At 50.5% G+C, this 143,424-nt stretch overlaps 15 non-coding genes across 15 annotated transcripts; all 15 read right to left on the reverse strand.

The window, feature by feature from the left end:
* Nucleotides 1-13,326: 13,326 nt before the first annotated feature.
* TRNAD-GUC (transfer RNA aspartic acid (anticodon GUC)) lies at nt 13,327-13,398 on the reverse strand. The gene has a single exon. It is a non-coding gene; the product is annotated as a tRNA-Asp (tRNA).
* Nucleotides 13,399-14,867: 1,469 nt separating this feature from the next.
* Nucleotides 14,868-14,939, reverse strand: TRNAD-GUC (transfer RNA aspartic acid (anticodon GUC)). Its single transcript has one exon. It is a non-coding gene; the product is annotated as a tRNA-Asp (tRNA).
* Nucleotides 14,940-34,553: 19,614 nt separating this feature from the next.
* Nucleotides 34,554-34,625, reverse strand: TRNAD-GUC (transfer RNA aspartic acid (anticodon GUC)). Its single transcript has one exon. It is a non-coding gene; the product is annotated as a tRNA-Asp (tRNA).
* A 1,469-nt stretch (nt 34,626-36,094) lies between these two features.
* Nucleotides 36,095-36,166, reverse strand: TRNAD-GUC (transfer RNA aspartic acid (anticodon GUC)). The gene has a single exon. It is a non-coding gene; the product is annotated as a tRNA-Asp (tRNA).
* A 22,112-nt stretch (nt 36,167-58,278) lies between these two features.
* Nucleotides 58,279-58,350, reverse strand: TRNAD-GUC (transfer RNA aspartic acid (anticodon GUC)). Its single transcript has one exon. It is a non-coding gene; the product is annotated as a tRNA-Asp (tRNA).
* Nucleotides 58,351-60,134: 1,784 nt separating this feature from the next.
* TRNAD-GUC (transfer RNA aspartic acid (anticodon GUC)) lies at nt 60,135-60,206 on the reverse strand. The gene has a single exon. It is a non-coding gene; the product is annotated as a tRNA-Asp (tRNA).
* Nucleotides 60,207-65,203: 4,997 nt separating this feature from the next.
* TRNAD-GUC (transfer RNA aspartic acid (anticodon GUC)) lies at nt 65,204-65,275 on the reverse strand. The gene has a single exon. It is a non-coding gene; the product is annotated as a tRNA-Asp (tRNA).
* Nucleotides 65,276-73,217: 7,942 nt separating this feature from the next.
* TRNAD-GUC (transfer RNA aspartic acid (anticodon GUC)) lies at nt 73,218-73,289 on the reverse strand. Its single transcript has one exon. It is a non-coding gene; the product is annotated as a tRNA-Asp (tRNA).
* Nucleotides 73,290-75,993: 2,704 nt separating this feature from the next.
* Nucleotides 75,994-76,065, reverse strand: TRNAD-GUC (transfer RNA aspartic acid (anticodon GUC)). The gene has a single exon. It is a non-coding gene; the product is annotated as a tRNA-Asp (tRNA).
* An 11,972-nt stretch (nt 76,066-88,037) lies between these two features.
* TRNAD-GUC (transfer RNA aspartic acid (anticodon GUC)) lies at nt 88,038-88,109 on the reverse strand. The gene has a single exon. It is a non-coding gene; the product is annotated as a tRNA-Asp (tRNA).
* Nucleotides 88,110-103,168: 15,059 nt separating this feature from the next.
* On the reverse strand, nt 103,169-103,240 carry TRNAD-GUC (transfer RNA aspartic acid (anticodon GUC)). Its single transcript has one exon. It is a non-coding gene; the product is annotated as a tRNA-Asp (tRNA).
* Nucleotides 103,241-118,431: 15,191 nt separating this feature from the next.
* TRNAD-AUC (transfer RNA aspartic acid (anticodon AUC)) lies at nt 118,432-118,503 on the reverse strand. Its single transcript has one exon. It is a non-coding gene; the product is annotated as a tRNA-Asp (tRNA).
* A 2,106-nt stretch (nt 118,504-120,609) lies between these two features.
* TRNAD-GUC (transfer RNA aspartic acid (anticodon GUC)) lies at nt 120,610-120,681 on the reverse strand. The gene has a single exon. It is a non-coding gene; the product is annotated as a tRNA-Asp (tRNA).
* Nucleotides 120,682-130,933: 10,252 nt separating this feature from the next.
* On the reverse strand, nt 130,934-131,005 carry TRNAD-GUC (transfer RNA aspartic acid (anticodon GUC)). Its single transcript has one exon. It is a non-coding gene; the product is annotated as a tRNA-Asp (tRNA).
* Nucleotides 131,006-134,334: 3,329 nt separating this feature from the next.
* TRNAD-GUC (transfer RNA aspartic acid (anticodon GUC)) lies at nt 134,335-134,406 on the reverse strand. The gene has a single exon. It is a non-coding gene; the product is annotated as a tRNA-Asp (tRNA).
* Between the last annotated feature and the right edge of the window lie 9,018 nt (nt 134,407-143,424).

A 143,424-nucleotide genomic window follows, 5' to 3' on the forward strand; every position in this document is an offset into this window, starting at 1 on the left:
GCGCCCCGACCAGCCGCTCGAAATGGCGGGCCCACCGCGTGGCCCGCATGCCCGGGCCTCCCCCGCCAGCCCCCGCAGCGACGATGGTGTCCTCTCCCCGCGGCTCCGTCGCTCCGTTCCCAATGGCGGCGAAGCAGCAGTGCGATGCCAGTCCCGCCGCTCCGCGTGCAGCGCCATCTCTCTCTCTCTCTGTCACCGGGGCTGCCATCCCCGGGGCTGTCTGAAGGATGGTCGTCACACCGTCCCCGTCGTACGAAGGCGTCCAGGTGAGTTTTATATTTGTTTTTCGTGTGCCCATTTTACTTCCCTAGGATAACACCTAGCAATATCTATTTTTCCACAACTTCTGACGCCAAATGTAGTAGTAGGTTCTAATTAGGTGCACACACACGCAGCTTGGAGGCAACACTATTTATTAAACGGTAAATAATATAACACTCTACATGAGGTGGTGACCACCTTCCTCAACTCACTAACACTCTGGAACACGACACAGACTGGACCAGGCAGGCAACGGCCTGCCTGGCCCAGGAAGACGACTCGGGACTTGACGACTCGTGATGTCTTCCCTTTGGAGTACAGTACAACAGCAGCCCCGCTCTGCGTTCACACCACGCTTATATTTGGTTTCGCGTGGCTGGCTCCGCCCCGGCGTGGCTGGCTCTCTTCAGGCCACGCCTCCCTTCCCAGGACACGCCCCACTTCCCCCACCCCTGGGAAGGTCCGGATCCCTCCACCACGTGACCCGCCAGGCACCCCCTTGGGGCCCACAGCCTTCGTACAGGCCAACACAGTAGTGACCGTTCTGTCACTACACATGTGGGGAACCGAACGACTTTACTATCGAGGACTCGGTCAGAGTGGGGCAGATTTGTGATTGACAGAAATTGTAACTAGGAATAATCTCTAATACTTAATAAATAATCGTTTGAAATGAAGAAGGAGTCATCTTTAAAAGTTCAGGCTTTTGAGTGCAGCAGATGACTTAACGTTTGGTGAAATTAACGTTATAAAAGGGAACGGCAAGTAATTTTAAATTGTAATAACAATGAGAGCCAGTGGCCTTTTTCTTTTTAAAAAGAGTTGCTCTCCCTGACAGAGAATTAAACCTTGGTCTCCCGCGTGACAGGCGGGGATACTAACCACATTACTATCGAGGACTCACTCAGAATGCGACTGATTCTAGATTGACTGATATTATAACAAGTAGAAATGAACCCATATACTCGGCATATTACCGATTGAAATGAAGAGGGGTTCATCTTTAAAAGTTCAAGCTGGTTAGAGCAGCAGGTTACCTAACGATTAGGGAAAATCACGTGATTAAAGTCAAGAGGAAGTCCTTTCAAATAGTAATAACAATAAGGAGAGCCAGAGGCCAAAACATTTTTTAAAAGAATAGTTCTCCCCGTCGGGGAATTTAACCCTGGTCTCCCGCGTTCCATGTTGGGAAACTAACGACGTTACTATCGAGGACTCGGTCAGAGTGGGGCTAATTCGTGATTGACAGCAATTATAACAGAAAAAAACTCATGTTCTCAGTAGATAATAGCTTGAAATGAAGAAGGATTCATTTTTAAAAGTTCAGGCTTTTGAGTGCAGCAGGTGACTCAACGTTTGGTGAAATTAACGTGATAAAAGGGAACAGCAAGTAATTTTAAATTGTAATAACAATGAGAGCCAGTGGCCATTTTCTTTTTTAAAAGAGTTCTCCCGACGGGGAATTGAACCCCGGTCTCCCGCGTGACAAGCGGGGATACTAACCACAATACTATCGAGGACTCGCTCAGAATGAGGCTGATTGTAGATTGACTGAAATTATAAGAAGTAGAAATGAACCCATATACTCGGCATATTACCGATTGAAATGAAGAGCGGTTTATCTTTAAAAGTTCAAGCTGGTTAGAGCATCAGGTTACTTAACAATTGGTGAAAATCACGTGATTAAAGTCAAGAGCAAGTCCTTTTAAATTGTAATAACAATGAGAGCCAGTGGCCATTTTTTTAAAAAGAGTTGCTCTCCCCGACGGGGAATTGAACCCTGGTCTCCCGCGTTACATGTGGGGAACCTAACGATTTTACTGTCGAGGACTCGGTCAGAGTGGGGCAGATTTGTGATTGACAGAAATTGTAACTAGGACTTAATAAATAATCGTTTGAAATGAAGAAGGAGTCATCTTTAAAAGTTCAGGCTTTTGAGTGCAGCAGATGACTTAACGTTTGGTGAAATTAACGTTATAAAAGGGAACAGCAAGTGATTTTAAATTGTAATAACAATGAGAGCCAGTGGCCAAAACATTTTAAAAAGTGTAGCTCTCCCCGACGGGGAATTGAACCCTGGTCTCCCGCGTTACATGTGTAGTGGTGATACGCGCTGGGGTAGGGATCGTGTGTCAGCGCGTAGTGATTGGCTGTGTGTGTTGGTGACGCGCGCTGACGGTGAAGGATCAGGGGTCAGCGCGGGGTCATGGGTTATGTGGTAGTGATTGGCTGTGTGCCGGTGACGCGCTTGAGAGGGAGTGATCGTGTGGCAGCGCGGCGTGATTGGTTGTGTAGTGGTAACACGCGCTGGGGAAAACGGATCGTAGGAACAGCGCGTCGTGATTGGTCAACTAAGGAGCGATGCTCACGTCGAGGTCTGCATACACTCCGTCTCCCGTGAGCGGGGACTATATAAGGGGATGCGCACAGGCGCACGGGGAGGGAGTACCAGCGAAGACTGAAGACGGAGGAGGAGGCGGAACCCTGGGACCCGGGGCCGAACGTCCGTGAGAGGGCCGGCTCGTGGGACTCAGAGGTTGTGGCCCACGCCCAAGCTGGGGTGGGCCTGTAGGCTCCACGGACGTTACGGGGTCAAGTGAAGTGTGTGTAGCCGGAGGAATAGAAGCTACACGAGTCAAGTGAAGTGTGTGTAGCCGGAGGAATAGAAGCTACACGAGTCAAGTGAAGTGTGTGTAGCCGGAGGAATAGAAGCTACACGAGTTAAGTGAAGTGTGTGTAGCCAGAGGAATAGAAGCTACACGAGTCAAGTGAAGTGTGTGTAGCCGGAGGAATAGTAACTACACGTGTCGAGTGAAGTGTGTGTCGTCCGAGGAATAGAGACCACTCGTTGTATAGTGACAAGTCAAGATTTAATAAAAAGTGTGTTACCCGTCAAGGAGTTTCCTGCCGTCATTCAAATACTTCAACTGGCGTCAGAAGTGAAACAGTCTTCCAAGCATGGATACAAGGAAGACCCGTCGGACTCACGAGATTGACCACGAGGATAACCTTGACGACTCGGGCCAGCTGGCATCGGGGGGTGAGGAAGAAGAAATGCCGACGCCGCAGGATCCGCCGAGGGCGCCGGACGAGCGATTGGGGACCGAAGCCGTGCTCCGCGAGGCGCACTCCCGTCTGGCGGAGCTGCTGCTCGCCGCCGCGTCCATCCTGGCGGAGATCAGCACGTCGGGAGGAGCGGGGACGTCAGCGGACATTCAACAGGGTCGCCCCGCGGATTCCCGCCAAAATGACTGGGGGATTCCCGCCCTTTCTACTGCGCGGCCATCTTTTGGCGGGAACGGCGAGCACCACGTGGCGGCGGTTCTCCAAGCGCGCCCGCTTACGTCATCAACGCGCGCTGCGGACCGCCATCAGACACCCGCGTTACATGTGGGGAACCTAACGATTTTACTGTCGAGGACTCGGTCAGAGTGGGGCAGATTTGTGATTGACAGAAATTGTAACTAGGACTTAATAAATAATCGTTTGAAATGAAGAAGGAGTCATCTTTAAAAGTTCAGGCTTTTGAGTGCAGCAGATGACTTAACGTTTGGTGAAATTAACGTTATAAAAGGGAACAGCAAGTGATTTTAAATTGTAATAACAATGAGAGCCAGTGGCCAAAACATTTTAAAAAGTGTAGCTCTCCCCGACGGGGAATTGAACCCTGGTCTCCCGCGTTACATGTGTAGTGGTGATACGCGCTGGGGTAGGGATCGTGTGTCAGCGCGTAGTGATTGGCTGTGTGTGTTGGTGACGCGCGCTGACGGTGAAGGATCAGGGGTCAGCGCGGGGTCATGGGTTATGTGGTAGTGATTGGCTGTGTGCCGGTGACGCGCTTGAGAGGGAGTGATCGTGTGGCAGCGCGGCGTGATTGGTTGTGTAGTGGTAACACGCGCTGGGGAAAACGGATCGTAGGAACAGCGCGTCGTGATTGGTCAACTAAGGAGCGATGCTCACGTCGAGGTCTGCATACACTCCGTCTCCCGTGAGCGGGGACTATATAAGGGGATGCGCACAGGCGCACGGGGAGGGAGTACCAGCGAAGACTGAAGACGGAGGAGGAGGCGGAACCCTGGGACCCGGGGCCGAACGTCCGTGAGAGGGCCGGCTCGTGGGACTCAGAGGTTGTGGCCCACGCCCAAGCTGGGGTGGGCCTGTAGGCTCCACGGACGTTACGGGGTCAAGTGAAGTGTGTGTAGCCGGAGGAATAGAAGCTACACGAGTCAAGTGAAGTGTGTGTAGCCGGAGGAATAGAAGCTACACGAGTCAAGTGAAGTGTGTGTAGCCGGAGGAATAGAAGCTACACGAGTTAAGTGAAGTGTGTGTAGCCAGAGGAATAGAAGCTACACGAGTCAAGTGAAGTGTGTGTAGCCGGAGGAATAGTAACTACACGTGTCGAGTGAAGTGTGTGTCGTCCGAGGAATAGAGACCACTCGTTGTATAGTGACAAGTCAAGATTTAATAAAAAGTGTGTTACCCGTCAAGGAGTTTCCTGCCGTCATTCAAATACTTCAACTGGCGTCAGAAGTGAAACAGTCTTCCAAGCATGGATACAAGGAAGACCCGTCGGACTCACGAGATTGACCACGAGGATAACCTTGACGACTCGGGCCAGCTGGCATCGGGGGGTGAGGAAGAAGAAATGCCGACGCCGCAGGATCCGCCGAGGGCGCCGGACGAGCGATTGGGGACCGAAGCCGTGCTCCGCGAGGCGCACTCCCGTCTGGCGGAGCTGCTGCTCGCCGCCGCGTCCATCCTGGCGGAGATCAGCACGTCGGGAGGAGCGGGGACGTCAGCGGACATTCAACAGGGTCGCCCCGCGGATTCCCGCCAAAATGACTGGGGGATTCCCGCCCTTTCTACTGCGCGGCCATCTTTTGGCGGGAACGGCGAGCACCACGTGGCGGCGGTTCTCCAAGCGCGCCCGCTTACGTCATCAACGCGCGCTGCGGACCGCCATCAGACACCTGCCATTGGGGCCGCCATCTCGCACACCGACGGAGCGGCGGAGAGGAACCACGAGGCAGAGGACGACTTCATCTTTCAACAGCGCCTTCTAACATTGTCAGCCTTCAAGGCGGATGGCGGGGACTGGGGCCAATTCCAGCGCAGATTTCTGGCGCATCAGGAAATGTCCGCCTGGTCCGACGCTACGGCGCTGCGGGCACTGCCTGCCATGTTGGACGACAACGCGCTCGCGGCCTTCACGTCAGCACGGAGGTCGGACCGCTCCACGCTTAAGGCCGCGTTGGGTCTCATGGCCAAGTTCTACGGACCTCCCTCGGCGTGTCGCCATCATTTTTACGCAAGGCGGAAGGCGGACATGGAGACCGTGCTCGCCTACCGGACGGCGTTGCTGGCTCTCGCCGACGCCGCGTTCCCTCGTATGGACGAGGAGGGCCAGGACGCGTTGGTCTTGGAGCAAGTGCTCAAGTTGGCCCAGGACCTGGGGGTCCCCATCAACACGGCCGACGAGATCGATATTTCTTCCTTGCGGGTCACAACAAGTATACAGGCGCACAAGGTCCTTCAACGTAAACAGGCAGTCGTCTGCAACGCTGCCGTGGCCTCAGCTCCGGGCCCGGTGGTCACCGAACCCCAAGTTGTCAGCCCACGAGAGGAGGCGTTCACCACGGGACGACCGGGGGACTGGAGGTCGGGGGGTCGTTCGCCTCTGCGATCGGCCCGCAAGCTGGAGCAACCGAGATCTCCGACGACCCTCATCACGTGTTATAACTGCGGCCTCCGGAGCCACGTGGCGTCCGGTTGCCGCGCTCCACGTCAGCGCGCCATGGGACCTCGGCTGAACGACGACCAAGGCCCCAAGTCGTCCCTACTAACCCCGGCAAGTCGCGGCACCTCACATGCTCGGCCTACATGCACGACACACATGGGCCATCGCGTTGCGGCGGAGGAGAGCCGGTTAGGGTTTGGGGATTCGGTTCGGCAAGGGGGGTTCGGCCGGGACCGGGGGGACATTAAATGGTCGGAGTTGTGGCACAGAATAGTGGCTGCCTCGGCGGGATCATCCGTCGTTACGGGATTCATTGATGGGGTCGAGGTCAGGGTGTTAGTGGACACTGGGGCGTCGGCGACTATTATATCGGACCTCATTTACAACATTCTCCCCGTCCAATGTCGACCGCTGCTCCCAGTGGACGTGCCATTTTACGCCGCTAATGGGGGATCGTTGGGTATTATCGGTCAGATTAGGGCGTCCATTTGCATTGGAGATATAAAATTGTCGGGACCCGTTTTCGTTTCTTCTTCCTTGGCGGTTCCTTGTCTATTGGGCACAGATTTTTTGGCTAAAATGCCCATTAAAATTCTCATCGATCAGCGTTGCATTGAACTACCATCGGGTCGCCGTATTTCATTTTTGACGAACCCTACTGAAATTCGGACGGCGTGCGCTACGATACAAGCGTTGGCGACACAGACCGTACACGTGCCCCCGGGTTCACAGATGTTAATTCCCCTCCGGTTGCGGAAACCGTGGGTGGGGGAGACCTCGGAACAAAGCATGCTTTTGGGTCCTTCAATTAGGGCTGTCGGAGGTCTCGATTTGTCGGTGGCTCACACTTTGGTTCTGGCTGACAAGGACCCGTTTGTGATGGTTTTAAATGCTGGGTCGCGGCCGGCCGTTATTCAGCAGGGCACCGTGCTAGCTCACGCGGCACGGGTCCCTGCGGAAGAGCAGCTGGTTGCGCAGGTTGATCCGAGCCCCACGCGGAACATTACAGTGAGGGAGGACCTTGGATGGGTCGATTCGCTGTGCGCGGACTCGAACGATTTGTCAACGGTACAGTTGGGTGCGCTGCGTGCGTTGCTGATAGAGTTTTCTGATGTGTTCAGTAAGCATAAGTATGACATTGGGTGCACGAACCTGTTACGCCACCATATTGAAACGGGCGATGCGGCACCGGTCAGGCAAAATCCCTTCCGACTGAGTCCTGCTGAGAAGGAACACGTTCAGTCGGCCGTCAACGATATGCTGGAAGCCGACATTATTTCGCCTTCTTCCAGTCCTTGGGGAGCACCTATTGTGCTGGTTAAAAAGCAGGACGGGTCGTTGCGATTTTTCGTAGATTTCCGTCGCCTGAATAAAATCTCTGTGGCTGACGCGTATCCGCTCCCCAGAATGGACGAGTCCCTCGATGCATTGTCTGGTGCGCGATATTTTTCGACTCTTGATTTATTATCGGGATTCTGGCAGTTGAAACTCGACGACGAGTCTAAACCTAAGACAGCATTTCGGACTCCAGGGGGCCTGTTCCAGTTTAACCGGTTACCCATGGGACTTCACTCCGCTCCCGCGACGTTTCAGCGCCTTATGGAGTTGGTTTTGTCGGGCTTGCAATGGGATACGTGCTTGATTTACCTTGACGATGTCATTGTTTTCAGTAAGACGTTTGAGGAACACCTCCAGCGATTGAGAAGGGTGTTCTTGAGAATGCGATCGGCTAATTTAAAGTTTAAACCGGCCAAATGCCACCTTCTTCGTACGTCCGTTAGATACTTGGGCCACATTGTCGACTCTTCGGGGATCTCTACCGATCCCGCGAAGACGGACTGTGTCAGTTCATGGCCGACGCCCATGTCAGTTTCAGACGTGCGCAGTTTCATCGGTTTTGCTTCTTATTACCGCCGATTCGTTGAGCATTTCGCCACCATTGCAAAATCCTTGCACACTCTAACGGCAAAAGGAGTCAAGTTCCGATGGGGACCGGAAGAGGAGGCCGCGTTCTGCTCCCTCCGGGACGCCTTGGTGGGTGCCCCACCCTTGCGTTATCCTGACTTTGCGAGTCCCTTCTTGCTAGACACGGATGCTAGCAACACGGGCATTGGGGGGGTGCTCTCGCAAGTCGTTGGGAGAGTCGAAAGGGTGGTCGCCTATGGTAGCAGGGTATTGTCACCGGCGGAGCAGCGCTACTGCGTCACCCGTCGCGAGCTGCTTGCTATTGTTTTTTTTGTACAACAATTTAGACCGTATCTCTATGGCCGTCACTTTACGGTCCGGACGGACCACGCGGCGCTTCAGTATTCATTGAGGGTCGCCCAACCCTCGGGCCAATTGTCACGGTGGTTGGAAGTCCTCCAGGACTATCAGTTCACGACTACATACCGTAAGGGGTTGCGCCACACAAACGCCGATGCCCTGTCGCGATTGTCGCCTTGTCACAAATGTGCGTGCTTATCGGGATCGGCGCGGTGTAAACTGACAGTTGGGGAAGGTATGGGGGCGTTGGCTGCGACCGCGGGTGCACCAATCGGGGATGTTCCCGCTACCCCTGAGGGAGAGGACTCGCTACTCTCACTGTTGCTGATTGAGTGGGGCCGTCTCCAAATGGAAGACAGCTCCCTGCTAGCATTGCTCCGCAGGCTGGGGGGTCCCGAGGAGGGCCGGGAGCGAACTGGCTCCTGGGTACTTAAGCAAGGCCTATTAATGAGATGGGATAGTTTGTCCCGGCGGCACGCACTTGTGGTGCCATCCGCTGTGAGGGGGAAAGTTGTCCTGGCCGCACATGAACGCCTCTTGCATTTGGGAGGAAACAAAACGCTTGCTCTGCTTCAGCGTGACTATTATTGGCCGGGGATGGAGAGTGACGTGGTGAATATTCTAAAGGGATGTGTTGATTGCGCCAGACAGAAACCACCGCCCGTGGCATCTAATCCACCGCTGCAATCTATTCAGGTCTCGCGCACTAACGAGCTCGTTGCGCTCGATATTTTGGGGCCTTCTCCAGTCACGCCTAGGGGTAATAAGTACCTGTTGGTGGGTGTCGAATATTTTACCCGGTGGCCTATGGCGTGGCCACTCGCCAACCAGTCGGCGGCGGCTGTGACGGACGCCTTTGTCCAGGTCTACGTCCTGGACAAGGGGGCTCCCGAACGCTTGCTGACCGACCAAGGGAAACATTTTTCAAGTAAATTGCTGCAAGAGGTGTGCGACCTATTGGGTACTAAGAAGGTGCGTAACTCCCCGTACCACCCACAGACGGACGGGATGGTGGAGAGACTCCACAGGACTTTTACTTCTATGCTGTGCCAGCAGGTGTGTGAGGCACATGTTGATTGGGACCTGCAGGTCCCGGGGGTCCTCGCCGCGTATAGAATGGCCCCCCATTCAGCAACGGGATTTTCCCCATTCTATCTGATGTACGGTCAGGAAGCCGACCCGCCCATGGAAACGCAGCTGGGCCTGTCCGCACCACGAACAAATTCGAAATTGGCAGAACATATTAAATTTAATATCCATAAGCTGACAGAGGCAAGGGAGGCCGCACGGCTTAATTCGCGGGCTCGCCAAATTGCAAACGAGCGGTTGCGTGCACGGAAGGTGTCCGTGCACGACTGGAAACCAGGTGATAGGGCCTGGCTGCATTGCCCTCAGGCACCTTTGGCTACGTCGCCTAAATTGTTGAAGCCATGGCGGGGACCCGTGGAGGTCGTGCGGGTTGCACGCCCCCAGTGCGTTCAAATAAAATGGGGAAAGCGCCGTTGGTACGTCCACCCCTCCCGACTGAAACCGTTCTCGCCTCCATATGGCCTCCCTTTGTGTCGTGAGGGCCGAGCATGTGACGTGACCGACGACCCAAGGGGGGAAATGTCTCTGCCTGATCCTCACATGTCTCCGCCTGATCCGCTCCCAGGTGTCTCGGAACTGACAGCTGCCGACCACCGGCGGCCGGATCTTCGCGGCGCGGCCGGTCCTTCCAGGCCCGAGCAGCCGGAGCCACCGGACGGTCGTCAGCGTCCCGTCCCATACGACGGACCGGCCAGGCGGACTCGCGCTAGGTCGCGCTACTTGTTATGATCTACCGATTGAGGAGTCGAGGCGGCCGGAGCGCCTCGTCACTGCATGTAGTCGCAGAGACACTGGACGCGTTCATTTTCTGGAATTCGCTTTTATTGTGTTGTTCGTCGGGCTGTACATAGCTTCTTATCTAGGTGTTGTGTGTGTTGTTGTTGACTTTTATTGTGTTGGTTGTCGATTTGTACATAGGTTGTTGTTGTTGTTGTTGTTGTTGTGTTGTTGTTGTTGCGTTGCGGGGCACACTGGGGGGTGGGGTTTTTCTTGTGTTGACGTTGTGTTGTGTTGTTGTTTAGCAGCCTGGCCGGCTGCGAGCTATATGGGAGGGGGTGATGTAGTGGTGATACGCGCTGGGGTAGGGATCGTGTGTCAGCGCGTAGTGATTGGCTGTGTGTGTTGGTGACACGCGCTGACGGTGAAGGATCAGGGGTCAGCGCGGGGTCATGGGTTATGTGGTAGTGATTGGCTGTGTGCCGGTGACGCTCTTGAGAGGGAGTGATCGTGTGGCAGCGCGGCGTGATTGGTTGTGTAGTGGTAACACGCGCTGGGGAAAACGGATCGTAGGAACAGCGCGTCGTGATTGGTCAACTAAGGAGCGATGCTCACGTCGAGGTCCGCATACACTCCGTCTCCCGTGAGCGGGGACTATATAAGGGGATGCGCACAGGCGCACGGGGAGGGAGTACCAGCGAAGACTGAAGACGGAGGAGGAGGCGGAACCCTGGGACCCGGGGACGAACGTCCGTGAGAGGGCCGGCTCGTGTGACTCAGAGGTTGTGGCCCACGCCCAAGCTGGGGTGGGCCTGTAGGCTCCACGGACGTTACGGGGTCAAGTGAAGTGTGTGTAGCCGGAGGAATAGAAGCTACACGAGTCAAGTGAAGTGTGTGTAGCCGGAGGAATAGAAGCTACACGAGTCAAGTGAAGTGTGTGTAGCCGAAGGATTAGAAGCTACACGAGTCAAGTGAAGTGTGTGTAGCCGGAGGAATAGTAACTATACGTGTCGAGTGAAGTGTGTGTCGTCCGACGAATAGAGACCACTCGTTGTATCGTGACAAGTCAAGATTTAATAAAAAGTGTGTTACCCGTCAAGGAGTTTCCTGCCGTCATTCAAATACTTCACATGTGGGAAATATAACGGCTTTACTATCGAGGACTCGGTCAGAGTGGGGCAGATTTGTGATTGACAGAAATTATAACTAGAAATAATCTCTAATACTCAATAAATAATAGCTTGAAATGTTGTAGGATTCATCTTTAAAAGTTAAGGCTTTTGAGTGCCGCAGGTGATTCAACGTTTGGTGAAATTAACGTTATAAAAGGGAACAGCAAGTGATTTTAAATTGTAATAACAATGAGAGCCAGTGGCCAAAACATTTTAAAAAGTGTAGCTCTCCCCGATGGGGAATTGAACCCCAGTCTCCCGCGTGACAGGCGGGGATACTAACCACTATACTATCTAGGACTCGCTCAAAATTCGACTGATTCTAGATTGACTGATATTATAACAAGTAGAAATGAACCCATATACTCGGCATATTACCGATTGAAATGAAGAGGGGTTATCTTTAAAAGTTCAAGCTGGTTAGAGAAGCAGGTTACCTAACAATTAGGGAAAATCACGTGATTAATGTCAAGAGCAAGTCCTTTCAAATAGTAATAACAATAAGGAGAGCCAGAGGCCAAAACATTTTTAAAAGAGTAGTTCTCCCCGACGGGGAATTGAACCCTGGTTTCCCACGTTCCATTTGGGGAAACTAACGACGTTACTATCGAGGACTCGGTCAGAGTGGGGCTAATTCGTGATTGACAGCAATTATAACAGAAAAAAACTCATATTCTCAGTAGATAATAGCTTGAAATGAAGAAGGATTCATCTTTAAAAGTTCAGGCTTTTGTGTGCAGCAGGTGACTCAACGTTTGGTGAAATTAACGTGATAAAAGGGAACAGCAAGTAATTTTAAATTGTAATAACAATGAGAGCCAGTCTACATTTTCTTTTTTAAAAAGAGTTGCTCTCCCAGACGGGGAATTGAACCCCGGTTTCCCTCGTGACAGGCGGGGATACTAACCTCTATACTATCGAGGACCCGCTCAGAATGCGACTGATTCTAGATTGACTGATATTATAACAAGTAGAAATGAACCCATATTCTCGGCATATTACTGGTTGAAATGAAGAGGTTTTTATCTTTAAAAGTTCAAGCTGGTTAGAGCAGCAGGTTACCTAACGATTAGGGAAAATCACGTGATTAAAGTCAAGAGCAAGTCCTTTCAAATAGTAATAACAATAAGGAGAGCCAGAGGCCAAAACATTTTTAAAAGAGCAGTTCTCCCAGACGTGGAATTGAACCCTGGTCTCCCGCGTTCCATGTGGGGAAACTAACGACGTTACTATCGAGGACTCGGTCAGAGTGGGGCAGATTTGTGATTGACAGAAATTATAACTAGAAATAATCTCTAATACTTAATAAATAGTCGTTTGAAATGAAGAAGGAGTCATCTTTAAAAGTTCAGGCTTTTGAGTGCAGCAGGTGGCTCAACGTTTGGTGTAATTAACGTGATAAAAGGGTACAGCAAGTAATTTTAAATTGTAATAACAATGAGAGCCAGTGGTCATTTTTTAGAAAAGAGTTGCTCCCCAGACGGGGAATTGAACCCTGGTCTCCCGCGTTTCATGTGGGGAACCTAACGACTTTACTATCGAGGACTCGGTCAGAGTGGGGCACATTTGTGATTGACAGAAATTATAACTAGGAATAATCTCTAATACTTAATAAATAATCGTTTGAAATGAAGAAGGAGTCATCTTTAAATGTTCAGGCTTTTGAGTGCAGCAGGTGACTTAACGTTTGGTGAAATTAACGTTTATAAGGGAACAGCAAGTGATTTTAAATTGTAATAACAATGAGAGCCAGTGGCCAAAACATTTTAAAAAGTGTAGCTCTCCCCGACGGGGAATTGAACCCTGGTCTCCCGCGTTCCATGTGGGGAAACTAACGACTTTATCATCGAGGACTCGGTCAGAGTGGGGCTAATTCGTGATTGACAGCAATTATAAAAAAAACTCATATCCTCAGTAAATAATAGCTTGAAATGAAGAAGGATTCATCTTTAAAAGTTCAGGCTTTTGAGTGCAGCAGGTGACTCAACGTTTGGTGAAATTAACGTGATAAAAGGGAACAGCAAGTGATTTTAAATTGAAATAACAATGAGAGCCAGTGGCCAAAACATTTTAAAAAGTGTTGCTCTCCCCGACGGGGAATTGAACCCCGGTCTCCCGCGTGACAGGCGGGGATACTAACCACTATACTATCGAGGACTCGCTCAGAATGCGTCTGATTCTAGATTGACTGATATTATGACAACTAGAAATGAACCCATATACTCTTCATATTACCGATTGAAATGAAGAGGGGTTTATCTTTAAAAGTTCAAGCTGGTTAGAGCAGCAGGTTACTTCATAATTGGTGAAAATCACGTGATTAAAGTCAAGGGCAAGTCCTTTTAAATTGTAATAACAATGAGAGCCAGTGGCCATTTTCTTTTTTAAAAGAGTTACTCTCCCCGACGGGGAATTGAACACTGGTCTCCCGCGTTACATGTGGGGAACCTAACGGCTTTACTATCGAGGACTCGGTCAGGGTGAGGCAGATTTTTGATTGACAGAAATTATAACTAGAAATAATCTCTAATACTCAATAAATAATAGCTTGAAATGTTGAAGGATTCATCTTTAAAAGTTAAGGCTTTTGAGTGCAGCAGGTGACTCAACGTTTGGTGAAATTAACGTGATAAAAGGGAACAGCAAGTAATTTTTAATTTTAATAACAATGAGAGCCAGTGGCCATTTTATTTTTAAAAAGAGTTGCTTTCCCAGACGTGGAATTGAACCCCGGTCTCCCGCGTGACAGTCGGGGATACTAACCACTATACTACCGAGGACTCGCTCAGAATGAGGCTGATTCTAGATTGACTGATATTATAACAAGTAGAAATGAACCCATATTCTCGGCATATTACTGATTGAAATTAAGAGGGGTTTATCTTTAAAAGTTCAAGCTGGTTACAGCAGCAGGTTACCTAACGATTAGGGAAAATCACGTGATTAAAATCAAGAGCAAGTCCTTTCAAATAGTAATAACAATAAGGTGAGCCAGAGGCCAAAACATTTTTTAAAAGGATAGTTCTTCCCGACGGGGAAATGAACCCTGGTCTCCCGCGTTCCATGTGGGGAAACTAACGACATTACTATCGAGGACTCGGTCAGAGTGGGGCTAATTCGTGATTGACAGCAATTATAACAAAACAAACTCATATTCTCAGTAGATAATAGCTTGAAATGAAGAAGGATTCATTTTTAAAAGTTCAGGCTTTTGAGTGCAGCAGGTGGTGAAATTAACGTGATAAAAGGGAACAGCAAGTAATTTTAAATTGTAATAACAATGAGAGCCAGTGGCCATTTTTTAAAAAAAGAGTTGCTCCCCAGACGGGGAATTGAACCCTGATCTCCCGCGTTACATGTGGGGAACCTAACGACTTTACTATCGAGGACTCGGTCAGAGTGGGGCAGATTTGTGATTGACAGAAATTATAACTAGAAATAATCTCTAATACTTAATAAATAATCGTTTGAAATGAAGAAGGAGTCATCTTTAAAAGTTCAGGCTTTTGAGTGCAGCAGGTGACTCAACGTTTGGTGAAATTAACGTGATAAAAGGGAACAGCAAGTGATTTTAAATTGAAATAACAATGAGAGCCAGTGGCCAAAACATTTTAAAAAGTGTTGCTCTCCCCGACGGGGAATTGAACCCCGGTCTCCCGCGTGACAGGCGGGGATACTAACCACTATACTATCGAGGACTCGCTCAGAATGCGACTGATTCTAGATTGACTGATATTATGACAACTAGAAATGAACCCATATACTCTTCATATTACCGATTGAAATGAAGAGGGGTTTATCTTTAAAAGTTCAAGCTGGTTAGAGCAGCAGGTTACTTCATAATTGGTGAAAATCACGTGATTAAAGTCAAGGGCAAGTCCTTTTAAATTGTAATAACAATGAGAGCCAGTGGCCATTTTCTTTTTTAAAAGAGTTACTCTCCCCGACGGGGAATTGAACACTGGTCTCCCGCGTTACATGTGGGGAACCTAACGGCTTTACTATCGAGGACTCGGTCAGGGTGAGGCAGATTTCTGATTGACAGAAATTATAACTAGAAATAATCTCTAATACTCAATAAATAATAGCTTGAAATGTTGAAGGATTCATCTTTAAAAGTTAAGGCTTTTGAGTGCAGCAGGTGACTCAACGTTTGGTGAAATTAACGTGATAAAAGGGAACAGCAAGTAATTTTTAATTTTAATAACAATGAGAGCCAGTGGCCATTTTATTTTTAAAAAGAGTTGCTTTCCCAGACGTGGAATTGAACCCCGGTCTCCCGCGTGACAGTCGGGGATACTAACCACTATACTACCGAGGACTCGCTCAGAATGAGGCTGATTCTAGATTGACTGATATAATAACAAGTAGAAATGAACCCATATTCTCGGCATATTACTGATTGAAATGAAGAGGGGTTTATCTTTAAAAGTTCAAGCTGGTTACAGCAGCAGGTTACCTAACGATTAGGGAAAATCACGTGATTAAAATCAAGAGCAAGTCCTTTCAAATAGTAATAACAATAAGGTGAGCCAGAGGCCAAAACATTTTTTAAAAGGATAGTTCTTCCCGACGGGGAAATGAACCCTGGTCTCCCGCGTTCCATGTGGGGAAACTAACGACGTTACTATCGAGGATGTGAGGGTCGCTAGCCCCCGAGATCCCTCCCTCGATAATACTAACGGCCGGACTAACATCATCAATCGCCCCCCCGGTGCTAAGCGAACCGCCGCTAGGCTCCTCACCCATGGTGTGGGAGCCGTCACCCGAGGATTCCCCTCCACCGCGGGTCCGCGTAGCAGGCATGGTTAACCACGTACGCGCACACCCACACACAGCTCTGCACGGCACTCACCCAACACTGACCACTCACGTTAGGATCGCGCACCTGTGTTACACACGTCGTGAACGTGCGCGCACACACATACAGCTCCACACGCGATACCCACTCTTGCGCCGCTCTGCGCCGCGCTGGCCGCTCACGTTACGATCGCGCACCTGGGGCACGCCGATTACGCACGTAACGAGCACACGCAAGCGGGGCACACGCCGACACAACGACTCAAGCCGCCGCCGTGCGCACGAGACAAACCGTACAACAATGCGCAGCCGATTACGCGCTCGAGCTGCGGGGTCGGGGGTCAGGGGTCCACCACCGCGCCGCACTTTACGCAAGTAACGAGCACACGCAAGCGGGGCACACGCCGACACGACGACTCGTCCCCTCCCCCACTCGCGCGTGCACGTCAACACAAATATCGTACCAGGACGATTCTCCTCTCACACGGCTGCGTAGTCACGCCAACACACAAAAGTGCTCTCCCCGGGCGTTAACGCACACACCTCCGTACCCGCACAATCGTACAGAGAACACGGCCTTTACGCACTCAACGACCACACACCCGCGAATGCAGTGCACGCCAATACCACGTTCAAAAACACCCAACAACACGGTTCCGTTACTACGCTCGAGATTTTATTAGCCCTTGTTAACCCACCGAGCCACCCGTGTGTGTGTGCGGGCCAGCAAGGCGCTCCTAACCCACTCTTTGGTGGCGTGCAGCCCTACTCTATGCCGCGCTCTCTGCTAAACCGCTTTCCTACCCGTCCTTACCCCGAACTAACCCTCTCCCACGGATCCTACTCTCCGCTCTGAGGTGTTGTAAGGCGCGCAACACGATACCGTCTGTAGTCCCTGGTGACCTTGCGGCACTCAGATCGTCCTGCAGACAATCTAGCGGCTCGCCCGATGACTCCTTCGTCGCCGACTCCGTGTCCAAACTCCAGAAGAAGAGACTTCCCTACTGCCCCTGCGTTTTCTTTTAAACTATTCGCATCAAAGGCTAGGCGCCCCCGTCCCGACCGCCTTGGTCTCTCGACCAATCCTGAGCCTAGGATTTCCCGCTCTTTTGCGATCCCGCCGGCCTTTGACCTTTCGACCAATCAGTCGTCCCGGGTTCTGATCCCAGCTATCTGCCTTGCTGACCCGTGTTTGTGTTTGTATGCGTTTCTAACTGCGGGGCTCTCTGAGCTCGCCGTGGTCGTGCGATCTCAAATCCGCCCACGGCGCCGCAGTGTTACTTGGCCTGGGAAGGGTCCTGTCCAATTCCCTGGCCCTGAGAAACCGTGGGGTAACCCCCCCTAGGGGGCCCTCGGGTGAAAACTCAGGGTAGGTGACCCGACCACGAGGCCCTACGTGGGTGCGGGTGCGTGTTTATGTGGGGGGGGGTGATGGGGGGCAGTGCGGCGGTGGAAGCCGGGCGGCTCCCTGGCTCGGCCGAGCGGCCCCGTCGCTGTGGCACCACATAGCCCCCCGGGGTGCCAGTCCCCGTCCCGAGTTGACTGGAGCACCTCGCCTGGGTTGCCCCCACGAGGTATCGCCGCGGGGTCCGCGGGATTCGCCCGGCCCTTGTGGCTGGCCTCGGGGGTGGCGGCTCCGTCTCCTGGGGCTCCGACGGTGGTCTCCTCCACCATTCCAACGGCTCCCCTCGGTCTCTGGCACCTGCGGGCTGGGGAACAAACTCAGAGGCGGTGGGGTTTAAGGGTCGCCGTCCTCGTCGCCCCCGGCCCCGCCCGGGGCCCCTCGGAGCCCGGGGCTCCGTGGGGCCCATATACTGCGCGAGGCCCCCGGGCACGGGGGGTGGTGGGACCCCGGGGTTTCGGGGTACTTGGACGGCGGGGTTCCCCCCCTCGGGGGCTGCTCGCCACGGCTTCAGTCGGCGGATGTTGACCACCATCTCCCGGCCCCTCTCTCCTCCCTGAATCAGCACCGTCCATGGTGAGATCTGCCGTCTCACAATCCAGGGTCCTCGCCAGTAGGTGGTCAGCTTCCCCACCTGTCCGGCCCCGACGCGGGGAGTGTACAGCCACACCTCGGAGCCCGCAGTGTAGGAGGGGGGATCCATACGGGGTCGGGCGCCCTGCTCTTGCCGCTGGTGCGCGGCCTCTCCGTGCGGGTAGGCTCGGCCCCTGGCCCCTCGCAGGGTCTCCAGCAAGTGCTCCACGGGGTGGCTCCCTTCCTCCCGTTGCGGCGGAGGGACACCGAACAGCAGATCTGCGGGCAGGCGAGACTCGCGACCAAACATCATTAGAAACGGGGTCTGTCCTGTAGATGTGTGAACGGCGGTGGTGTAGGCGAACAGGGCATAGGGGAGGTGTTCGTCCCAGTCCTGTTGATTCGCGGCCGCCATGCGTTTAAGCTTCCCGGCCAGAGTCTGGTTCATCCTCTCTACCATCCCGTTCGCCTGGGGGTGATACGCCGTGGTTCGGTCCTTCTGAATCCCGAACTCTCGGCACAGCGCCTGGAATAGTTCGGCCTCGAATTCACTACCCTGGTCGGTAATGACTCGTTCGGGGATCCCGCACTTAAGTACGTAGTTTTCCACGAAGGCCCGGGCCACTACGAGGGCTGTTTTATCCGGGATAGCCACCGCCACGGGGTAGCGGGTGAAGTACTCCACCGCTACGAGAATATATCGGTTGCCCCGGTGGGATCGTGGAAAGGGCCCCTGCAGGTCGATTCCGACCAACTGATTCGTCCGACTGACTCGGAACGGCCTCAGGGGTACCTGGTACCTCGCCGGCTTTTGCCCACACTGCTGACAGGCCCGGCAGCCCTGCACCCAGGCGGCCACATCTTGCGCCAATTTAGGCCAGAGATACTGGCGACGCAGAGTCTCCCGGGTGCGCCGTTCCCCATCATGGCCCCCGAGCGGGTGGTCATGCACCAGCCGTAGCAGCTGGGGTCGCACCTGGGCAGGAACACAGATGCACCCCGGCTGGCCGGCCTCGGTTAACTCCCGTACCACTCCGTTCTGCACACACAACCGGGCATACAAACCGCTCCAGGGTCCTGGTAGGGCGCTCATTTCCTCCCGCAGTGCCGCCTCCACTGCCGCCAGATCCGGATCTCGCTGCTGGGTCTGTCTCAGCTGCTCGTCGTTTAGGCCCGGGAAGGCACAGCCGACGTCCTCCTGGATCCGTCCGATCGGGTCCCGAGCCGTGGGTCCCGCGCTTGCCGGGCGGTCGACGGGATCCTCAGTGCCACCTGCGAGGGTCTCTGTGGCGCACACTGCACTCTCTCTCGCTGGGGGGGGGTCAGTGGCCGCGGCCTCTCGGGGGTCCGTTGCCTGCCGGCAGCGTCCCCCCGTGAAACACGGGCAGGCCTCCTCCGCCCTCGTCTCGGCGTACACCGTGGGTCGCCTCGACAAGGCGTCTGCGTTTGCATGCGTCCGGCCAGCCCGATACTCGATTTGCAGGTTGTACTCCTGCAACTGCGCCAACCACCGAGCCATCTGCCCCCGCGGCTCCTTGAATGTAAGAAGGAACTGCAGAGCATAATGGTCAGTGCGTACGCGACATCTCCTGCCGTACAAATACGGCCGGAACTGTTTGCATGCGAAAATCACGGCGTACCACTCTTGGCGGGTCACGCAATAGTTCAGCTCGGCCCCACTCAAGGTCCGGCTGGCGTACGCGATGACTCGTTCCGTCCCATCCTGTACCTGTGACAACACCGCGCCCAGCCCGCTGCTGCAGGCGTCGGTGTCCAAAATAAAATCGGTGGTAAAATCGGGGAAAGCGAGGGTGGGGGCGTGGGTGAGGTGATCTTTGAGAGTGGTGAAGGCCGTCTGGCAGGCCCCCGTCCACTGGTAGGGGTGCTTAGGGGAGGTGAGTTGGGTGAGAGGGCGTGCAATCTCGCTGAATCCCTTTACAAATCGACGATAATAGGTGGCGAGCCCCAAAAATGATCTGATCTCCGTCAGATTCCTTGGCCGTGGCCACTCCACTACGGCGCGTACCTTCTCCGGATCGGTGTGCACGCCTGCCTCGCTGACGCGATGCCCGAGGTACCCCACCTCGCGTTGTGCGATGTAACACTTACGTGGCTTGAGCTTGAGATGAGCCGCTCGCAGTCGCTGGAACACCTCTCGAAGCCTGGACCAATGCTCAGACAAAGATCTACTGAACACTATCACATCGTCCAAGTAAATCAGGCACTGTTCCCATTGCAAGCCCCGCATCACCAACTCCATCAGCCGCTGGAACGTCGCAGGCGCATTGGTGAGTCCGAACGGGAGTACTCGAAACTCGAATAGTCCCATCGGGGTGGTGAATGCGGTTTTCGGCCGATCCTCCTCCGCCATCTCCACCTGCCAGTACCCGGACGCGAGATCGAGGGTGGAAAAATATCGCGCTCCGGCGAGGCTGTCGAAGGTGTCGTCGATGCGGGGTATGGGGAAGGCATCGCCGAGCGTGACTGCATTTAGTTTACGGTAATCGACGCAGAACCGGGTTGACCCATCCTTTTTCGTTACTAGTACCACTGGGGCTGACCAGGGGCTCGCCGAGGGCTGAATTATGTTATCGCGAAGCATGTCCCCAACTGCCTCTTTGATTTGGGCGCGTTCGGGTGCGCCCACTCGGTATGCAGGGAGTTTGATGGGTCGGGCTGCACCGGTGTCAATTTGGTGCTTAACAAGATCGGTCCGACCCACGTCCGAGTCGTGTTCACTGAATACGTCGGCATACTCCCGCAGTAACACGCGCAGCCGATCGGCCTCTCCCTTAGGTAAATCCGCCCATGGTACATGTAACGCGTCGAGCAGGGGAACGACCTCGGCTCGGGGAGTCGGGCCGACTCGCCAGGCCAGATCCTGGTCACCCTCAGGACGCCCGGGGTCCTCAGCCCAGAGTGCGAACACCGAGTCGTTAGAGTGGCGTGCGTGCAGGGGGTGTACGGTGGCTATCGGGGTGCGCCGTCGCAGTATCGCTGGGGTGTTGTGGGGGTTAAACAGCCGCATAAATAATCGGTCCCCATCTGTGTTTACCAACGTGGCGGATCCCACTATCCCATACCGTTTTGCCAACTCCGGGTGAGGAGTTAGTATTACCTCTCCTGATGGTCGGAGCGCGGGGTCGGTGGGGGATGTTGCCACCGGCACCAGCATCTCGGTGAGCGGGCCGATGGTGACTGCCGTCGCCAGGATAGCGGCCACAGGTGCGAAGCGGGGGCGCGTCGGTTCTCGTCCCAAGAACGGTATCCGCTCGCCGTTGCTCTCCATGGTGGCGCATCGCTGGCGGGGTTGCACGTTGAGTCCCAGCCGTTCTAAGAGGTCGGTACCTGCGATACACTCGTGACACAACGCACTCGACACGTAGAACTCCTGGGTGCACACCTGACTGCCTATGCGGACCTCTAGGGTGGCTCTCCCCAGCAGCCCCATTCCGGCTCCGCTCGCCGTGTGCAGCGCGCGGTCCGGTGCCTGAAGGTGACGCACGTCGACCCCGATCGCGCTGCAGTGCGCTGCGCTCACGAGCGAGGCCACCGCCCCCGTGTCCAGCAGAATTCGGGTACGCACTCCGTTTACCTCCCCTTCCACGAGCGACGTGGCCCCCGTGATCCCCGCCACCAGCTCCCGTAGCCAGTCGCCAGGAGTCACCGTTTCTGTGGGCGTTGTTGTTGGAACCTGTGTGGAGATCACTCGCTCGCCATTATTACCGTCTTTTTGCATCGGGACCGCTTCGAATGCACCCCCAGATGGTCCACTCTCTAGGGGGCGTTGGGGTTTAACCCCGGCGCGTTTCTAGCGCGGGCGATCTGCGGACAGTCTCTCACGAGATGCCCTCGCCGGTCACACAGGTAACACGCACGGGGGGCCGTCCCGTAGGAGCCCCCCCGTCCGTTCCCTATCCCCCCTCCGGCACGCCGCTGCCCCGACTCTGCCTCTAGTCGGGCTACCCTCCCAGATAACCCTCCCACCGTGGCGCGTAGGTCCCCCATTTCAGATCGGATGGTCTCAACGGAGGATTGCACCTGGGTTACCTGGCCGGCTATATCTCCCATGCCGGTCTGTAACCCAGCTACCCAACCCGGGGTTGTCTCGCGGGACACTGGAGGTTCTCTTTCCCGGCCCCTTACCGTCCTCGCGAGCTCCTGTTCCTCCTCCTCGTCTTCCGAGAGCAGGCTCGCAATGGCGCGCTCTCGTCCCAGCCCCCGGAGCTGCGCGCGTTCGCTGTGAATTCTTTCACACTTACGTGCGCGCTCGACAAGGGCGTTAAAGGGAAGACGAGGGCAGCTCATGTCTGGCTGCCACCACGCCGTGCGAGACAGGTACCGCTGGATTTTCTCGGCGGCCAGTTCCTCAATAACCTCAGTTGCGTACCCCGGGCGTGCGATCTTTGTTAACTCGCGCACATCCTCGGCGTAATCACGTAGATCCTCGCCAGGTTGGCGACGGCGCGCCTCTAAGGCAGATTTTGCTTCCTCCTCGTCACGCGTGCCAAAACGCTGATCGAGTCGGCGCATCAGCTCCTCTAGCTGTGTCTGTGCGCTAGCGGGTAACGCTTCTACAAAATCGGCTGCCCGCCCATCAAGATTCATATTAAGTTGACGTACTGCCTGCGCGTCCGTCCATCCATTAATTTCCTTGGCCCCTAAGAGATTGCGGGCGAATGCCTTCCACGAAGGGGCCCCCCGGCCGGTAAATATTAGTCTTATTTTAGCGTGAGGTAACGCGGGGGTCCGTACCGCTTCCGACACCAATTTGTGAGGGTCGCTAGCCCCCGAGATCCCTCCCTCGATAATACTAACGGCCGGACTAACATCATCAATCGCCCCCCCGGTGCTAAGCGAACCGCCGCTAGGCTCCTCACCCATGGTGTGGGAGCCGTCACCCGAGGATTCCCCTCCACCGCGGGTCCGCGTAGCAGGCATGGTTAACCACGTACGCGCACACCCACACACAGCTCTGCACGGCACTCACCCAACACTGACCACTCACGTTAGGATCGCGCACCTGTGTTACACACGTCGTGAACGTGCGCGCACACACATACAGCTCCACACGCGATACCCACTCTTGCGCCGCTCTGCGCCGCGCTGGCCGCTCACGTTACGATCGCGCACCTGGGGCACGCCGATTACGCACGTAACGAGCACACGCAAGCGGGGCACACGCCGACACAACGACTCAAGCCGCCGCCGTGCGCACGAGACAAACCGTACAACAATGCGCAGCCGATTACGCGCTCGAGCCGCGGGGTCGGGGGTCAGGGGTCCACCACCGCGCCGCACTTTACGCAAGTAACGAGCACACGCAAGCGGGGCACACGCCGACACGACGACTCGTCCCCTCCCCCACTCGCGCGTGCACGTCAACACAAATATCGTACCAGGACGATTCTCCTCTCACACGGCTGCGTAGTCACGCCAACACACAAAAGTGCTCTCCCCGGGCGTTAACGCACACACCTCCGTACCCGCACAATCGTACAGAGAACACGGCCTTTACGCACTCAACGACCACACACCCGCGAATGCAGTGCACGCCAATACCACGTTCAAAAACACCCAACAACACGGTTCCGTTACTACGCTCGAGATTTTATTAGCCCTTGTTAACCCACCGAGCCACCCGTGTGTGTGTGCGGGCCAGCAAGGCGCTCCTAACCCACTCTTTGGTGGCGTGCAGCCCTACTCTATGCCGCGCTCTCTGCTAAACCGCTTTCCTACCCGTCCTTACCCCGAACTAACCCTCTCCCACGGATCCTACTCTCCGCTCTGAGGTGTTGTAAGGCGCGCAACACGATACCGTCTGTAGTCCCTGGTGACCTTGCGGCACTCAGATCGTCCTGCAGACAATCTAGCGGCTCGCCCGATGACTCCTTCGTCGCCGACTCCGTGTCCAAACTCCAGAAGAAGAGACTTCCCTACTGCCCCTGCGTTTTCTTTTAAACTATTCGCATCAAAGGCTAGGCGCCCCCGTCCCGACCGCCTTGGTCTCTCGACCAATCCTGAGCCTAGGATTTCCCGCTCTTTTGCGATCCCGCCGGCCTTTGACCTTTCGACCAATCAGTCGTCCCGGGTTCTGATCCCAGCTATCTGCCTTGCTGACCCGTGTTTGTGTTTGTATGCGTTTCTAACTGCGGGGCTCTCTGAGCTCGCCGTGGTCGTGCGATCTCAAATCCGCCCACGGCGCCGCAGTGTTACTTGGCCTGGGAAGGGTCCTGTCCAATTCCCTGGCCCTGAGAAACCGTGGGGTAACCCCCCCTAGGGGGCCCTCGGGTGAAAACTCAGGGTAGGTGACCCGACCACGAGGCCCTACGTGGGTGCGGGTGCGTGTTTATGTGGGGGGGGGTGATGGGGGGCAGTGCGGCGGTGGAAGCCGGGCGGCAAGTAATTTTAAATTGTAATAACAATGAGAGCCAGTGGCCATTTTTTAAAAAAAGAGTTGCTCCCCAGACGGGGAATTGAACCCTGATCTCCCGCGTTACATGTGGGGAACCTAACGACTTTACTATCGAGGACTCGGTCAGAGTGGGGCAGATTTGTGATTGACAGACATTATAACTAGAAATAATCTCTAATACTTAATAAATAATCGTTTGAAATGAAGAAGGAGTCATCTTTAAAAGTTCAGGCTTTTGAGTGCAGCAGGTGACTCAACGTTTGGTGTAATTAATATGATAAAAGGGTACAGCAAGTAATTTTAAATTGTAATAACAATGAGAGCCAGTGGCCATTTTTTTAAAAAGAGTTGCTCCCCAGACGGGGAATTGAACCCTGGTCTCCCGCGTTACATGTGGGGAATCTAACGGCTTTGCTATCGATGACTCGGTCAGAGTGGGGCAGATTTGTGATTGACAGAAATTATAATTAGAAATAATCTCTAATACTCAATAAATAATCGTTTGAAATGAATAAGGAGTCATCTTTAAAAGTTCAGGCTTTTGAGTGCAGCAGGTGACTTAACGTTTGGTGAAATTAACGTGATAAAAGGGAACAGCAAGTGATTTTAAATTGTAATAACAATGAGAGCCAGTCGCCAAAACATTTTAAAAAGTATTGCTCTCCCCGACGGGGAATTGAACCCCGGTCTCCCGCGTGACAGGCAGGGATACTAACCACTATACTATCGAGGACCCGCTCAGAATGCGACTGATTCTAGATTGACTGATATTATAACAAGTAGAAATGAACCCATATTCTCGGCATATTACTGATTGAAATGAAGAGGGGTTTATCTTTAAAAGTTCAAGCTGGTTAGAGCAGCAGGTTACCTAACGATTGGTGAAAATCACGTGATTAAAGTCAAGAGCAAGTCCTTTTAAATTGTAATAACAATGAGAGCCAGTGGCCATTTTTTAAAAAAGAGTTGCTCTCCCCGACGGGAAATTGAACCCTGGTCTCCCGCGTTACATGTGTAGTGGTGATACGTGCTGGGGTAGGGATCGTGTGTCAGCGCGTAGTGATTGGCTGTGTGTGTTGGTGACGCGCGCTGACGGTGAAGGATCAGGGGTCAGCGCGGGGTCATGGGTTATGTCGTAGTGATTGGCTGTGTGCCGGTGACGCGCTTGAGAGGGAGTGATCGTGTGGCAGCGCGGCGTGATTGGTTGTGTAGTGGTAACACGCGCTGGGGAAAACGGATCGTAGGAACAGCGCGTCGTGATTGGTCAACTAAGGAGCGATGCTCACGTCGAGGTCCGCATACACTCCGTCTCCCATGAGCGGCGACTATATAAGGGGATGCGCACAGGCGCATGGGGAAGGAGTACCAGCGAAGACTGAAGACGGAGGAGGAGTCGGAACCCTGGGACCCGGGGCCGAACGTCCGTGAGAGGGCCGGCTCGTGGGACTCAGAGGTTGTGGCCCACGCCCAAGCTGGGGTGGGCCTGTAGGCTCCACGGACGTTACGGGGTCAAGTGAAGTGTGTGTAGCCGGAGGAATAGAAGCTACACGAGTCAAGTGAAGTGTGTGTAGCCGGAGGAATAGAAGCTACACGAGTCAAGTGAAGTGTGTGTAGCCGGAGGAATAGAAGCTACACGAGTCAAGTGAAGTGTGTGTAGCCGGAGGAATAGAAGCTACACGAGTCAAGTGAAGTGTGTGTAGCCGGAGGAATAGTAACTACACGTGTTGAGTGAGGTGTGTGTCGTCCGAGGAATAGAGACCACTCGTTGTATAGTGACAAGTCAAGATTTAATAAAAAGTGTGTTACCCGTCAAGGAGTTTCCTGCCGTCATTCAAATACTTCAACTGGTGTCAGAAGTGAAACAGTCTTCCAAGCATGGATACAAGGAAGACCCGTCGGACTCACGAGATTGACCACGAGGATAACCTTGACGACTCGGGCCAGCTGGCATTGGGGGGTGAGGAAGAAGAAATGCCGACGCCGCAGGATCCGCCGAGGGCGCCGGACGAGCGATTGGGGACCGAAGCCGTGCTCCGCGAGGCGCACTCCCGTCTGGCGGAGCTGCTGCTCGCCGCCGCGTCCATCCTGGCGGAGATCAGCACGTCGGGAGGAGTGGGGACGTCGGCGGACATTCAACAGGGTCACCCCGCGGATTCCCGCCAAAATGACTGGGGGATTCCCGCCCTTTCTACTGCGTGGCCATCTTTTGGCGGGAACGGCGAGCACCACGTGGCGGCGGTTCTCCAAGCGCGCCCGCTTACGTCATCAACGCGCGCTGCGGACCGCCATCAGACACCCGCCATTGGGGCCGCCATCTCTCACACCGACGGAGCGGCGGAGAGGAACCACGAGGCATAGGACGACTTCATCTTTCAACAGCGCCTTCCAACATTGTCAGCCTTCAAGGCGGATGGCGGGGACTGGGGCCAATTCCAGCGCAGATTTCTGGCGCATCAGGAAATGTCCGCCTGGTCCGACGCTACGGCGCTGCGGGCACTGCCTGCCATGTTGGACGACAACGCGCTCGCGGCCTTCACGTCAGCACGGAGGTCGGACCGCTCCACGCTTAAGGCCGCGTTGGGTCTCATGGCCAAGGTCTACGGACCTCCCTCGGCGTGTCGCCATCATTTTTACGCAAGGCGGAAGGCAGACATGGAGACCGTGCTCGCCTACCGGACGGCGTTGCTGGCTCTCGCCGACGCCGCGTTCCCTCGTATGGACGAGGAGGGCCAGGACGCGTTGGTCTTGGAGCAACTGCTCAAGTTGGCCCAGGACCTGGGGGTCCCCATCAACATGGCCGACGAGATCGATATTTCTTCCTTGCGGGTCACAACAAGTATACAGGCGCACGAGGTCCTTCAACGTAAACAGGCGGTCGTCTGCAACGCTGCCGTGGCCTCAGCTCCGGGCCCGGTGGTCACCGAACCCCAAGTTGTCAGCCCACGAGAGGAGGCGTTCACCACGGGACGACCAGGGGACTGGAGGTCGGGGGTCATTCGCCTCTGCGATCGGCCCGCAAGCTGGAGCAACCGAGATCTCCGACGACCCTCATCACGTGTTATAACTGCGGCCTCCGGGGCCACGTGGCGTCCGGTTGCCGCGCTCCACGTCAGCGCGCCATGGGACCTCGGCTGGACGACGACCAAGCCCCAAGTCGTCCCTACTAACCCCGGCAAGTCGCGGCACCTCACATGCTCGGCCTACATTCACGACACACATGGGCCATCGCGTTGCGGCAGAGGAGAGCCGGTTAGGGTTCAGGGATTCGGTTCGGCGAGGGGGGTTCGGCCGGGACCGGGGGGACATTAAATGGTCGGAGTTGGGGCACAGAATAGTGGCTGCCTCGGCGGGATCATCCGTCGTTACGGGATTCATTGATGGGGTCGAGGTCAGGGTGTTAGTGGACACGGGGGCGTCGGCGACTATTATATCGGACCTCATTTACAACATTCTCCCCGTCCAATGTCGACCGCTGCTCCCAGTGGACGTGCCATTTTACGCCGCTAATGGGGGATCGTTGGGCATTATCGGTCAGATTAGGGCGTCCATTTGCATTGGAGATATAACATTGTCGGGACCCGTTTTCGTTTCTTCTTCCTTGGCGGTTCCTTGTCTATTGGGCACAGATTTTTTGGCTAAAATGCCCATTAAAATTCTCATCGATCAGCGTTGCATTGAACTACCATCGGGTCGCCGTATTTCATTTTTAACGAACCCTACTGAAATTCGGACGGCGTGCGCTACGATACAAGCGTTGGCGACACAGACCGTGCACGTGCCCCCGGGTTCACAGATGTCAATTCCCCTCCGGTTGCGGAAACCGTGGGTGGGGGAGACCTCGGAACAAAGCATGCTTTTGGGTCCTTCAAATAGGGCTGTCGGAGGTCTCGATTTGTCGGTGGCTCACACTTTGGTTCGGGCTGACAAGGACCCGTTTGTCATGGTTTTAAATGCTGGGTCGCGGCCGGCCGTTATTCAGCAGGGCACCGTGCTAGCTCACGTGGCACGGGTCCCTGCGGAAGAGAGGCTGGTTGCGCAGGTTGATCCGAGCCCCACGCGGAACATTACAGTGAGGGAGGACCTTGGATGGGTCGATTCGCTGTGCGCGGACTCGAACGATTTGTCAACGGTACAGTTGGGTGCGCTGCGTGCGTTGCTGATAGAGTTTTCTGATGTGTTCAGTAAGCATAAGTATGACATTGGGTGCACGAACCTGTTACGCCACCATATTGAAACGGGCGATGCGGCACCAGTCAGGCAAAATCCCTTCCGACTGAGTCCTGCTGAGAAGGAACACGTTCAGTCGGCCGTCAACGATATGCTGGAAGCCGACATTATTTCGCCTTCTTCCAGTCCTTGGGGAGCACCTATTGTGCTGGTTAAAAAGCAGGACGGGTCCTTGCGATTTTGCGTAGATTTCCGTTGCCTGAATAAAATCTCTGTGGCTGACGGGTATCCGCTCCCCAGAATGGACGAGTCCCTCGATGCATTGTCTGGTGCGCGATATTTTTCGACTCTTGATTTATTATCGGGATTCTGGCAGTTGCCACTCGACGACGAGTCTAAACCTAAGACAGCATTTCGGACTCCAGGGGTCCTGTTCCAGTTTAACCGGTTACCCATGGGACTTCACTCCGCTCCCGCGACGTTTCAGCGCCTTATGGAGTTGGTTTTGTCGGGCTTGCAATGGGATACGTGCTTGATTTACCTTGACGATGTCATTGTTTTCAGTAAGACGTTTGAGGAACACCTCCAGCGATTGAGAAGGGTGTTCTTGAGAATGCGATCGGCTAATTTAAAGTTTAAACCGGCCAAATGCCACCTTCTTCGTAAGTCCGTTAGATACTTGGGCCACATTGTCGACTCTTCGGGGATCTCTACCGATCCCGCGAAGACGGACTGTGTCAGTTCATGGCCGACGCCCACGTCAGTTTCGGACGTGCGCAGTTTCATCGGTTTTGCTTCTTATTACCGCCGATTCGTTGAGCATTTCGCCACCATTGCAAAACCCTTGCACGCTCTAACGGCAAAAGGAGTCAAGTTCCGATGGGGACCGGAGGAGGAGGCCGCGTTCTGCTCCCTCCGGGATGCCTTGGTGGGTGCCCCACCCTTGCGTTATCCTGACTTTGCCAGTCCCTTCTTGCTAGACACGGATGCTAGCAACACGGGCATTGGGGGGGTGCTCTCGCAAGTCGTTGGGGGAGTCGAAAGGGTGGTCGCCTATGGTAGCAGGGTATTGTCACCGGCGGAGCAGCGCTACTGCGTCACCCGTCGCGAGCTGCTTGCTATTGTTTTTTTTGTACAACAATTTAGACCGTATCTCTATGGCCGTCACTTTACGGTCCGGACGGACCACGCGGCGCTTCAGTATTCATTGAGGGTCGCCCAACCCTCGGGCCAATTGTCACGGTGGTTGGAAGTCCTCCAGGACTATCAGTTCACGACTACATACCGTAAGGGGTTGCGCCACACAAACGTCGATGCCCTGTCGCGATTGTCGCCTTGTCACAAATGTGCCTGCTTATCGGGATCGGCGTGCTGTAAACTGACAGTTGGGGAAGGTATGGGGGCGTTGGCTGCGACCGCGGGTGCACCAATCGGGGATGTTCCCGCTACCCCTGAGGGAGAGGACTCGCTACTCTCACTGTCGCTGATTGAGTGGGGCCGTCTCCAAATGGAAGACAGCTCCCTGCTAGCATTGCGCCGCAGGGTGGGGGGTCCCGAGGAGGGCCGGGAGCGAACTGGCTCCTGGGTACTTAAGCAAGGCCTATTAATGAGATGGGATAGTTTGTCCCGGCGGCACTCACTTGTGGTTCCTTCCGCTGTGAGGGGGAAAGTTGTCCTGGCCGCACATGAACGCCTCTTGCATTTGGGAGGAAACAAAACGCTTGCTCTGCTTCAGCGTGACTATTATTGGCCGGGGATGGAGAGTGACGTGGTGAATATTCTAAAGGGATGTGTTGATTGCGCCAGACAGAAACCACCGCCCGTGGCATCTAATCCACCGCTGCAATCTATTCAGGTCTCGCGCACTAACGAGCTCGTTGCGCTCGATATTTTGGGGCCTTTTCCAGTCACGCCTAGGGGTAATAAGTACCTGTTGGTGGGTGTCGAATATTTTACCCGGTGGCCTATGGCGTGGCCACTCGCCAACCAGTCGGCGGCGGCTGTGACGGACGCCTTTGTCCAGGTCTACGTCCTGGACAAGGGGGCTCCCGAACGCTTGCTGACCGACCAAGGGAAACATTTTTCAAGTAAATTGCTGCAAGAGGTGTGCGACCTATTGGGTACTAAGAAGGTGCGTACCTCCCCGTACCACCCACAGACGGACGGGATGGTGGAGAGACTCCACAGGACTTTGACTTCTATGCTGTGCCAGCAGGTGTGTGAGCCACATGTTGATTGGGACCTGCAGGTCCCGGGGGTCCTCGCCGCGTATAGAATGGCCCCCCATTCAGCAACGGGATTTTCCCCATTCTATCTGATGTACGGTCGGGAAGCCGACCCGCCCATGGAAACGCAGCTGGGCCTGTCCGCACCACGAACAAATTCGAAATTGGCAGAACATATTAAATTTAATATCCATAAGCTGACAGAGGCAAGGGAGGCCGCACGGCTTAATTCGCGGGCTCGCCAAATTGCAAACGAGCGGTTGCGTGCACGGAAGGTGTCCGTGCACGACTGGAAACCAGGTGATAGGGCCTGGCTGCATTGCCCTCAGGCACCTTTGGCTACGTCGCCTAAATTGTTGAAGCCATGGCGGGGACCCATGGAGGTCGTGCGGGTTGCACGCCCCCAGTGCGTTCAAATAAAATGGGGAAAGCGCCGTTGGTACGTTCACCCCTCCCGACTGAAACCGTTCTCGCCTCCATATGGCCTCCCTTTGTGTCGTGAGGGCCGAGCATGTGACGTGACCGACGACCCAAGGGGGGAAATGTCTCTGCCTGATCCTCACATGTCTCCGCCTGATTCGCTCCCAGGTGTCTCGGAACTGACAGCTGCCGACCACCGGCGGCCGGATCTTCGCGGCGCGGCCGGTCCTTCCAGGCCCGATCCGCGCCGTCCAGAGCAGCCGGAGCCACCGGACGGTCGTCAGCGTCCCGTCCCATACGACGGACCGGCCAGGCGGACTCGCGCTAGGTCGCGCTACTTGTTATGATCTACCGATTGAGGAGTCGAGGCGGCCGGAGCGCCTCGTCACTGCATGTAGTCGCAGAGACACTGGACGCGTTCATTTTCTGGAATTCGCTTTTATTGTGTTGTTCGTCGGGCTGTACATAGCTTCTTATCTAGGTGTTGTGTGTGTTGTTGTTGACTTTTATTGTGTTGGTTGTCGATTTGTACATAGGTTGTTGTTGTTGTTGTGTTGTTGTTGTTGCGTTACAGGGCACACTGGGGGGTGGGGTTTTTCTTGTGTTGACGTTGTGTTGTGTTGTTGTTTAGCAGCCGGGCTGGCTGCGAGCTATGTGGGAGGGGGTGATGTAGTGGTGATACGCGCTGGGGTAGGGATCGTGTGTCAGCGCGTAGTGATTGGCTGTGTGTGTTGGTGACGCGCGCTGACGGTGAAGGATCAGGGGTCAGCGCGGGGTCATGGGTTATGTGGTAGTGATTGGCTGTGTGCCGGTGACGCGCTTGAGAGGGAGTGATCGTGTGGCAGCGCGGCGTGATTGGTTGTGTAGTGGTAACACGCGCTGGGGAAAACAGATCGTAGGAACAGCGCGTCGTGATTGGTCAACTAAGGAGTGATGCTCACGTCGAGGACCACATACACTCCGTCTCCCGTGAGCGGGGACTATATAAGGGGATGCGCACAGGCGCACGGGGAGGGAGTACCAGCGAAAACTGAAGACGGATGAGGAGGCGGAACCCTGGGACCCGGGGCCGAACGTCCGTGAGAGGGCCGGCTCGTGGGACTCAGAGGTTGTGGCCCACGCCCAAGCTGGGGTGGGCCTGTAGGCTCCACGGACGTTACGGAGTCAAGTGAAGTGTGTGTAGCCGGAGGAATAGAAGCTACACGAGTCAAGTGAAGTGTGTGTAGCCGGAGGAATAGAAGCTACACGAGTCAAGTGAAGTGTGTGTAGCCGGAGGAATAGAAGCTACACGAGTCAAGTGAAGTGTGTGTAGCCGGAGGAATAGAAGCTACACGAGTCAAGTGAAGTGTGTGTAGCCGGAGGAATAGTAACTACACGTGTCGAGTGAAGTGTGTGTCGTCCGAGGAATAGAGACCACTCGTTGTATAGTGACAAGTCAAGATTTAATAAAAAGTGTGTTACCCGTCAAGGAGTTTCCTGCCGTCATTCAAATACTTCACATGTGGGAAATCTAACGGCTTTACTATCGAGGACTCGGTCAGAGTGGGGCAGATTTGTGATTGACAGAAATTATAACTAGAAATAATCTCTAATACTCAATAAATAATAGCTTGAAATGTTGAAGGATTCATCTTTAAAAGTTAAGGCTTTTGAGTGCCGCAGGTGATTCAACGTTTGGTGAAATTAACGTTATAAAAGGGAACAGCAAGTGATTTTAAATTGTAATAACAATGAGAGCCTGTGGCCAAAACATTTTATAAAGTGTAGCTCTCCCCGATGGGGAATTGAACCCTGGTCTCCCGCGTTCCATGTGGGGAAACTAACGACTTTATCATCGAGGACTCGGTCAGAGTGGGGCTAATTCGTGATTGACAGCAATTATAAAAAAAATACTCATATTCTCAGTAAATAATAGCTTGAAATGAAGAAGGATTCATCTTTAAAAGTTCAGGCTTTTGAGTGCAGCAGGTGACTCAACGTTTGGTGAAATTAACGTGATAAAAGGGAACAGCAAGTAATTTTGAACTGTAATAACAATGAGAGCCAGTGGCCATTTTCTTTTTAAAAAGAGTTGCTTTCCCAGACGTGGAATTGAACCCCGGTCTCCCGCGTGACAGGCGGGGATACTAACCACTATACTATCGAGGACTCGCTCAGAATGAGGCTGATTCTAGATTGACTGATATTATAAAAAGTAGAAATGAACCCATATTCTCGGCTTATTACTGGTTGAAATGAAGAGGTTTTTATCTTTAAAAGTTCAAGCTGGTTAGAGCAGCAGGTTACCTAACGATTAGGGAAAATCACGTGATTAAAGTCAAGAGCAAGTCCTTTCAAATAGTAATAACAATAAGGAGAGCCAGAGGCCAAAACATTTTTAAAAGAGTAGTTCTCCCAGACGTGGAATTGAACCCTGGTCTCCCGCGTTCCATGTGGGGAAACTAACGACGTTACTATCGAGGACTCGGTCAGAGTGGGGCAGATTTGTGATTGACAGAAATTATAACTAGAAATAATCTCTAATACTTAATAAATAGTCGTTTGAAATGAAGAAGGAGTCATCTTTAAAAGTTCAGGCTTTTGAGTGCAGCAGGTGGCTCAACGTTTGGTGTAATTAACGTGATAAAAGGGTACAGCAAGTAATTTTAAATTGTAATAACAATGAGAGCCAGTGGTCATTTTTTAGAAAAGAGTTGCTCCCCAGACGGGGAATTGAACCCTGGTCTCCCGCGTTACATGTGGGGAACCTAACGACTTTACTATCGAGGACTCGGTCAGAGTGGGGCACATTTGTGATTGACAGAAATTATAACTAGGAATAATCTCTAATACTTAATAAATAATCGTTTGAAATGAAGAAGGAGTCATCTTTAAATGTTCAGGCTTTTGAGTGCAGCAGGTGACTTAACGTTTGGTGAAATTAACGTTTATAAGGGAACAGCAAGTGATTTTAAATTGTAATAACAATGAGAGCCAGTGGCCAAAACATTTTAAAAAGTGTAGCTCTCCCCGACGGGGAATTGAACCCTGGTCTCCCGCGTTCCATGTGGGGAAACTAACGACTTTATCATCGAGGACTCGGTCAGAGTGGGGCTAATTCGTGATTGACAGCAATTATAAAAAAAAACTCATATCCTCAGTAAATAATAGCTTGAAATGAAGAAGGATTCATCTTTAAAAGTTCAGGCTTTTGAGTGCAGCAGGTGACTCAACGTTTGGTGAAATTAACGTGATAAAAGGGAACAGCAAGTGATTTTAAATTGAAATAACAATGAGAGCCAGTGGCCAAAACATTTTAAAAAGTGTTGCTCTCCCCGACGGGGAATTGAACCCCGGTCTCCCGCGTGACAGGCGGGGATACTAACCACTATACTATCGAGGACTCGCTCAGAATGCGACTGATTCTAGATTGACTGATATTATGACAACTAGAAATGAACCCATATACTCTTCATATTACCGATTGAAATGAAGAGGGGTTTATCTTTAAAAGTTCAAGCTGGTTAGAGCAGCAGGTTACTTCATAATTGGTGAAAATCACGTGATTAAAGTCAAGGGCAAGTCCTTTTAAATTGTAATAACAATGAGAGCCAGTGGCCATTTTCTTTTTTAAAAGAGTTACTCTCCCCGACGGGGAATTGAACACTGGTCTCCCGCGTTACATGTGGGGAACCAAACGGCTTTACTATCGAGGACTCGGTCAGGGTGAGGCAGATTTGTGATTGACAGAAATTATAACTAGAAATAATCTCTAATACTCAATAAATAATAGCTTGAAATGTTGAAGGATTCATCTTTAAAAGTTAAGGCTTTTGAGTGCAGCAGGTGACTCAACGTTTGGTGAAATTAACGTGATAAAAGGGAACAGCAAGTAATTTTTAATTTTAATAACAATGAGAGCCAGTGGCCATTTTATTTTTAAAAAGAGTTGCTTTCCCAGACGTGGAATTGAACCCCGGTCTCCCGCGTGACAGTCGGGGATACTAACCACTATACTACCGAGGACTCGCTCAGAATGAGGCTGATTCTAGATTGACTGATATTATAACAAGTAGAAATGAACCCATATTCTCGGCATATTACTGATTGAAATGAAGAGGGGTTTATCTTTAAAAGTTCAAGCTGGTTACAGCAGCAGGTTACCTAACGATTAGGGAAAATCACGTGATTAAAATCAAGAGCAAGTCCTTTCAAATAGTAATAACAATAAGGTGAGCCAGAGGCCAAAACATTTTTTAAAAGGATAGTTCTTCCCGACGGGGAAATGAACCCTGGTCTCCCGCGTTCCATGTGGGGAAACTAACGACATTACTATCGAGGACTCGGTCAGAGTGGGGCTAATTCGTGATTGACAGCAATTATAACAAAACAAACTCATATTCTCAGTAGATAATAGCTTGAAATGAAGAAGGATTCATTTTTAAAAGTTCAGGCTTTTGAGTGCAGCAGGTGGTGAAATTAACGTGATAAAAGGGAACAGCAAGTAATTTTAAATTGTAATAACAATGAGAGCCAGTGGCCATTTTTTAAAAAAAGAGTTGCTCCCCAGACGGGGAATTGAACCCTGATCTCCCGCGTTACATGTGGGGAACCTAACGACTTTACTATCGAGGACTCGGTCAGAGTGGGGCAGATTTGTGATTGACAGAAATTATAACTAGAAATAATCTCTAATACTTAATAAATAATCGTTTGAAATGAAGAAGGAGTCATCTTTAAAAGTTAAGGCTTTTGAGTGCAGCAGGTGACTCAACGTTTGGTGAAATTAACGTGATAAAAGGGAACAGCAAGTGATTTTAAATTGAAATAACAATGAGAGCCAGTGGCCAAAACATTTTAAAAAGTGTTGCTCTCCCCGACGGGGAATTGAACCCCGGTCCCCCGCGTGACAGGCGGGGATACTAACCACTATACTATCGAGGACTCGCTCAGAATGCGACTGATTCTAGATTGACTGATATTATGACAACTAGAAATGAACCCATATACTCTTCATATTACCGATTGAAATGAAGAGGGGTTTATCTTTAAAAGTTCAAGCTGGTTAGAGCAGCAGGTTACTTCATAATTGGTGAAAATCACGTGATTAAAGTCAAGGGCAAGTCCTTTTAAATTGTAATAACAATGAGAGCCAGTGGCCATTTTCTTTTTTAAAAGAGTTACTCTCCCCGACGGGGAATTGAACACTGGTCTCCCGCGTTACATGTGGGGAACCTAACGGCTTTACTATCGAGGACTCGGTCAGGGTGAGGCAGATTTCTGATTGACAGAAATTATAACTAGAAATAATCTCTAATACTCAATAAATAATAGCTTGAAATGTTGAAGGATTCATCTTTAAAAGTTAAGGCTTTTGAGTGCAGCAGGTGACTCAACGTTTGGTGAAATTAACGTGATAAAAGGGAACAGCAAGTAATTTTTAATTTTAATAACAATGAGAGCCAGTGGCCATTTTATTTTTAAAAAGAGTTGCTTTCCCAGACGTGGAATTGAACCCCGGTCTCCCGCGTGACAGTCGGGGATACTAACCACTATACTACCGAGGACTCGCTCAGAATGAGGCTGATTCTAGATTGACTGATATTATAACAAGTAGAAATGAACCCATATTCTCGGCATATTACTGATTGAAATGAAGAGGGGTTTATCTTTAAAAGTTCAAGCTGGTTACAGCAGCAGGTTACCTAACGATTAGGGAAAATCACGTGATTAAAATCAAGAGCAAGTCCTTTCAAATAGTAATAACAATAAGGTGAGCCAGAGGCCAAAACATTTTTTAAAAGGATAGTTCTTCCCGACGGGGAAATGAACCCTGGTCTCCCGCGTTCCATGTGGGGAAACTAACGACGTTACTATCGAGGACTCGGTCAGAGTGGGGCTAATTCGTGATTGACAGCAATTATAACAAAACAAACTCATATTCTCAGTAGATAATAGCTTGAAATGAAGAAGGATTCATTTTTAAAAGTTCAGGCTTTTGAGTGCAGCAGGTGGTGAAATTAACGTGATAAAAGGGAACAGCAAGTAATTTTAAATTGTAATAACAATGAGAGCCAGTGGCCATTTTTTAAAAAAAGAGTTGCTCCCCAGACGGGGAATTGAACCCTGATCTCCCGCGTTACATGTGGGGAACCTAACGACTTTACTATCGAGGACTCGGTCAGAGTGGGGCAGATTTGTGATTGACAGACATTATAACTAGAAATAATCTCTAATACTTAATAAATAATCGTTTGAAATGAAGAAGGAGTCATCTTTAAAAGTTCAGGCTTTTGAGTGCAGCAGGTGACTCAACGTTTGGTGTAATTAACATGATAAAAGGGTACAGCAAGTAATTTTAAATTGTAATAACAATGAGAGCCAGTGGCCATTTTTTTAAAAAGAGTTGCTCCCCAGACGGGGAATTGAACCCTGGTCTCCCGCGTTACATGTGGGGAATCTAACGGCTTTGCTATCGATGACTCGGTCAGAGTGGGGCAGATTTGTGATTGACAGAAATTATAATTAGAAATAATCTCTAATACTCAATAAATAATCGTTTGAAATGAATAAGGAGTCATCTTTAAAAGTTCAGGCTTTTGAGTGCAGCAGGTGACTTAACGTTTGGTGAAATTAACGTGATAAAAGGGAACAGCAAGTGATTTTAAATTGTAATAACAATGAGAGCCAGTCGCCAAAACATTTTAAAAAGTATTGCTCTCCCCGACGGGGAATTGAACCCCGGTCTCCCGCGTGACAGGCAGGGATACTAACCACTATACTATCGAGGACCCGCTCAGAATGCGACTGATTCTAGATTGACTGATATTATAACAAGTAGAAATGAACCCATATTCTCGGCATATTACTGATTGAAATGAAGAGGGGTTTATCTTTAAAAGTTCAAGCTGGTTAGAGCAGCAGGTTACCTAACGATTGGTGAAAATCACGTGATTAAAGTCAAGAGCAAGTCCTTTTAAATTGTAATAACAATGAGAGCCAGTGGCCATTTTTTAAAAAAGAGTTGCTCTCCCCGACGGGAAATTGAACCCTGGTCTCCCGCGTTACATGTGTAGTGGTGATACGTGCTGGGGTAGGGATCGTGTGTCAGCGCGTAGTGATTGGCTGTGTGTGTTGGTGACGCGCGCTGACGGTGAAGGATCAGGGGTCAGCGCGGGGTCATGGGTTATGTGGTAGTGATTGGCTGTGTGCCGGTGACGCGCTTGAGAGGGAGTGATCGTGTGGCAGCGCGGCGTGATTGGTTGTGTAGTGGTAACACGCGCTGGGGAAAACGGATCGTAGGAACAGCGCGTCGTGATTGGTCAACTAAGGAGCGATGCTCACGTCGAGGTCCGCATACACTCCGTCTCCCATGAGCGGCGACTATATAAGGGGATGCGCACAGGCGCACGGGGAAGGAGTACCAGCGAAGACTGAAGACGGAGGAGGAGTCGGAACCCTGGGACCCGGGGCCGAACGTCCGTGAGAGGGCCGGCTCGTGGGACTCAGAGGTTGTGGCCCACGCCCAAGCTGGGGTGGGCCTGTAGGCTCCACGGACGTTACGGGGTCAAGTGAAGTGTGTGTAGCCGGAGGAATAGAAGCTACACGAGTCAAGTGAAGTGTGTGTAGCCGGAGGAATAGAAGCTACACGAGTCAAGTGAAGTGTGTGTAGCCGGAGGAATAGAAGCTACACGAGTCAAGTGAAGTGTGTGTAGCCGGAGGAATAGAAGCTACACGAGTCAAGTGAAGTGTGTGTAGCCGGAGGAATAGTAACTACACGTGTTGAGTGAGGTGTGTGTCGTCCGAGGAATAGAGACCACTCGTTGTATAGTGACAAGTCAAGATTTAATAAAAAGTGTGTTACCCGTCAAGGAGTTTCCTGCCGTCATTCAAATACTTCAACTGGTGTCAGAAGTGAAACAGTCTTCCAAGCATGGATACAAGGAAGACCCGTCGGACTCACGAGATTGACCACGAGGATAACCTTGACGACTCGGGCCAGCTGGCATCGGGGGGTGAGGAAGAAGAAATGCCGACGCCGCAGGATCCACCGAGGGCGCCGGACGAGCGATTGGGGACCGAAGCCGTGCTCCGCGAGGCGCACTCCCGTCTGGCAGAGCTGCTGCTCGCCGCCGCGTCCATCCTGGCGGAGATCAGCACGTCGGGAGGAGTGGGGACGTCGGCGGACATTCAACAGGGTCACCCCGCGGATTCCCGCTAAAATGACTGGGGGATTCCCGCCCTTTCTACTGCGTGGCCATCTTTTGGCGGGAACGGCGAGCACCACGTGGCGGCGGTTCTCCAAGCGCGCCCGCTTACGTCATCAACGCGCGCTGCGGACCGCCATCAGACACCCGCCATTGGGGCCGCCATCTCTCACACCGACGGAGCGGCGGAGAGGAACCACGAGGCATAGGACGACTTCATCTTTCAACAGCGCCTTCCAACATTGTCAGCCTTCAAGGCGGATGGCGGGGACTGGGGCCAATTCCAGCGCAGATTTCTGGCGCATCAGGAAATGTCCGCCTGGTCCGACGCTACGGCGCTGCGGGCACTGCCTGCCATGTTGGACGACAACGCGCTCGCGGCCTTCACGTCAGCACGGAGGTCGGACCGCTCCACGCTTAAGGCCGCGTTGGGTCTCATGGCCAAGGTCTACGGACCTCCCTCGGCGTGTCGCCATCATTTTTACGCAAGGCGGAAGGCGGACATGGAGACCGTGCTCGCCTACCAGACGGCGTTGCTGGCTCTCGCCGACGCCGCGTTCCCTCGTATGGACGAGGAGGGCCAGGACGCGTTGGTCTTGGAGCAACTGCTCAAGTTGGCCCAGGACCTGGGGGTCCCCATCAACATGGCCGACGAGATCGATATTTCTTCCTTGCGGGTCACAACAAGTATACAGGCGCACGAGGTCCTTCAACGTAAACAGGCGGTCGTCTGCAACGCTGCCGTGGCCTCAGCTCCGGGCCCGGTGGTCACCGAACCCCAAGTTGTCAGCCCACGAGAGGAGGCGTTCACCACGGGACGACCAGGGGACTGGAGGTCGGGGGTCATTCGCCTCTGCGATCGGCCCGCAAGCTGGAGCAACCGAGATCTCCGACGACCCTCATCACGTGTTATAACTGCGGCCTCCGGGGCCACGTGGCGTCCGGTTGCCGCGCTCCACGTCAGCGCGCCATGGGACCTCGGCTGGACGACGACCAAGCCCCAAGTCGTCCCTACTAACCCCGGCAAGTCGCGGCACCTCACATGCTCGGCCTACATTCACGACACACATGGGCCATCGCGTTGCGGCAGAGGAGAGCCGGTTAGGGTTCGGGGATTCGGTTCGGCGAGGGGGGTTCGGCCGGGACCGGGGGGACATTAAATGGTCGGAGTTGGGGCACAGAATAGTGGCTGCCTCGGCGGGATCATCCGTCGTTACAGGATTCATTGATGGGGTCGAGGTCAGGGTGTTAGTGGACACGGGGGCGTCGGCGACTATTATATCGGACCTCATTTACAACATTCTCCCCGTCCAATGTCGACCGCTGCTCCCAGTGGACGTGCCATTTTACGCCGCTAATGGGGGATCGTTGGGCATTATCGGTCAGATTAGGGCGTCCATTTGCACTGGAGATATAACATTGTCGGGACCCGTTTTCGTTTCTTCTTCCTTGGCGGTTCCTTGTCTATTGGGCACAGATTTTTTGGCTAAAATGCCCATTAAAATTCTCATCGATCAGCGTTGCATTGAACTACCATCGGGTCGCCGTATTTCATTTTTAACGAACCCTACTGAAATTCGGACGGCGTGCGCTACGATACAAGCGTTGGCGACACAGACCGTGCACGTGCCCCCGGGTTCACAGATGTCAATTCCCCTCCGGTTGCGGAAACCGTGGGTGGGGGAGACCTCGGAACAAAGCATGCTTTTGGGTCCTTCAAATAGGGCTGTCGGAGGTCTCGATTTGTCGGTGGCTCACACTTTGGTTCGGGCTGACAAGGACCCGTTTGTCATGGTTTTAAATGCTGGGTCGCGGCCGGCCGTTATTCAGCAGGGCACCGTGCTAGCTCACGTGGCACGGGTCCCTGCGGAAGAGAGGCTGGTTGCGCAGGTTGATCCGAGCCCCACGCGGAACATTACAGTGAGGGAGGACCTTGGATGGGTCGATTCGCTGTGCGCGGACTCGAACGATTTGTCAACGGTACAGTTGGGTGCGCTGCGTGCGTTGCTGATAGAGTTTTCTGATGTGTTCAGTAAGTATAAGTATGACATTGGGTGCACGAACCTGTTACGCCACCATATTGAAACGGGCGATGCGGCACCGGTCAGGCAAAATCCCTTCCGACTGAGTCCTGCTGAGAAGGAACACGTTCAGTCGGCCGTCAACGATATGCTGGAAGCCGACATTATTTCGCATTCTTCCAGTCCTTGGGGAGCACCTATTGTGCTGGTTAAAAAGCAGGACGGGTCCTTGCGATTTTGCGTAGATTTCCGTTGCCTGAATAAAATCTCTGTGGCTGACGGGTATCCGCTCCCCAGAATGGACGAGTCCCTCGATGCATTGTCTGGTGCGCAATATTTTTCGACTCTTGATTTATTATCGGGATTCTGGCAGTTGCCACTCGACGACGAGTCTAAACCTAAGACAGCATTTCGGACTCCAGGGGTCCTGTTCCAGTTTAACCGGTTACCCATGGGACTTCACTCCGCTCCCGCGACGTTTCAGCGCCTTATGGAGTTGGTTTTGTCGGGCTTGCAATGGGATACGTGCTTGATTTACCTTGACGATGTCATTGTTTTCAGTAAGACGTTTGAGGAACACCTCCAGCGATTGAGAAGGGTGTTCTTGAGAATGCGATCGGCTAATTTAAAGTTTAAACCGGCCAAATGCCACCTTCTTCGTAAGTCCGTTAGATACTTGGGCCACATTGTCGACTCTTCGGGGATCTCTACCGATCCCGCGAAGACGGACTGTGTCAGTTCATGGCCGACGCCCACGTCAGTTTCGGACGTGCGCAGTTTCATCGGTTTTGCTTCTTATTACCGCCGATTCGTTGAGCATTTCGCCACCATTGCAAAACCCTTGCACGCTCTAACGGCAAAAGGAGTCAAGTTCCGATGGGGACCGGAGGAGGAGGCCGCGTTCTGCTCCCTCCGGGATGCCTTGGTGGGTGCCCCACCCTTGCGTTATCCTGACTTTGCGAGTCCCTTCTTGCTAGACACGGATGCTAGCAACACGGGCATTGGGGGGGTGCTCTCGCAAGTCGTTGGGGGAGTCGAAAGGGTGGTCGCCTATGGTAGCAGGGTATTGTCACCGGCGGAGCAGCGCTACTGCGTCACCCGTCGCGAGCTGCTTGCTATTGTTTTTTTTGTACAACAATTTAGACCGTATCTCTATGGCCGTCACTTTACGGTCCGGACGGACCACGCGGCGCTTCAGTATTCATTGAGGGTCGCCCAACCCTCGGGCCAATTGTCACGGTGGTTGGAAGTCCTCCAGGACTATCAGTTCACGACTACATACCGTAAGGGGTTGCGCCACACAAACGTCGATGCCCTGTCGCGATTGTCGCCTTGTCACAAATGTGCCTGCTTATCGGGATCGGCGTGCTGTAAACTGACAGTTGGGGAAGGTATGGGGGCGTTGGCTGCGACCGCGGGTGCACCAATCGGGGATGTTCCCGCTACCCCTGAGGGAGAGGACTCGCTACTCTCACTGTCGCTGATTGAGTGGGGCCGTCTCCAAATGGAAGACAGCTCCCTGCTAGCATTGCGCCGCAGGGTGGGGGGTCCCGAGGAGGGCCGGGAGCGAACTGGCTCCTGGGTACTTAAGCAAGGCCTATTAATGAGATGGGATAGTTTGTCCCGGCGGCACTCACTTGTGGTTCCTTCCGCTGTGAGGGGGAAAGTTGTCCTGGCCGCACATGAACGCCTCTTGCATTTGGGAGGAAACAAAACGCTTGTGTGGTGCCACAGCGACGGGGCCGCTCTGCCGAGCCAGGGAGCCGCCCTGCTTCCACCGCCGCACTGCCCCCCATCACCACCCCCACATAAACACGCACCCGCACCCACGTAGGGCCTCGTGGTCGGGTCGCCTACCCTGAGTTTTCACCCGAGGGCCCCCTAGGGGGGTTACCCCACGGTTTCTCAGGGCCAGGAAATTGGACAGGACCCTTCCCAGGCCAAGTAACACTGCGGCGCCGTGGGCGGATTTGAGATCGCACGACCACGGCGAGCTCAGAGAGCCCCGCAGTTAGAAACGCATACAAACACAAACACGGGTCAGCAGGGCAGATAGCTGGGATCAGAACCCGGGACGACTGATTGGTCGAAAGGTCAAAGGCCGGCGGGATCGCAAAAGAGCGGGAAATCCTAGGCTCAGGATTGGTCGAGAGACCAAGGCGGTCGGGACGGGGGTGCCTAGCCTTTGATGCGAATAGTTTAAAAGAAAACGCAGGGGCAGTAGGGAACTCTCTTCTTCTGGAGTTTGGACACGGGGTCAGCGACGAAGGAGTCATCGGGCGAGCCGCTAGATTGTCTGCAGGACGATCTGAGCGCCGCAAGGTCACCAGGGACTACAGACGGTATCGTGTTGCGCGCCTTACAACACCTCAGAGCGGAGAGTAGGATCCGTGGGAGAGGGTTAGCTCGGGGTAAGGACGGGTAGGAAAGCGGTTTAGCAGAGAGCGCAGCATAGAATAGGGCTGCACGCCACCAAAGGGTGGGTTGGGAGCGCCTTGCCGGCCCGCACACACACACGGGTGGCTCGGTGAGTTAACAAGGGTTAATAAAATCTCGAGCGTAGCAACGGAACCGTGTTGTTGGGTGTTTTTGAACGTGGTATTAGCGTGCACTGCATTCGCGGGTGTGTGGTCGTTGTATGCGTAAAGGCTGTGGTCTCTGTACGATTGTGCGGGTACGGAGGTGTGGGTGTTAATGCCCGGGGAGAGCACTTTTGTGTGTTGGCGTGCTTGCGCAGCCGTGTGAGAGGAGAATCGTCCTTGTACGATACTTGTGTTGACGTGCACGCGCGAGTGCGGGAGGGGACGAGTCGTCGTGTCGGCGTGCGCCCCGCTCGCGTGTGCGAAACCGCGGTGCACAGTGAAGCTGTTAGCTTTGTGCAAGCTTGCGTGTGCTCGTTACTTGCGTAAAGGGCGGCGCGGTGGTGGACCCCTGACCCCCAACCCCGCGGCTCGAGCGCGTAATCGGCTGCGCATTGTTGTACGGTTTATCTCGCGCGCACGGCGGCGGCAACTTGAGTCGTTGTGTCGGCGTGTGCCCCGCTTGCGTGTGCTCGTGTGATCTCGTGGAGAGGTGTGAACGCGTGAAGCGCTGCGGCTCGCCTCGGGGGAGCGCTGCGCCGAGCGGCGCGAGAGTGGGTGTCGCGTGTAGAGCTGCGTGTGTGCGCGTGCGTTCGCTCCGTGTGCGATACAGGTGCGCGATCATAACGCGAGTATTCAGTGGTGAGTGAGTGCCGCGGGGAGCGGTGTGCGTGAGTGCGCATACAGTCGTTACGTGTCGGATACGGGTGCGCATTGGTAACGTGGGTATTCGACGTGGAGGCGAGTGCCGCCCTGGGCTGTAGACGGGCGCACGCTCGCAGCGTGCGAGAGCTGTATGTAGCGGCGTAGAGAGGGGGAGTATGGCGTATGATTGATGATGCCATGCGCACGTATGCTTGCAGCGTGGGAGCGCTGCATGAAGCCGTATGGGTAAGGGCGTCGCGTTCGAAGGCCGGCGAAACCCTAGCGGGTATTAGGGAGGTGGGGTAACAAACGGAATAGGGGATGATGGAGGGAGGGATCTCGGGGGCCAACGGCCCCCACAAATTGGTGTCAGAAGCGGTACGGACCCCCGCGTTACCTCACGCTAAAATAAGACTAATATTTACCGGCAGGGGGGCCCCTTCGTGGAAGGCATTTGCCCGCAATCTCTTAGGGGCCAAGGAAATTAATGGATGGACGGACGCGCAGGCAGTACGTCAACTTAATATGAATCTTGATGGGCGGGCAGCCGATTTTGTAGAAGCGTTACCCGCGAGCGCACAGACACAGCTAGAGGAGCTGATGCGCCGACTCGATCAGCGTTTTGGCACGCGTGACGAGGAGGAAGCAAAATCGGCCTTAGAGGCGCGCCGTCGCCAACCTGGCGAAGATCTACGTGATTACGCCGAGGATGTGCGCGAGTTAACAAAGATCGCACGCCCGGGGTACGCAACTGATGTTATTGAGGAACTGGCCGCCGAGAAAATCCAGCGGTACCTGTCTCGCACGGCGTGGTGGCAGCCAGACATGAGCTGCCCACGTCTTCCCTTTAACGCCCTTGTCGAGCGCGCACGTAAGTGTGAAAGAATTCACAGCGAACGCGCGCAGCTCCGGGGGCTGGGACGAGAGCGCGCCATTGCGAGCCTGCTCTCGGAAGACGAGGAGGAGGAACAGGAGCTCGCGAGGACGGTAAGGGGCCGGGAAAGAGAGCCTCCAGTGTCCCGCGAGACAACCCCGGGATGGGTTGCCGGTATACAAACGGGTATAAAGGATGTCTCCGGCCAGGTAACCCAGGTAGGCGACAGGGTAACCCAGGTAGGTGACAGGGTAACCCAAGTAGACAACAAGGTAACCCAAGTACGGGCACACATGACTGCGCTGGAGACAATGGTGGAGACGGTCCAGGCCGAGGTAGGAGGATTAACTGGGAGAGTGGCTAGACTAGAAGCAGAGTATGAGCAACAGCGCACGGGGGGAGGAGGGAGTGGGCAGAAAGTTCGCCACAGAGCCGCCAACCTTCCCCCTCCATGCCATATATGCGACCAACGGGGACACCGAATGAGGGACTGCCCTCAGCTCGCCCGTGCGAGGCAGATGCATAGGTCAAACACTAAGGCCCCCTTAGAGAGGGGACCACCGGGGGATGAAATCGACGTAGACCCGACCCAAACCAGCTGTAATAATAATGGCGAGCGAGTGATCCATAAACAGGTTACAACGACAACACCCAAGGGCGCAGGGACCTCGGGCGATTGGCTGCGGGAGCTGGTGGCAGGGATAACGGGAGCCACGTCGCTGGTGGAAGGCCAGGTGAACGGGCAGCGCACCCGGATCCTGCTGGACACGGGCGCCGTGGCCTCTCTCATGAGCGCCGCGCACTGCAGCATGCTCGGGGTGGACGTGGGCTGCCTGCAGGCCCCCGATCGCGCGCTGCACACGGCAAGCGGAGCCGGGATGGGGTTGCTGGGGAAGGTCTCCCTCGAGGTCCGTCTAGGAAACCAGGTGTGCACACAGGAATTCTACGTTTCGAGTGTGTTGTGCCACGAGTGCATTGCAGGAACGGACCTCCTGGAAAAGTTGGGACTTAACGTACAGCCCCGGCAACGATGCGCTACGGTGGAGGGCAGCGGGGAGCGGATTCCGTTCCTAGGACAGGAGCCGAATCGCCCACGCTTCACACCCGTGGCCGCTACGCTGGTGTCGGCCGTCACCATCGGACCTCTCGCCGAGATGCTGGTGCCAGTGGCAACCCTCTCCACCGACCCAACCCACCGACCATCGGGCGAGGTAATGCTGACTCCTCACCCGGAGTTGGCATCGCGATACGGGGTGGTAGGGTCAGCCACACTGGTAAACGCAGATGGGGGCCGGCTGTTTATACGTGTGTTTAACCCACACAGTACCCCGGCAATGATACGACGACGCACCCCGGTAGCCACCGTACACCCCCTGCATGCTCGCCACTCGAACGACTCGGTGTTCGCACTCTGGGCGGAGGACCCTGGCCGCCCCGAGGACAGCCAGGATCTGGCCTGGCGGGTCGGCCCGACCCCCCGAGCCGAGATTGTTCCCCTGCAGGATGCGTTACATGTGCCTTGGGCAGCCTTACCTAAGGGGGAGGCCGATCAGCTGCGCGGGTTATTGCGGGAGTACGCCGACGTGTTCAGTGAGCACGATTCGGACGTGGGCCGGACCGACCTGGTCAAGCACCAAATTGACACAGGTGCAGCCCGACCCATTAAACTCCCCGCATACCGAGTGGGCGCGCCTGAACGGACCCAGATCAAAGAGGCAGTCACGGATATGCTACGCGATAACATAATCCAGCCCTCCGCGAGCCCTTGGTCTGCCCCAGTGGTACTGGTAACGAAAAAGGATGGGTCAACCCGGTTCTGCGTCGATTACCGTAAACTAAATGCAGTCACGCTCGGCGATGCCTTCCCCATACCCCGCATCGACGACACCTTCGACAGTCTCGCAGGAGCGCGGTATTTTTCCACCCTCGATCTGGCGTCCGGGTACTGGCAGGTGGAGATGGCGGAGGAGGATCGGCCGAAAACCGCATTCACCACCCCGATGGGACTATTCGAGTTTCGAGTACTCCCGTTCGGACTCACCAATGCGCCTGCGACGTTCCAGCGGCTGATGGAGTTGGTGATGCGGGGCTTGCAATGGGAACAGTGCCTGATTTACTTGGACGATGTGATAGTGTTCAGTAGATCTTTGTCTGAGCATTGGTCCAGGCTTCGAGAGGTGTTCCAGCGACTGCGAGCGGCTCATCTCAAGCTCAAGCCACGTAAGTGTTACATCGCACAACGCGAGGTGGGGTACCTCGGGCATCGCGTCAGCGAGGCAGGCGTGCACACCGATCCGGAGAAGGTACGCGCCGTAGTGGAGTGGCCACGGCCAAGGAATCTGACGGAGATCAGATCATTTTTGGGGCTCGCCACCTATTATCGTAGATTTGTAAAGGGATTCAGCGAGATTGCACGCCCTCTCACCCAACTCACCTCCCCTAAGCACCCCTACCAGTGGACGGGGGCCTGCCAGACGGCCTTCACCACTCTCAAAGATCACCTCACCCACGCCCCCATCCTCGCTTTCCCCGATTTTACCACCGATTTTATTTTGGACACGGACGCCTGCAGCAGCGGGCTGGGCGCGGTGTTGTCACAGGTACAGGATGGGACGGAACGAGTCATCGCGTACGCCAGCCGGACCTTGAGTGGGGCCGAGCTGAACTATTGCGTGACCCGCCAAGAGTTGTACGCCGTGATTTTCGCATGCAAACAGTTCCGGCCGTATTTGTACGGCAGGAGATGTCGCGTACGCACTGACCATTATGCTCTGCAGTTCCTTCTTACATTCAAGGAGCCGCGGGGGCAGATGGCTCGGTGGTTGGCGCAGTTGCAGGAGTACAACCTGCAAATCGAGTATCGGGCTGGCCGGACGCATGCAAACGCGGACGCCTTGTCGAGGCGACCCACGGTGTACGCCGAGACGAGGGCGGAGGAGGCCTGCCCGTGTTTCACGGGGGGACGCTGCCGGCAGGCAACGGACCCCCGAGAGGCCGCGGCCACTGACCCCCCCCCAGCGAGAGAGAGTGCAGTGTGCGCCACAGAGACCCTCGCAGGTGGCACTGAGGATCCCGTCGACCGCCCGGCAAGCGCGGGACCCGCGGCTCGGGACCCGATCGGACGGATCCAGGAGGACGTCGGCTGTGCCTTCCCGGGCCTAAACGACGAGCAGCTGAGACAGACCCAGCAGCGAGATCCGGATCTGGCGGCAGTGGAGGCGGCACTGCGGGAGGAAAAGAGCGCCCTACCAGGACCCTGGAGCGGTTTGTATGCCCGGTTGTGTGTACAGAACGGAGTGGTACGGGAGTTAACCGAGGCCGGCCAGCCGGGGTGCATCTGTGTTCCTGCCCAGGTGCGACCCCAGCTGCTACGGCTGGTGCATGACCACCCACTTGGGGGCCACGATGGGGAACGACGTACTCGAGAGACCCTGCGTCGCCAGTATCTCTGGCCTAAATTGGCGCAAGATGTGGCCGCCTGGGTGCAGGGCTGCCGGGCCTGTCAGCAGTGTGGGCAAAAGCCGGCGAGGTACCAGGTACCCCTGAGGCCGTTCCGAGTCAGTCGGACGAATCAGTTGGTCGGAATCGACCTACAGGGCCCCTTTCCACGATCCCACCGGGGCAACCGATATATTCTCGTAGCGGTGGAGTACTTCACCCGCTACCCCGTGGCGGTGGCTATCCCGGATAAAACAGCCCTCGTAGTGGCCCGGGCCTTCGTGGAAAACTACGTACTTAAGTGCGGGATCCCCGAACGAGTCATTACCGACCAGGGAAGTGAATTCGAGGCCGAACTATTCCAGGCGCTGTGCCGAGAGTTCGGGATCCAGAAGGACCGAACCACGGCGTATCACCCCCAGGCGAACGGGATGGTAGAGAGGATGAACCAGACTCTGGCCGGGAAGCTTAAACGCATGGCGGCCGCGAATCAACAGGACTGGGACGAACACCTCCCCTATGCCCTGTTCGCCTACACCACCGCCGTTCACACATCTACAGGACAGACCCCGTTCCTAATGATGTTTGGTCGCGAGTCTCGCCTGCCCGCAGATCTGCTGTTCGGTGTCCCTCCGCCGCAACGGGAGGAAGGGAGCCACCCCGTGGAGCACTTGCTGGAGACCCTCCGAGGGGCCAGGGGCCGAGCCTACCCGCACGGAGAGGCCGCACACCAGCGGCAAGAGCAGGGCGCCCGACCCCGTATGGAGCCCCCCTTCTACACTGCGGGCTCCGAGGTGTGGCTGTACACTCCCCGCGTCGGTGCCGGACAGGTGGGGAAGCTGACCACCTACTGGCGAGGACCCTGGATTGTGAGACGGCAGATCTCACCATGGACGGTGCTGATTCAGGGAGGAGAGAGGGGCCGGGAGATGGTGGTCAACATCCGCCGACTGAAGCCGTGGCGAGCAGCCCCCGAGGGGGGGAGCCCCGCCGTCCAAGTACCCCGAAACCCCGGGGTCCCCCCACCCCCCGTGCCCGGGGGCCTCGCGCAGTATATGGGCCCCACGGAGCCCCGGGCTCCGAGGGGCCCCGGGCGAGGCCGGGGGCGACGAGGACGGCGACCCTTAAACCCCACCGCCTCTGAGTTTGTTCCCCAGCCCGCAGGTGCCAGAGACCGAGGGGAGCCGTTGGAATGGAGGAGGAGACCACCGCCGGAGCCCCAGGAGACGGAGCCGCCACCCCCGAGGCCAGCCACAAGGGCCGGGCGAATCCCGCGGACCCCGCGGCGATACCTCGTGGGGGCAACCCAGGCGAGGTGCTCCAGTCAACCCGGGACAGGGACTGGCACCCCGGGGGGCTATGTGGTGCCACAGCGACGGGGCCGCTCTGCCGAGCCAGGGAGCCGCCCTGCTTCCACCGCCGCACTGCCCCCCATCACCACCCCCACATAAACACGCACCCGCACCCACGTAGGGCCTCGTGGTCGGGTCGCCTACCCTGAGTTTTCACCCGAGGGCCCCCTAGGGGGGTTACCCCACGGTTTCTCAGGGCCAGGAAATTGGACAGGACCCTTCCCAGGCCAAGTAACACTGCGGCGCCGTGGGCGGATTTGAGATCGCACGACCACGGCGAGCTCAGAGAGCCCCGCAGTTAGAAACGCATACAAACACAAACACGGGTCAGCAGGGCAGATAGCTGGGATCAGAACCCGGGACGACTGATTGGTCGAAAGGTCAAAGGCCGGCGGGATCGCAAAAGAGCGGGAAATCCTAGGCTCAGGATTGGTCGAGAGACCAAGGCGGTCGGGACGGGGGCGCCTAGCCTTTGATGCGAATAGTTTAAAAGAAAACGCAGGGGCAGTAGGGAACTCTCTTCTTCTGGAGTTTGGACACGGGGTCAGCGACGAAGGAGTCATCGGGCGAGCCGCTAGATTGTCTGCAGGACGATCTGAGCGCCGCAAGGTCACCAGGGACTACAGACGGTATCGTGTTGCGCGCCTTACAACACCTCAGAGCGGAGAGTAGGATCCGTGGGAGAGGGTTAGCTCGGGGTAAGGACGGGTAGGAAAGCGGTTTAGCAGAGAGCGCAGCATAGAATAGGGCTGCACGCCACCAAAGGGTGGGTTGGGAGCGCCTTGCCGGCCCGCACACACACACGGGTGGCTCGGTGAGTTAACAAGGGTTAATAAAATCTCGAGCGTAGCAACGGAACCGTGTTGTTGGGTGTTTTTGAACGTGGTATTAGCGTGCACTGCATTCGCGGGTGTGTGGTCGTTGTATGCGTAAAGGCTGTGGTCTCTGTACGATTGTGCGGGTACGGAGGTGTGGGTGTTAATGCCCGGGGAGAGCACTTTTGTGTGTTGGCGTGCTTGCGCAGCCGTGTGAGAGGAGAATCGTCCTTGTACGATACTTGTGTTGACGTGCACGCGCGAGTGCGGGAGGGGACGAGTCGTCGTGTCGGCGTGCGCCCCGCTCGCGTGTGCGAAACCGCGGTGCACAGTGAAGCTGTTAGCTTTGTGCAAGCTTGCGTGTGCTCGTTACTTGCGTAAAGGGCGGCGCGGTGGTGGACCCCTGACCCCCAACCCCGCGGCTCGAGCGCTTAATCGGCTGCGCATTGTTGTACGGTTTATCTCGCGCGCACGGCGGCGGCAACTTGAGTCGTTGTGTCGGCGTGTGCCCCGCTTGCGTGTGCTCGTGTGATCTCGTGGAGAGGTGTGAACGCGTGAAGCGCTGCGGCTCGCCTCGGGGGAGCGCTGCGCCGAGCGGCGCGAGAGTGGGTGTCGCGTGTAGAGCTGCGTGTGTGCGCGTGCGTTCGCTCCGTGTGCGATACAGGTGCGCGATCATAACGCGAGTATTCAGTGGTGAGTGAGTGCCGCGGGGAGCGGTGTGCGTGAGTGCGCATACAGTCGTTACGTGTCGGATACGGGTGCGCATTGGTAACGTGGGTATTCGACGTGGAGGCGAGTGCCGCCCTGGGCTGTAGACGGGCGCACGCTCGCAGCGTGCGAGAGCTGTATGTAGCGGCGTAGAGAGGGGGAGTATGGCGTATGATTGATGATGCCATGCGCACGTATGCTTGCAGCGTGGGAGCGCTGCGTGAAGCCGTATGGGTAAGGGCGTCGCGTTCGAAGGCCGGCGAAACCCTAGCGGGTATTAGGGAGGTGGGGTAACAAACGGAATAGGGGATGATGGAGGGAGGGATCTCGGGGGCCAACGGCCCCCACACTTGCTCTGCTTCAGCGTGACTATTATTGGCCGGGGATGGAGAGTGACGTGGTGAATATTCTAAAGGGATGTGTTGATTGCGCCAGACAGAAACCACCGCCCGTGGCATCTAATCCACCGCTGCAATCTATTCAGGTCTCGCGCACTAACGAGCTCGTTGCGCTCGATATTTTGGGGCCTTTTCCAGTCACGCCTAGGGGTAATAAGTACCTGTTGGTGGGTGTCGAATATTTTACCCGGTGGCCTATGGCGTGGCCACTCGCCAACCAGTCGGCGGCGGCTGTGACGGACGCCTTTGTCCAGGTCTACGTCCTGGACAAGGGGGCTCCCGAACGCTTGCTGACCGACCAAGGGAAACATTTTTCAAGTAAATTGCTGCAAGAGGTGTGCGACCTATTGGGTACTAAGAAGGTGCGTACCTCCCCGTACCACCCACAGACGGACGGGATGGTGGAGAGACTCCACAGGACTTTGACTTCTATGCTGTGCCAGCAGGTGTGTGAGGCACATGTTGATTGGGACCTGCAGGTCCCGGGGGTCCTCGCCGCGTATAGAATGGCCCCCCATTCAGCAACGGGATTTTCCCCATTCTATCTGATGTACGGTCGGGAAGCCGACCCGCCCATGGAAACGCAGCTGGGCCTGTCCGCACCACGAACAAATTCGAAATTGGCAGAACATATTAAATTTAATATCCATAAGCTGACAGAGGCAAGGGAGGCCGCACGGCTTAATTCGCGGGCTCGCCAAATTGCAAACGAGCGGTTGCGTGCACGGAAGGTGTCCGTGCACGACTGGAAACCAGGTGATAGGGCCTGGCTGCATTGCCCTCAGGCACCTTTGGCTACGTCGCCTAAATTGTTGAAGCCATGGCGGGGACCCATGGAGGTCGTGCGGGTTGCACGCCCCCAGTGCGTTCAAATAAAATGGGGAAAGCGCCGTTGGTACGTTCACCCCTCCCGACTGAAACCGTTCTCGCCTCCATATGGCCTCCCTTTGTGTCGTGAGGGCCGAGCATGTGACGTGACCGACGACCCAAGGGGGGAAATGTCTCTGCCTGATCCTCACATGTCTCCGCCTGATTCGCTCCCAGGTGTCTCGGAACTGACAGCTGCCGACCACCGGCGGCCGGATCTTCGCGGCGCGGCCGGTCCTTCCAGGCCCGATCCGCGCCGTCCAGAGCAGCCGGAGCCACCGGACGGTCGTCAGCGTCCCGTCCCATACGACGGACCGGCCAGGCGGACTCGCGCTAGGTCGCGCTACTTGTTATGATCTACCGATTGAGGAGTCGAGGCGGCCGGAGCGCCTCGTCACTGCATGTAGTCGCAGAGACACTGGACGCGTTCATTTTCTGGAATTCGCTTTTATTGTGTTGTTCGTCGGGCTGTACATAGCTTCTTATCTAGGTGTTGTGTGTGTTGTTGTTGACTTTTATTGTGTTGGTTGTCGATTTGTACATAGGTTGTTGTTGTTGTTGTTGTGTTGTTGTTGTTGCGTTACAGGGCACACTGGGGGGTGGGGTTTTTCTTGTGTTGACGTTGTGTTGTGTTGTTGTTTAGCAGCCGGGCTGGCTGCGAGCTATGTGGGAGGGGGTGATGTAGTGGTGATACGCGCTGGGGTAGGGATCGTGTGTCAGCGCGTAGTGATTGGCTGTGTGTGTTGGTGACGCGCGCTGACGGTGAAGGATCAGGGGTCAGCGCGGGGTCATGGGTTATGTGGTAGTGATTGGCTGTGTGCCGGTGACGCGCTTGAGAGGGAGTGATCGTGTGGCAGCGCGGCGTGATTGGTTGTGTAGTGGTAACACGCGCTGGGGAAAACAGATCGTAGGAACAGCGCGTCGTGATTGGTCAACTAAGGAGTGATGCTCACGTCGAGGACCACATACACTCCGTCTCCCGTGAGCGGGGACTATATAAGGGGATGCGCACAGGCGCACGGGGAGGGAGTACCAGCGAAAACTGAAGACGGATGAGGAGGCGGAACCCTGGGACCCGGGGCCGAACGTCCGTGAGAGGGCCCACGCCCAAGCTGGGGTGGGCCTGTAGGCTCCACGGACGTTACGGAGTCAAGTGAAGTGTGTGTAGCCGGAGGAATAGAAGCTACACGAGTCAAGTGAAGTGTGTGTAGCCGGAGGAATAGAAGCTACACGAGTCAAGTGAAGTGTGTGTAGCCGGAGGAATAGAAGCTACACGAGTCAAGTGAAGTGTGTGTAGCCGGAGGAATAGAAGCTACACGAGTCAAGTGAAGTGTGTGTAGCCGGAGGAATAGTAACTACACGTGTCGAGTGAAGTGTGTGTCGTCCGAGGAATAGAGACCACTCGTTGTATAGTGACAAGTCAAGATTTAATAAAAAGTGTGTTACCCGTCAAGGAGTTTCCTGCCGTCATTCAAATACTTCACATGTGGGGAATCTAACGACTTTACTATCGAGGACTCGGTCTGAGTGGGGCAGATTTGTGATTGACAGAAATTATAACTAGAAATCATCTCTAATACTCAATAAATAATAGCTTGAAATGTTGAAGGATTCATCTTTAAAAGGTAAGGCTTTTGAGTGCAGCAGGTGATTTAACGTTTGGTGAAATTACGTTATAAAAGGGAACAGCAAGTGATTTTAAATTGTAATAACAATGAGAGCCAGTGGCCAAAACATTTTTAAAAGTGTAGCTCTCCCCGACGGGGAATTGAACCCCGGTCTCGCGCGTGACAGGCGGGGATACTAACCACTATACTATCAAGGACTCGCTCAGAATGCAACTGATTCTAGATTGATTGATATTATAACAAGTAGAAATGAACCCATATTCTCGGCATATTACTGATTGAAATGAAGAGGGGTTTATCTTTAAAAGTTCAAGCTGGTTAGAGCAGCAGGTTACCTAACGATTAGGGAAAATCACGTGATTAAAGTCAAGAGCAAGTCCTTTTAAATTGTAATAACAATGAGAGCCAGTGGCCATTTTTTTTTAAAAAAGTTTTTCTCCGCGACGGGGAATTGAACCCTGGTCTCCCGCGTTACATTTGGGGAACCTAACGGCTTTACTATCGAGGACTCGGTCAGAGTGGGAAGATTTGTGATTGACAGAAATTATAACTAGAAATAATCTCTAATACTCAATAAATAATAGCTTGAAATGTTGAAGGATTCATCTTTAAAAGTTAAGGCTTTTGAGTGCAGCAGGTGATTTAACGTTTGGTGAAATTAACGTTATAAAAGGGAACAGCAAGTGATTTTAAATTGTAATAACAATGAGAGCCAGTGGCCAATTTCTTTTTTAAAAGTGTTGCTCTCCCGGACGGGGAATTGAAACCCGGTCTCCGCGTGACAGGCGGGGATACTAACCACTATACTATCGAGGACTCGCTCGTTTTTCGACTGATTCTAGATTGACTGATATTATAAAAAGTAGAAATTAACCCATATACTCGGCATATTACCGATTGAAATGAAGAGGGGTTTATCTTCAAAAGTTCAAGCTGGTTAGAGCAGCCGGTTACTTCACAATTGGTGAAAATCACGTGATTGAAGTCAAGAGCAAGTCCTTTTAAATTGTAATAACAATAAGAGCCAGTGGCCATTTTTTAAAAAAGAGTTTTTCTCCGCGACGGGGAATTGAACCCTGGTCTCCCGCGTTACATTTGGGGAACCTAACGGCTTTACTATCGAGGACTCGGTCAGAGTGGGAAGATTTGTGATTGACAGAAATTATAACTAGAAATAATCTCTAATACTCAATAAATAATAGCTTGAAATGTTGAAGGATTCATCTTTAAAAGTTAAGGCTTTTGAGTGCAGCAGGTGATTTAACTTTTGGTGAAATTAACGTTATAAAAGGGAACAGCAAGTGATTTTAAATTGTAATAACAATGAGAGCCAGTGGCCAATTTCTTTTTTAAAAGTGTTGCTCTCCCCGACGGGGAATTGAACCCCTGTCTCCCGCGTGACAGGCGGGGATACTAACCACTATACTATCGAGGACTCGCTCAGAATGAGGCTGATTGTAGATTCATTGAAATTATAAGAAGTAGAAATGAACACATATACGGCATATTACCCATTGAAATGAAGAGGGGTTTATCTTCAAAAGTTCAAGCTGGTTAGAGCAGCAGGTTACCTAACGATTAGGGAAAATCACGTGATTAAAGTCAAGAGCAAGTCCTTTTAAATTGTAATAACAATGAGAGCCAGTTACCATTTTTTAAAAAAGAGTTGCTCTCCCCGACGGGGAATTGAACTCCGGTCTCCCGCGTGAGAAGCGGGGTTACTAACCACTATACTATCGAGGACTCGCTCAGAATTCGACTGATTCTAGATTGACTGATATTATAACAAGTAGAAATGAACCCATATACTCGGCATATTACTGATTGAAATGAAGATGAGTTTATCTATAAAGTTTAAGCTGGATAGAGCAGCAGGTTACCTAACGATTAGGGAAAATCACGTGATTAAAATCAAGAGCACGCCTTTTCAAATAGTAATAACAATAAGGAGAGCCAGAGGCCAAAACATTTTTTAAAAGAGTAGTTCTTCCCGACGGGGAATTGAACCCTGGTCTCCCGCGTTCCATGTGGGGAAACTAACGACGTTACTATCGAGGACTCGGTCAGAGTCGGGCTAATTCGTGATTGACAGCAATTATAACAGAAAAAAACTCATATTCTCAGTAGATAATAGCTTGAAATGAAGAAGGATTCATCTTTAAAAGTTCAGGCTTTTGAGTGCAGCAGGTGACTCAACGTTTGGTGAAATTAACGTGATAAAAGGGAACAGCAAGTAATTTTAAATTGTAATTACAATGAGAGCCAGTGGCCATTTTCTTTTTTAAAAGAGTAGTTCTTCCCGACGGGGAATTGAACCCTGGTCTCCCGCGTTACATGTGGGGAACCTAACGACTTTACTATCGAGGACTCGGTCAGAGTGGGGCAGATTTGTGATTGACAGAAAATATAACTAGAAATAATCTTTAATACTTAATAAATAATCGTTTGAAATGAAGATGGATTCATCTTTAAAAGTTAAGGCTTTTGAGTGCACCAGGTGATTTAACGTTTGGTGAAATTAACGTTATAAAAGGGAACAGCAAGTGATTTTGAATTGTAATAACAATGAGATCCAGTGGCCAAAACCTTTTGAAAAGTGTATCTCTCCCCGACGGGGAATTGAACTCCGGTCTCCCGCGTGACAAGGGGGATACTAACCACTATACTATCGAGGACTCGCTCAGAATTCGACTGATTCTAGATTGACTGATATTATAACAAGTAGAAATGAACCCATATACTCGGCATATTACTGATTGAAATGAAGAGGAGTTTATCTATAAAGTTTAAGCTGGTTAGAGCAGCAGGTTACCTAACGATTAGGGAAAATCATGTGATTAAAATCAAGAGCACGCCCTTTCAAATAGTAATAACAATAAGGAGAGCCAGAGGCCAAAACATTTTTTAAAAGAGTAGTTCTTCCCGACGGGGAATTGAACCCTGGTCTCCCGCGTTCCATGTGGGGAAACTAACGACGTTACTATCGAGGACTCGGTCAGAGTCGGGCTAATTCGTGATTGACAGCAATTATAACAGAAAAAAACTCATATTCTCAGTAGATAATAGCTTGAAATGAAGAAGGATTCATCTTTAAAAGTTCAGGCTTTTGAGTGCAGCAGGTGACTCAACGTTTGGTGAAATTAACGTGATAAAAGGGAACAGCAAGTTATTTTAAATTGTAATAACAATGAGAGCCAGTGGCCATTTTCTTTTTTAAAAGAGTAGTTCTTCCCGACGGGGAATTGAACCCTGGTCTCCCGCGTTACATGTGGGGAACCTAACGACTTTACTATCGAGGACTCGGTCAGAGTGGGGCAGATTTGTGATTGACAGAAATTGTAACTAGGACTTAATAAATAATCGTTTGAAATGAAGAAGGAGTCATCTTTAAAAGTTCAGGCTTTTGAGTGCAGCAGGTGACTTAACGTTTGGTGAAATTAACGTTATAAAAGGGAACAGCAAGTGATTTTAAATTGTAATAACAATGAGAGCCAGTGGCCAATTTCTTTTTTAAAAGTGTTGTTCTCCCCGACGGGGAATTGAACCCCGGTCTCCCGCGTGACAGGCGGGGATACTAACCACTATACTATCGAGGACTCGCTCGGAATTCGACTGATTCTAGATTGACTGATATTATAAAAAGTAGAAATGAACCCATATACTCGGTATATTACCGATTGAAATGAAGAGGGGTTTATCTTCAAAAGTTCAAGCTGGTTAGAGCATCCGGTTACTTCACAATTGGTGAAAATCACGTGATTGAAGTCAAAAGCAAGTCCTTTTAAATTGTAATAACAATAAGAGCCAGTGGCCATTTTTTTAAAAAGAGTTTTTCTCCGCGACGGGGAATTGAACCCTGGTCTCCCGCGTTACATTTGGGGAACCTAACGGCTTTACTATCGAGGACTCGGTCAGAGTGGGAAGATTTGTGATTGACAGAAATTATAACTAGAAATAATCTCTAATACTCAATAAATAATAGCTTGAAATGTTGAAGGATTCATCTTTAACAGTTAAGGCTTTTGAGTGCAGCAGGTGATTTAACGTTTGGTGAAATTAACGTTATAAAAGGGAACAGCAAGTGATTTTAAATTGTAATAACAATGAGAGCCAGTGGCCAATTTCTTTTTTAAAAGTGTTGCTCTCCCCGACGGGGAATTGAACCCCGGTCTCCAGGTGACAGGCGGGGATACACACCACTATACTATCGAGGACTCGCTCAGAATGAGGCTGATTGTAGATTCATTGAAATTATAAGAAGTAGAAATGAACACATATACGGCATATTACCCATTGAAATGAAGAGGGGTTTATCTTTAAAAGTTCAAGCTGGTTAGAGCAGCAGGTTACTTAACAATTGGTGAAAATCACGTGATTAAAGTCAAGAGCAAGTCCTTTTAAACTGTAATAACAATGAGAGCCAGTGGCCATTTTTTTAAAAAGAGTTGCTCTCCCCGACGGGGAATTGAACCCTGGTCTCCCGCGTTACATGTGGGGAACCTAACGACTTTACTATCGAGGACTCGGTCAGAGTGGGGCAGATTTGGGATTGACAGAAATTGTAACTAGATATAATCTCTAATACTTAATAAATAATCGTTTGAAATGAAGAAGGAGTCATCTTTAAAAGTTCAGGCTTTTGAGTGCAGCAGGTGATTTAACGTTTGGTGAAATTAACGTTATAAAAGGGAACAGCAAGTGATTTTCAAATTGTAATAACAATGAGAGCCAGTGGCCAAAACATTTTGAAAAGTGTAGCTCTCCCCGACGGGGAATTGAACCCCGGTCTCCCGCGAGACAGGCGGGGATACTAACCACTATACTATCGAGGACTCTTTCGGAATTCGACTGATTTTAGATTGACTGATATTATAAAAAGTAGAAATGAACCCATATACTCGGCATATTACCGATTGAAATGAAGAGGGATTTCTCTTCAAAAGTTCAAGCTGGTTAGAGCTGCAGGTTACCTAACGATTAGGGAAAATCACGCGATTAAAGTCAAGAGCAAGTCCTTTTAAATTGTAATAACAATGAGAGCCAGTGACCATTTTTTTAAAAAGAGTTGCTCTCCCTGACGGGGAATTGAACCCTGGTCTCCCGCGTTACATTTGGGGAACCTAACGGCTTTACTATCGAGGACTCGGTCAGAGTGGGGCAGATTTGTGATTGACAGAAATTATAACTAGAAATAATCTCTAATACTTAATAAATAATCGTTTGAAATGAAGATGGATTCATCTTTAAAAGTTAAGGCTTTTGAGTGCACCAGGTGATTTAACGTTTGGTGAAATTAACGTTATAAAAGGGAACAGCAAGTGATTTTAAATTGTAATAACAATGAGAGCCAGTGGCCAATTTCTTTTTTAAAAGTGTTGCTCTCCCCGACGGGGAATTGAACCCCGGTCTCCCGCGTGACAGGCGGGGATACTAACCACTATACTATCGAGGACTCGCTCGGAATTCGACTGATTCTAGATTGACTGATATTATAAAAAGTAGAAATGAACCCATATACTCGGCATATTACCGATTGAAATGAAGAGGGGTTTATCTTCAAAAGTTCAAGCTGGTTAGAGCATCCGGTTACTTCACAATTGGTGAAAATCACGTGATTGAAGTCAAAAGCAAGTCCTTTTAAATTGTAATAACAATAAGAGCCAGTGGCCATTTTTTTAAAAAGAGTTTTTCTCCGCGACGGGGAATTGAACCCTGGTCTCCCGCGTTACATTTGGGGAACCTAACGGCTTTACTATCGAGGACTCGGTCAGAGTGGGAAGATTTGTGATTGACAGAAATTATAACTAGAAATAATCTCTAATACTCAATAAATAATAGCTTGAAATGTTGAAGGATTCATTTTTAACAGTTAAGGCTTTTGAGTGCAGCAGGTGATTTAACGTTTGGTGAAATTAACGTTATAAAAGGGAACAGCAAGTGATTTTAAATTGTAATAACAATGAGAGCCAGTGGCCAATTTCTTTTTTAAAAGTGTTGCTCTCCCCGACGGGGAATTGAACTCCGGTCTCCCGGGTGACAGGCGGGGATACAAACCACTATACTATCGAGGACTCGCTCAGATTGAGGCTGATTGTAGATTGACTGAAATTATAACAAGTAGAAATTGTTGTATCCTAAGCCTTCTTCCAAACTTGATGTTTTTATATATTATATTGTTACTTGATATATAATGAATGAAAACACCCCAAAGCGCAGCAAACTGCAAAACACCAGGTGTTGTTAAGTAATGAACTGGAGGAGGGCTAGGATGACAGAATTTGCAACCTTGCCTCAAGGAAAGATAAATCCAGGGTGAGTGGTCAAACGAAACCCAGCTCAAGGCTGTTGCACAGGGGAGGGGGCTGATTAACAACCCTGCGCGTCTGAACGTGAGGGGGCCTTTGACCTGAAATTAAGAATAACACTCCCAGAGCAGAAGGTTGGATGGCCACAGTGAGACGAATAAGAGCGTTGTATATCTCAAGGATGCAGACTCAGCTGAATAGCAAGGCTGCAGGGGTCACCAGAAGTTCGCGTTCGCCTAGTTAAGACGAAAAGCTCAATTATTCTGTATTGCTATTAAAGTAACGTTAAAGTCGGAATTTAACAACAGGATAGGCTAAAGTTATCGATATTCACACCCACTCCAATTAAACCAGGCCACAAGTTACGCCTACTGAACCATCACCATCATTAAGTCAATATGAAATGTTATTTCCATACTTTAATACTTAATATACAACTCGACCCAAAGCATATGACAATCAGAACCTTCCTAAGTCAAAATTGAATCGCACCCAGACAGGAGCGAATAGTCGATATAAGGTTGAAGAGGGAAGGAAATTAAGAGCACGGCGAACTGCAAACGTAAGCAAAAAAAGCCGGGAACACACCAACCCAGCGACCCACTAGCCCAGCAACAGCGAGTCGGGCTTCGACAGGCCATAAAAGTAGAAATAATAACTCCCGGGGTCAGGGGACATCAGAAAAAGCAAGCAGACAAAAACCAGAACTGACTCCAAGGTTCAACCGCCCTCACCTACAAGGAGTGACGGAAATTAATGAGGCCTTGAGTTAACGGCGTCAGCTGGACAGCAACAACAACGGCGAGCAGAGACAGAGTGAGGCAAAGACTGCGAGGCTATGAAATGCAACTTCATGTCAGTAAAGCCGACCAACAAGTTAAGTTAAAGACATCACAATACATAATATCGTACATAACATCAATGTTAACGCTATTCACCGTCAACTATATTCCGCTTATATAACCATGCAGACACCAAGGAATACGAATTCCTAGGATCAAGAAACTTACCCCTTAACCTAAGATATCGGAAATAAATTAATAATAATAAGCCTATGCATGAAAAGACAAAAGTAAAACTTATGAAAAGCCAGGATAGCGGGATAAATCACCACCAGGTCGAAATAAAATACATAATAAAAGAGCGATGTTAAACCCAGGGTCGGAGAGAAAGGAAGATCCCGGCCGTCTTTGTATCCCCGCAGCGCGGGATGGGAGTGTGTATGTGCTCGGGGAGGCACCTCCACTTGGGTCAAGCACCACGATGGGAAACGACACACCTGAGGTTACATACAGAATCATAACTGGGAAATGGTAAGGGACAAATGTTAATTTAAAACTTTTTAACCATGTCTGTGTGCGTCTGTGAGGGTCGGAGGGAGTGTGCCCCTCCCTCCAAGTCGTGCAACACGGACAGAGGCGCCTGTGAGACGATTTGTAACGTCTGTGTTTTGGTTCATGAAGAAGGCCAGACAAGAGATAATATTGCACCCAGACAGAGAGACGATTTCGAGGCAATTTGTAACATCTGATTGTTTGCTCATGGATTTTATGGAGGGAGTATGACAACGGAATATACCGTGGGTGATGCACACAAGGACACGGACGTACGGACACACACATGGACACACCTACCTACGGACAGATCCTGACACAGCAAAAATCGAAAGAAACCCCGCCTTGTGGGCAGGACCCAAAGGGATTTTTCGGCATAAAAGAAAGGACCCTGAGCATTGGAAACCAGTTCGACCAGGAGTGTCAACTCATCAGCCGAGTTCGACCAGTGGGTCGGCTCAGGAGTTCGACCAGCGGGTCGACTCAGGAGCGAGCTGCGACCAGCGGGTCGGCTCGACTCATCTTCAGCTCGACCGAGCGGGTCGACTCAGGAGCGAGCTGCGACCAACGGGTCGGCTCGACTCTTCTGCTCGTCTGGGACTCAGCCGAGTTCAGCCGGCTCTCGGGGCTCGACTCAAGCGACTCCCCATCTCCTCTGCAGGCGGGCAAGACCCGCTTGACAGCTCAACTCGGCCTGCGTGGGCCAACCTCTGCCGAGTCGGAGGTCTCTGCTGCAGCTGAAGGTCGCGGTTTGGCGACGAGGCGACGACCCAGCACTGCGCGCTGCGAGCGAGCTGTGGGCGCCACCTACCGACCGGGTTCCGAACTACGACAGCGTATCAACAGGCATCCAAACCAATTCAACACGGCGACAGGAGAGCGCCTGATACGTATGACGCGCACCGCCCCCTCACCACACGACCACCAGGCGTCTGTTTGACATAAAGAACCGACTCCGAACATTGACTATTCAAGACCACTCTTACCACTCAAACACACTCGAACCCATAAGCCATCCGTGGCTGTGAAGAAACACTCGAGACCGAGTGATGGCCATCCGTCGTTTATAAGAGTATTCGTAATTTTATCTTTAATATTTAGTGGGCTGTACTCTTAATCGCATAAATTCCCAACAGATCCATCAATACGAATTGATTCTTGGCACCTCCTTCCGCCGAGCCACGCTCACGTGGGGAGTGGTGGCCCACCAGATCCTTATCAGGTGATCTGGTCCCCAATTAGTAAATTTGACATAAGATAACGATCTTCGGAAAAAGAGCACCGTCGCAGGCCCTTACTCCGAGCCATTCTGTTGTCAGATAACCTGCCGATGTATCTGTTGAGATTGGTGCCTTTAAGAATAATAACTGTTTTGATTGTGTTTTTTTTATCGCCGTATAATCTTTCAAGTATCTTTCAGTCATAATCGCCGCACGTACTCGCATCCTCTACAGAATATTCAACTGTCCCGTGACCCAAGGTGCTAACAACGTGATAAGGGTTGCGTATGATCAATAAGGAGGGCGGTACTGCGTGAACAATATTGAGTATAATCATTCATTAAAGTTAAGGTTTTTCTTAGCATAGTATTTGCATGTTTTAACGACTCTCTCTCTCACTAACAACCATCGCGTTATGCGGGATCCATGTGCCGTTGTCAAGTGAAATCAGACAATCATTGATGATACTGTACTGATAACGTGTTGACGTTCCGGGATTGAGAGTTCGCATACTATATCATAGTTGAGGTTGAATTAGTAATAAATTGATTAATACAGAAGTGGTTGTGTGATTCTTTCCTGAAGTCTATGCATAAGATCTGCTTCTGCGTTGAGATCTGAACTTGGTGACCTTAATAAACACACATACATACTCAGTAAATGTTAAAGCGATAACGGGGTGAACCGGGGACCTAAAGATAAGCGAGAATGAGACGAACCTAGACAACGATGCCGAGTTAATCTAAGTTAATCTTGCATACTTACACCACACCTGCATAACTGCATACGATTAATTGCCTTATTCCGATCGATAACCCACCCTCGTCACCGAGGCGGGGTCTGGTTATCATAACGACTTGCATTATCATAATTACACCCACTCGCATAATTACTACGATTACCTCTCGAATTGGCATAACTAAATGTGCATAATTACATAAATTAACATATTTCCGGATAATTACACATTTGGCCAAATTTCATTTGATTATTATTATTTTCACTGAATATTCATAACCCACATATACAACATAATAATTTCACCCACGCACGCATACAACACATCAACATTTTGATACCCAACATATACAACAAAATGAACCCATATTCTCGGCATATTACCGATTGAAATGAAGAGGGGTTTATCTTTAAAAGTTCAAGCTGGTTAGAGCAGCAGGTTACTTCACAATTGGTGAAAATCACGTTATTGAAGTCAAGAACAAGTCCTTATAAATTGTAATAACAATGAGAGCCAGTGCCATTTTTTAAAAAAGATTTTTTCTCCCCGACGGGGAATTGAACCCTGGTCTCCCTCGTTCCATGTGGGAAAACTAACGACGTTACTATCGAGGACTCGGTCAGAGTGGGGCAGATTTGTGATTGACAGAAATTATAACTAGAAATAATCTCTAATACTCAATAAATAATTGCTTGAAATGTTGAAGGATTCATCTTTATAAGTTAAGGCTTTTGAGTGCAGCAGGTGATTTAACGTTTGGTGAAATTAACGTTATAAAAGGGAACAGCAAGTGATTTTAAATTGTAATAACAATGAGAGCCAGTCGCCAAAACATTTTAAAGAGTATTGCTCTCCCCGACGGGGAATTGAACCCCGGTCTCCCGCGTGACAGGCGGGGATACTAACCACTATACTATCGAGGACTCGCTCAGAATGCGACTGATTCTAGATTGACTGATATTATAACAAATAGAAATGAACCCATATTCTCGGCATTTTACTGATTGAAATGAAGAGGGGTTTTTCTTTAAAAGTTCAAGCTGGTTAGAGCAGCAGGTTACCTAACGATTGGTGAAAATCACGTGATTAAAGTCAAGAGCAAGTCCTTTTAAATTGTAATAACAATGAGAGCCAGTGGCCATTTTTTTAAAAAGAGTTGCTCTCCCCGACGGGAAATTGAACCCTGGTCTCCCGCGTTACATGTGTAGTGGTGATAAGCGCTGGGGTAGGGATCGTGTGTCAGCGCGTAGTGATTGGCTGTGTGTGTTGGTGACGCGCGCTGATGGTGAAGGATCAGGGGTCAGCGCGGGGTCATGGGTTATGTGGTAGTGATTGGCTGTGTGCCGGTGACGCGCTTGAGAGGGAGTGATCGTGTGGCAGCGCGGCGTGATTGGTTGTGTAGTGGTAACACGCGCTGGGGAAAACGGATCGTAGGAATAGCGCGTCGTGATTGGTCAACTAAGGACCGATGCTCACGTCGAGGTCCGCATACACTCCGTCTCCCATGAGCGGGGACTATATAAGGGGATGAGCACAGGCGCACGGGGAGGGAGTACCAGCGAAGACTGAAGACGGAGGAGGAGGCGGAACCCTGGGACCCGGGGCCGAACGTCCGTGAGAGAGCCGGCTCGTGGGACTCAGAGGTTGTGGCCCACGCCCAAGCTGGGGTGGGCCTGTAGGCTCCACGGCTGTTACGGGGTCAAGTGAAGTGTGTGTAGCCGGAGGAATAGAAGCTACACGAGTCAAGTGAAGTGTGTGTAGCCGGAGGAATAGAAGCTACACGAGTCAAGTGAAGTGTGTGTAGCCGGAGGAATAGAAGCTACACGAGTCAAGTGAAGTGTGTGTAGCCGGAGGAATAGAAGCTACACGAGTCAAGTGAAGTGTGTGTAGCCGGAGGAATAGTAACTACACGTGTCGAGTGAAGTGTGTGTCGACCGAGGAATAGAGACCACTCGTTGTATAGTGACAAGTCAAGATTTAATAAAAAGTGTGTTACCCGTCAAGGAGTTTCCTGCCGTCATTCAAATACTTCAACTGGCGTCAGAAGTGAAACAGTCTTCCAAGCATGGATACAAGGAAGACCCGTCGGACTCACGAGATTGACCACGAGGATAACCTTGACGACTCGGGCCAGCTGGCATCGGGGGGTGAGGAAGAAGAAATGCCGACGCCGCAGGATCCGCCGAGGGCGCTGGACGAGCGATTGGGGACCAAAGCCGTGCTCCGCGAGGCGCACTCCCGTCTGGCGGAGCTGCTGCTCGCCGCCGCGTCCATCCTGGCGGAGATCAGCACGTCGGGAGGAGCGGGGACGTCGGCGGACATTCAACAGGGTCGCCCCGCGGATTCCCGCCAAAATGACTGGGGGATTTCCGCCCTTTCTACTGCACGGCCATCTTTTGGCGGGAACAGCGAGCACCACGTGGCGGCGGTTCTCCAAGCGCGCCCGCTTACGTCATCAACGCGCGCTGTGGACCGCCATCAGACACCCGCCATTGGGGCCGCCATCTCGCACACCGACGGAGCGGCGGGGAGGAACCACGAGGCAGAGGACGACTTCATCTTTCAACAGCGCCTTCCAACATTGTCAGCCTTCAAGGCGGATGGCGGGGACTGGGGCCAATTCCAGCGCAGATTTCTGGCGCATCAGAAAATGTCCGCCTGGTCCGACGCTACGGCGCTGCGGGCACTGCCTGCCATGTTGGACGACAACGCGCTCGTGGCCTTCACGTCAGCACGGAGGTCGGACCGCTCCACGCTTAAGGCCGCGTTGGGTCTCATGGCCAAGGTCTACAGACCTCCGCGCGCCATGGGACCTCGGCTGGACGACGACCAAGGCCTCAAGTCGTCCCTACTAACCCCGGCAAGTCGCGGCACCTCACATGCTCGGCCTACATGCACGACACACATGGGCCGTCGCGTTGCGGCGGAGGAGAGCCGGTTAGGGTTCGGGGATTCGGTTCGGCGAGGGGGGTTCGGCCGGGACCGGGGGGACATTAAATGGTCGGAGTTGGGGCACAGAATAGTGGCTGCCTCGGCGGGATCATCCGTCGTTATGGGATTCATTGATGGGGTCGAGGTCAGGGTGTTAGTGGACACGGGGGCGTCGGCGACTATTATATCGGACCTCATTTACAACATTCTCCCCGTCCAATGTCGACCGCTGCTCCCAGTGGACGTGCCATTTTACGCCGCTAATGGGGGATCGTTTGGCATTATCGGTCAGATTAGGGCGTCCATTTGCATTGGAGATATAAATTGTTGGGACCCGTTTTCGTTTCTTCTTCCTTGGCGGTTCCTTGTCTATTGGGCACAGATTTTTTGGCTAAAATGCCCATTAAAATTCTCATCGATCAGCGTTGCATTGACCTACCATCGGGTCGCCGTATTTCATTTTTGATGAACCCTACTGAAATTCGGACGGCGTGCGCTACGATACAAGCGTTGGCGACACAGACCGTGCACGTGCCCCCGGGTTCACAGATGTTAATTCCCCTCCGGTTGCGGAAACCGTGGGTGGGGGAGACCTCGGAACAAGGCATGCTTTTGGGTCCTTCAAATAGGGCTGTCGGGAGTCTCGATTTGTCGGTGGCTCACACTTTGGTTCGGGCTGACAAGGACCCGTTTGTGATGGCCGTTATTCAGCAGGGCACCGTGCTAGCTCACGCGGCACGGGTCCCTGCGGAAGAGCGGCTGGTTGCGCAGGTTGATCCGAGCCCCACGCGGAACATCACAGCGAGGGAGGACCTTGGATGGGTCGATTCGCTGTGCGCGGACTCGAACGATTTGTCAACGGTACAGTTGGGTGCGCTGCGTGCGTTGCTGATAGAGTTTTCTGATGTGTTCAGTAAGCATAAGTATGACATTGGGTGCACGAACCTGTTACGCCACCATATTGAAACGGGCGATGCGGCACCGGTCAGGCAAAATCCCTTCCGACTGAGTCCTGCTGAGAAGGAACACGTTCAGTCGGCCGTCAACGATATGCTGAAAGCCGACATTATTTCGCCTTCTTCCAGTCCTTGGGGAGCACCTATTGTGCTGGTTAAAAAGCAGGACGGGTCCTTGCGATTTTGCGTAGATTTCCGTCGCCTGAATAAAATCTCTGTGGCTGACGCGTATCCGCTCCCCAGAATGGACGAGTCCCTCGATGCATTGTCTGGTGCGCGATATTTTTCGACTCTTGATTTATTATCGGGATTCTGGCAGTTGCCACTCGACGACGAGTCTAAACCTAAGACAGCATTTCGGACTCCAGGGGGCCTGTTCCAGTTTAACCGGTTACCCATGGGACTTCACTCCGCTCCCGCGACGTTTCAGCGCCTTATGGAGTTGGTTTTGTCGGGCTTGCAATGGGATACGTGCTTGATTTACCTTGACGATGTCATTGTTTTCAGTAAGACGTTTGAGGAACACCTCCAGCGATTGAGAGGGGTGTTCTTGAGAATGCGATCGGCTAATTTAAAGTTTAAACCGGCCAAATGCCACCTTCTTCGTAAGTCTGTTAGATACTTGGGCCACATTGTCGACTCTTCGGGGATCTCTACCGATCCCGCGAAGACGGACTGTGTCAGTTCATGGCCGACGCCCACGTCAGTTTCGGACGTGCGCAGTTTCACCGGTTTTGCTTCTTATTACCGCCGATTCGTTGAGCATTTCGCCACCATTGCAAAACCCTTGCACACTCTAACGGCAAAAGGAGTCAAGTTCCGATGGGGACCGGAGGAGGAGGCCGCGTTCTGCTCCTTCCGGGACGCCTTGGTGGGTGCCCCACCCTTGCGTTATTCTGACTTTGCGAGTCCCTTCTTGCTAGACACGGATGCTAGCAACACGGGCATTGGGGGGGTGCTCTCGCAATTCGTTGGGGGAGTCGAAAGAGTGGTCGCCTATGGTAGCAGGGTATTGTCACCGGCGGAGCAGCGCTACTGCGTCACCCATCGCGAGCTGCTTGCTATTGTTTTTTTTGTAAAACAATTTAGACCGTATCTCTATGGCCGTCACTTTACGGTCCGGACGGACCACGCGGCGCTTCAGCATTCATTGAGGGTCGCCCAACCCTCGGGCCAATTGTCACGGTGGTTGGAAGTCCTCCAGGACTATCAGTTCACGACTACATACCGTAAGGGGTTGCGCCACACAAACGCCGATGCCCTGTCGCGATTGTCGCCTTGTCACAAATGTGCGTGCTTATCGGGATCGGCGCGCTGTAAACCGACAGTTGGGGAAGGTATGGGGGCGTTGGCTGCGACCGCGGGTGCACCAATCGGGGATGTTCCCGCTACCCCTGAGGGAGAGGACTCGCTACTCTCACTGTCGCTGATTGAGTGGGGCCGTCTCCAAATGGAAGACAGCTCCCTGCTAGCATTGCGCCGCAGGGTGGGGGGTCCCGAGGAGGGCCGGGAGCGAACTGGCTCCTGGGTACTTAAGCAAGGCCTATTAATGAGATGGGATAGTTTGTCCCGGCGGCACGCACTTGTGGTGCCTTCCGCTGTGAGGGGAAAGTTGTCCTGGCCGCACATGAACGCCTCTTGCATTTGGGAGTAAACAAAACGCTTGCTCTGCTTCAGCGTGACTGTTATTGGCCTGGGATGGGGAGTGACGTGGTGAATATTCTAAAGGGATGTGTTGATTGCGCCAGACGGAAACCACCGTCCGTGGCATCTAATCCACCGCTGCAATCTATTCAGGTCTCGCGCACTAACGAGCTCGTTGCGCTCGATATTTTGGGGCCTTTTCCAGTCACGCCTAGGGGTAATAAGTACCTGTTGGTGGGTGTCGAATATTTTACCCGGTGGCCTATGGCGTGGCCACTCGCCAACCAGTCGGCGGCGGCTGTGACGGACGCCTTTGTCCAGGGCTACGTCCTGGACAAGGGGGCTCCCGAACGCTTGCTGACCGACCAAGGAAAACTTTTTTCAAGTAAATTGCTGCAAGAGGTGTGCGACCTATTGGGTACTAAGAAGGTGCGTACCTCCCCGTACCACCCACAAACGGACGGGATGGTGGAGAGACTCCACAGGACTTTGACTTCTATGCTGTGCCAGCAGGTGTGTGAGGCACATGTTGATTGGGACCTGCAGGTCCCGGGGGTCCTCGCCGCGTATAGAATGGCCCCCCATTCAGCAACGGGATTTTCCCCATTCTATCTGATGTACGGTCGGGAAGCCGACCCGCCCATGGAAACGCAGCTGGGCCTGTCCGCACCACGAACAAATTCGAAATTGGCAGAACATATTAAATTTAATATCCATAAGCTGACAGAGGCAAGGGAGGCCACACGGCTTAATTCGCGGGCTCGCCAAATTGCAAACGAGCGGTTGCGTGCACGGAAGGTGTCCGTGCACGACTGGAAACCAGGTGATAGGGCCTGGCTGCATTGCCCTCAGGCACCTTTGGCTACGTCGCCTAAATTGTTGAAGCCATGGCAGGGACCCGTGGAGGTCGTGCGGGTTGCACGCCCCCAGTGCGTTCAAATAAAATGGGGAAAGCGCCGTTGGTACGTCCACCCCTCCCGACTGAAACCGTTCTCGCCTCCATATGGCCTCCCTTTGTGTCGTGAGGGCCGAGCATGTGACGTGACCGACGACCCAAGGGGGGAAATGTCTCTGCCTGATCCTCACATGTCTCCGCCTGATCCGCTCCCAGGTGTCTCGGAACTGACAGCTGCCGACCACCGGCGGCCGGATCTTCGCGGCGCGGCCGGTCCTTCCAGGCCCGATCCGCGCCGTCCAGAGCAGCCGGAGCCACCGGACGGTCATCAGCGTCCCGTCCCATACGACGCACCGGCCAGGCGGACTCGCGCTAGGTCGCGCTACTTGTTATGATCTACCGATTGAGGAGTCGAGGCGGCCGGAGCGCCTCGTCACTGCATGTAGTCGCAGAGACACTGGACGCGTTCATTTTCTGGAATTCGCTTTTATTATGTTGTTCGTCGGGCTGTACATAGCTTCTTATCTAGGTGTTGTGTGTGTTGTTGTTGACTTTTATTGTGTTGGTTGTCGATTTGTACATAGGTTGTTGTTGTTGTTGTTGTGTTGTTGTTGTTGCGTTACAGGGCACACTGGGGGGTGGGGTTTTTCTTGTGTTGACGTTGTGTTGTGTTGTTGTTTAGCAGCCGGGCTGGCTGCGAGCTATGTGGGAGGGGGTGATGTAGTGGTGATACGCGCTGGGGTAGGGATCGTGTGTCAGCGCGTAGTGATTGGCTGTGTGTGTTGGTGACGCGCGCTGACGGTGAAGGATCAGGGGTCAGCGTGGGGTCATGGGTTATGTGGTAGTGATTGGCTGTGTGCCGGTGACGCGCTTGAGAGGGAGTGATCGTGTGGCAGCGCGGCGTGATTGGTTGTGTAGTGGTAACACGCGCTGGGGAAAACGGATCGTAGGAACAGCGCGTCGTGATTGGTCAACTAAGGAGCGATGCTCACGTCGAGGTCCACATACACTCCGTCTCCCGTGAGCGGGGACTATATAAGGGGATGCGCACAGGCGCACGGGGAGGGAGTACCAGCGAAAACTGAAGACGGAGGAGGAGGCGGAACCCTGGGACCCGGGGCCGAACGTCCGAGAGAGGGCCGGCTCGTGGGACTCAGAGGTTGTGGCCCACGCCCAAGCTGGGGTGGGCCTGTAGGCTCCACGGACGTTACGGGGTCAAGTGAAGTGTGTGTAGCCGGAGGAATAGAAGCTACACGAGTCAAGTGAAGTGTGTGTAGCCGGAGGAATAGAAGCTACACGAGTCAAGTGAAGTGTGTGTAGCCGGTGGAATAGAAGCTACACGAGTCAAGTGAAGTGTGTGTAGCCGGAGGAATAGAAGCTACACGAGTCAAGTGAAGTGTGTGTAGCCGGAGGAATAGTAACAACACGTGTCGAGTGAAGTGTGTGTCGTCCGAGGAATAGAGACCACTCGTTGTATAGTGACAAGTCAAGATTTAATAAAAAGTGTGTTACCCGTCAAGGAGTTTCCTGCCGTCATTCAAATACTTCACATGTGGGGAATCTAACGGCTTTACTATCGAGGACTCGGTCAGAGTTGGGCAGATTTGTGATTGACAGAAATATTAACTAGAAATAATCTCTAATACTCAATAAATAATAGCTTGAAATGTTGAAGGATTCATCTTTAAAAGTTAAGGCTTTTGAGTGCCGCAGGTGATTCAACGTTTGGTGAAATTAACGTTATAAAAGGGAACAGCAAGTGATTTAAAATTGTAATAACAATGAGAGCCAGTGGCCAAAACATTTTAAAAAGTGTAGCTCTCCCCGACGGGGAATTGAAACCCGGTCTCCCGCGTGACAGGCGGGGATACTAACCACTATACTATCGAGGACTCGCTCGGAATTCGACTGATTCTAGATTGACTGATATTATAAAAAGTAGAAATGAACCCATATACTCGGCATATTACCGATTGAAATGAAGAGGGGTTTATCTTCAAAAGTTCAAGCTGGTTAGAGCAGCCGGTTACTTCACAATTGGTGAAAATCACGTGATTGAAGTCAAGAGCAAGTCCTTTTAAATTGTAATAACAATAAGAGCCAGTGGCCATTTTTTTAAAAAGAGTTTTTCTCCGCGACGGGGAATTGAACCCTGGTCTCCCGCGTTACATTTGGGGAACCTAACGGCTTTACTATCGAGGACTCGGTCAGAGTGGGAAGATTTGTGATTGACAGAAATAATAACTAGAAATAATCTCTAATACTCAATAAATAATAGCTTGAAATGTTGAAGGATTCATCTTTAAAAGTTAAGGCTTTTGAGTGCAGCAGGTGATTTAACGTTTGGTGAAATTAACGTTATAAAAGGGAACAGCAAGTGATTTTTAATTGTAATAACAATGAGAGCCAGTGGCCAATTTCTTTTTTAAAAGTGTTGCTCTCCCCGACGGGGAATTGAACCCCGGTCTCCCGCGTGACAGGCGGGGATACTAACCACTATACTATCGAGGACTCGCTCGGAATTCGACTTATTCTAGATTGACTGATATTATAGAAAGTAGAAATGAACCCATATACTCGGCATATTACCGATTTAAATGAAGAGGGGTTTATCTTCAAAAGTTCAAGCTGGTTAGAGCAGCCGGTTACTTCACAATTGGTGAAAATCACGTGATTGAAGTCAAAAGCAAGTCCTTTTAAATTGTAATAACAATAAGAGCCAGTGGCCATTTTTTTAAAAAGAGTTTTTCTCCGCGACGGGGAATTGAACCCTGGTCTCCCGCGTTACATTTGGGGAACCTAACGGCTTTACTATCGAGGACTCGGTCAGAGTGGGAAGATTTGTGATTGACAGAAATTATAACTAGAAATAATCTCTAATACTCAATAAATAATAGCTTGAAATGTTGAAGGATTCATCTTTAAAAGTTAAGGCTTTTGAGTGCAGCAGGTGATTTAACGTTTGGTGAAATTAACGTTATAAAAGGGAACAGCAAGTGATTTTAAATTGTAATAACAATGAGAGCCAGTGGCCAATTTCTTTTTTAAAAGTGTTGCTCTCCCCGACGGGGAATTGAACCCCGGTCTCCCGCGTGACAGGCTGGGATACTAACCACTATACTATCGAGGACTCGCTCGTTTTTCGACTGATTCTAGATTGACTGATATTATAAAAAGTAGAAATGAACCCATATACTCGGCATATTACCGATTGAAATGAAGAGGGGTTTATCTTCAAAAATTCAAGCTGGATAGAGCAGCCGGTTACTTCACAATTGGTGAAAATCACGTGATTGAAGTTAAGAGCAAGTCCTTTTAAATTGTAATAACAATAAGAGCCAGTGGCCATTTTTTTAAAAAGAGTTGCTCCCCAGACGGGGAATTGAACCCTGGTCTCCCGCGTTACATTTGGGGAACCTAACGGCTTTACTATCGAGGACTCGGTCAGAGTGGGGCAGATTTGTGATTGACAGAAATTATAACTAGAAATAATCTTTAATACTTAATAAATAATCGTTTGAAATGAAGATGGATTCATCTTTAAAAGTTAAGGCTTTTGAGTGCACCAGGTGATTTAACGTTTGGTGAAATTAACGTTATAAAAGGGAACAGCAAGTTATTTTGAATTGTAATAACAATGAGATCCAGTGGCCAAAACCTTTTGTAAAGTGTATCTCTCCCCGACGGGGAATTGAACTCCGGTCTCCCGCGTGACAAGCGGGGATACTAACCACTATACTATCGAGGACTCGCTCAGAATTCGACTGATTCTAGATTGACTGATATTATAACAAGTAGAAATGAACCCATATACTCGGCATATTACTGATTGAAATGAAGAGGAGTTTATCTATAAAGTTTTAGCTGGTTAGAGCTGCAGGTTACCTAACGATTAGGGAAAATCACGTGATTAAAATCAAAAGCACGCCATTTCAAATAGTAATAACAATAAGGAGAGCTAGAGGCCAAAACATGTTTTAAAAGAGTAGTTCTTCCCGACGGGGAATTGAACCCTGGTCTCCCGCGTTCCATGTGGGCAAACTAACGACGTTACTATCGAGGACTCGGTCAGAGTCGGGCTAATTCGTGATTGACAGCAATTATAACAGAAAAAAACTCATATTCTCAGTAGATAATAGCTTGAAATGAAGAAGGATTCATCTTTAAAAGTTCAGGCTTTTGAGTGCAGCAGGTGACTCAACGTTTGGTGAAATTAACGTGATAAAAGGGAACAGCAAGTAATTTTAAATTGTAATAACAATGAGAGCCAGTGTCCATTTTCTTTTTTTAAAGAGTAGTTCTTCCCGACGGGGAATTGAACCCTGGTCTCCCGCGTTACATGTGGGGAACCTAACGACTTTACTATCGAGGACTCGGTCAGAGTGGGGCAGATTTGTGATTGACAGAAATTGTAACTAGGACTTAATAAATAATCGTTTGAAATGAAGAAGGAGTCATCTTTAAAAGTTCAGGCTTTTGAGTGCAGCAGGTGACTTAACGTTTGGTGAAATTAACGTTATAAAAGTGAACAGCAAGTGATTTAAAATTGTAATAACAATGAGAGCCAGTGGCCAAAACATTTTAAAAAGTGTAGCTCTCCCCGACAGGGAATTGAATCCCGGTCTCCCGCGTGACAGGCGGGGATACTAACCACTATACTATCGAGGACTCGCTCGGAATTCGACTGATTCTAGATTGACTGATATTATAAAAAGTAGAAATGAACCCATATACTCGGCATATTACCGATTGAAATGAAGAGGGGTTTATCTTCAAAAGTTCAAGCTGGTTAGAGCAGCCGGTTACTTCACAATTGGTGAAAATCACGTGATTGAAGTCAAGAGCAAGTCCTTTTAAATTGTAATAACAATAAGAGCCAGTGGCCATTTTTTTAAAAAGAGTTTTTCTCCGCGACGGGGAATTGAACCCTGGTCTCCCGCGTTACATTTGGGGAACCTAACGGCTTTACTATCGAGGACTCGGTCAGAGTGGGAAGATTTGTGATTGACAGAAATAATAACTAGAAATAATCTCTAATACTCAATAAATAATAGCTTGAAATGTTGAAGGATTCATCTTTAAAAGGTAAGGCTTTTGAGTGCAGCAGGTGATTTAACGTTTGGTGAAATTAACGTTATAAAAGGGAACAGCAAGTGATTTTTAATTGTAATAACAATGAGAGCCAGTGGCCAATTTCTTTTTTAAAAGTGTTGCTCTCCCCGACGGGGAATTGAACCCCGGTCTCCCGCGTGACAGGCGGGGATACTAACCACTATACTATCGAGGACTCGCTCGGAATTCGACTTATTCTAGATTGACTGATATTATAAAAAGTAGAAATGAACCCATATACTTGGCATATTACCGATTGAAATGAAGAGGGGTTTATCTTCAAAAGTTCAAGCTGGTTAGAGCAGCCGGTTACTTCACAATTGGTGAAAATCACGTGATTAAAGTCAAGAGCAAGTGTGGTGCCACAGCGACGGGGCCGCTCTGCCGAGCCAGGGAGCCGCCCGGCTTCCACCGCCGCACTGCCCCCCATCACCCCCCCCCCACATAAACACGCACCCGCACCCACGTAGGGTCTCGTGGTCGGGTCACCTACCCTGAGTTTTCACCCGATTGCCCCCTAGGGGGGTTACCCCACGGTTTCTCAGGGCCAGGGAATTGGACAGGACCCTTCCCAGGCCAAGTAACACTGCGGCGCCGTGGGCGGATTTGAAATCGCACGACCACGGCGAGCTCAGAGAGCCCCGCAGTTAGAAACGCATACAAACACAAACACGGGTCAGCAAGGCAGATAGCTAGGATCAGGACCCGGGGCTACTGTTTGGTCGAAAGGTCAAAGGCCGGCGGGATCGCAAAAGGGCGGGAAATCCTAGGCTCAGGATTGGTCGAGAGACCAAGGCGGTCGGGACCGGGGCGCCTAGCCTTTTATGTGAATAGTAGAAAAGACGGAGGGCAGAGTAGGGGAGTCAGTCTTCTTCTGGAGTTGTGACACGGAGTCAGCGACGAGGGAGTCATCGGGCGAGCCGCTAGACTGTCTGCAGGACGATCTGAGCGCCGCAAGGTCACCAAGGACTACAGACGGTATCGTATTACGCGCCTTACAACACCTCAGAGCGGAGAGTAGGATCCGTAGGAAAGGGTTAGTTCGGGGCAAGGACAAGTAGGAAAGCGGTTTAACAGAGAGCGCAGCATAGAATAGGGCTGCACGCCACTAGAGAGTGGGTTAGAAGCGCCTTGCTGGCCCGCACACACACACACGGGTGGCTCGGTGGGTTAACTAGGGCTAATAAAATCTGGAGCGTAGTAACAAAACCGTGTTGTTGGGTGTTTTTGAACGTGGTATTAGCGTGCACTGCATTCGCGGGTGTGTGGTCGTTGTATGCGTAAAGGCCGTGGTCTCTGTACGATTGTGCGGGTACGGAGGTGTGTGTGTTAACGTCCGGGGAGAGCACTTTTGTGTCGGCGTGTGCCCCGCTTGCGTGTGCTCGTTACGTGCGTAAAGTGCGGCGCGGTGGTGGGTCCCTGACCCCCAGCCCCGCGGCTCGAGCGCGTAATCGGCTGCGCATTGTTGTACGGTTTATCTCGCGGCGCAGAGCGGCGCAAGAGTGAGTGCCGTGCAGAGCTGGGTGGGGGTGTGCGCGTACGTAATTAACCATGCCTGCTACGCGGACCCGCGGTGGAGGGGAATCCTCGGGCGACGGCTCCCACACCATGGGTGAGGAACCTAGCAGCGGTTCGCTTAGCAGCGGGGGGGCGATTGACGATGTTAGCCCGGCCGTTAGCATTATTGAGGGAGGGATCTCGGGGGCTAGCGACCCCCACAAATTGGTGTCAGAAGCGGTACGGACCCCCGCGTTACCTCACGCTAAAATAAGACTAATATTTACCGGCCGGGGGGCCCCTTCGTGGAAGGCATTCGCCCGCAATCTCTTAGGGGCCAAGGAAATTAATGGATGGACGGACGCGCAGGCAGTACGTCAACTTAATATGAATCTTGATGGGCGGGCAGCCGATTTTGTAGAAGCGTTACCCGCGAGCGCACAGACACAGCTAGAGGAGCTGATGCGCCGACTCGATCAGCGTTTTGGCACGCGTGACGAGGAGGAAGCAAAATCGGCCTTAGAGGCGCGCCGTCGCCAACCTGGCGAAGATCTACGTGATTACGCCGAGGATGTGCGCGAGTTAACAAAGATCGCACGCCCGGGGTACGCAACTGATGTTATTGAGGAACTGGCCGCCGAGAAAATCCAGCGGTACCTGTCTCGCACGGCGTGGTGGCAGCCAGACATGAGCTGCCCACGTCTTCCCTTTAACACCCTTGTCGAGCGCGCACGTAAGTGTGAAAGAATTCACAGCGAACGCGCGCAGCTCCGGGGGCTGGGACGAGAGCGCGCCATTGCGAGCCTGCTCTCGGAAGACGAGGAGGAGGAACAGGAGCTCGCGAGGACGGCAAGGGGCCGGGAAAGAGAGCCACAGAGACCCAGCGAGACGACCCCGGGGTGGGTAGCCGGGTTACAGGCCGGCATGGGAGATATGATAACCCAAGTAGGTGAGAGGGTAACCCAGGTAGGCGACAGGGTAACCCAGGTAGCTGACAGGGTAACCCAAGTAGACAACAAGGTAACCCAAGTACGGGCACACATGACTGCGCTGGAGACAATGGTAGAGACGGTCCAGGCCGAGGTAGGAGGATTAACTGGGAGAGTGGCTCGACTGGAGGCAGAGTCGGGGCAGCGGCGTGCCGGAGGGGGGATAGGGAACGGACGGGGGGGCTCCTACGGAGCCGCCCCCCCTCCCCGGGCATGTTATATGTGCGATCGCCGAGGGCACCTAGTGAGAGACTGTCCTGAAATCACCCGAGCTAGGCAGACGCGGGGGGTTAAACTCCAACGCCCCCTAGAGAGCGGACCAACTAGGGGTGCAATCGACGCGGTCCCGATACAAATAGACGATAATGAGAATAATGGCGAGCGAGTGATCTCCACACAGGTTCCAGCAACAACGCCCACAGGAACGGTGACTCCTGGCGACTGGCTACGGGAGCTGGTGGCGGGGATCACGGGGGCCACGTCGCTGGTGGAAGGGGAGGTAAACAGAGTGCGTACCCGAATTCTGCTGGACACGGGGGCGGTGGCCTCGCTCGTGAGTGCAGCGCACTGCAGCGCGATCGGGGTCGACGTGTGCCACCTGTAGGCCCCGGACCGCGCGCTGCACACGGCGAGCGGAGCCGGAATGGGGTTGCTGGGGAGAGCCACCCTAGAGGTCCGCATAGGCAGTCAGGTGTGCACCCAGGAGTTCTACGTGTCGAGTGCGTTGTGTCACGAGTGTATCGCAGGTACCGACCTCTTAGAACGGCTGGGACTCAACGTGCAACCCCGCCAGCGATGCGCCACCGTGGAGAGCAACGGCGAGCGGATACCGTTCCTGGGACGAGAACCGACGCGCCCCCGCTTCGCACCTGTGGCCGCTATCCTGGCGACGGCAGTCACCATCGGCCCGCTCACCGAGATGCTGGTGCCGGTGGCAACATCCCCCACCGACCCCGCGCTCCGACCATCAGGCGAGGTAATGCTGACTCCTCACCCGGAGTTGGCATCGCGATATGGGGTGGTAGGGTCAGCCACACTGGTAAACGCAGATGGGGGCCGGCTGTTTATACGTGTGTTTAACCCACACAGTACCCCGGCAATGATACGACGACGCACCCCGGTAGCCACCGTACACCCCCTGCACGCTCGCCACTCGAACGACTCGGTGTTCGCACTCTGGGCGGAGGACCCTGGCCGCCCCGAGGACAGCCAGGATCTGGCCTGGCGGGTCGGCCCGACCCCCCGAGCCGAGATTGTCCCACTGCAGGATGCGTTACATGTGCCTTGGGCAGCCTTACCTAAGGGGGAGGCCGATCAGCTGCGCGGGTTATTACGGGAGTACGCCGACGTGTTCAGTGAACACGATTCCGACGTGGGCCGGACCGACCTGGTCAAGCACCAAATTGACACAGGTGCAGCCCGACCCATCAAACTCCCCGCATACCGAGTGGGCGCGCCTGAACGGACCCAGATCAAAGAGGCAGTCACGGATATGCTACGCGATAACATAATTCAGCCCTCGGCGAGCCCCTGGTCAGCCCCAGTGGTACTAGTAACGAAAAAGGATGGGTCAACACGGTTCTGCGTCGATTACCGTAAACTAAATGCAGTCACGCTCGGCGATGCCTTCCCCATACCCCGCATCGACGACACCTTCGACAGTCTCGCAGGAGCGCGGTATTTTTCCACCCTCGATCTGGCGTCTGGTTACTGGCAGGTGGAGATGACGGAGGAGGATCGGCCAAAAACAGCATTCACCACCCCGATGGGCCTGTTTGAGTTTCGAGTGTTGCCGTTCGGACTCACTAACGCGCCCGCGACGTTCCAGCGGTTGATGGAGTTGGTGATGCGGGGCTTGCAGTGGGAACAGTGCCTGATTTACTTGGACGATGTGATAGTGTTCAGTAGATCTTTGTCTGAGCATTGGTCCAGGCTTCGAGAGGTGTTCCAGCGACTGCGAGCGGCTCATCTCAAGCTCAAGCCGCGTAAGTGTTACATTGCGCAGCGCGAGGTGGGGTACCTCGGACACCGAGTCAGCGAGGCAGGGGTGAGCACCGATCCCGAGAAGGTGCGTGCCGTAGTGGATTGGCCGCGGCCGAGGAACCTGACGGAGATCAGGTCATTCTTGGGACTCGCCACTTATTACCGTCGATTTGTAAAGGGATTCAGTGAGATTGCACGCCCCCTCACCCAACTCACCTCCCCTAAGAACCCCTATCAGTGGTCGGAGGCCTGTCAGACGGCTTTCACCACACTCAAAGACCACCTCACCCACACCCCCACCCTGGCTTTCCCAGATTTCACCACCGATTTTATTTTGGACACTGACGCCTGCAGCAGCGGGCTGGGCGCGGTGTTGTCACAGGTACAGGATGGGACGGAACGAGTCATCGCGTACGCTAGCCGGACCTTGAGTGGGGCCGAGCTGAACTATTGCGTGACACGCCAAGAGTTGTACGCCGTGATTTTCGCATGCAAACAGTTCCGGCCGTATTTGTACGGCAGGAGATGTCGCGTACGCACTGACCATTATGCTCTGCAGTTTCTTCTTACATTCAAGGAACCGCGGGGGCAGATGGCCCGGTGGTTGGCGCAGTTGCAGGAGTACAACCTGCAAATCGAGTATCGGGCTGGCCGGACGCATGCAAACGCGGACGCCTTGTCGAGGCGACCCACGGTGTACGCCGAGACAAGGGCGGAGGAGGCCTGCCCGTGTTTCACGGGGGGACGCTGCCGGCAGGCAACGGACCCCCGAGAGGCCGCGGCCACTGACCCCCCCCCCCAGCGAGAGAGAGTGCAGTGTGCGCCACAGAGATCCTCACAGGTGGCACTGAGGATCCCGTCGACCGCCCGGCAAGCGCGGGACCCGCGGCTCGGAACCCGATCGGACGTATCCAGGAGGACGTCGGCTGCGCCTTCCCGGGCCTAAACGACGAGCAGCTGAGACAGACCCAGCAGCGAGATCCGGATCTGGCGGCGGTGGAGGCGGCACTGCGAGAGAAGAAGGATGCACTACCAGGGCCCTGGAGCGGTTTGTATGCCCGGTTGTGTGTAGAAAACGGGGTGGTGTGGGAACTGGCCGACGCTGGGCAGCCGGGGTGCATCTGCGTTCCCGCCCATGTGCGACCCCAACTACTACGACTGGTACACGACCACCCGCTCGGGGGCCATGATGGGGAACGGCGCACCCGGGAGACTCTGCGTCGCCAGTATCTCTGGCCTAAATTGGCGCAAGATGTGGCCGCCTGGGTGCAGGGCTGCCGGGCCTGTCAGCAGTGTGGGCAAAAGCCGGCGAGGTACCAGGTACCCCTGAGGCCGTTCCGAGTCAGTCGGACGAATCAGTTGGTCGGAATCGACCTGCAGGGGCCCTTTCCACGATCCCACCGGGGCAACCGATATATTCTCGTCGCGGTGGAGTACTTCACCCGCTACCCCGTGGCGGTGGCTATCCCGGATAAAACAGCCCTCGTAGTGGCCCGGGCCTTCGTGGAAAACTACGTACTTAAGTGCGGGATCCCCGAACGAGTCATTACCGACCAGGGTAGTGAATTCGAGGCCGAACTATTCCGGGCGCTGTGCCGAGAGTTCGGGATCCAGAAGGACCGAACCACGGCGTATCACCCCCAGGCGAACGGGATGGTAGAGAGGATGAACCAGACTCTGGCCGGGAAGCTTAAACGCATGGCGGCCGCGAATCAACAGGACTGGGACGAACACCTCCCCTATGCCCTGTTCGCCTACACCACCGCCGTTCACACATCTACAGGACAGACCCCGTTCCTAATGATGTTTGGTCGCGAGTCTCGCCTGCCCGCAGATCTGCTGTTCGGTGTCCCTCCGCCGCAACGGGAGGAAGGGAGCCACCCCGTGGAGCACTTGCTGGAGACCCTGCGAGGGGCCAGGGGCCGAGCCTACCCGCACGGAGAGGCCGCGCACCAGCGGCAAGAGCAGGGCGCCCGACCCCGTATGGAGCCCCCCTTCTACACTGCGGGCTCTGAGGAGTGGCTGTACACTCCCCGCGTCGGTGCCGGACAGGTGGGGAAGCTGACCACCTACTGGCGAGGACCCTGGATTGTGAGACGGCAGATCTCACCATGGACGGTGCTGATTCAGGGAGGAGAGAGGGGCCGGGAGATGGTGGTCAACATCCGCCGACTGAAGCCGTGGCGAGCAGCCCCGCCGTCCAAGTACCCCGAAACCCCGGGGTCCCCCCACCCCCCGTGCCCGGGGGCCTCGCGCAGTATATGGGCCCCACGGAGCCCCGGGCTCCGAGGGGCCCCGGGCGGGGCCGGGGGCGACGAGGACGGCGACCCGTAAACCCCACCGCCTCTGAGTTTGTTCCCCAGCCCGCAGGTGCCAGAGACCGAGGGGAGCCGTTGGAATGGAGGAGGAGACCACCGCCGGAGCCCCAGGAGACGGAGCCGCCACCCCCGAGGCCAGCCACAAGGGCCGGGCGAATCCCGCGGACCCCGCGGCGATACCTCGTGGGGGCAACCCAGGCGAGGTGCTCCAGTCAACCCGGGACGGGGACTGGCACCCCGGGGGGCTATGTGGTGCCACAGCGACGGGGCCGCTCTGCCGAGCCAGGGAGCCGCCCGGCTTCCACCGCCGCACTGCCCCCCATCACCCCCCCCACATAAACACGCACCCGCACCCACGTAGGGCCTCGTGGTCGGGTCACCTACCCTGAGTTTTCACCCGAGGGCCCCCTAGGGGGGTTACCCCACGGTTTCTCAGGGCAAGGGAATTGGACAGGACCCTTCCCAGGCCAAGTAACACTGCGGCGCCGTGGGCGGATTTGAAATCGCACGACCACGGCGAGCTCAGAGAGCCCCGCAGTTAGAAACGCATACAAACACAAACACGGGTCAGCAAGGCAGATAGCTAGGATCAGGACCCGGGGCTACTGTTTGGTCGAAAGGTCAAAGGCCGGCGGGATCGCAAAAGGGCGGGAAATCCTAGGCTCAGGATTGGTCGAGAGACCAAGGCGGTCGGGACCGGGGCGCCTAGCCTTTGATGTGAATAGTAGAAAAGACGGAGGGCAGAGTAGGGGAGTCAGTCTTCTTCTGGAGTTGTGACACGGAGTCAGCGACGAGGGAGTCATCGGGCGAGCCGCTAGACTGTCTGCAGGACGATCTGAGCGCCGCAAGGTCACCAAGGACTACAGACGGTATCGTATTACGCGCCTTACAACACCTCAGAGCGGAGAGTAGGATCCATAGGAGAGGGTTAGTTCGGGGCAAGGACGAGTAGGAAAGCGATTTAACAGAGAGCGCAGCATAGAATAGGGCTGCACGCCACTAGAGAGTGGGTTAGAAGCGCCTTGCTGGCCCGCACACACACACACGGGTGGCTCGGTGGGTTAACTAGGGCTAATACAATCTGGAGCGTAGTAACAAAACCGTGTTGTTGGGTGTTTTTGAACGTGGTATTAGCGTGCACTGCATTCGCGGGTGTGTGGTCGTTGTATGCGTAAAGGCCGTGGTCTCTGTACGATTGTGCGGGTACGGAGGTGTGTGTGTTAACGTCCGGGGAGAGCACTTTTGTGTCGGCGTGTGCCCCGCTTGCGTGTGCTCGTTACGTGCGTAAAGTGCGGCGCGGTGGTGGGTCCCTGACCCCCAGCCCCGCGGCTCGAGCGCGTAATCGGCTGCGCATTGTTGTACGGTTTATCTCGCGGCGCAGAGCGGCGCAAGAGTGAGTGCCGTGCAGAGCTGGGTGGGGGTGTGCGCGTACGTAATTAACCATGCCTGCTACGCGGACCCGCGGTGGAGGGGAATCCTCGGGCGACGGCTCCCACACCATGGGTGAGGAACCTAGCAGCGGTTCGCTTAGCAGCGGGGGGGCGATTGATGATGTTAGCCCGGCCGTTAGCATTATTGAGGGAGGGATCTCGGGGGCTAGCGACCCCCACACAAGTCCTTTTAAATTGTAATAACAATGAGAGCCAGTGACCATTTTTTTAAAAAGAGTTGCTCTCCCCGACGGGGAATTGAACCCTGGTCTCCCGCGTTACATTTGGGGAACCTAACGGCTTTACTATCGAGGACTCGGTCAGAGTGGGGCAGATTTGTGATTTACAGAAATTATAACTAGAAATAATCTCTAATACCTAATAAATAATCGTTTGTAATGAAGATGGATTCATCTTTAAAAGTTAAGGCTTTTGAGTGCACCAGGTGATTTAACGTTTGGTGAAATTAACGATTTTGAATTGTAATAACAATGAGATCCAGTGGCCAAAACCTTTTAAAAAGTGTATCTATCCCCGACGGGGAATTGAATTCCGGTCTGCCGCGTGACAAGCGGGGATACTAACCACTATACTATCGAGGACTCGCTGAGAATGCGACTGATTCTAGATTGACTGATATTATAACAAGTAGAAATGAACCCATATACTCGGCATATTACTGATTGAAATGAAGAGGAGTTTATCTATAAAGTTTAAGCTGGTTAGAGCAGCAGGTTACCTAACGATTAGGGAAAATCACGTGATTAAAATCAAGAGCACGCCCTTTCAAATAGTAATAACAATAAGGAGAGCCAGAGGCCAAAACATTTTTTATAAGAGTAGTTCTTCCCGACGGGGAATTGAACCCTGGTCTCCCGCGTTCCATGTGGGGAAACTAACGACGTTACTATCGAGGACTCGGTCAGAGTCGGGCTAATTCGTGATTGACAGCAATTATAACAGAAAAAAACTCATATTCTCAGTAGATAATAGCTTGAAATGAAGAAGGATTCATCTTTAAAAGTTCAGGCTTTTGAGTGCAGCAGGTGACTCAACGTTTGGTGAAATTAACGTGATAAAAGGAAACAGCAAGTAATTTTAAATTGTAATAACAATGAGTGCCAGTGGCCATTTTCTTTTTTAAAAGAGTTCTCCCCGACGGAGAATTGAACCCCGGTCTCCCGGGTGACAAGCGGGGATACTAACCACTATACTATCGCGGACTCGCTCAGAATTCGACTGATTCTAGATTGACTGATATTATAAAAAGTAGAAATGAACCCATATACTCGGCATATTACCGATTGAAATGAAGAGGGGTTTATCTTCAAAAGTTCAAGCTGGTTAGAGCAGCCGGTTACTTCACAATTGGTGAAAATCACGTGATTGAAGTCAAGAGCAAGTCCTTTCAAATAGTAATAACAATAAGTAGAGCCAGAGGCCAAAACATTTTTAAAAGAGTAGTTCTCCCAGACGGGGAATTGAACCCTGGTCTCCCGCGTTCCATGTGGGGAAACTAACGACGTTACTATCGAGGACTCGGTCAGAGTCGGGCTAATTCGTGATTGACAGCAATTATAACAGAAAAAAACTCATATTCTCAGTAGATAATAGCTTGAAATGAAGAAGGATTCATCTTTAAAAGTTCAGGCTTTTGAGTGCAGCAGGTGACTCAACGTTTGGTGAAATTAACGTGATAAAAGGAAACAGCAAGTAATTTTAAATTGTAATAACAATGAGTGCCAGTGGCCATTTTCTTTTTTAAAAGAGTTCTCCCCGACGGAGAATTGAACCCCGGTCTCCCGGGTGACAAGCGGGGATACTAACCACTATACTATCGCGGACTCGCTCAGAATTCGACTGATTCTAGATTGACTGATATTATAAAAAGTAGAAATGAACCCATATACTCGGCATATTACCGATTGAAATGAAGAGGGGTTTATCTTCAAAAGTTCAAGCTGGTTAGAGCAGCCGGTTACTTCACAATTGGTGAAAATCACGTGATTGAAGTCAAGAGCAAGTCCTTTCAAATAGTAATAACAATAAGGAGAGCCAGAGGCCAAAACATTTTTAAAAGAGTAGTTCTCCCAGACGGGGAATTGAACCCTGGTCTCCCGCGTTCCATGTGGGGAAACTAACGACGTTACTATCGAGGACTCGGTCAGAGTGGGGCTAATTCGTGATTGACAGCAATTATAACAAAAAAATCTCATTTTCTCAGTAAATAATTTCTTGAAATTAAGAAGGATTCATCTTTAAAAGTTCAGGCTTTTGAGTGCAGCAGGTGACTCAACGTTTGGTGAAATTAACGTGATAAAAGGGAACAGCAAGTCATTTTAAATTGTAATAACAATGAGAGCCAGTGGCCATTTTTTTTTAAAAGAGTTGCTCTCCCCGACGGGGAATTGAACCCTGGTCTCCCGCGTTACATTTGGGGGAACCTCACGGCTTTACTATCGAGGACTCGGTCAGAGTGGGAAGATTTGTGATTGACAGAAATTATAACTAAAAATAATCTCTAATACTTAATACATAATCGTTTGAAATGAAGAAGGAGTCATCTTTAAATGTTCAGGCTTTGAGTGCAGCAGGTGATTTAACGTTATGTGAAATTAACGTTATAAAAGGAATCAGCAAGTCATTTTAAATTGTTATAACAATGAGAGCCATTTGCCAAAACATTTTAAAAGCGTAGCTCTCCCCGACGGGGAATTGAACCCTGGTTTCAAGCATTCCATGTGGGGAAACTAACGACGTTACTATCGAGGACTCGGTCAGAGTGGAGCTAATTCGTGATTGACAGCAATTATAACAGAAAAAAAACTCATATTCTCAGTAGATAATAGCTTGAAATGAAGAAGGATTCATCTTTAAAAGTTCAGGCTTTTGAGTGCAGCAGGTGACTCAACGTTTGGTGAAATTAACGTGATAAAAGGGAATAGCAAGTAATTTTTAATAGTAATAACATTGAGAGCCAGTGGACATTTTCTTTTTAAAAAGAGTTGCTCTCCCAGACGGGGAATTGAACCCCGGTCTCCCTCGTGACAGGCGGGGATACTAACCACTATACTATCGAGGACTCGCTCAGAATGCGACTGATTCTAGATTGACTGATATTATAACAACTAGAAATGAACCCATATTCTCGGCATATTACTGATTGAAATGAAGAGGGTTTTATCTTTAAAAGTTCAAGCTGGTTAGAGCAGCAGGTTACCTAACGATTAGGGAAAATCACGTGATTAAAGTCAAGAGCAAGTCCTTTCAAATAGTAATAACAATAAGGAGAGCCAGAGGCCAAAACATTTTTAAAAGAGTAGTTCTCCCCGACGGGGAATTGAACCCTGGTCTCACGCGTTACATGTGGGGAACCTAACGACTTTACAATCAAGGACTCGGTTAGAGTGGGGCTAATTCGTGATTGACAGCAATTATAACAGAAAAAAACTCATATTCTCAGTAGATAATAGCTTGAAATGAAGAACGATTCATTTTTAAAAGTTCAGGCTTTTGAGTGCAGCAGGTGACTCAACGTTTGGTGAAATTAACGTGATTAAAGGGAACAGCAAGTAATTTTAAATTGTAATAACAATGAGAGCCAGTGGCCATTTTCTTTTTTAAAAGAGTAGTTCTTCCCGACGGGGAATTGAACCCTGGTCTCCCGCGTTACATGTGGGGAACCTAACGAGTTTACTATCGAGGACTCGGTCAGAGTGGGGCAGATTTGTGATTGACAGAAATTGTAACTAGGACTTAATAAATAATCGTTTGAAATGAAGAAGGAGTCATCTTTAAAAGTTCAGGCTTTTGAGTGCAGCAGGTGACTTAACGTTTGGTGAAATTAACGTTATAAAAGGGAACAGCAAGTGATTTAAAATTGAAATAACAATGAGAGCCAGTGGCCAAAACATTTTAAAAAGTGTATCTCTCCCCGACGGGGAATTGAACCCCGGTCTCCCGCGTGACAGGCGGGGATACTAACCACTATACTATCAAGGACTCGCTCGGAATTCGATTGATTCTAAATTGACTGATATTATAAAAAGTAGAAATGAACCCATATACTCGGCATATTACCGATTGAAATGAAGAGGGGTTTATCTTCAAAAGTTCAAGCTGGTTAGAGCAGCCGGTTACTTCACAATTGGTGAAAATCACGTGATTGAAGTCAAGAGCAAGTCCTTTTAAATTGTAATAACAATAAGAGCCAGTGGCCATTTTTTTAAAAAGAGTTTTTCTCCGCGACGGGGAATTGAACCCTGGTCTCCCGCGTTACATTTGGGGAACCTAACGGCTTTACTATCGAGGACTCGGTCAGAGTGGGAAGATTTGTGATTGACAGAAAATATAACTAGAAATAATCTCTAATACTCAATAAATAATGGCTTGAAATGTTGAAGGATTCATCTTTAAAAGTTAAGGCTTTTGAGTGCAGCAGGTGATTTAACGTTTGGAGAAATTATCGTTAAAAAAGGGAACAGCAAGTGATTTTAAATTGTTATAACAATGAGAGCCAGTGGCCAATTTCTTTTTTAAAAGTGTTGCTCTCCCGACGGGGAATTGAACCCCGGTCTCCCGCGTGACAGGCGGGGATACTAACCACTATACTTTCGAGGACTCGCTCAGAATGAGGCTGATTGGAGATTCATTGAAATTATAAGAAGTAGAAATGAACACATATACTCGGCATATTACCCATTGAAATGAAGAGGGGTTTATCTTTAAAAGTTCAAGCTGGTTAGAGCAGCAGGTTACTTAACAATTGGTGAAAATCACGTGATTAAAGTCAAGAGCAAGTCCTTTTAAATTGTAATAATAATGAGAGCCAGTGGCCATTTTTTTACAAAGAGTTGCTCTCCCCGACGGGGAATTGAACCCTGGTCTCCCGCGTTACAGGCGGGGATACTAACCACATTACTATCGAGGACTCACTCAGAATGCGACTGATTCTAGATTGACTGATATTATAACAAGTAGAAATGAACCCATATACTCGGCATATTACCGATTGAAATGAAGAGGGGTTCATCTTTAAAAGTTCAAGCTGGTTAGAGCAGCAGGTTACCTAACGATTAGGGAAAATCACGTGATTAAAGTCAAGAGGAAGTCCTTTCAAATAGTAATAACAATAAGGAGAGCCAGAGGCCAAAACATTTTTTAAAAGAATAGTTCTCCCCGTCGGGGAATTGAACCCTGGTCTCCCGCGTTCCATGTGGGGAAACTAACGACGTTACTATCGAGGACTCGGTCAGAGTGGGGCTAATTCGTGATTGACAGCAATTATAACAGAAAAAAACTCATGTTCTCAGTAGATAATAGCTTGAAATGAAGAAGGATTCATTTTTAAAAGTTCAGGCTTTTGAGTGCAGCAGGTGACTCAACGTTTGGTGAAATTAACTTGATAAAAGGGAACAGCAAGTAATTTTAAATTGTAATAACAATGAGAGCCAGTGGCCATTTTCTTTTTTAAAAGAGTTCTCCCGACGGGGAATTGAACCCCGGTCTCCCTCGTGACAAGCGGGGATACTAACCACAATACTATCGAGGACTCGCTCAGAATGAGGCTGATTGTAGATTGACTGAAATTATAAGAAGTAGAAATGAACCCATATACTCGGCATATTACCGATTGAAATGAAGAGCGGTTTATCTTTAAAAGTTCAAGCTGGTTAGAGCAGCAGGTTACTTAACAATTGGTGAAAATCACGTGATTAAAGTCAAGAGCAAGTCCTTTTAAATTGTAATAACAATGAGAGCCAGTGGCCATTCTTTTAAAAAGAGTTGCTCTCCCCGACGGGGAATTGAACCCTGGTCTCCCGCGTTACATGTGGGGAACCTAACGATTTTACTGTCGAGGACTCGGTCAGAGTGGGGCAGATTTGTGATTGACAGAAATTGTAACTAGGACTTAATAAATAATCGTTTGAAATGAAGAAGGAGTCATCTTTAAAAGTTCAGGCTTTTGAGTGCAGCAGATGACTTAACGTTTGGTGAAATTAACGTTATAAAAGGGAACAGCAAGTGATTTTAAATTGTAATAACAATGAGAGCCAGTGGCCAAAACATTTTAAAAAGTGTAGCTTTCCCCGACGGGGAATTGAACCCCGGTCTCCCGCGTGACAGGCGGGGATACTAAACACTATACTATCGAGGACTCGCTCAGAATGCGACTGATTCTAGATTGACTGATATTATAAAAAGTAGAAATGAACCCATATACTCGGCATATTACCGATTGAAATGAAGAGGGGTTTATCTTTTAAAGTTCAAGCTGGTTAGAGCAGCAGGTTACCTAACGATTGGTGAAAATCACGTGATTAATGTCAAGAGCAAGTCCTTTCAAATTGTAATAACAATGAGAGCCAGTGGCCATTTTTTAAAAAAGAGTTGCTCTCTCCGACGGGAAATTGAACCCTGGTCTCCCGCGTTACATGTGTAGTGGTGATACGCGCTGGGGTAGGGATCGTGTGTCAGCGCGTAGTGATTGGCTGTGTGTGTTGGTGACGCGCGCTGACGGTGAAGGATCAGGGGTCAGCGCGGGGTCATGGGTTATGTGGTAGTGATTGGCTGTGTGCTGGTGACGCGCTTGAGAGGGAGTGATCGTGTGGCAGCGCGGCGTGATTGGTTGTGTAGTGGTAACACGCGCTGGGGAAAACGGATCGTAGGAACAGCGCGTCGTGATTGGTCAACTAAGGAGCGATGCTCACGTCGAGGTCCGCATACACTCCGTCTCTCGTGAGCGGGGACTATATAAGGGGATGCGCACAGGCGCACGGGGAGGGAGTACCAGCGAAGACTGAAGACGGAGGAGGAGGCGGAACCCTGGGACCCGGGGCCGAACGTCCGTGAGAAGGCCGGCTCGTGGGACTCAGAGGTCGTGGCCCACGCCCAAGCTGGGGTGGGCCTGTAGGCTCCACGGACGTTACGGGGTCAAGTGAAGTGTGTGTAGCCGGAGGAATAGAAGCTACACGAGTCAAGTGAAGTGTGTGTAGCCGGAAGAATAGAAGCTACACGAGTCAAGTGAAGTGTGTGTAGCCGGAAGAAAAGAAGCTACACGAGTCAAGTGAAGTGTGTGTAGCCGGAGGAATAGAAGCTACACGAGTCAAGTGAAGTGTGTGTAGCCGGAGGAATAGTAACTACACGTGTCGAGTGAAGTGTGTGTCGTCCGAGGAATATAGACCACTCGTTGTATAGTGACAAGTCAAGATTTAATAAAAAGTGTGTTACCCGTCAAGGAGTTTCCTGCCGTCATTCAAATACTTCACATATGGGGAATCTAACGGCTTTACTATCGAGGACTCGGTCAGAGTGGGCAGATTTGTGATTGACAGAAATTATAACTAGAAATAATCTCTAATACTCAATAAATAATAGCTTGAAATGTTGAAGGATTCATCTTTACAAGTTAAGGCTTTTGAGTGCCGCAGGTGATTCAACGTTTGGTGAAATTAACGTTAAAAAAGGGAACAGCAAGTGATTTTAAATTGTAATAACAATGAGAGCCTGTGGCCAAAACATTTTAAAAAGTGTAGCTCTCCCCGATGGGGAATTGAACCCCGGTCTCCCGCGTTCCATGTGGGGAAACTAACGACTTTATCATCGAGGACTCGGTCAGAGTGGGGCTAATTCGTGATTGACAGCAATTATAAAAAAAACTCATATTCTCAGTAAATAATAGCTTGAAATGAAGAAGGATTGATCTTTAAAAGTTCAGGCTTTTGAGTGCAGCAGGTGACTCAACGTTTGGTGAAATTAACGTGATAAAAGGGAACAGCAAGTAATTTTAAATTGTAATAACAATGAGAGCCAGTGGCCATTTTCTTTTTAAAAAGAGTTGCTTTCCCAGACGTGGAATTGAACCCCGGTCTCCCGCGTGATAGGCGGGGATACGAACCACTATACTATCGAGGACTCGCTCAGAATGAGGCTGATTCTAGATTGACTGATATTATAAAAAGTAGAAATGAACCCATATACTCGGCATATTACCGATTGAAATGAAGAGAGGTTTATCTTTAAAAGTTCAAGCTGGTTAGAGCAGCAGGTTACTTCACAATTGGTGAAAATCACGTGATTAAAGTCAAGAGCAAGTCCTTTTAAATTGTAATAACAATGAGAGCCAGTGGCCATGTTTTTAAAATGAGTTGCTCTCCCCGACAGGGAATTGAACCCTGGTCTCCCGCGTTACATGTGGGGAACCTAACGACTTTACTATCGAGGACTCGGTCTGAGTGGGGCTAATTCGTGATGGACAGCAATAATAACAAAAAAAATCTCATATTCTCAGTAAATAATAGCTTGAAATGAGAAGGATTCATCTTTAAAAGTTCAGGCCTTTGAGTGCAGCTGGTGACTCAACGTTTGGTGAAATTAACGTGATAAAAGGGAACAGCAAGTAATTTTAAATTGTAATAACAATGAGAGTCAATGGCCATTTTCTTTTTAAAAAGAGTTGCTTTCCCCGACGGAGAATTGAACCCCGGTCTCCCGCGTGACAGGCGGGGATACTAACCACAATACTATCGAGGACTCGCTCAGAATGAGGCTGATTGTAGATTGACTGAAATTATAAGAAGTAGAAATGAAGCCATATACTCGGCATATTACCGATTGAAATGAAGAGGGGTTTATCTTAAAATGTTCAAGCTGGTTAGAGCAGCAGGTTACTTCACAATTGGTGAAAATCACGTGATTGAAGTCAAGAGCAAGTCCTTTTAAATTGTAATAACAATAAGAGCCAGTGGCCATTTTTTTAAAAAGAGTTTTTCTCCGCGACGGGGAATTGAACCCTGGTCTCCCGCGTTACATTTGGGGAACCTAACGGCTTTACTATCGAGGACTCGGTCAGAGTGGGAAGATTTGTGATTGACAGAAATTATAACTAGAAATAATCTCTAATACTCAATAAATAATGGCTTGAAATGTTGAAGGATTCATCTTTAAAAGTTAAGGCTTTTGAGTGCAGCAGGTGATTTAACGTTTGGAGAAATTATCGTTAAAAAAGGGAACAGCAAGTGATTTTAAATTGTAATAACAATGAGAGCCAGTGGCCAATTTCTTTTTTAAAAGTGTTGCTCTCCCCGACGGGGAATTGAACCCTGGTCTCCCGCGTTACAGGCGGGGATACTAACCACATTACTATCGAGGACTCACTCAGAATGCGACTGATTCTAGATTGACTGATATTATAACAAGTAGAAATGAACCCATATACTCGGCATATTACCGATTGAAATGAAGAGGGGTTCATCTTTAAAAGTTCAAGCTGGTTAGAGCAGCAGGTTACCTAACGATTAGGGAAAATCACGTGATTAAAGTCAAGAGGAAGTCCTTTCAAATAGTAATAACAATAAGGAGAGCCAGAGGCCAAAACATTTTTTAAAAGAATAGTTCTCCCCGTCGGGGAATTGAACCCTGGTCTCCCGCGTTCCATGTGTGGAAACTAACGACGTTACTATCGAGGACTCGGTCAGAGTGGGGCTAATTCGTGATTGACAGCAATTATAACAGAAAAAAACTCATGTTCTCAGTAGATAATAGCTTGAAATGAAGAAGGATTCATTTTTAAAAGTTCAGGCTTTTGAGTGCAGCAGGTGACTCAACGTTTGGTGAAATTAACGTGATAAAAGGGAACAGCAAGTAATTTTAAATTGTAATAACAATGAGAGCCAGTGGCCATTTTCTTTTTTAAAAGAGTTCTCCCGACGGGGAATTGAACCCCGGTCTCCCTCGTGACAAGCGGGGATACTAACCACAATACTATCGAGGACTCGCTCAGAATGAGGCTGATTGTAGATTGACTGAAATTATAAGAAGTAGAAATGAACCCATATACTCGGCATATTACCGATTGAAATGAAGAGGGGTTTATCTTCAAAAGTTCAAGCTGGTTAGAGCAGCCGGTTACTTCACAATTGGTGAAAATCACGTGATTGAAGTCAAGAGCAAGTCCTTTTAAATTGTAATAACAATGAGAGCCAGTGGCCATTTTTTAAAAAAGAGTTGCTCTCCCCGACGGGGAATTGAACCCTGGTCTCCCGCGTTACATGTGGGGAACCTAACGATTTTACTGTCGAGGACTCGGTCAGAGTGGGGCAGATTTGTGATTGACAGAAATTGTAACTAGGACTTAATAAATAATCGTTTGAAATGAAGAAGGAGTCATCTTTAAAAGTTCAGGCTTTTGAGTGCAGCAGATGACTTAACGTTTGGTGAAATTAACGTTATAAAAGGGAACAGCAAGTGATTTTAAATTGTAATAACAATGAGAGCCAGTGGCCAAAACATTTTAAAAAGTGTAGCTCTCCCCGACGGGGAATTGAACCCCGGTCTCCCGCGTGACAGGCGGGGATACTAACCACTATACTTTCGAGGACTCGCTCAGAATGAGGCTGATTGTAGATTCATTGAAATTATAAGAAGTAGAAATGAACACATATACTCGGCATATTACCCATTGAAATGAAGAGGGGTTTATCTTTAAAAGTTCAAGCTGGTTAGAGCAGCAGGTTACTTAACAATTGGTGAAAATCACGTGATTAAAGTCAAGAGCAAGTCCTTTTAAATTGTAATAATAATGAGAGCCAGTGGCCATTTTTTTACAAAGAGTTGCTCTCCCCGACGGGGAATTGAACCCTGGTCTCCCGCGTTACAGGCGGGGATACTAACCACATTACTATCGAGGACTCACTCAGAATGCGACTGATTCTAGATTGACTGATATTATAACAAGTAGAAATGAACCCATATACTCGGCATATTACCGATTGAAATGAAGAGGGGTTCATCTTTAAAAGTTCAAGCTGGTTAGAGCAGCAGGTTACCTAACGATTAGGGAAAATCACGTGATTAAAGTCAAGAGGAAGTCCTTTCAAATAGTAATAACAATAAGGAGAGCCAGAGGCCAAAACATTTTTTAAAAGAATAGTTCTCCCCGTCGGGGAATTGAACCCTGGTCTCCCGCGTTCCATGTGGGGAAACTAACGACGTTACTATCGAGGACTCGGTCAGAGTGGGGCTAATTCGTGATTGACAGCAATTATAACAGAAAAAAACTCATGTTCTCAGTAGATAATAGCTTGAAATGAAGAAGGATTCATTTTTAAAAGTTCAGGCTTTTGAGTGCAGCAGGTGACTCAACGTTTGGTGAAATTAACTTGATAAAAGGGAACCGCAAGTAATTTTAAATTGTAATAACAATGAGAGCCAGTGGCCATTTTCTTTTTTAAAAGAGTTCTCCCGACGGGGAATTGAACCCCGGTCTCCCTCGTGACAAGCGGGGATACTAACCACAATACTATCGAGGACTCGCTCAGAATGAGGCTGATTGTAGATTGACTGAAATTATAAGAAGTAGAAATGAACCCATATACTCGGCATATTACCGATTGAAATGAAGAGCGGTTTATCTTTAAAAGTTCAAGCTGGTTAGAGCAGCAGGTTACTTAACAATTGGTGAAAATCACGTGATTAAAGTCAAGAGCAAGTCCTTTTAAATTGTAATAACAATGAGAGCCAGTGGCCATTTTTTTAAAAGGAGTTGCTCTCCCCGACGGGGAATTGAACCCTGGTCTCCCGCGTTACATGTGGGGAACCTAACGATTTTACTGTCGAGGACTCGGTCAGAGTGGGGCAGATTTGTGATTGACAGAAATTGTAACTAGGACTTAATAAATAATCGTTTGAAATGAAGAAGGAGTCATCTTTAAAAGTTCAGGCTTTTGAGTGCAGCAGATGACTTAACGTTTGGTGAAATTAACGTTATAAAAGGGAACAGCAAGTGATTTTAAATTATAATAACAATGAGAGCCAGTGGCCAAAACATTTTAAAAAGTGTAGCTCTCCCCGACGGGGAATTGAACCCCGGTCTCCCGCGTGACAGGCGGGGATACTAAACACTATACTATCGAGGACTCGCTCAGAATGCGACTGATTCTAGATTGACTGATATTATAAAAAGTAGAAATGAACCCATATACTCGGCATATTACCGATTGAAATGAAGAGGGGTTTATCTTTTAAAGTTCAAGCTGGTTAGAGCAGCAGGTTACCTAACGATTGGTGAAAATCACGTGATTAAAGTCAAGAGCAAGTCCTTTCAAATTGTAATAACAATGAGAGCCAGTGGCCATTTTTTAAAAAAGAGTTGCTCTCTCCGACGGGAAATTGAACCCTGGTCTCCCGCGTTACATGTGTAGTGGTGATACGCGCTGGGGTAGGGATCGTGTGTCAGCGCGTAGTGATTGGCTGTGTGTGTTGGTGACGCGCGCTGACGGTGAAGGATCAGGGGTCAGCGCGGGGTCATGGGTTATGTGGTTGTGATTGGCTGTGTGCTGGTGACGCGCTTGAGAGGGAGTGATCGTGTGGCAGCGCGGCGTGATTGGTTGTGTAGTGGTAACACGCGCTGGGGAAAACGGATCGTAGGAACAGCGCGTCGTGATTGGTCAACTAAGGAGCGATGCTCACGTCGAGGTCCGCATACACTCCGTCTCTCGTGAGCGGGGACTATATAAGGGGATGCGCACAGGCGCACGGGGAGGGAGTACCAGCGAAGACTGAAGACGGAGGAGGAGGCGGAACCCTGGGACCCGGGGCCGAACGTCCGTGAGAAGGCCGGCTCGTGGGACTCAGAGGTCGTGGCCCACGCCCAAGCTGGGGTGGGCCTGTAGGCTCCACGGACGTTACGGGGTCAAGTGAAGTGTGTGTAGCCGGAGGAATAGAAGCTACACGAGTCAAGTGAAGTGTGTGTAGCCGGAAGAATAGAAGCTACACGAGTCAAGTGAAGTGTGTGTAGCCGGAAGAAAAGAAGCTACACGAGTCAAGTGAAGTGTGTGTAGCCGGAGGAATAGAAGCTACACGAGTCAAGTGAAGTGTGTGTAGCCGGAGGAATAGTAACTACACGTGTCGAGTGAAGTGTGTGTCGTCCGAGGAATATAGACCACTCGTTGTATAGTGACAAGTCAAGATTTAATAAAAAGTGTGTTACCCGTCAAGGAGTTTCCTGCCGTCATTCAAATACTTCACATGTGGGGAATCTAACGGCTTTACTATCGAGGACTCGGTCAGAGTGGGCAGATTTGTGATTGACAGAAATTATAACTAGAAATAATCTCTAATACTCAATAAATAATAGCTTGAAATGTTGAAGGATTCATCTTTACAAGTTAAGGCTTTTGAGTGCCGCAGGTGATTCAACGTTTGGTGAAATTAACGTTAAAAAAGGGAACAGCAAGTGATTTTAAATTGTAATAACAATGAGAGCCTGTGGCCAAAACATTTTAAAAAGTGTAGCTCTCCCCGATGGGGAATTGAACCCTGGTCTCCCGCGTTCCATGTGGGGAAACTAACGACTTTATCATCGAGGACTCGGTCAGAGTGGGGCTAATTCGTGATTGACAGCAATTATAAAAAAAAAACTCATATTCTCAGTAAATAATAGCTTGAAATGAAGAAGGATTGATCTTTAAAAGTTCAGGCTTTTGAGTGCAGCAGGTGACTCAACGTTTGGTGAAATTAACGTGATAAAAGGGAACAGCAAGTAATTTTAAATTGTAATAACAATGAGAGCCAGTGGCCATTTTCTTTTTAAAAAGAGTTGCTTTCCCAGACGTGGAATTGAACCCCGGTCTCCCGCGTGATAGGCGGGGATACGAACCACTATACTATCGAGGACTCGCTCAGAATGAGGCTGATTCTAGATTGACTGATATTATAAAAAGTAGAAATGAACCCATATACTCGGCATATTACCGATTGAAATGAAGAGAGGTTTATCTTTAAAAGTTCAAGCTGGTTAGAGCAGCAGGTTACTTCACAATTGGTGAAAATCACGTGATTAAAGTCAAGAGCAAGTCCTTTTAAATTGTAATAACAATGAGAGCCAGTGGCCATGTTTTTAAAATGAGTTGCTCTCCCCGACAGGGAATTGAACCCTGGTCTCCCGCGTTACATGTGGGGAACCTAACGACTTTACTATCGAGGACTCGGTCTGAGTGGGGCTAATTCGTGATGGACAGCAATAATAACAAAAAAAATCTCATATTCTCAGTAAATAATAGCTTGAAATGAGAAGGATTCATCTTTAAAAGTTCAGGCCTTTGAGTGCAGCTGGTGACTCAACGTTTGGTGAAATTAACGTGATAAAAGGGAACAGCAAGTAATTTTAAATTGTAATAACAATGAGAGTCAATGGCCATTTTCTTTTTAAAAAGAGTTGCTTTCCCCGACGGAGAATTGAACCCCGGTCTCCCGCGTGACAGGCGGGGATACTAACCACAATACTATCGAGGACTCGCTCAGAATGAGGCTGATTGTAGATTGACTGAAATTATAAGAAGTAGAAATGAAGCCATATACTCGGCATATTACCGATTGAAATGAAGAGGGGTTTATCTTAAAATGTTCAAGCTGGTTAGAGCAGCAGGTTACTTCACAATTGGTGAAAATCACGTGATTGAAGTCAAGAGCAAGTCCTTTTAAATTGTAATAACAATAAGAGCCAGTGGCCATTTTTTTAAAAAGAGTTTTTCTCCGCGACGGGGAATTGAACCCTGGTCTCCCGCGTTACATTTGGGGAACCTAACGGCTTTACTATCGAGGACTCGGTCAGAGTGGGAAGATTTGTGATTGACAGAAATTATAACTAGAAATAATCTCTAATACTCAATAAATAATGGCTTGAAATGTTGAAGGATTCATCTTTAAAAGTTAAGGCTTTTGAGTGCAGCAGGTGATTTAACGTTTGGAGAAATTATCGTTAAAAAAGGGAACAGCAAGTGATTTTAAATTGTAATAACAATGAGAGCCAGTGGCCAATTTCTTTTTTAAAAGTGTTGCTCTCCCCGACGGGGAATTGAACCCTGGTCTCCCGCGTTACAGGCGGGGATACTAACCACATTACTATCGAGGACTCACTCAGAATGCGACTGATTCTAGATTGACTGATATTATAACAAGTAGAAATGAACCCATATACTCGGCATATTACCGATTGAAATGAAGAGGGGTTCATCTTTAAAAGTTCAAGCTGGTTAGAGCAGCAGGTTACCTAACGATTAGGGAAAATCACGTGATTAAAGTCAAGAGGAAGTCCTTTCAAATAGTAATAACAATAAGGAGAGCCAGAGGCCAAAACATTTTTTAAAATAATAGTTCTCCCCGTCGGGGAATTGAACCCTGGTCTCCCGCGTTCCATGTGGGGAAACTAACGACGTTACTATCGAGGACTCGGTCAGAGTGGGGCTAATTTGTGATTGACAGCAATTATAACAGAAAAAAACTCATGTTCTCAGTAGATAATAGCTTGAAATGAAGAAGGATTCATTTTTAAAAGTTCAGGCTTTTGAGTGCAGCAGGTGACTCAACGTTTGGTGAAATTAACGTGATAAAAGGGAACAGCAAGTAATTTTAAATTGTAATAACAATGAGAGCCAGTGGCCATTTTCTTTTTTAAAAGAGTTCTCCCGACGGGGAATTGAACCCCGGTCTCCCTCGTGACAAGCGGGGATACTAACCACAATACTATCGAGGACTCGCTCAGAATGAGGCTGATTGTAGATTGACTGAAATTATAAGAAGTAGAAATGAACCCATATACTCGGCATATTACCGATTGAAATGAAGAGCGGTTTATCTTTAAAAGTTCAAGCTGGTTAGAGCAGCAGGTTACTTAACAATTGGTGAAAATCACGTGATTAAAGTCAAGAGCAAGTCCTTTTAAATTGTAATAACAATGAGAGCCAGTGGCCATTTTTTTTAAAAAGAGTTGCTCTCCCCGACGGGGAATTGAACCCTGGTCTCCCGCGTTACATGTGGGGAACCTAACGATTTTACTGTCGAGGACTCGGTCAGAGTGGGGCAGATTTGTGATTGACAGAAATTGTAACTAGGACTTAATAAATAATCGTTTGAAATGAAGAAGGAGTCATCTTTAAAAATTCAGGCTTTTGAGTGCAGCAGATGACTTAACGTTTGGTGAAATTAACGTTATAAAAGGGAACAGCAAGTGATTTTAAATTGTAATAACAATGAGAGCCAGTGGCCAAAACATTTTAAAAAGTGTAGCTCTCCCCGACGGGGAATTGAACCCCGGTCTCCCGCGTGACAGGCGGGGATACTAAACACTATACTATCGAGGACTCGCTCAGAATGCGACTGATTCTAGATTGACTGATATTATAAAAAGTAGAAATGAACCCATATACTCGGCATATTACCGATTGAAATGAAGAGGGGTTTATCTTTTAAAGTTCAAGCTGGTTAGAGCAGCAGGTTACCTAACGATTGGTGAAAATCACGTGATTAAAGTCAAGAGCAAGTCCTTTCAAATTGTAATAACAATGAGAGCCAGTGGCCATTTTTTTTAAAAGAGTTGCTCTCTCCGACGGGAAATTGAACCCTGGTCTCCAGCGTTACATGTGTAGTGGTGATACGCGCTGGGGTAGGGATCGTGTGTCAGCGCGTAGTGATTGGCTGTGTGTGTTGGTGACGCGCGCTGACGGTGAAGGATCAGGGGTCAGCGCGGGGTCATGGGTTATGTGGTAGTGATTGGCTGTGTGCTGGTGACGCGCTTGAGAGGGAGTGATCGTGTGGCAGCGCGGCGTGATTGGTTGTGTAGTGGTAACACGCGCTGGGGAAAACGGATCGTAGGAACAGCGCGTCGTGATTGGTCAACTAAGGAGCGATGCTCACGTCGAGGTCCGCATACACTCCGTCTCTCGTGAGCGGGGACTATATAAGGGGATGCGCACAAGCGCACGGGGAGGGAGTACCAGCGAAGACTGAAGACGGAGGAGGAGGCGGAACCCTGGGACCCGGGGCCGAACGTCCGTGAGAAGGCCGGCTCGTGGGACTCAGAGGTTGTGGCCCACGCCCAAGCTGGGGTGGGCCTGTAGGCTCCACGGACGTTACGGGGTCAAGTGAAGTGTGTGTAGCCGGAGGAATAGAAGCTACACGAGTCAAGTGAAGTGTGTGTAGCCGGAAGAATAGAAGCTACACGTGTCAAGTGAAGTGTGTGTAGCCGGAGGAAAAGAAGCTACACGAGTCAAGTGAAGTGTGTGTAGCCGGAGGAATAGAAGCTACACGAGTCAAGTGAAGTGTGTGTAGCCGGAGGAATAGTAACTACACGTGTCGAGTGAAGTGTGTGTCGTCCGAGGAATAGAGACCACTCGTTGTATAGTGACAAGTCAAGATTTAATAAAAAGTGTGTTACCCGTCAAGGAGTTTCCTGCCGTCATTCAAATACTTCACATGTGGGGAATCTAACGGCTTTACTATCGAGGACTCGGTCAGAGTGGGCAGATTTGTGATTGACAGAAATTATAACTAAAAATAATCTCTAATACTTAATACATAATCGTTTGAAATGAAGAAGGAGTCATCTTTAAATGTTCAGGCTTTTGAGTGCAGCAGGTGATTTAACGTTATGTGAAATAAACGTTATAAAAGGAAACAGCAAGTCATTTTAAATTGTTATAACAATGAGAGCCAGTGGCCAAAACATTTTAAAAGCGTAGCTCTCCCCGACGGGGAATTGAACCCCGGTCTCCCGCGTGACAGGCGGGGATACTTACCACCATACTATCGAGGACTCGCTCAAAATTCGACTGATTCTAGATTGACTGATATTATAACAAGTAGAAATGAACCCATATACTCGGCATATTACCGATTGAAATGAAGAGGGGTTATCTTTAAAAGTTCAAGCTGGTTAGAGCAGCAGGTTACCTAACGATTAGGGAAAATCACGTGATTAATGTCAAGAGCAAGTCCTTTCAAATAGTAATAACAATAAGGAGAGCCAGAGGCCAAAACATTTTTAAAAGAGTAGTTCTCCTCGACGGGGAATTGAACCCTGGTTTCCCGCGTTCCATGTGGGGAAACTAACGACGTTACTATCGAGGACTCGGTCAGAGTGGAGCTAATTCGTGATTGACAGCAATTATAACAGAAAAAAAACTCATATTCTCAGTAGATAATAGCTTGAAATGAAGAAGGATTCATCTTTAAAAGTTCAGGCTTTTGAGTGCAGCAGGTGACTCAACGTTTGGTTAAATTAACGTGATAAAAGGGAACAGCAAGTAATTTTAAATTGTAGTAACAATGAGAGCCAGTGGCCATTTTATTTTTAAAAAGAGTTGCTCTCCCAGACGGGGAATTGAACCCGGTCTCCCTCGTGACAGGCGGGGATACTAACCACTATACTATCGAGGACTCGCTCAGAATGCGACTGATTCTAGATTGACTGATATTGTAACAACTAGAAATGAACCCATATTCTCGGCATATTACTGATTGAAATGAAGAGGGTTTTATCTTTAAAAGTTCAAGCTGGTTAAAGCAGCAGGTTACCTAACGATTAGGAAAAATCACGTGATTAAAGTCAAGAGCAAGTCCTTTCAAATAGTAATAACAATAAGGAGAGCCAGAGGCCAAAACATTTTTAAAAGAGTAGTTCTCCCCGACGGGGAATTGAACCCTGGTCTGACGCGTTACATGTGGGGAACCTAACGACTTTACAATCGAGGACTCGGTTAGAGTGGGGCTAATTCGTGATTGACAGCAATTATAACAGAAAAAAACTCATATTCTCAGTAGATAATAGCTTGAAATGAAGAAGGATTCATTTTTAAAAGTTCAGGCTTTTGAGTGCAGCAGGTGACTCAACGTTTGGTGAAATTGACGTGATTAAAGGGAACAGCAAGTAATTTTAAATTGTAATAACAATGAGAGCCAGTGGCCATTTTCTTTTTTAAAGGAGTAGTTCTTCCCGACGGGGAATTGAACCCTGGTCTCCCGCGTTACATGTGGGGAACCTAACGACTTTACTATCGAGGACTCGGTCAGAGTGGGGCAGATTTGTGATTGACAGAAATTGTAACTAGGACTTAATAAATAATCGTTTGAAATGAAGAAGGAGTCATCTTTAAAAGTTCAGACTTTTGAGTGCAGCAGGTGACTTAACGTTTGGTGAAATTAACGTTATAAAATGGAACAGCAAGTGATTTAAAATTGTAATAACAATGAGAGCCAGTGGCCAAAACATTTTAAAAAGTGTAGCTCTCCCCGACGGGGAATTGAACCCCGGTCTCCCGCGTGACAGGCGGGGATACTAACCACTATACTATCGAGGACTCGCTCGGAATTCGACTGATTCTAAATTGACTGATATTATAAAAAGTAGAAATGAACCCATATACTCGGCATATTACCGATTGAAATGAAGAGGGGTTTATCTTCAAAAGTTCAAGCTGGTTAGAGCAGCCGGTTACTTCACAATTGGTGAAAATCACGTGATTGAAGTCAAGAGCAAGTCCTTTTAAATTGTAATAACAATAAGAGCCAGTGGCCATTTTTTTAAAAAGAGTTTTTCTCCGCGACGGGGAATTGAACCCTGGTCTCCCGCGTTACATTTGGGGAACCTAACGGCTTTACTATCGAGGACTCGGTCAGAGTGGGAAGATTTGTGATTGACAGAAATTATAACTAAAAATAATCTCTAATACTCAATAAATAATAGCTTGAAATGTTGAAGGATTCATCTTTAAAAGTTAAGGCTTTTGAGTGCAGCAGGTGATTTAACGTTTGGAGAAATAATCGTTATAAAAGGGAACAGCAAGTGATTTTAAATTGTAATAACAATGAGAGCCAGTGGCCAATTTCTTTTTTAAAAGTGTTGCTCTCCCCGACGGGGAATTGAACCCTGGTCTCCCGCGTGACAGGCGGGGATACTAACCACTATACTATCGAGGACTCGCTCAGAATGAGGCTGATTGTAGATTCATTGAAATTATAAGAAGTAGAAATGAACACATATACTCGGCATATTACCCATTGAAATGAAGAGGAGTTTATCTTTAAAAGTTCAAGCTGGTTAGAGCAGCAGGTTACTTAACAATTGGTGAAAATCATGTGATTAAAGTCAAGAGCAAGTCCTTTTAAATTGTAATAACAATGAGAGCCAGTGGCCATTTTTTTACAAAGAGTTGCTCTCCCCGACGGGGAATTGAACCCTGGTCTCCCGCGTTACATGTGGGGAACCGAACGACTTTACTATCGAGGACTCGGTCAGAGTGGGGCAGATTTGTGATTGACAGAAATTGTAACTAGGAATAATCTCTAATACTTAATAAATAATCGTTTGAAATGAAGAAGGGGTCATCTTTAAAAGTTCAGGCTTTTGAGTGCAGCAGATGACTTAACGTTTGGTGAAATTAACGTTATAAAAGGGAACGGCAAGTAATTTTAAATTGTAATAACAATGAGAGCCAGTGGCCTTTTTCTTTTTAAAAAGAGTTGTTCTCCCTGACAGGGAATTGAACCTTGGTCTCCCGCGTGACAGGCGGGGATACTAACCACATTACTATCGAGGACTCACTCAGAATGCGACTGATTCTAGATTGACTGATATTATAACAAGTAGAAATGAACCCATATACTCGGCATATTACCGATTGAAATGAAGAGGGGTTCATCTTTAAAAGTTCAAGCTGGTTAGAGCAGCAGGTTACCTAACGATTAGGGAAAATCACGTGATTAAAGTCAAGAGGAAGTCCTTTCAAATAGTAATAACAATAAGGAGAGCCAGAGGCCAAAACATTTTTTAAAAGAATAGTTCTCCCCGTCGGGTAATTTAACCCTGGTCTCCCGCGTTCCATGTGGGGAAACTAACGACGTTACTATCGAGGACTCGGTCAGAGTGGGGCTAATTCGTGATTGACAGCAATTATAACAGAAAAAAACTCATGTTCTCAGTAGATAATAGCTTGAAATTAAGAAGGATTCATTTTTAAAAGTTCAGGCTTTGAGTGCAGCAGGTGACTCAACGTTTGGTGAAATTAACGTGATAAAAGGGAACAGCAAGTAATTTTAAATTGTAATAACAATGAGAGCCAGTGGCCATTTTCTTTTTTAAAAGAGTTCTCCCGACGGGGAATTGAACCCCGGTCTCCCGCGTGACAAGCGGGGATACTAACCACAATACTATCGAGGACTCGCTCAGAATGAGGCTGATTGTAGATTGACTGAAATTATAAGAAGTAGAAATGAACCCATATACTCGGCATATTACCGATTGAAATGAAGAGCGGTTTATCTTTAAAAGTTCAAGCTGGTTAGAGCAGCAGGTTACTTAACAATTGGTGAAAATCACGTGATTAAAGTCAAGAGCAAGTCCTTTTAAATTGTAATAACAATGAGAGCCAGTGGCCATTTTTTTAAAAAGAGTTGCTCTCCCCGACGGGGAATTGAACCCTGGTCTCCCGCGTTACATGTGGGGAACCTAACGATTTTACTGTCGAGGACTCGGTCAGAGTGGGGCAGATTTGTGATTGACAGAAATTGTAACTAGGACTTAATAAATAATCGTTTGAAATGAAGAAGGAGTCATCTTTAAAAGTTCAGGCTTTTGAATGCAGCAGATGACTTAACGTTTGGTGAAATTAACGTTATAAAAGGGAACAGCAAGTGATTTTAAATTGTAATAACAATGAGAGCCAGTGGCCAAAACATTTTAAAAAGTGTAGCTCTCCCCGACGGGGAATTGAACCCCGGTCTCCCGCGTGACAGACAGGGATACTAAACAGTATACTATCGAGGACTCGCTCAGAATGCGACGGATTCTAGATTGACTGATATTATAAAAAGTAGAAATGAACCCATATACTCGGCATATTACCGATTGAAATGAAGAGGGGTTTATCTTTTAAAGTTCAAGCTGGTTAGAGCAGCAGGTTACCTAACGATTGGTGAAAATCACGTGATTAAAATCAAGAGCAAGTCCTTTCAAATTGTAATAACAATGAGAGCCAGTGGCCATTTTTTTAAAAAGAGTTGCTCTCTCCGACGGGAAATTGAACCCTGGTCTCCCGCGTTACATGTGTAGTGGTGATACGCGCTGGGGTAGGGATCGTGTGTCAGCGCGTAGTGATTGGCTGTGTGTGTTGGTGACGCGCGCTGACGGTGAAGGATCAGGGGTCAGCGCGGGGTCATGGGTTATGTGGTAGTGATTGGCTGTGTGCCGGTGACGCGCTTGAGAGGGAGTGATCGTGTGGCAGCGCGGCGTGATTGGTTGTGTAGTGGTAACACGCGCTGGGGAAAACGGATCGTAGGAACAGCGCGTCGTGATTGGTCAACTAAGGAGCGATGCTCACGTCGAGGTCCGCATACACTCCGTCTCCCGTGAGCGGGGACTATATAAGGGGATGCGCACAGGCGCACGGGGAGGGAGTACCAGCGAAGACTGAAGACGGAGGAGGAGGCGGAACCCTGGGACCCGGGGCCGAACGTCCGTGAGAGGGCCGGCTCGTGGGACTCAGAGGTTGTGGCCCACGCCCAAGCTGGGGTGGGCCTGTAGGCTCCACGGACGTTACGGGGTCAAGTGAAGTGTGTGTAGCCGGAGGAATAGAAGCTACACGAGTCAAGTGAAGTGTGTGTAGCCGGAGGAATAGAAACTACACGAGTCAAGTGAAGTGTGTGTAGCCGGAGGAATAGAAGCTACACGAGTTAAGTGAAGTGTGTGTAGCCAGAGGAATAGAAGCTACACGAGTCAAGTGAAGTGTGTGTAGCCGGAGGAATAGTAACTACACGTGTCGAGTGAAGTGTGTGTCGTCCGAGGAATAGAGACCACTCGTTGTATAGTGACAAGTCAAGATTTAATAAAAAGTGTGTTACCCGTCAAGGAGTTTCCTGCCGTCATTCAAATACTTCAACTGGCGTCAGAAGTGAAACAGTCTTCCAAGCATGGATACAAGGAAGACCCGTCGGACTCACGAGATTGACCACGAGGATAACCTTGTCGACTCGGGCCAGCTGGCATCGGGGGGTGAGGAAGAAGAAATGCCGACGCCGCAGGATCCGCCGAGGGCGCCGGACGAGCGATTGGGGACCGAAGCCGTGCTCCGCGAGGCGCACTCCCGTCTGGCGGAGCTGCTGCTCGCCGCCGCGTCCATCCTGGCGGAGATCAGCACGTCGGAAGGAGCGGGGACGTCGGCGGACATTCAACAGGGTCGCCCCGCGGATTCCCGCCAAAATGACTGGGGAATTCCCGCCCTTTCTACTGCGCGGCCATCTTTTGGCGGGAACGGCGAGCACCACGTGGCGGCGGTTCTCCAAGCGCGCCCGCTTACGTCATCAACGCGCGCTGCGGACCGCCATCAGACACCCGCCATTGGGCCGCCATCTCGCACACCGACGGAGCGGCGGAGAGGAACCACGAGGCAGAGGACGACTTCATCTTTCAACAGCGCCTTCTAACATTGTCAGCCTTCAAGGCGGATGGCGGGGACTGGGGCCAATTCCAGCGCAGATTTCTGGCGCATCAGGAAATGTCCGCCTGGTCCGACGCTACGGCGCTGCGGGCACTGCCTGCCACGTTGGACGACAACGCGCTCGCGGCCTTCTCGTCAGCACGGAGGTCGGACCGCTCCACGCTTAAGGCCGCGTTGGGTCTCATGGCCAAGTTCTACGTACCTCCCTCGGCGTGTCGCCATCATTTTTACGCAAGGCGGAAGGCGGACATGGAGACCGTGCTCGCCTACCGGACGGCGTTGCTGGCTCTCGCCGACGCCGCGTTCCCTCGTATGGACGAGGAGGGCCAGGACGCGTTGGTCTTGGAGCAACTGCTCAAGTTGGCCCAGGACCTGGGGGTCCCCATCAACACGGCCGACGAGATCGATATTTCTTCCTTGCGGGTCACAACAAGTATACAGGCGCACAAGGTCCTTCAACGTAAACAGGCGGTCGTCTGCAACGCTGCCGTGGCCTCAGCTCCGGGCCCGGTGGTCACCGAACCCCAAGTTGTCAGCCCACGAGAGGAGGCGTTCACCACGGGACGACCGGGGGACTGGAGGTCGGGGGGTCGTTCGCCTCTGCGATCGGCCCGCAAGCTGGAGCAACCGAGATCTCCGACGACCCTCATCACGTGTTATAACTGCGGCCTCCGGGGCCACGTGGCGTCCGATTGCCGCGCTCCACGTCAGCGCGCCATGGGACCTCGGCTGAACGACGACCAAGGCCCCAAGTCGTCCCTACTAACCCCGGCAAGTCGCGGCACCTCACATGCTCGGCCTACATGCACGACACACATGGGCCATCGCGTTGCGGCGGAGGAGAGCCGGTTAGGGTTTGGGGATTCGGTTCGGCAAGAGGGGTTCGGCCGGGACCGGGGGGACATTAAATGGTCGGAGTTGGGGCACAGAATAGTGGCTGCCTCGGCGGGATCATCCGTCGTTACGGGATTCATTGATGGGGTCGAGGTCAGGGTGTTAGTGGACACGGGGGCGTCGGCGACTATTATATCGGACCTCATTTACAACATTCTCCCCGTCCAATGTCGACCGCTGCTCCCAGTGGACGTGCCATTTTACGCCGCTAATGGAGGATCGTTGGGCATTATCGGTCAGATTAGGGCGTCCATTTGCATTGGAGATATAAAATTGTCGGGACCCGTTTTCGTTTCTTCTTCCTTGGCGGTTCCTTGTCTATTGGGCACAGATGTTTTGGCTAAAATGCCCATTAAAATTCTCATCGATCAGCGTTGCATTGAACTACCATCAGGTCGCCGTATTTCATTTTTGACGAACCCTACTGAAATTCGGACGGCGTGCGCTACGATACAAGCGTTGGCGACACAGACCGTGCACGTGCCCCCGGGTTCACAGATGTTAATTCCCCTCCGGTTGCGGAAACCGTGGGTGGGGGAGACCTCGGAACAAAGCATGCTTTTGGGTCCTTCAAATAGGGCTGTCGGAGGTCTCGATTTGTCGGTGGCTCACACTTTGGTTCGGGCTGACAAGGACCCGTTTGTGATGGTTTTAAATGCTGGGTCGCGGCCGGCCGTTATTCAGCAGGGCACCGTGCTAGCTCACGCGGCACGGGTCCCTGCGGAAGAGCAGCTGGTTGCGCAGGTTGATCCGAGCCCCACGCGGAACATTACAGTGAGGGAGGACCTTGGATGGGTCGATTCGCTGTGCGCGGACTCGAACGATTTGTCAACGGTACAGTTGGGTGCGCTGCGTGCGTTGCTGATAGAGTTTTCTGATGTGTTCAGTAAGCATAAGTATGACATTGGGTGCACGAACCTGTTACGCCACCATATTGAAACGGGCGATGCGGCACCGGTCAGGCAAAATCCCTTCCGACTGAGTCCTGCTGAGAAGGAACACGTTCAGTCGGCCGTCAACGATATGCTGGAAGCCGACATTATTTCGCCTTCTTCCAGTCTTTGGGGAGCACCTATTGTGCTGGTTAAAAAGCAGGACGGGTCGTTGCGATTTTTCGTAGATTTCCGTCGCCTGAATAAAATCTCTGTGGCTGACGCGTATCCGCTCCCCAGAATGGACGAGTCCCTCGATGCATTGTCTGGTGCGCGATATTTTTCGACTCTTGATTTATTATCGGGATTCTGGCAGTTGAAACTCGACGACGAGTCTAAACCTAAGACAGCATTTCGGACTCCAGGGGGCCTGTTCCAGTTTAACCGGTTACCCATGGGACTTCACTCCGCTCCCACGACGTTTCAGCGCCTTATGGAGTTGGTTTTGTCGGGCTTGCAATGGGATACGTGCTTGATTTACCTTGACGATGTCATTGTTTTCAGTAAGACGTTTGAGGAACACCTCCAGCGATTGAGAAGGGTGTTCTTGAGAATGCGATCGGCTAATTTAAAGTTTAAACCGGCCAAATGCCACCTTCTTCGTACGTCCGTTAGATACTTGGGCCACATTGTCGACTCTTCGGGGATCTCTACCGATCCCGCGAAGACGGACTGTGTCAGTTCATGGCCGACGCCCATGTCAGTTTCGGACGTGCGCAATTTCATCGGTTTTGCTTCTTATTACCGCCGATTCGTTGAGCATTTCGCCACCATTGCAAAACCCTTGCACACTCTAACGGCAAAAGGAGTCAAGTTCCGATGGGGACCGGAGGAGGAGGCCGCGTTCTGCTCCCTCCGGGACGCCTTGGTGGGTGCCCCACCCTTGCGTTATCCTGACTTTGCGAGTCCCTTCTTGCTAGACACGGATGCTAGCAACACGGGCATTGGGGGGTTGCTCTCGCAAGTCGTTGGGAGAGTCGAAAGGGTGGTCGCCTATGGTAGAAGGGTATTGTCACCGGCGGAGCAGCGCTACTGCGTCACCCGTCGCGAGCTGCTTGCTATTGTTTTTTTTGTACAACAATTTAGACCGTATCTCTATGGCCGTCACTTTACGGTCCGGACGGACCACGCGGCGCTTCAGTATTCATTGAGGGTCGCCCAACCCTCGGGCCAATTGTCACGGTGGTTGGAAGTCCTCCAGGACTATCAGTTCACGACTACATACCGTAAGGGGTTGCGCCACACAAACGCCGATGCCCTGTCGCGATTGTCGCCTTGTCACAAATGTGCGTGCTTATCGGGATCGGCGCGCTGTAAACTGACAGTTGGGGAAGGTATGGGGGCGTTGGCTGCGACCGCGGGTGCACCAATCGGGGATGTTCCCGCTACCCCTGAGGGAGAGGACTCGCTACTCTCACTGTCGCTGATTGAGTGGGGCCGTCTCCAAATGGAAGACAGCTCCCTGCTAGCATTGCGCCGCAGGGTGGGGGGTCCCGAGGAGGGCCGGGAGCGAACTGGCACCTGGGTACTTAAGCAAGGCCTATTAATGAGATGGGATAGTTTGTCCCGGCGGCACGCACTTGTGGTGCCATCCGCTGTGAGGGGGAAAGTTGTCCTGGCCGCACATGAACGCCTCTTGCATTTGGGAGGAAACAAAACGCTTGCTCTGCTTCAGCGTGACTATTATTGGCCGGGGATGGAGAGTGACGTGGTGAATATTCTAAAGGGATGTGTTGATTGCGCCAGACAGAAACCACCGCCCGTGGCATCTAATCCACCGCTGCAATCTATTCAGGTCTCGCGCACTAACGAGCTCGTTGCGCTCGATATTTTGGGGCCTTTTCCAGTCACGCCTAGGGGTAATAAGTACCTGTTGGTGGGTGTCGAATATTTTACCCGGTGGCCTATGGCGTGGCCACTCGCCAACCAGTCGGCGGCGGCTGTGACGGACGCCTTTGTCCAGGTCTACGTCATGGACAAGGGGGCTCCCGAACGCTTGCTGACCGACCAAGGGAAACATTTTTCAAGTAAATTGCTGCAAGAGGTGTGCGACCTATTGGGTACTAAGAAGGTGCGTACCTCCCCGTACCACCCACAGACGGACGGGATGGTGGAGAGACTCCACAGGACTTTTACTTCTATGCTGTGCCAGCAGGTGTGTGAGGCACATGTTGATTGGGACCTGCAGGTCCCGGGGGTCCTCGCCGCGTATAGAATGGCCCCCCATTCAGCAACGGGATTTTCCCCATTCTATCTGATGTACGGTCGGGAAGCCGACCCGCCCATGGAAACGCAGCTGGGCCTGTCCGCACCACGAACAAATTCGAAATTGGCAGAACATATTAAATTTAATATCCATAAGCTGACAGAGGCAAGGGAGGCCGCACGGCTTAATTCGCGGGCTCGCCAAATTGCAAACGAGCGGTTGCGTGCACGGAAGGTGTCCGTGCACGACTGGAAACCAGGTGATAGGGCCTGGCTGCATTGCCCTCAGGCACCTTTGGCTACGTCGCCTAAATTGTTGAAGCCATGGCGGGAACCCGTGGAGGTCGTGCGGGTTGCACGCCCCCAGTGCGTTCAAATAAAATGGGGAAAGCGCCGTTGGTACGTCCACCCCTCCCGACTGAAACCGTTCTCGCCTCCATATGGCCTCCCTTTGTGTCGTGAGGGCCGAGCATGTGACGTGACCGACGACCCAAGGGGGGAAATGTCTCTGCCTGATCCTCACATGTCTCCGCCTGATCCGCTCCCAGGTGTCTCGGAACTGACAGCTGCCGACCACCGGCGGCCGGATCTTCGCGGCGCGGCCGGTCCTTCCAGGCCCGATCCGCGCCGTCCAGAGCAGCCGGAGCCACCGGACGGTCATCAGCGTCCCGTCCCATACGACGCACCGGCCAGGCGGACTCGCGCTAGGTCGCGCTACTTGTTATGATCTACCGATTGAGGAGTCGAGGCGGCCGGAGCGCCTCGTCACTGCATGTAGTCGCAGAGACACTGGACGCGTTCATTTTCTGGAATTCGCTTTTATTGTGTTGTTCGTCGGGCTGTACATAGCTTCTTATCTAGGTGTTGTGTGTCTTGTTGTTGACTTTTATTGTGTTTCGATTTAAAGCTTTCGTGACTGCAGGGATTCATCTTCTTGGTTCTTTCGGTAAAGTCACGTAGAAGGGAAGTAATAAAATAATAAAAATAAAACATAATAAAACAATTCTCACGACGTTTCGGCCACAACGCAAGCAGCCATCCTCAGGCGAAGAATGAAACACCCCAAGCTTGGAGCGTATATTTAAGCTGGGTTAGAGGGGGGGGAGGTGGGAAGAAGAGCGCCTAAACAAAATAATTTGCATATCAAGAGGAATTCAGCATATGGAAAATGCGTAGGAGGTGGGCGGGGGGGGTTCCAAATCAATACTATGCCCGTGCATTATGCAGGATTAGCAGCATCAAAGGGGGGGGGGGGAAGGGGGGAGCATTAACAAAGGAAAGGAATGTTAATAGTATGTAGCTGTAGTTACTAAACAACCACGTAAAAAACTACAGTATAAACTGCATGACAAACTAAAGTATAAACTACATAGCATCATCAGTAAACTTACTATACTCTACAATAAGCTGAGTTACTAACAGTAAGTAATACATGAAAAATTCTACGTTGTAAAAAATTATATAATATGCTTCCATCTAAACTTTATTCTCTTACATCACACGCGTCTATACCGTACTATATACTTCCATAGGCAAAACCAACATTAAATTACATACTGTATTGCTATAAACCACCCTATACCTTATACATTTTTAATATAACACTATGTATTATTCTACCCACCCTAATGTGTATCAAAATGGTTTATTACGTCCTTCCAGTGATTGCTAAGCCAGAATCCATCTTCTCGGTTAAAATTGTCTCTGTGTTTGTAAATGTGGATCGCCTCATGTACGAATCTCTCATGATAGCCAGATGGCTTGCAGAGAACCTCTGTCTTGGAGAAGTCAATGTCATGTGAGCCCACTGAGTTGTAACAGTGATCTGCCACGGCTGAGGTGTTTGTCCTACAGTGTTTCAGGTCAGCTTTATGTTCACGGATGCGGTCCGAGACATGTCGTTTGGTTTCCCCAATGTAACTGCTACCACAGAGGCAACTTAGTTTGTAGACACCAGGGTACTGTATGTCTGGAACCACATCTTTTACAGACGGTACCAGATCACGGATTTTATGTACTGTGTTGAATCGGACCTGGATCTTGTGTTTAATCAGGATTTTGGAGATCTTTTTTGTGACCCCAGCAATGTAGGGTAAGGTGATGGTCTTGAAAGGCTCCTCAACAGGATCCTTCTTGGTGGTTGGAGTGATGGCTTTGCGGATTGTGTAGTCGGAGTAACCATTAGCCTTAAGAGCTTGGCGTACGTGTTTGAGTTCACTGGAAATGTGTTCATGGTCGGAGATGCATTGGGCTCTATGATATAGAGTCTTGATGAGGGAATTCTTCTGGGATGGATGGTGGTGGGAATCCGGTTTTAGATAAGCATCCGTGTGGGTGGCTTTCCTGTAGACAGAGTGGCTCATTGAACCATCAGGTCTCCTTTTGATTAGGACATCCAAAAAGGGTAGCTTGCCATCATTTTCTTACCTTACCCTACATTGCTGGGGTCACAAAAAAGATCTCCAAAATCCTGATTAAACACAAGATCCAGGTCCGATTCAACACAGTACATAAAATCCGTGATCTGGTACCGTCTGTAAAAGATGTGGTTCCAGACATACAGTACCCTGGTGTCTACAAACTAAGTTGCCTCTGTGGTAGCAGTTACATTGGGGAAACCAAACGACATGTCTCGGACCGCATCCGTGAACATAAAGCTGACCTGAAACACTGTAGGACAAACACCTCAGCCGTGGCAGATCACTGTTACAACTCAGTGGGCTCACATGACATTGACTTCTCCAAGACAGAGGTTCTCTGCAAGCCATCTGGCTATCATGAGAGATTCGTACATGAGGCGATCCACATTTACAAACACAGAGACAATTTTAACCGAGAAGATGGATTCTGGCTTAGCAATCACTGGAAGGACGTAATAAACCATTTTGATACACATTAGGGTGGGTAGAATAATACATAGTGTTATATTAAAAATGTATAAGGTATAGGGTGGTTTATAGCAATACAGTATGTAATTTAATGTTGGTTTTGCCTATGGAAGTATATAGTACGGTATAGACGCGTGTGATGTAAGAGAATAAAGTTTAGATGGAAGCATATTATATAATTTTTTACAACGTAGAATTTTTCATGTATTACTTACTGTTAGTAACTCAGCTTATTGTAGAGTATAGTAAGTTTACTGATGATGCTATGTAGTTTATACTTTAGTTTGTCATGCAGTTTATACTGTAGTTTTTTACGTGGTTGTTTAGTAACTACAGCTACATACTATTAACATTCCTTTCCTTTGTTAATGCTCCCCCCTTCCCCCCCCCCCCTTTGATGCTGCTAATCCTGCATAATGCACGGGCATAGTATTGATTTGGAACCCCCCCCGCCCACCTCCTACGCATTTTCCATATGCTGAATTCCTCTTGATATGCAAATTATTTTGTTTAGGCGCTCTTCTTCCCACCTCCCCCCCCTCTAACCCAGCTTAAATATACGCTCCAAGCTTGGGGTGTTTCATTCTTCGCCTGAGGATGGCTGCTTGCGTTGTGGCCGAAACGTCGTGAGAATTGTTTTATTATGTTTTATTTTTATTATTTTATTACTTCCCTTCTACGTGACTTTACCGAAAGAACCAAGAAGATTTTATTGTGTTGGTTGTCGATTTGTACATAGGTTGTTGTTGTTGTTGTTGTGTTGTTGTTGTTGCGTTACAGGGCACACTGGGGGGTGGGGTTTTTCTTGTGTTGACGTTGTGTTGTGTTGTTGTTTAGCAGCCGGGCTGGCTGCGAGCTATGTGGGAGGGGGTGATGTAGTGGTGATACGCGCTGGGGTAGGGATCGTGTGTCAGCGCGTAGTGATTGGCTGTGTGTGTTGGTGATGCGCGCTGACGGTGAAGGATCAGGGGTCAGCGTGGGGTCATGGGTTATGTGGTAGTGATTGGCTGTGTGCCGGTGACGCGCTTGAGAGGGAGTGATCGTGTGGCAGCGCGGCGTGATTGGTTGTGTAGTGGTAACACGCGCTGGGGAAAACGGATCGTAGGAACAGCGCGTCGTGATTGGTCAACTAAGGAGCGATGCTCACGTCGAGGTCCACATACACTCCGTCTCCCGTGAGCGGGGACTATATAAGGGGATGCGCACAGGCGCACGGGGAGGGAGTACCAGCGAAAACTGAAGACGGAGGAGGAGGCGGAACCCTGGGACCCGGGGCCGAACGTCCGAGAGAGGGCCGGCTCGTGGGACTCAGAGGTTGTGGCCCACGCCCAAGCTGGGGTGGGCCTGTAGGCTCCACGGATGTTACGGGGTCAAGTGAAGTGTGTGTAGCCGGAGGAATAGAAGCTACACGAGTCAAGTGAAGTGTGTGTAGCCGGAGGAATAGAAGCTACACGAGTCAAGTGAAGTGTGTGTAGCCGGTGGAATAGAAGCTACACGAGTCAAGTGAAGTGTGTGTAGCCGGAGGAATAGAAGCTACACGAGTCAAGTGAAGTGTGTGTAGCCGGAGGAATAGTAACAACACGTGTCGAGTGAAGTGTGTGTCGTCCGAGGAATAGAGACCACTCGTTGTATAGTGACAAGTCAAGATTTAATAAAAAGTGTGTTACCCGTCAAGGAGTTTACTGCCGTCATTCAAATACTTCACATGTGGGGAATCTAACGGCTTTACTATCGAGGACTCGGTCAGAGTGGGGCAGATTTGTGATTGACAGAAATATTAACTAGAAATAATCTCTAATACTCAATAAATAATAGCTTGAAATGTTGAAGGATTCATCTTTAAAAGTTAAGGCTTTTGAGTGCCGCAGGTGATTCAACGTTTGGTGAAATGAACGTTATAAAAGGGAACAGCAAGTGATTTTAAATTGTAATAACAATGAGAGCCTGTGGCCAAAACATTTTAAAAAGTGTAGCTCTCCTCGATGGGGAATTGAACCCTGGTCTCCCGCGTTCCATGTGGGGAAACTAACGACTTTATCATCGAGGACTCGGTCAGAGTGGGGCTAATTCGTGATTGACAGCAATTATAAAAAAAAAAACTCATATTCTCAGTAAATAATAGCTTGAAATGAAGAAGGATTCATCTTTAAAAGTTCAGGCTTTTGAGTGCAGCAGGTGACTCAACGTTTGGTGATATTAACGTGATAAAAGGGAACAGCAAGTAATTTTAAATTGTAATAACAATGAGAGCCAGTGGCCATTTTCTTTTTAAAAAGAGTTGCTTTCCCAGACGTGGAATTGAACCCCGGTCTCTCGCGTGACAGGCGGGGATACTAACCACTATACTATCGAGGACTCGCTCAGAATGAGGCTGATTCTAGATTGACTGATATTATAAAAAGTAGAAATTAACCCATATACTCGGCATGTTACCGATTGAAATGAAGAGGGGTCTATCTTTAAAAGTTCGAGCTGGTTAGAGCAGCAGGTTACTTCACAATTGGTGAAAATCACGTGATTAAAGTCAAGAGCAAGTCCTTTTAAATTGTAATAACAATGAGAGCCAGTGGCAATTTTTTTTAAAAAGAGTTGCTCTCCCCGACAGGGAATTGAACCCTGGTCTCCCGCGTTACATGTGGGGAACCTAACGACTTTACTATCGAGGACTCGGTCTGAGTGGGGCAGATTTGTGATTGACAGAAATTATAACTAGAAATCATCTCTAATACTCAATAAATAATAGCTTGAAATGTTGAAGGATTCATCTTTAAAAGGTAAGGCTTTTGAGTGCAGCAGGTGATTTAACGTTTGGTGAAATTACGTTATAAAAGGGAACAGCAAGTGATTTTAAATTGTAATAACAATGAGAGCCAGTGACCAAAACATTTTTAAAAGTGTAGCTCTCCCCGACGGGGAATTGGACCCCGGTCTCCCGCGTGACAAGCGGGGATACTAACCACTATACTATCAAGGACTCGCTCGGAATTCGACTGATTCTAGATTGACTGATATTATTAAAAGTAGAAATGAACCCATATACTCGGCATATTACCGATTGAAATGAAGAGGGGTTTATCTTCAAAAGTTCAAGCTGGTTAGAGCAGCCGGTTACTTCACAATTGGTGAAAATCACGTGATTGAAGTCAAGAGCAAGTCCATTTAAATTGTAATAACAATAAGAGCCAGTGTCCATTTTTTTTAAAAAGAGTTTTTCTCCGCGACGGGGAATTGAACCCTGGTCTCCCGCGTTACATTTGGGGAACCTAACGGCTTTACTATCGAGGACTCGGTCAGAGTGGGAAGATTTGTGATTGACAGAAATTATAACTAGAAATAATCTCTAATACTCAATAAATAATAGCTTGAAATGTTGAAGGATTCATCTTTAAAAGATAAGGCTTTTGAGTGCAGCAGGTGATTTAACGTTTGGTGAAATTAACGTTATAAAAAGAACAGCAAGTGATTTTAAATTGTAATAACAATGAGAGCCAGTGGCCAATTTCTTTTTTAAAACTGTTGCTCTCCCCGACGGGGAATTGAACCCCGGTCTCCCGCGTGACAGGCGGGGATACTAACCACTATACTATCGAAGACTCGCTCAGAATGAGGCTGATTGTAGATTCATTGAAATTATAAGAAGTAGAAATGAACACATATACGGCATATTACCCATTGAAATGAAGAGGGGTTTATCTTTAAAAGTTCAAGCTGGTTAGAGCAGCAGGTTACCTAACGATTAGGGAAAATCACGTGATTAAAGTCAAGAGCAAGTCCTTTTAAATTGTAATAACAATGAGAGCCAGTGACCATTTTTTTAAAAAGAGTTGCTCTCCCCGACGGGGAATTGAACCCTGGTCTCCCGCGTTACATTTGGGGAACCTAACGGCTTTACTATCGAGGACTCGGTCAGAGTGGGGCAGATTTGTGATTGACAGAAATTATAACTAGAAATAATCTTTAATACTTAATAAATAATCGTTTGAAATGAAGATGGATTCATCTTTAAAAGTTAAGGCTTTTGAGTGCACCAGGTGATTTAACGTTTGGTGAAATTAACGTTATAAAAGGGAACAGCAAGTGATTTTGAATTGCAATAACAATGAGATCCAGTGGCCAAAACCTTTTGAAAAGTGTATCTCTCCCCGACGGGGAATTGAACTCCGGTCTCCCGCGTGATAAGCGGGGATACTAACCACTATACTATCGAGGACTCGCTCAGAATTCGACTGATTCTAGATTGACTGATATTATAACAAGTAGAAATGAACCCATATACTCGGCATATTACTGATTGAAATGAAGAGGAGTTTATCTATAAAGTTTTAGCTGGTTAGAGCAGCAGGTTACCTAACGATTAGGGAAAATCACGTGATTAAAATCAAGAGCACGCCATTTCAAATAGTAATAACAATAAGGAGAGCCAGAGGCCAAAACATTTTTTAAAAGAGTAGTTCTTCCCGACGGGGAATTGAACCCTGGTCTCCCGCGTTCCATGTGGGGAAACTAACGACGTTACTATCGAGGACTCGGTCAGAGTCGGGCTAATTCGTGATTGACAGCAATTATAACAGAAAAAAACTCATATTCTCAGTAGATAATAGTTTGAAATGAAGAAGGAGTCATCTTTAAAAGTTCAGGCTTTTGAGTGCAGCAGGTGACTTAACGTTTGGTGAAATTAACGTTATAAAAGAGAACAGCAAGTGATTGTAAATTGTAATAACAATGAGATCCAGTGGCCAAAACATTTTAAAAAGTGTAGCTCTCCCCGACGGGGAATTGAACCCGGGTCTCCAGCGTGACAGGCGGGGATAATTACCACTATACTATCGAGGACTCGCTCAGAATGCGACTGATTCTAGATTGACGGATATTATAACAAGTAGAAATGAACCCATTTTCTCGGCATATTACTGATTGAAATGAAGAGGGGTTTATCTTTAAAAGTTCAAGCTGGTTAGAGCAGCAGGTTACCTAAAGATTAGGGAAAATCACGTGAATAAAGTCAAGAGCAAGTCATTTCAAATAGTAATAACAATAAGGAGAGCCAGAGGCCAAAACAATTTTTTAAAAGAGTAGTTCTCCCCGACAGGAAATTGAACTCCGGTCTCCGGCGTGACAGGCGGGGATACTAACCACTATACTATCGAGGACTCGCTCAGAATGAGGCTGATTGTAGATTGACTGAAATTATAACAAGTAGAAATGAACCCATATACTCGGCATATTACCGATTGCAATGAAGAGGGGTTTATCTTTAAAAGTTCAAGCTGGTTAGAGCAGCAGGTTACTTAACAATTGGTGAAAATCACGTGATTAAAGTCAAGAGCAAGTCCTTTTAAATTGTAATAACAATGAGAGCCAGTGGCCATTTTTTAAAATAGAGTTGCTCTCCCCGACGGGGAATTGAACCCTGGTCTCTATCGTTACATGTGGGGAACCTAACGACTTTATCGAGGACACGGTCAGAGTGGGGCAGATTTGTGATTGACAGAAATGAAATTATAACTAGAAATAATCTCTAATACTTAATAAATAATCGTTTGAAATGAAGAAGGAGTCATCTTTAAAAGTTCAGGCTTTTGAGTGCAGCAGGTGACTCAACGTTTGGTGAAATTAACGTGATGAAAGGGGACAGCAAGTAATTTTAAATTGTAATAACAATGAGAGCCAGTGGCCAAAATAATTTAAAAGCGTAGCTCTCCCCGACGGGGAATTGAATCCCGGTCTCCCGCGTGACAGGCGAGGATACTAACCACTATACTATCGAGGACTCGCTCAGATTGAGGCTGATTGTAGATTGACTGAAATTATAACAAGTAGAAATGAACCCATATACTCGGCATATTACTGATTGAAATGAAGAGGGGTTTATCTTTAAAAGTTCAAGCTGGTTAGAGCAGCAGGTTACTTCACAATTGGTGAAAATCACGTTATTGAAGTCAAGAACAAGTCCTTATAAATTGTAATAACAATGAGAGCCAGTGCCATTTATTTAAAAAGATTTTTTCTCCCCGACGGGGAATTGAACCCTGGTTTCCCGCGTTCCATGTGGGGAAACTAACGACGTTACTATCGAGGACTCGGTCAGAGTGGGGCAGATTTGTGATTGACAGAAATTATATCTAGAAATAATCTCTAATACTCAATAAATAATAGCTTGAAATGTTGAAGGATTCATCTTTAAAAGTTAAGGCTTTTGAGTGCAGCAGGTGATTTAACGTTTGGTGAAATTAACGTTATAAAAGGGAACAGCAAGTGATTTTAAATTGTAATAACAATGAGAGCCAGTCGCCAAAACATTTTAAAAAGTATTGCTCTCCCCGACGGGGAATTGAACCCCGGTCTCCCGCGTGACAGGCGGGGATACTAACCACTATACTATCGAGGACTCGCTCAGAATGCGACTGATTCTAGATTGACTGATATTATAACAAGTAGAAATGAACCCATATTCTCGGCATTTTACTGATTGAAATGAAGAGGGGTTTATCTTTAAAAGTTCAAGCTGGTTAGAGCAGCAGGTTACCTAACGATTGGTGAAAATCACGTGATTAAAGTCAAGAGCAAGTCCTTTTAAATTGTAATAACAATGAGAGCCAGTGGCCATTTTTTAAAAAAGAGTTGCTCTCCCCGACGGGAAATTGAACCCTGGTCTCCCGCGTTACATGTGTAGTGGTGATACGCGCTGGGGTAGGGATCGTGTGTCAGCGCGTAGTGATTGGCTGTGTGTGTTGGTGACGCGCGCTGACGGTGAAGGATCAGGGGTCAGCGCGGGGTCATGGGTTATGTGGTAGTGATTGGCTGTGTGCCGGTGACGCGCTTGAGAGTGAGTGATCGTGTGGCAGCGCGGCGTGATTGGTTGTGTAGTGGTAACACGCGCTGGGGAAAACGGATCGTAGGAACAGCGCGTCGTGATTGGTCAACTAAGGAGCGATGCTCACGTCGAGGTCCGCATACACTCCGTCTCCCATGAGCGGGGACTATATAAGGGGATGCGCACAGGCGCACGGGGAGGGAGTACCAGCGAAGACTGAAGACGGAGGAGGAGGCAGAACCCTGGGACCCGGGGCCGAACGTCCGTGAGAGGGCCGGCTCGTGGGACTCAGAGGTTGTGGCCCACGCCCAAGCTGGGGTGGGCCTGTAGGCTCCACGGACGTTACGGGGTCAAGTGAAGTGTGTGTAGCCGGAGGAATAGAAGCTACAAGAGTCAAGTGAAGTGTGTGTAGCCGGAGGAATAGAATCTACACGAGTCAAGTGAAGTGTGTGTAGCCGGAGGAATAGAAGCTACACGAGTCAAGTGAAGTGTGTGTAGCCGGAGGAATAGAAGCTACACGAGTCAAGTGAAGTGTGTGTAGCCGGAGGAATAGTAACTACACGTGTCGAGTGAAGTGTGTGTCGTCCGAGGAATAGAGACCACTCGTTGTATAGTGACAAGTCAAGATTTAATAAAAAGTGTGTTACCCGTCAAGGAGTTTCCTGCCGTCATTCTAATACTTCAACTGGCGTCACAAGTGAAACAGTCTTCCAAGCATGGATACAAGGAAGACCCGTCGGACTCACGAGATTGACCACGAGGATAACCTTGACGACTCGGGCCAGCTGGCATCGGGGGGTGAGGAAGAAGAAATTCCGACGCCGCAGGATCCGCCGAGGGCGCCGGACGAGCGAGCGGGGACCGAAGCCGTGCTCCGCGAGTTCGCACTCCCGTCTGGCGGAGCTGCTGCTCGCCGCCGCGTCCATCCTGGCGGAGATCAGCACGTCGGGAGGAGCGGGGACGTCGGCGGACATTCAACAGGGTCGCCCCGCGGATTCCCGCCAAAATGACTGGGGGATTCCCGCCCTTTCTACTGCGCGGCCATCTTTTGGTGGGAACGGCGAGCACCACGTGGCGGCGGTTCTCCAAGCGCGCCCGCTTACGTCATCAATGCGCGCTGTGGACCGCCATCAGACACTCGCCATTGGGGCCGCCATCTCGCACACCGACGGAGCGGCGGAGAGGAACCACGAGGCAGAGGACGACTTCATCTTTCAACAGCGCCTTCCAACATTGTCAGCCTTCAAGGCGGATGGCGGGGACTGGGGCCAATTCCAGCGCAGATTTCTGGCGCATCAGGAAATGTCCGCCTGGTCCGACGCTACGGCGCTGCGGGCACTGCCTGCCATGTTGGACGACAACGCGCTCGTGGCCTTCACGTCAGCACGGAGGTCGGACCGCTTCACGCTTAAGGCCGCGTTGGGTCTCATGGCCAAGGTCTACGGACCTCCCTCGGCGTGTCGCCATCATTTATACGCAAGGCGGAAGGCGGACATGGAGACCGTGCTCGCCTACCGGACGGCGTTGCTGGCTCTCGCCGACGCCGCGTTCCCTCATATGGACGAGGAGGGCCAGGACGCGATGGTCTTGGAGCAACTGCTCAAGTTGGCGCAGGACCTGGGGGTCCCCATCAACACGGCCGACGAGATCGATATTTCTTCCTTGCGGGTCGCAACAAGTATACAGGTGCACGAGGTCCTTCAACGTAAACAGGGGGTCGTCTGCAACGCTGCCGTGGCCTCAGCTCCGGGCCCGGTGGTCACCGAACCCCAAGTTGTCAGCCCACGAGAGGAGGCGTTCACCACGGGACGACCGGGGGACTGGAGGTCGGGGGTCATTCGCCTCTGCGATCGGCCCGCAAGCTGGAGCAACCGAGATCTCCGACGACCCTCATCACGTGTTATAACTGCGGCCTCCGGGGCCACGTGGCGTCCGGTTGCCGCGCTCCACGTCAGCGCGCCATGGGACCTCGGCTGGACGACGACCAAGGCCCCAAGTCGTCCCTACTAACCCCGGCAAGTCGCGGCACCTCACATGCTCGGCCTACATGCACGACACACATGGGCCGTCGCGTTGCGGCGGAGGAGAGCCGGTTAGGGTTCGGGGATTCGGTTCGGCGAGGGGGGTTCGGCCGGGACCGGGGGGACATTAAATGGTCGGAGTTGGGGCACAGAATAGTGGCTGCCTCGGCGGGATCATCCGTCGTTACGGGATTCATTGATGGGGTCGAGGTCAGGGTGTTAGTGGACACGGGGGCGTCGGCGACTATTATATCGGACCTCATTTACAACATTCTCCCCGTCCAATGTCGACCGCTGCTCCCAGTGGACGTGCCATTTTACGCCGCTAATGGGGGATCGTTTGGCATTATCGGTCAGATTAGGGCGTCCATTTGCATTGGAGATATAAAATTGTTGGGACCCGTTTTCGTTTCTTCTTCTTTGGCGGTTCCTTGTCTATTGGGCACAGATTTTTTGGCTAAAATGCCCATTAAAATTCTCATCGATCAGCATTGCATTGACCTACCATCGGGTCGCCGTATTTCATTTTTGACGAACCCTACTGAAATTCGGACGGCGTGCGCTACGATACAAGCGTTGGCGACACAGACCGTGCACGTGCCCCCGGGTTCACAGATGTTAATTCCCCTCCGGTTGCGGAAACCGTGGGTGGGGGAGACCTCGGAACAAGGCATGCTTTTGGGTCCTTCAAATAGGGCTGTCGGGAGTCTCGATTTGTCGGTGGATCACACTTTGGTTCGGGCTGACAAGGACCCGTTTGTGATGGTTTTAAACGCTGGGTCGCGGCCGGCCGTTATTCAGCAGGGCACCGTGCTAGCTCACGCGGCACGGGTCCCTGCGGAAGAGCGGCTGGTTGCGCAGGTTGATCCGAGCCCCACGTTGAACATTACAGCGAGGGAGGACCTTGGATGGGTCGATTCGCTGTGCGCGGACTCGAACGATTTGTCAACGGTACAGTTGGGTGCGCTGCATGCGTTGCTGATAGAGTTTTCTGATGTGTTCAGTAAGCATAAGTATGACATTGGGTGCACGAACCTGTTACGCCACCATATTGAAACGGGCGATGCGGCACCGGTCAGGCAAAATCCCTTCCGACTGAGTCCTGCTGAGAAGGAACACGTTCAGTTGGCCGTCAACGATATGCTGGAAGCCGACATTATTTCGCCTTCTTCCAGTCCTTGGGGAGCACCTATTGTGCTGGTTAAAAAGCAGGACGGGTCCTTGCGATTTTGCGTAGATTTCCGTCGCCTGAATAAAATCTCTGTGGCTGACGCGTATCCGCTCCCCAGAATGGACGAGTCCCTCGATGCATTGTCTGGTGCGCGATATTTTTCGACTCTTGATTTATTATCGGGATTCTGGCAGTTGCCACTCGACGACGAGTCTAAACCTAAGACAGCATTTCGGACTCCAGGGGGCCTGTTCCAGTTTAACCGGTTACCCATGGGACTTCACTCCGCTCCCGCGACGTTTCAGCGCCTTATGGAGTTGGTTTTGTCGGGCTTGCAATGGGATACGTGCTTGATTTACCTTGACGATGTCATTGTTTTCAGTAAGACGTTTGAGGAACACCTCCAGCGATTGAGAGGGGTGTTCTTGAGAATGCGATCGGCTAATTTAAAGTTTAAACCGGCCAAATGCCACCTTCTTCGTAAGTCCGTTAGATACTTGGGCCACATTGTCGACTCTTCGGGGATCTTTACCGATCCCGCGAAGACGGACTGTGTCAGTTCATGGCCGACGCCCCACGTCAGTTTCGGACGTGCGCAGTTTCACCGGTTTTGCTTCTTATTACCGCCGATTCGTTGAGCATTTCGCCACCATTGCAAAACCCTTGCACACTCTAACGGCAAAAGGAGTCAAGTTCCTATGGGGACCGGAGGAGGAGGCCGCGTTCTGCTCCCTCCGGGACGCCTTGGTGGGTGCCCCACCCTTGCGTTATCCTGACTTTGCGAGTCCCTTCTTGCTAGACACGGATGCTAGCAACACGGGCATTGGGGGGGTGCTCTCGCAAGTCGTTGGGGGAGTCGAAAGGGTGGTCGCCTATGGTAGCAGGGTATTGTCACCGGCGGAGCAGCGCTACTGCGTCACCCATCGCGAGCTGCTTGCTATTGTTTTTTTTGTAAAACAATTTAGACCGTATCTCTATGACCGTCACTTTACGGTCCGGACGGACCACGCGGCGCTTCAGTATTCATTGAGGGTCGCCCAACCCTCGGGCCAATTGTCACGGTGGTTGGAAGTCCTCCAGGACTATCAGTTCACGACTACATACCGTAAGGGGTTGCGCCACACAAACGCGGATGCCCTGTCGCGATTGTCGCCTTGTCACAAATGTGCGTGCTTATCGGGATCGGCGCGCTGTAAACCGACAGTTGGGGAAGGTATGGGGGCGTTGGCTGCGACCGCGGGTGCACCAATCGGGGATGTTCCCGCTACCCCTGAGGGAGAGGACTCGCTACTCTCACTGTCGCTGATTGAGTGGGGCCGTTTCCAAATGGAAGACAGCTCCCTGCTAGCATTGCGCCGCAGGGTGGGGGGTCCCGAGGAGGGCCGGGAGCGAACTGGCTCCTGGGTACTTAATCAAGGCCTATTAATGAGATGGGATAGTTTGTCCCGGCGGCACGCACTTGTGGTGCCTTCCTCTGTGAGGGGGAAAGTTGTCCTGGCCGCACATGAACGCCTCTTGCATTTGGGAGTAAACAAAACGCTTGCTCTGCTTCAGCGTGACTATTATTGGCCGGGGATGGGGAGTGACGTGGTGAATATTCTAAAGGGATGTGTTGATTGCGCCAGACGGAAACCACCGCCCGTGGCATCTAATCCACCGCTGCAATCTATTCAGGTCTCGCGCACTAACGAGCTCGTTGCGCTCGATATTTTGGGGCCTTTTCCAGTCACGCCTAGGGGTAATAAGTACCTGTTGGTGGGTGTCGAATATTTTACCCGGTGGCCTATGGCGTGGCCACTCGCCAACCAGTCGGCGGCGGCTGTGACGGACGCCTTTGTCCAGGGCTACGTCCTGGACAAGGGGGCTCCCGAACGCTTGCTGACCGACCAAGGGAAAATTTTTTCAAGAAAATTGCTGCAAGAGGTGTGCGACCTATTGGGTACTAAAAAGGTGCGTACCTCCCCGTACCACCCACAGACGGACGGGATGGTGGAGAGACTCCACAGGACTTTGACTTCTATGCTGTGCCAGCAGGTGTGTGAGGCACATGTTGATTGGGACCTGCAGGTCCCGGGGGTCCTCGCCGCGTATAGAATGGCCCCCCATTCAGCAACGGGATTTTCCCCATTCTATCTGATGTACGGTCGGGAAGCCGACCCGCCCATGGAAACGCAGCTGGGCCTGTCCGCACCACGAACAAATTCGAAATTGGCAGAACATATTAAATTTAATATCCATAAGCTGACAGAGGCAAGGGAGGCCGCACGGCTTAATTCGCGGGCTCGCCAAATTGCAAACGAGCGGTTGTGTGCACGGAAGGTGTCCATGCACGACTGGAAACCAGGTGATAGGGCCTGGCTGCATTGCCCTCAGGCACCTTTGGCTACGTCGCCTAAATTGTTGAAGCCATGGCGGGGACCCGTGGAGGTCGTGCGGGTTGCACGCCCCCAGTGCGTTCAAATAAAATGGGGAAAGCGCCGTTGGTACGTCCACCCCTCCCGACTGAAACCGTTCTCGCCTCCATATGGCCTCCCTTTGTGTCGTGAGGGCCGAGCATGTGACGTGACCGACGATCCAAGGGGGGAAATGTCTCTGCCTGATCCTCACATGTCTCCGCCTGATACGCTCCCAGGTGTCTCGGAACTGACAGCTGCCGACCACCGGCGGCCGGATCTTCGCGGCGCGGCCGGTCCTTCCAGGCCCGATCCACGCCGTCCAGAGCAGCCGGAGCCACCGGACGGTCGTCAGCGTCCCGTCCCATACGACGGACCGACCAGGCGGACTCGCGCTAGGTCGCGCTACTTGTTATGATCTACCGATTGAGGAGTCGAGGCGGCCGGAGCGCCTCGTCACTGCATGTAGTCGCAGAGACACTGGACGCGTTCATTTTCTGGAATTCGCTTTTATTGTGTTGTTCGTCGGGCTGTACATAGCTTCTTATCTAGGTGTTGTGTGTGTTGTTGTTGACTTTTATTGTGTTGGTTGTCGATTTGTACATAGGTTGTTGTTGTTGTTGTTGTTGTGTTGTTGTTGTTGCGTTACAGGGCACACTGGGGGGTGGGGTTTTTCTTGTGTTGACGTTGTGTTGTGTTGTTGTTTAGCAGCCTGGCCGGCTGCGAGCTATATGGGAGGGGGTGATGTAGTGGTGATACGCGCTGGGGTAGGGATCGTGTGTCAGCGCGTAGTGATTGGCTGTGTGTGTTGGTGACACGCGCTGACGGTGAAGGATCAGGGGTCAGCGCGGGGTCATGGGTTATGTGGTAGTGATTGGCTGTGTGCCGGTGACGCTCTTGAGAGGGAGTGATCGTGTGGCAGCGCGGCGTGATTGGTTGTGTAGTGGTAACACGCGCTGGGGAAAACGGATCGTAGGAACAGCGCGTCGTGATTGGTCAACTAAGGAGCGATGCTCACGTCGAGGTCCGCATACACTCCGTCTCCCGTGAGCGGGGACTATATAAGGGGATGCGCACAGGCGCACGGGGAGGGAGTACCAGCGAAGACTGAAGACGGAGGAGGAGGCGGAACCCTTGGACCCGGGGCCGAACGTCCGTGAGAGGGCCGGCTCGTGTGACTCAGAGGTTGTGGCCCACGCCCAAGCTGGGGTGGGCCTGTAGGCTCCACGGACGTTACGGGGTCAAGTGAAGTGTGTGTAGCCGGAGGAATAGAAGCTACACGAGTCAAGTGAAGTGTGTGTAGCCGGAGGAATAGAAGCTACACGAGTCAAGTGAAGTGTGTGTAGCCGGAGGAATAGAAGCTACACGAGTCAAGTGAAGTGTGTGTAGCCGGAGGAATAGTAACTACACGTGTCGAGTGAAGTGTGTGTCGTCCGAGGAATAGAGACCACTCGTTGTATCGTGACAAGTCAAGATTTAATAAAAAGTGTGTTACCCGTCAAGGAGTTTCCTGCCGTCATTCAAATACTTCACATGTGGGAAATCTAACGGCTTTACTATCGAGGACTCGGTCAGAGTGGGGCAGTTTTGTGATTGACAGAAATTATAACTAGAAATAATCTCTAATACTCAATAAATAATAGCTTGAAATGTTGAAGGATTCATCTTTAAAAGTTAAGGCTTTTGAGTGCCGCAGGTGATTCAACGTTTGGTGAAATTAACGTTATAAAAGGGAACAGCAAGTGATTTTAAATTGTAATAACAATGAGAGCCTGTGGCCAAAACATTTTAAAAAGTGTAGCTCTCCCCGATGGGGAATTGAACCCTGGTCTCCCGCGTTCCATGTGGGGAAACTAACGACGTTACTATCGAGGACTCGGTCAGAGTGGGGCTAATTCGTGATTGACAGCAATAATAACAAAAAAAAATCTCATATTCTCAGTAAATAATAGCTTGAAATGAAGAAGGATTCATCTTTAAAAGTTCAGGCCTTTGAGTGCAGCAGGTGACTCAACGTTTGGTGAAATTAACGTGATAAAAGGGAACAGCAAGTAATTTTAAATTGTAATAACAATGAGAGTCAATGGCCATTTTCTTTTTAAAAAGAGTTGCTCTCCCCAACGGAAAATTGAACCCCGTCTCCCGCGTGACAGGCAGGGATACTAACCACAATGCTATCGAGGACTCGCTCAGAATGAGGCTGATTGTAGATTGACTGAAATTATAAGAAGTAGAAATGAACCCATATACTCGGCATATTACCGATTGAAATGAAGAGGGGTTTCTCTTCAAAAGTTCAAGCTGGTTAGAGCAGCAGGTTACTTAACAATTGGTGAAAATCACGTGATTAAAGTCAAGAGCAAGTCCTTTTAAATTGTAATAACAATGAGAGCCAGTGACCATTTTCTTAAAAAGAGTTACTCTCCCCGACGGGAGAGTGGGGAACCTATCGACTTTATTATCGAGGACTCGGTCAGTGGGGCAGATTTGTGATTGACAGAAGTTACAACTAGAAATAATCTCTAATACTTAATAAATAGTCGTTTGAAATGAAGAAGGAGTCATCTTTAAAAGTTCAGGCTTTTGAGTGCAGCAGGTGGCTCAACGTTTGGTGTAATTAACGTGATAAAAGGGTACAGCAAGTAATTTTAAATTGTAATAACAATGAGAGCCAGTGGTCATTTTTTAGAAAAGAGTTGCTCCCCAGACGGGGAATTGAACCCTGGTCTCCCGCGTTACATGTGGGGAACCTAACGACTTTACTATCGAGGACTCGGTCAGAGTGGGGCACATTTGTGATTGACAGAAATTATAACTAGAAATAATCTCTAATACTCAATAAATAATAGCTTGAAATGTTGAAGGATTCATCTTTAAAAGTTAAGGCTTTTGAGTGCCGCAGGTGATTCAACGTTTGGTGAAATTAACGTTATAAAAGGGAACAGCAAGTGATTTTAAATTGTAATAACAATGAGAGCCTGTGGCCAAAACATTTTAAAAAGTGTAGCTCTCCCCGATGGGGAATTGAACCCTGGTCTCCCGCGTTCCATGTGGGGAAACTAACGACGTTACTATCGAGGACTCGGTCAGAGTGGGGCTAATTCGTGATTGACAGCAATAATAACAAAAAAAAATCTCATATTCTCAGTAAATAATAGCTTGAAATGAAGAAGGATTCATCTTTAAAAGTTCAGGCCTTTGAGTGCAGCAGGTGACTCAACGTTTGGTGAAATTAACGTGATAAAAGGGAACAGCAAGTAATTTTAAATTGTAATAACAATGAGAGTCAATGGCCATTTTCTTTTTAAAAAGAGTTGCTCTCCCCGACGGAAAATTGAACCCCGTCTCCCGCGTGACAGGCAGGGATACTAACCACAATGCTATCGAGGACTCGCTCAGAATGAGGCTGATTGTAGATTGACTGAAATTATAAGAAGTAGAAATGAACCCATATACTCGGCATATTACCGATTGAAATGAAGAGGGGTTTCTCTTCAAAAGTTCAAGCTGGTTAGAGCAGCAGGTTACTTAACAATTGGTGAAAATCACGTGATTAAAGTCAAGAGCAAGTCCTTTTAAATTGTAATAACAATGAGAGCCAGTGACCATTTTCTTAAAAAGAGTTACTCTCCCCGACGGGGAATTGAACCCTGGTCTCCCGCGTTACATGTGGGGAACCTATCGACTTTATTATCGAGGACTCGGTCAGTGGGGCAGATTTGTGATTGACAGAAGTTACAACTAGAAATAATCTCTAATACTTAATAAATAATCGTTTGAAATGAAGAAGGAGTCCTCTTTAAAAGTTCAGGCTTTTGAGTGCAGCAGGTGACTCAACGTTTGGTGAAATTAACGTGATAAAAGGGAACAGCAAGTCATTTTTAATTGTAATAACAATGAGAGCCAGTGGCCATTTTTTTTTAAAGAGTTGCTCTCCCCGACGGGGAATTGAACCCTGGTCTCCCGCGTTACATGTGGGGAACCTAACGACTTTACTACCGAGGACTCGGTCAGAGTGGGGCAGATTTGTGATTGACAGAAATTATAACTAGAAATAATCTCTAATACTTAATAAATAATCGTTTGAAATGAAGAAGGAGTCATCTTTAAATGTTCAGGCTTTTGAGTGCAGCAGGTGATTTAACGTTATGTGAAATTAACGTTATAAAAGGAAACAGCAAGTGATTTTAAATTGTAATAACAATGAGAGCCAGTGGCCAAAACATTTTGAAAGCGTAGCTCTCCCCAACGGGGAATTGAACCCCGGTCTCCCGCGTGACAGGCGGGGATACTAACCACTATACTATCGAGGACTCGCTCAAAATTCGACTGATTCTAGATTGACTGATATTATAACAAGTAGAAATGAACCCATATACTCGGCATATTACCGATTGAAATGAAGAGGGGTTATCTTTAAAAGTTCAAGCTGGTTAGAGAAGCAGGTTACCTAACGATTAGGGAAAATCACGTGATTAATGTCAAGAGCAAGTCCTTTCAAATAGTAATAACAATAAGGAGAGCCAGAGGCCAAAACATTTTTAAAAGAGTATTTCTCCCCGACGGGGAATTGAACCCTGGTTTCCCACGTTCCATTTGGGGAAACTAACGACGTTACTATCGAGGACTCGGTCAGAGTGGGGCTAATTCGTGATTGACAGCAATTATAACAGAAAAAAACTCATATTCTCAGTAGATAATAGCTTGAAATGAAGAAGGATTCATCTTTAAAAGTTCAGGCTTTTGTGTGCAGCAGGTGACTCAACGTTTGGTGAAATTAACGTGATAAAAGGGAACAGCAAGTAATTTTAAATTGTAATAACAATGAGAGCCAGTCTACATTTTCTTTTTAAATAGAGTTGCTCTCCCAGACGGGGAATTGAACCCCGGTCTCCCTCGTGACAGGCGGGGATACTAACCTCTATACTATCGAGGACCCGCTCAGAATGCGACTGATTCTAGATTGACTGATATTATAACAAGTAGAAATGAACCCATATTCTCGGCATATTACTGATTGAAATGAAGAGGGTTTTATCTTTAAAAGTTCAAGCTGGTTAGAGCAGCAGGTTACCTAACGATTAGGAAAAATCACGTGAATAAAGTCAAGAGCAAGTCCTTTCAAATAGTAATAACAATAAGGAGAGCCAGAGGCCAAAACATTTTTAAAAGAGTAGTTCTCCCAGACGTGGAATTGAACCCTGGTCTCCCGCGTTCCATGTGGGGAAACTAACGACGTTACTATCGAGGACTCGGTCAGAGTGGGGCAGATTTGTGATTGACAGAAATTATAACTAGAAATAATCTCTAATACTTAATAAATAGTCGTTTGAAATGAAGAAGGAGTCATCTTTAAAAGTTCAGGCTTTTGAGTGCAGCAGGTGGCTCAACGTTTGGTGTAATTAACGTGATAAAAGGGTACAGCAAATAATTTTTAATTGTAAAAACAATGAGAGCCAGTGGTCATTTTTTAGAAAAGAGTTGTTCCCCAGACGGGACATTGAACCCTGGTCTCCCGCGTTACATGTGGGGAACCTAACGACTTTACTATCGAGGACTCGGTCAGAGTGGGGCACATTTGTGATTGACAGAAATTATAACTAGGAATAATCTCTAATACTTAATAAATAATCGTTTGAAATGAAGAAGGAGTCATCTTTAAATGTTCAGGCTTTTGAGTGCAGCAGGTGACTTAACGTTTGGTGAAATTAACGTTTATAAGGGAACAGCAAGTGATTTTAAATTGTAATAACAATGAGAGCCAGTGGCCAAAACATTTTAAAAAGTGTAGCTCTCCCCGCCGGGGAATTGAACCCTGGTCTCCCGCGTTCCATGTGGGGAAACTAACGACTTTATCATCGAGGACTCGGTCAGAGTGGGGCTAATTCGTGATTGACAGCAATTATAAAAAAAAACTCATATCCTCAGTAAATAATAGCTTGAAATGAAGAAGGATTCATCTTTAAAAGTTCAGGCTTTTGAGTGCAGCAGGTGACTCAACGTTTGGTGAAATTAACGTGATAAAAGGGAACAGCAAGTGATTTTAAATTGAAATAACAATGAGAGCCAGTGGCCAAAACATTTTAAAAAGTGTTGCTCTCCCCGACGGGGAATTGAACCCCGGTCTCCCGAGTGACAGGCGGGGATACTAACCACTATACTATCGAGGACTCGCTCAGAATGCGACTGATTCTAGATTGACTGATATTATGACAACTAGAAATGAACCCATATACTCTTCATATTACCGATTGAAATGAAGAGGGGTTTATCTTTAAAAGTTCAAGCTGGTTAGAGCAGCAGGTTACTTCATAATTGGTGAAAATCACGTGATTAAAGTCAAGGGCAAGTCCTTTTAAATTGTAATAACAATGAGAGCCAGTGGCCATTTTCTTTTTTAAAAGAGTTACACTCTCCCCGACGGGGAATTGAACACTGGTCTCCCGCGTTACATGTGGGGAACCTAACGGCTTTACTATCGAGGACTCGGTCAGGGTGAGGCAGATTTGTGATTGACAGAAATTATAACTAGAAATAATCTCTAATACTCAATAAATAATAGCTTGAAATGTTGAAGGATTCATCTTTAAAAGTTAAGGCTTTTGAGTGCAGCAGGTGATTTAACGTTTGGTGAAATTAACGTTATAAAAGGGAACAACAGCAAGTGACTTTAAATTGTAATAACAATGAGAGCCAGTCGCCAAAACATTTTAAAAAGTATTGCTCTCCCCGACGGGGAATTCAACCCCGGTCTCCCGCGTGACAGGCGGGGATACTAACCACTATACTATCGAGGACTCGCTCAGAATGCGACAGATTCTAGATTGACTGATATTATAACAAGTAGAAATGAACCCATATTCTCGGCATATTACTGATTGAAATGAAGAGCGGTTTATCTTTAAAAGTTCAAGCTGGTTACAGCAGCAGGTTACCTAACGATTAGGGAAAATCACGTGATTAAAATCAAGAGCAAGTCCTTTCAAATAGTAATAACAATAAGGAGAGCCAGAGGCCAAAACATTTTTTAAAAGAATAGTTCTTCCCGACGGGGAAATGAACCCTGGTCTCCCGCGTTCCATGTGGGGAAACTAACGACGTTACTATCAAGGACTCGGTCAGAGTGGGGCTAATTCGTGATTGACAGCAATTATAACAAAACAAACTCATATTCTCAGTAGATAATAGCTTGAAATGAAGAAGGATTCATTTTTAAAAGTTCAGGCTTTTGAGTGCAGCAGGTGGTGAAATAACGTGATAAAAGGGAACAGCAAGTAATTTTAAATTGTAATAACAATGAGAGCCAGTGGCCATTTTTTTAAAAAGAGTTGCTCTCCCCGACAGGGAATTGAACCCTGGTCTCCCGCGTTACATGTGGGGAACCTAACGACTTTACTATCGAGGACCCGGTCTGAGTGGGGCAGATTTGTGATTGACAGAAATTATAACTAGAAATAATCTCTAATACTCAATAAATAATAGCTTGAAATGTTGAAGGAGTCATCTTTAAATGTAAAGGCTTTTGAGTGCAGCAGGTGATTTAACGTTTGGTGAAATTAACGTTAGAAAAGGGAACAGCAAGTGATTTTAAATTGTAATAACAATGAGAGCCAGTGGCCAAAACATTTTAAAAAGTGTAGCTCTCCCCGACGGGGAATTGAACCCCGGTCTCCCGCGTGACAGGCGGGGATACTAACCACTATACTATCGAGGACTCGCTCAGCATGCGACAGATTCTAGATTGACTGATATTATAACAAGTAGAAATAAACCCATATTCTCGGCATATTACTGATTGAAATGAAGAGGGGTTTATCTTTAAAAGTTCAAGCTGGTTACAGCAGCAGGTTACCTAATGATTAGGGAAAATCACGTGATTAAAATCAAGAGCAAGTCCTTTCAAATAGTAATAAAAATAAGGAGAGCCAGAGGCCAAAACATTTTTTAAAAGAATAGTTCTTCCCGACGGGGAAATGAACCCTGGTCTCCCGCGTTCCATGTGGGGAAACTAACGACGTTACTATCGAGGACTCGGTCAGAGTGGGGCTAATTCGTGATTGACAGCAATTATAACAAAACAAACTCATATTCTCAGTAGATAATAGCTTGAAATGAAGAAGGATTCATTTTTAAAAGTTCAGGCTTTTGAGTGCAGCAGGTGGTGAAATTAACGTGATAAAAGGGAGCAGCAAGTAATTTTAAATTGTAATAACAATGAGAGCCAGTGGCCATTTTTTAAAAAAAGAGTTGCTCCCCAGACGGGGAATTGAACCCTGATCTCCCGCGTTACATGTGGGGAACCTAACGACTTTACTATCGAGGACTCGGTCAGAGTGGGGCAGATTTGTGATTGACAGAAATTATAACTAGAAATAATCTCTAATACTTAATAAATAATCGTTTGAAATGAAGAAGGAGTCATCTTTAAAAGTTCAGGCTTTTGAGTGCAGCAGGTGACTCAACGTTTGGTGTAATTAACATGATAAAAGGGTACAGCAAGTAATTTTAAATTGTAATAACAATGAGAGCCAGTGGCCATTTTTTTTAAAAAGAGTTGCTCCCCAGACGGGGAATTGAACCCTGGTCTCCCGCGTTACATGTGGGGAATCTAACGGCTTTGCTATCGATGACTCGGTCAGAGTGGGGCAGATTTGTGATTGACAGAAATTATAATTAGAAATAATCTCTAATACTCAATAAATAATCGTTTGAAATGAATAAGGAGTCATCTTTAAAAGTTCAGGCTTTTGAGTGCAGCAGGTGACTTAACGTTTGGTGAAATTAACGTGATAAAAGGGAACAGCAAGTGATTTTAAATTGTAATAACAATGAGAGCCAGTCGCCAAAACATTTTAAAAAGTATTGCTCTCCCCGACGGGGAATTGAACCCCGGTCTCCCGCGTGACAGGCAGGGATACTAACCACTATACTATCGAGGACTCGCTCAGAATGCGACTGATTCTAGATTGACTGATATTATAACAAGTAGAAATGAACCCATATTCTCGGCATATTACTGATTGAAATGAAGAGGGGTTTATCTTTAAAAGTTCAAGCTGGTTAGAGCAGCAGGTTACCTAACGATTGGTGAAAATCACGTGATTAAAGTCAAGAGCAAGTCCTTTTAAATTGTAATAACAATGAGAGCCAGTGGCCATTTTTTAAAAAAGAGTTGCTCTCCCCGACGGGAAATTGAACCCTGGTCTCCCGCGTTACATGTGTAGTGGTGATACGTGCTGGGGTAGGGATCGTGTGTCAGCGCGTAGTGATTGGCTGTGTGTGTTGGTGACGCGCGCTGACGGTGAAGGATCAGGGGTCAGCGCGGGGTCATGGGTTATGTGGTAGTGATTGGCTGTGTGCCGGTGACGCGCTTGAGAGGGAGTGATCGTGTGGCAGCGCGGCGTGATTGGTTGTGTAGTGGTAACACGCGCTGGGGAAAACGGATCGTAGGAACAGCGCGTCGTGATTGGTCAACTAAGGAGCGATGCTCACGTCGAGGTCCGCATACACTCCGTCTCCCATGAGCGGCGACTATATAAGGGGATGCGCACAGGCGCACGGGGACGGAGTACCAGCGAAGACTGAAGACGGAGGAGGAGTCGGAACCCTGGGACCCGGGGCCGAACGTCCGTGAGAGGGCCGGCTCGTGGGACTCAGAGGTTGTGGCCCACGCCCAAGCTGGGGTAGGCCTGTAGGCTCCACAGACGTTACGGGGTCAAGTGAAGTGTGTATAGCCGGAGGAATAGAAGCTACACGAGTCAAGTGAAGTGTGTGTAGCCGGAGGAATAGAAGCTACACGAGTCAAGTGAAGTGTGTGTAGCCGGAGGAATAGAAGCTACACGAATCAAGTGAAGTGTGTGTAGCCGGAGGAATAGAAGCTACACGAGTCAAGTGAAGTGTGTGTAGCCGGAGGAATAGTAACTACACGTGTCGAGTGAAGTGTGTGTCGTCCGAGGAATAGAGACCACTCGTTGTATAGTGACAAGTCAAGATTTAATAAAAAGTGTGTTACCCGTCAAGGAGTTTCCTGCCGTCATTCAAATACTTCAACTGGTGTCAGAAGTGAAACAGTCTTCCAAGCATGGATACAAGGAAGACCCGTCGGACTCACGAGATTGACCACGAGGATAACCTTGACGACTCGGGCCAGCTGGCATCGGGGGGTGAGGAAGAAGAAATGCCGACGCCGCAGGATCCGCGGAGGGCGCCGGACGAGCGATTGGGGACCGAAGCCGTGCTCCGCGAGGCGCACTCCCATCTGGCGGAGCTGCTGCTCGCCGCCGCGTCCATCCTGGCGGAGATCAGCACGTCGGGAGGAGTGGGGACGTCGGCGGACATTCAACAGGGTCACCCTGCGGATTCCCGCCAAAATGACTGGGGGATTCCCGCCCTTTCTACTGCGCGGCCATCTTTTGGCGGGAACGGCGAGCACCACGTGGCGGCGGTTCTCCAAGCGCGCCCGCTTACGTCATCAACGCGCGCTGCGGACCGCCATCAGACACCAGCCATTGGGGCCGCCATCTCTCACACCGACGGAGCGGCGGAGAGGAACCAGAGGCATAGGACGACTTCATCTTTCAACAGCGCCTTCCAACATTGTCAGCCTTCAAGGCGGATGGCGGGGACTGGGGCCAATTCCAGCGCAGATTTCTGGCGCATCAGGAAATGTCCGCCTGGTCCGACGCTACGGCGCTGCGGGCACTGCCTGCCATGTTGGACGACAACGCGCTCGCGGCCTTCACGTCAGCATGGAGGTCGGACCGCTCCACGCTTAAGGCCGCGTTGGGTCTCATGGCCAAGGTCTACGGACCTCCCTCGGCGTGTCGCCATCATTTTTACGCAAGGCGGAAGGCGGACATGGAGACTGTGCTCGCCTACCGGACGGCGTTGCTGGCTCTCGCCGACGCCGCGTTCCCTCGTATGGACGAGGAGGGCCAGGACGCGTTGGTCTTGGAGCAACTGCTCAAGTTGGCCCAGGACCTGGGGGTCCCCATCAACACGGCCGACGAGATCGATATTTCTTCCTTGCGGGTCACAACAAGTATACAGGCGCACGAGGTCCTTCAACGTAAACAGGCGGTCGTCTGCAACGCTGCCGTGGCCTCAGCTCCGGGCCCGGTGGTCACCGAACCCCAAGTTGTCAGCCCACGAGAGGAGGCGTTCACCACGGGACGACCAGGGGACTGGAGGTCGGGGGTCATTCGCCTCTGCGATCGGCCCGCAAGCTGGAGCAACCGAGATCTCCGACGACCCTCATCACGTGTTATAACTGCGGCCTCCGGGGCCACGTGGCGTCCGGTTGCCGCGCTCCACGTCAGCGCGCCATGGGACCTCGGCTGGACGACGACCAAGCTCCAAGTCGTCCCTACTAACCCCGGCAAGTCGCGGCACCTCACATGCTCGGCCTACATTCACGACACACATGGGCCATCGCGTTGCGGCAGAGGAGAGCTGGTTAGGGTTCGGGGATTCGGTTCGGCGAGGGGGGTTCTGCCGGGACCGGGGGGACATTAAATGGTCGGAGTTGGGGCACAGAATAGTGGCTGCCTCGGCGGGATCATCCATCGTTACGGGATTCATTGATGGGGTCGAGGTCAGGGTGTTAGTGGACACGGGGGCGTCGGCGACTATTATATCGGACCTCATTTACAACATTCTCCCCGTCCAATGTCGACCGCTGCTCCCAGTGGACGTGCCATTTTACGCCGCTAATGGGGGATCGTTGGGCATTATCGGTCAGATTAGGGCGTCCATTTGCATTGGAGATATAAAATCTTCGGGACCCGTTTTCGTTTCTTCTTCCTTGGCGGTTCCTTGTCTATTGGGCACAGATTTTTTGGCTAAAATGCCCATTAAAATTCTCATCGATCAGCGTTGCATTGAACTACCATCGGGTCGCCGTATTTCATTTTTAACGAACCCTACTGAAATTCGGACGGCGTGCGCTACGATACAAGCGTTGGCGACACAGACCGTGCACGTGCCCCCGGATTCACAGATGTTAATTCCCCTCCGGTTGCGGAAACCGTGGGTGGGGGAGACCTCGGAACAAAGCATGCTTTTGGGTCCTTCAATTAGGGCTGTCGGAGGTCTCGATTTGTCGGTGGCTCACACTTTGGTTCGGGCTGACAAGGACCCGTTTGTCATGGTTTTAAATGCTGGGTCGCGGCCGGCCGTTATTCAGCAGGGCACCGTGCTAGCTCACGCGGCACGGGTCCCTGCGGAAGAGCGGCTGGTTGCGCAGGTTGATCCGAGCCCCACGCGGAACATTACAGTGAGGGAGGACCTTGGATGGGTCGATTCTCTGTGCGCGGACTCGAACGATTTGTCAACGGTACAGTTGGGTGCGCTGCGTGCGTTGCTGATAGAGTTTTCTGATGTGTTCAGTAAGCATAAGTATGACATTGGGTGCACGAACCTGTTACGCCACCATATTGAAACGGGCGATGCGGCACCGGTCAGGCAAAATCCCTTCCGACTGAGTCCTGCTGAGAAGGAACACGTTCAGTCGGCCGTCAACGATATGCTGGAAGCCGAAATTATTTCGCCTTCTTCCAGTCCTTGGGGAGCACCTATTGTGCTGGTTAAAAAGCAGGACGGGTCCTTGCGATTTTGCGTAGATTTCCGTTGCCTGAATAAAATCTCTGTGGCTGACGCGTATCCGCTCCCCAGAATGGACGAGTTCCTCGATGCATTGTCTGGTGCGCGATATTTTTCGACTCTTGATTTATTATCGGGATTCTGGCAGTTGCCACTCGACGACGAGTCTAAACCTAAGACAGCATTTCGGACTCCAGGGGGCCTGTTCCAGTTTAACCGGTTACCCATGGGACTTCACTCCGCTCCCGCGACGTTTCAGCGCCTTATGGAGTTGGTTTTGTCGGGCTTGCAATGGGATACGTGCTTGATTTACCTTGACGATGTCATTGTTTTCAGTAAGACGTTTGAGGAACACCTCCAGCGATTGAGAAGGGTGTTCTTGAGAATATGATCGGCTAATTTAAAGTTTAAACCGGCCAAATGCCACCTTCTTCGTAAGTCCGTTAGATACTTGGGCCACATTGTCGACTCTTCGGGGATCTCTACCGATCCCGCGAAGACGGACTGTGTCAGTTCATGGCCGACGCCCACGTCAGTTTCGGACGTGCGCAGTTTCATCGGTTTTGCTTCTTATTACCGCCGATTCGTTGAGCATTTCGCCACCATTGCAAAACCCTTGCACGCTCTAACGGCAAAAGGAGTCAAGTTCCGATGGGGACCGGAGGAGGAGGCCGCGTTCTGCTCCCTCCGGGATGCCTTGGTGGGTGCCCCACCCTTGCGTTATTCTGACTTTGCGAGTCCCTTCTTGCTAGACACGGATGCTAGCAACACGGGCATTGGGGGGGTGCTCTCGCAAGTCGTTGGGGGAGTCGAAAGGGTGGTCGCCTATGGTAGCAGGGTATTGTCACCGGCGGAGCAGCGCTACTGCGTCACCCGTCGCGAGCTGCTTGCTATTGTTTTTTTTGTACAACAATTTAGACCGTATCTCTATGGCCGTCACTTTACGGTCCGGACGGACCACGCGGCGCTTCAGTATTCATTGAGGGTCGCCCAACCCTCGGGCCAATTGTCACGGTGGTTGGAAGTCCTCCAGGACTATCAGTTCACGACTACATACCGTAAGGGGTTGCGCCACACAAACGCCGATGCCCTGTCGCGATTGTCGCCTTGTCACAAATGTGCCTGCTTATCGGGATCGGCGTGCTGTAAACTGACAGTTGGGGAAGGTATGGGGGCGTTGGCTGCGACCGCGGGTGCACCAATCGGGGATGTTCCCGCTACCCCTGAGGGAGAGGACTCGCTACTCTCACTGTCGCTGATTGAGTGGGGCCGTCTCCAAATGGAAGACAGCTCCCTGCTAGCATTGCGCCGCAGGGTGGGGGGTCCCGAGGAGGGCCGGGAGCGAACTGGCTCCTGGGTACTTAAGCAAGGCCTATTAATGAGATGGGATAGTTTGTCCCGGCGGCACTCACTTGTGGTGCCTTCCGCTGTGAGGGGGAAAGTTGTCTTGGCCGCACATGAACGCCTCTTGCATTTGGGAGGAAACAAAACGCTTGCTCTGCTTCAGCGTGACTATTATTGGCCGGGGATGGAGAGTGACGTGGTGAATATTCTAAAGGGATGTGTTGATTGCGCCAGACAGAAACCACCGCCCGTGGCATCTAATCCACCGCTGCAATCTATTCAGGTCTCGCGCACTAACGAGCTCGTTGCGCTCGATATTTTGGGGCCTTTTCCAGTCACGCCTAGGGGTAATAAGTACCTGTTGGTGGGTGTCGAATATTTTACCCGGTGGCCTATGGCGTGGCCACTCGCCAACCAGTCGGCGGCGGCTGTGACGGACGCCTTTGTCCAGGTCTACGTCCTGGACAAGGGGGCTCCCGAACGCTTGCTGACCGACCAAGGGAAACATTTTTCAAGTAAATTGCTGCAAGAGGTGTGCGACCTATTGGGTACTAAGAAGGTGCGTACCTCCCCGTACCACCCACAGACGGACGGGATGGTGGAGAGACTCCACAGGACTTTGACTTCTATGCTGTGCCAGCAGGTGTGTGAGGCACATGTTGATTGGGACCTGCAGGTCCCGGGGGTCCTCGCCGCGTATAGAATGGCCCCCCATTCAGCAACGGGATTTTCCCCATTCTATCTGATGTACGGTCGGGAAGCCGACCCGCCCATGGAAACGCAGCTGGGCCTGTCCGCACCACGAACAAATTCGAAATTGGCAGAACATATTAAATTTAATATCCATAAGCTGACAGAGGCAAGGGAGGCCGCACGGCTTAATTCGCGGGCTCGCCAAATTGCAAACGAGCGGTTGCGTGCACGGAAGGTGTCCGTGCACGACTGGAAACCAGGTGATAGGGCCTGGCTGCATTGCCCTCAGGCACCTTTGGCTACGTCGCCTAAATTGTTGAAGCCATGGCGGGGACCCATGGAGGTCGTGCGGGTTGCACGCCCCCAGTGCGTTCAAATAAAATGGGGAAAGCGCCGTTGGTACGTCCACCCCTCCCGACTGAAACCGTTCTCGCCTCCATATGGCCTCCCTTTGTGTCGTGAGGGCCGAGCATGTGACGTGACCGACGACCCAAGGGGGGAAATGTCTCTGCCTGATCCTCACATGTCTCCGCCTGATCCGCTCCCAGGTGTCTCGGAACTGACAGCTGCCGACCACCGGCGGCCGGATCTTCGCGGCGCGGCCGGTCCTTCCAGGCCCGATCCACGCCGTCCAGAGCAGCCGGAGCCACCGGACGGTCGTCAGCGTCCCGTCCCATACGACGGACCGACCAGGCGGACTCGCGCTAGGTCGCGCTACTTGTTATGATCTACCGATTGAGGAGTCGAGGCGGCCGGAGCGCCTCGTCACTGCATGTAGTCGCAGAGACACTGGACGCGTTCATTTTCTGGAATTCGCTTTTATTGTGTTGTTCGTCGGGCTGTACATAGCTTCTTATCTAGGTGTTGTGTGTGTTGTTGTTGACTTTTATTGTGTTGGTTGTCGATTTGTACATAGGTTGTTGTTGTTGTTGTGTTGTTGTTGTTGCGTTACAGGGCACACTGGGGGGTGGGGTTTTTCTTGTGTTGACGTTGTGTTGTGTTGTTGTTTAGCAGCCGGGCTGGCTGCGAGCTATGTGGGAGGGGGTGATGTAGTGGTGATACGCGCTGGGGTAGGGATCGTGTGTCAGCGCGTAGTGATTGGCTGTGTGTGTTGGTGACGCGCGCTGACGGTGAAGGATCAGGGGTCAGCGCGGGGTCATGGGTTATGTGGTAGTGATTGGCTGTGTGCCGGTGACGCGCTTGAGAGGGAGTGATCGTGTGGCAGCGCGGCGTGATTGGTTGTGTAGTGGTAACACGCGCTGGGGAAAACAGATCGTAGTAACAGCGCGTCGTGATTGGTCAACTAAGGAGCGATGCTCACGTCGAGGTCCACATACACTCCGTCTCCCGTGAGCGGGGACTATATAAGGGGATGCGCACAGGCGCACGGGGAGGGAGTACCAGCGAAAACTGAAGACGGATGAGGAGGCGGAACCCTGGGACCCGGGGCCGAACGTCCGTGAGAGGGCCGGCTCGTGGGACTCAGAGGTTGTGGCCCACGCCCAAGCTGGGGTGGGCCTGTAGGCTCCTCGGACGTTACGGGGTCAAGTGAAGTGTGTGTAGCCGGAGGAATAGAAGCTACACGAGTCAAGTGAAGTGTGTGTAGCCGGAGGAATAGAAGCTACACGAGTCAAGTGAAGTGTGTGTAGCCGGAGGAATAGAAGCTACACGAGTCAAGTGAAGTGTGTGTAGCCGGAGGAATAGTAACTACACGTGTCGAGTGAAGTGTGTGTCGTCCGAGGAATAGAGACCACTCGTTGTATAGTGACAAGTCAAGATTTAATAAAAAGTGTGTTACCCGTCAAGGAGTTTCCTGCCGTCATTCAAATACTTCACATGTGGGGAATCTAACGGCTTTACTATCGAGGACTCGGTCAGAGTGGGGCAGATTTGTGATTGACAGAAATTATAACTAGAAATAATCTCTAATACTCAATAAATAATAGCTTGAAATGTTGAAGGATTCATCTTTAAAAGTTAAGGCTTTTGAGTGCCGCAGGTGATTCAACGTTTGGTGAAATTAACGTTATAAAAGGGAACAGCAAGTGATTTTAAATTGTAATAACAATGAGAGCCTGTGGCCAAAACATTTTAA

This window comes from Lampetra fluviatilis, chromosome 66 (genome assembly GCF_964198595.1).
Source record: "Lampetra fluviatilis chromosome 66, kcLamFluv1.1, whole genome shotgun sequence".
Taxonomy (NCBI): domain Eukaryota; kingdom Metazoa; phylum Chordata; class Hyperoartia; order Petromyzontiformes; family Petromyzontidae; genus Lampetra; species Lampetra fluviatilis.